Source organism: Acomys russatus, chromosome 23 (assembly GCF_903995435.1).
Source record: "Acomys russatus chromosome 23, mAcoRus1.1, whole genome shotgun sequence".
NCBI classification, from domain to species: domain Eukaryota; kingdom Metazoa; phylum Chordata; class Mammalia; order Rodentia; family Muridae; genus Acomys; species Acomys russatus.
The window spans coordinates 24,922,152-25,066,330 of record NC_067159.1 but is presented as its reverse complement, the minus strand read 5'-3'; the positions used below and the strand labels follow the sequence as shown (position 1 = coordinate 25,066,330).

Here is a 144,179-nt window from a genome sequence, read left to right as displayed (position 1 = left end):
ACCTCTTAATAAGCTTCTCACGCTATGAAAATCCTCGGCTTTCTTGTCCATCCTCATAAAAGACATACAAATTAATTCTCAGGTTCATACAGGTCAAGAAATACCCTCAATAGAGATAGTCTAAGGCAGGATGCTGGGAACTGCACCTGTCACCTCAGCACGTGAGAGCTGGGAGGAGAAGAATGACAAGGTCCAGGTCAGCTTATGCTATACAGCGTGAATTTGTCTCAGAACCAAAACACGGAAGTGCATTCTGGTATTCTGCTCATGTCGCTACGGTCTCTCCTTCTGTTCTGCATTGCAGAGGTATGCCAGCTGGTGGATATAATATTTTTTCAAACATTAATTTGTTTTAGCAATAGATACAGTTTGGGCACCCTTCACAGTTTGTTTAATCTGATGCTACCTCAAGTTGCCGATCATCTTGATGGATGATCAACTTAATACAAAGTCACAGAGCTTAATTCATTATCCTAAGATTCATGCATCAACGTGTCAGTCACTTTATTCTTCCCTACTCTTTTTCCTTCAGGCAATAAAGTGTTGCTATGGAAAAAGAGAGGTTGAGAAGGCAGAGTTGGGGAAGAATCTTATCTTGGGACCTCTTAACAAATTCAAAGCAGGGCTTAACCTGTTTTCTTTGCTTTTCCCTGCTTATTATTATGCCAAGTTGGTTTCACAGTTGGAAAGCTGACTGTTTACACGTGTTTAAACATTTGCTCACTGACCCCACAGTTGGGTGTGCTTTGGAATAACAAAAGATAAATAAGCTAAATAAATTTAATTTTATCCATCTTCTGTAGACTGTTGAAACTAAACAACTAGAAGCGGGAGTACATATACCTGCTTGGGCATTGTTTCCATGATCACAGATCATGGAAGTGCTCAGAGGACAAGGCTATTAATGATATCAAAAGATCAGCTCATGCAACCCTCGCCTGAAACTGACAAGGAACCAAATCCCGTGGCAGCCACATGACCTGTTCAACATCACACGATAGAACCATTCCTAGGAATGGACCTCCTGATTTTGGGGAAACAATTTCTTTCAACTATGTCATGCTATTGGGTAACACACAATTTCTATTTCAGTAGAAAATGGTGAATGTGTTTAACAAATGGTATTTTTGTATTGTAACTTATATAGGGTGTCTAATGGCAAATTTGTGAAAAATAAGCAGAAATAATCTATTGTACACAGAAAGAAGCTAAAGACTTTCATTATATGAAGGTAGGCTACTCTTAATGCCTGGTCTCTGAGTGTTCTTTCTGGTTTGCTAACTAGAAAATTGTATACAGCCAGGCATGATGGCACATGACTACAAGCACAGCAGGTAGGAGGCTGAGAAGGAAGGGTGATGAGTTGGAGGCCAGCTGGCTAGATACTGACTTCAGACTATCCTTAAAAGCATAATAAGACCCTGTTTTTAAAAAATAAAGAGGAAATAAAAAGGAAATTAGTATACATCCAAGTTATTTAGTGTGGGCAGGAGCCAACAATTTAGGCTTTCCATGATCATCAAAGAGAAAATCTTATTGTTTAGATATTTTACATTTGGAAATATTTCACCATTTAGACATTGGTATCTTTATCAGAGGTATCTTCTTTGCTGCCTGCTCATTGTAAGATGCAATGAGCTACCAACTATAGGGAAGAATCAATGGTAACTAGAGACTTGGTAGGAATAAACCTCCAAACTCCATGCAGTAAAGTCAGAACTAACAGCAGAGGAAACAGCCTCATGTCATCATCATTGCCATGACAAAGTTGAAGCTAATCACACTCCTTAAAGAGCCACCACAGTCTCTTTGCTGTGGTAGGCAAATCAAAGGACTGACCATGTCAGGTCATTGCTAGCAGATCAGATTTGACAATGCTTCTACTCACAAGATAAATACAAATGTCTATTCAACAAGACATATTTTGTCAGATAGTTTACAATCATTACTTTTTCTTTATAAAAACAGTAACATCCCAAACAAGATTCTTTCTTTTTGACACATTAAAGCATTGGTCTTCTATTTCAAAAGACTATTTCCAAGATTCTGGAAAGGTAATTCTAAGTCTATGCTGCCAGTACATTCCATTTAGTCTCCTAGAACTAATAATATCGAGCAGATATTTTTTGTTTATTTTCTTTTGTTTTAACTATGAAAATAAAAAGTTCACTTATTTATTATGGGTTTTGTGTTACATCTGCAAAAGATCAAAGTCGATATGGAAAGCATCTCTTCTTCAAATGTTGGTTGTGCAGTCGGAGAAGCACTGCCTGTACCAGTGAAAATTAGTTTTAGGATAAAGTTCCAGGAACTAAAGCTGAAGAGGGAGTAAACATAGTCTCTATTATTTATAAGGTGTCTAGACAAGAAAATACAATGGGAATTTTTTTTGTAAAATTTGTCCTAGTTATCCTTAGCTGTATCCTTAACGTGATACAGTCTAGTTTTATGGTCGGCAAGGAAGGCTTCAACTGAAGAATTGCCTAGCCCAGCCTGTGTGCATGTCTGTTTGGAGAGGTGTTTGTCTGGATGTGGGAGATTCCAGCCCACTGTGGTCAGCCCCATCCCTAGGTAGGTGGTCTTGGGCTGAATAAGAAAGCTAGGCAGCAAGAGAGATGGCACAATGGCCAAGAGCGCTACTGCTATTGCGGAGAACCAGTATCTGCTTCTCAGCACCCACAACAGGTGGCTTGTGAAGTCGGTAAGGGAGAGAAAATGAAGATTTCAGATTATTCGTGCAGGCTTTCTTTGTATTCCCTTCAATAAGTAGTGAGAGAGCCTCTGCTGGGCATTAGATATTCTTGTAGACACTGACTTTATGGAAGGAAGCAAAACTAAGTGCTTTCCTGTGTGTGCCTATGTTCTAGTGTAGGGACAGACTAACTTTTGCTATAAAAGTCCAGACAGTAAATAGTTTAGGCTTTGTGGTCCATACATGCTATGACACCCAGCCCTGCTGCTATAATGCAAAAGTTTTTATAGAAAGACAAACAAATGCCCATGACATCATTCTAAGCAAACTTCATGAAAACAGACGGAACAAGGCGTGAGGGAGTGGTGGCTAGTGGGGGAGGTGCATGCTTGTAATCTCCATACTTTGGAGGTTGGGAATCAAGGGTTCAAGGTCACCTTTGGCTGCGTGAGAGGTTCCATGTCAGTCTGGGCTACACAAGGCCCCGTCAGAACCCTCACTACCATGGTCACTACCAAAAATAAAATAAACATTTTACAAAGAGAGAAAACCAAAGAGTAAGGTTCCATTGTGAAAACAGGATTTTCACTGGGTGTTTCTGTATAGTATGCAAAAAGCACAAAAAAAACCCATGAGCGACAGCCAAGATTTTGAGTTAAACACCATAGTGACCATGACAAGAACCAGTTTGTGTCAGGGCAGCAGATAAATACTGAAGCAGCAATGGAATTCTATCTGTGGGACAAAGCTGGGCAATGATGACTCCAGAGGCATAATAGATCGAAGGGTATGGTTTTTTTTTTTCCTCTTTGTTTCTGTCTGTGAACATCAGTGTGTTTACATTTTGGTTTATGTCATTTCTATTTTGTATTGCTTTGCTTTGGGAGAAGGTTTTTCTTTTAAACTGTTTAATTTTTATAAAGTCCTTATTTATTTATGCATTCATTTAGTTTAATATAATAACATTGCTCACATAAGATCATTTTTATGAAAGCATATGAATGAACTTTGAATACATTCCCCAGCCCATGCCTTTAACATCCACTTGAGGCAGGGTCTTGCTATATGGTCTTTTCTAGCCTGATACTTGTGTATACCAGGCAGGCTTGAACTTTCAGCAGTTTACCTGTTTCTGCCTCCTGGGTGCTGGGATTAAAGCCATACACCATCACATCAGGCCTATAAGAAATTAAATAGCTTTTTTGGGGGGGGGGGAGTTATTGCTAAAGATTGAACCTGAGGATTGAAACAAGCTAGGCAAGCACTTACCACTGAGCTGTATCCCAGGCTTTTATGTTTGTTTTTTTAATATAAGGTATAGAACAGCATGTCTCAGTGCTGACAGAAAGCTCTAATAGAAAAAAGAAACATCAGTCATAGAGCAAAAACAAGGAGGAAGTAAAATATTAATTTTGAGTAGAGATGCACAAATGAGACCTAGTGAACAAGGGTGGGCCTGGCCTCTAAGTAAGAACATAGGCAATCATTCTGTTATAATAAACAGGAAGTTACATTAGTGAGCATTGTTGTGAATGCCGAGGAGTATGTGTCTCTTCTACAGGTCACCTGTGGAAAGTGATGACTAAGACTTTGTCCATGCTTGCCCTCTGATTTATATTCTTTATTATCTGAAGACAATAAACTCAGTAAGCCGTATGGGCACACAAGAACATCTCAGAAATAAATTCCACAGAAGTTTTACAGGAGGTAAAACATTCAGCTTAGGAGGAGGGGGAAGCACATTCCAAGAATAGTAACTAGATGGTATAACAGCTTTCAGGGACCTCATGTGACCTGGACACATGACAACCTAGTTCACAGTACTGGAATGAGCTGTACTAAGACTATGAATGAAAAGTAGATGCCATCAGAAGAACATAAAAAAGTACTAATGCCTTAAATGTTACTTAATCAGCAATACTGTCAATCCATGGGAGCTGTGGAAGGGGCTGTGGAGCAAAAGAAAAAGGTGGAACAGTCTATAATATCTGCTCTCCCAGGAAGTACTAACAAAGAGGTCTCTTGTTCCTGGAGCAATCTCTGGCTTGTCTCATAAAAGTATCAGAGCATAAGACAACAAGGCTGACTGTGTGCAAGCAACTCATACAGTCAAAAAGTGTGACAAAGACAGCTACTATCCAGGAAATAATAATATATAGACAGGAATGGGAAACAGAAAACTAAACTTGATAATGAAGGATGATAAACACATCTCAAGATGAATTTCAAATTTCCAAAACAGAGCAAAGCAACATTCATTTAGTGAGATATGAATTCTAGACATGCTCATATGCAGAACGCAATGGCACCTTTTAGGGGCAGTATCAACTGTGCATAGCCTGAAGTATTACATCATGCTAGGCCAATAACTAGTGGGTGTAAACTGTTTCAGAACAAGAGGGCAGTGGGTCACACTGTCTGTATTCTTCATGCCAGAGATGGTTGACTCAAGCCTGCCTGAAGGTCAAAGCCTTTGTTCTTCAAGAACAGTTAACTCTAAGGGCAAAGTTTGTTCAGAGAAATTTCAAACTGGCAATGAATATTTACGTTTAAACTTAACGTTTCTAAATAAATCTGTGATTTTTTTTTTTATGTCAATCACAGAAATAAACTACCAAAGCACCATGGTGGTCACATTCAAGAGTAAGACCACACTCCGTTTCATCAACACAGTTTTGATGGGGGAGCTCAGAGAGAGAGGTGGATTGAGTCCTGAGTATATATAACATTTAAAACCATGAACTTTCTTACTCCCTTTTTGGCTGGGTAAATGGTTTACTGTTGCAATCTTGAATCAGACATTCAAAGTCCAGGCACTCAACTTCCTTCCAACCATTCAATGACCTAGTAAGAAAGTCTGAAAACACAAGAGGATATTTTTTCTCTCCAATTACTAGCAGTTAATAGTAACAAATGAATATTTAAAAAGGGGGGAGAGATATTCACAAAGTAAAAGTTGTCATAGTAACTCTACTAATAAGCTATTATTTACTTTGGGAACACAAGTTTTGCATTATTTCTACATGGAGACCAAAGGAACTGATTAAAAGCATATATATATATATATAAACTAATTTCAAATTTATGGCCTTAGATCTTGCTGAGAAAGTGTCAATACCATTTAATTTTTATTCAGTCAGATGGGGGCTCACTATGTATCCCCAACTGCCCTGGAGGTCTCAGGCTGGCCTCTAAACTCATAGAGCTCCGCCTGCATTTGCCTTCCAAGTTGCTGGGCTTAAAGGTGTTCATCACTGTGGTGGTTTGAATAAGATTGGCCCCCATAGTCTCATATTTTTGAATCACCAAAGAATGGCACTATTTGAAAAGATTAGAAGAATTGGGGGAAGGGTGCTTATGGAGTTGGTGTGGCCTTGTTGGAGGAAGTATGTCATTGGCTTTGAGGTTTGGAAAACTCAATGCCAGACACCCCCCCTTCCTCCCTCCCTCCCTCCTTCCCTCCCTGTCTCTGTCTCTGTCTCTGTCTCTGTCTCTGTCTGTCTGTCTGTCTGTCTGTCTGTCTGTCTGTCTGTCTGTCTGTCTGTCTCTCTCTCTCTCTCTCTCCCTCTCCCTCTCCCTCTCCCTCTCCCTCTCCCTCTCCCTCTCCCTCTCCCTCTCCCTCTCTCTTTCCCTCTCTCTGCCTGTGGATCAGAAGTGCTTCTCCCTCATGATGTTAATAGGCTAAACCTCTGAAGCTATAAGCCAGCCATGGTTAAAAGCTCTCTTTTGTGAGAATTGCGTTAGTAATGGTGCCTCTCCACGCAATAGAACAATGACTAAGCCAGCCAGCATACCCAGCCAGTGATTTTTTTCAATGTAACTTTAAAATATATATATTTTTCTCTCATATATTATAGCTCAAGCAAAATTTCTCCTCCCTCCTCTACCCCTGGACCCTCCCTCCAAAATTCCTTTTTTCCCCATATCTACCCCTCTTTGCCTCCCCTTAAAAAAGAGCAGGCCTCCCAGAAAATCAACCTAACATGGCATAACAAGTTACAATAAGATCAGGCACATACCATCACATCAAGGCTGGACAAGTCCAGCCAGAAGAAAAGGGTCCCATAAGTAGGGAAAAGAGTAAATACCATCCCTGATCCCACTGTTAAGATTCTCACAAGAACACCAAGCTACTCAGCCATAACATATATGCAGAGGACCTGGGTCAGACCCCTACAGGCTCCCTGATCTCGACAAGTTCCAATGAGTCTCAGTTAGTTGATTCTGTGAGCCGTCTTCTCCGACTCTTCTGATTCCTCTGATTCTTCTCCTTGCTGCTCCACAGGACTTCCTGAGCTCTGCCTAATGGATGCTTGTGTTATTCTGCATCCGCCTCCATCAGCTGCCAGATGTCTCCTTGAGAATGATTCTGCCAGGCTTTGGTCCCAGCACATTCTCCAGGCAGGACAAATTGTAGGTGGAAGGTTTTGTGGCTGGGTTGATGTGCCAATCCCTCTACTTGAGGCCTTGGCCTGGTTCAGAGGATGGCCAGTTCAGGCTCCTTGTTCCCCATTACTAGAAGTCTTGGCTAGAGTTATTCTTGTAGAATCCATGGAGTTTCCATTACACAAGGTTTCTGTTTCATCCCTGAAATGCCCCACAATTTCAGTCATTTCTCCAAGTATTCCTCACCACCACCTGACCCTCTCTGTTTCCAACTCCACCTGTCCCCAGTCCACCTGTGAAATCCATTCTACTTCCTTTCACCAGAAGATCCCCCATTAATCCATCCTTGTTATTTAGATTTCCTGGCTCTGTGGATTGTATCATGATTATCTTTTGCTTTGCAGCTAGTATCCACTTATAAGTGAGTACATACCATGTTTGTCTTTCTGGGTCTGGGATATTGCAGTCAGGATATTTTTTTCTTCTAATTCCATCTATTGGCCTGCGAATTTCATGATGCTATTGTTTTTAATAGCATACTAATATTCCATTGTCTAAATGTATCACATTTTTCCATCCTTTAGTTGAAGTAGATCTAGGTTGTTTCTAATTTCTAGCTATAATGAATAAAGCTGCTATGAATATAGTTAAGCAAATGCCCTTGCAATAGGACGGAAGGTCCTTTGGGTACATGCCCAGGAGTGGTATATCTGGGTCTTGAGGTAGACTGATTTCCATTTTTCTGAGAAACCACCATATTTACCTCCAAAGTCCAGCCAGTGTTTTTTAAACATAAAATGGCATTAAACTGTATGTTCATGAACAGGTCCTCTGATAGTTTAATCTAAAAATTTTTACCGAATATTACAATCAATTGTAATATTGCTTTTCTTCAGAAAACAAGACTTAAATTGTTAAGGTTTCTATAATTTAGAAAATGAGGGCTGGTCCACCTGTCTAGCACTCTATACACTACACTGCATACAACCTTATGGAGTCCCGCCTAGAAGCACAGGAAGGTCCTTGGAGCCCATTCAATTTGTCCACCTATCAGTTGCCCTATATATCACACCATATGGCACTGGATAGTTCTCTTTCTAACCATTTGGCCACCTACTAGTTACTCTATCCACCATGCCACCCAGTACTTCTATAGTCTGACCAGGAGACTCCCAGAACCTGTCAAATGCCCACCTACCAAGACACTCAGAGACCATAGTATCCTCCAACCTACTCCACCTAAGAATGTTGTGGCGTCCTGTGGCCCACCTCCAAGGAACTTGGTCACTCCTACTGTGACACCAGTTGCTGCTACCCAAGGACCACGTGCAGAACTTGGTGATCCCCCACAAACGTCTAAAGAGTGTCAGCAAGAATTTTCTAAGCCAAAAGGAGGTTTCTTCCTAGGCTCAGAATTTACACCTACCCTGGCTAAACTGAGACCACTTCTGATCCTTTATTTGTACATCAACACAAAGTAAATCTAAGACTGAACAACAATCACCATTCAGCTGGTCCATAACCTCATAGATAGATGTAATAGAAAATAAAGATCCAAAGACCCACTCAAGAAAGACAAATATCCACACCAAACCTCACCAAATGACATAATTCCAGATGCCTTGTTCCCATTAACAAAAAAAACAAAAAACAAAAAACAAAAAAACAGAAACAAGGTTAGAAACCAAGACAACATATCTCCCCAAGAAATTAATACCAGATTCTAAATTAACAGATACTAAAGATCTCTGAGAAAATAACTTAGCTAGTGAACAAGACAATGGTTTCAAAACATCAGGTAAAAATATGTTAAAGGAACTCGAAGAGAATACGAACACAATACCTGAATGAGGACCACAGGAACACAGACCGTTGGATTAAATAAAAGTAATTTAGGATTGGAAAAATAAAATGTAATAAAGAGATAAAATCTCTTTAACAAGCAAAAACAAAATAAAACTTGATATGAGAAACACAAGAGTTCAAACATCAAGTGTAGAGGAAAGTCTCACCAATAGTTGTTTGTCAAATCTGTTAACAGAGAGGAAAGTAGGTCTCAAAGACAAGTGAGAGGAAACGGATTACTCAGTCAAAGAAAGTGTTAATTCAGGAACAAAAAAACAAAATCCTAGAAATTAAACCTCCACAAAATATGGAACAGTGTGAAAAGACCAAACCTACAAATTACAAGTATAAAAGAAGAAAAAGAAACTCAAGTCAAAGGCACAGAAAATAGTCTTAACAAAATTATATAACAAAATTTCTCAAGAGGCATCAAGAAAAGCAAATAAGCAGGCTCATAAAAGAATTCCCTGTCTAGGGTAATTTTTATGCTAACTTGATACAAGCTAGTTCCATCTGAGAGGAAAGAATATCAATTAAGAAAATGCCTACATAGCCAAGCAAGGTGGCACATGCCTGTAATCCCAGTACTCAGGGAGACAGAGGCAGGTGGATTTCTGTGAGTTCAAGGCCAGCCTGGTTACAAAGTGGGCCCAGGACAGCCAAGGCTACACAGAGAAACCCTGTCTCGGCTCGGTCTTGAAAAACAAACAAAAAAACAAAAACAAAAAACCAAAAAAAAAAAAGCTACATAATATCAGTAGGCAAATCTATAAGGCATTTTCTTAATCAGTGATTGACGGGGGAGGGTGCTGCGGACTGTCTCGGTTGGGTATAGGTCCTTGGGAATGAGAGTTCTCAAAGTGTTGGTGGGCAAAGATAGGCAAAGTGACAAACAGACTAACCCGGGGAGAGTTTAAGTCTGAGTGCATTTTGCAGTCAAGCAAGCTAGGTTTTTTATACACATTTTTTAAATGGGGGGGGGAGGGGGGTTGTAGTTACATTTTTTCTACAATTCAAAATACAGGATGCAGAGTAATAATGTTGTCTTCAATCCTGAATCATCATTTTTAAGTCATTAGATTGGTATCAGTACGCTTGTGGTTCTTTATCAGAGGTCAGTGTTCTCTCATTATGCCAAACATCTGTGTGTCAAGACGGTTTTTTCTTAGCTCTTCTCATCACTATCTGGAGCTTTCTTAAACACTTTATTTGTAAGTCATAATATAAACTATTAACTGGTGATTCATTCTTAGCCATGTTTTTATTAACAAGAGGAACGGAACTTGGTGGTAAACTAGCCTAAATGACCCTTGGCTGCAGTCCCAAGTTAGGGCGTCTCCTAGCAGCACAGTTACGTTGGATATGTTCTGATAAGAAAGTGAAAACAAAGGCAGAATGTTCCAAAACAAATGAGTAAGGGGGGAAAAAAAAAAGAGGGAGGCTACAATCAGTTACTCCTGGCAGGAACATCAGACCCATTCCAGGAGGCTCCCCCTGGGTGGGGGTCGTCACCTCAGGCTGTGCAGTATAATTTGTCACACCAACTCCACTGGAGGGGTCGTGACAGGAGGGTCCAATAATTGTGGGTAGGGCCACCTCTGGGCTGGTGGTCCTGGGTTCTATAAGAAAGTAGGGTGAATAAGCCATAGGATCAATTCAGTAAGCAACACTTCTCCATAGCTTCCGCACTCAGGTTCCTGCCTGGCTTGAGTTTCTACCCTGACTTCCTTTGATGATTAACTGTGATACATAAGCAAAACAATCTCTTTCCTCCTCATGTCTCCGTTGCTCATGGTCTTCCCTGATAGCAATAGTAACCCTGATTAAGACAGTTCCACGTCACATAAGAGTCAAAACATTAAGTGCACAAAGCAAGGACAGGCTATTGAAAGTGGCAAGAGAGATATCACAAGTGAAGGCAGGCACATCAAAGTAACATCTGACTCTTCTCTGGAGATTTTGAAAGCCAAAAGGGTCTGGACTGGTGTTCGTCAAATTCCTAAGATTATAGCCCGGACTTCTATACCCAGAAAAATTATTAGTTATAATTGAAGGAGAAAGAAAAACTTTCAGTGATAAAAAATGGACTTAAGAAATTTATGCCCAATAGGATGCCCTCCCCTCTGTCCCAGTTTCCTGGTTAGTGAAGACTTTCATGGGACATGCCCCTTGGGCTAGTATGCAGATATAAGTGAGTATATACCATTTGACTCTTTCTGCTTCTGGGTTAACTCACTCATTATGATCATTTCTAGTTCAACCCATTTGTCCACAAATTTTGGGAATTCCTTGTTTTTAATAGCTAAGTAGTATTCCATAGTGTAAATGTACCACAGTTTCTTTATCCATTCTTCTACTGAGGGACACTTAGGCTGTTTCCATGTTCTGGCTATTATGAATAAGGCTGCTATGAACATGGTTGAGCAAATTTTCTTGTTGTGTGCTGGTTGACCAAGTCCCCTGAATGGGAAGACCTGGTGGCACTCAGAGGAAAGATAGCAGGCTACCAAGAAGAGATTTGATACCCTATGAGCATATACGGGGGGTGGGGGAGGAAGTCCCCCTCAGTCACAGTCATAGGGGAGGGGAGTAAGGGGAAAATGGGAGGGAGGGAGTAATGGGAGGATACAAGGGAGGGGATAACCATTGAGATGTAATATGAATAAATTAATAAAATTTAATAAAAAGAAATTTATGCCTGCTAAGCTAGATCTATGGAGGACACTAGAAGAAAAACTTTGATGTAAGGAGAAAATTATGCCAAAAGGGTATCAGGATATATAATCCCAGAACAGTTAGCCAAAATATGTCTTAGAAAACAACTCCACCATAAGAAATGGCACTAACTGACTGTACAGTAACCATGACTCTCAACATCAATCATCTCAATTCCCCACAAACTGTATCTTTTTTTTTTTTCTGATTTCAAAAAGACCACCTCACAATCAACAATAGGCACCATATTAGTATAAAAGGATGGAAAAATGTATCCAACCAAATGGAATAAAAACAACCAAGTGTAGCTATTCTAAAGCTCTTAAATTAGATTCTGAGCCAAAATTATTCAGAAGAGATAGGAAAGGATATTTCATATTCGTTAAAGAAAAAAATGTCACCAGGAAGATATTAAAATTCTAAACGTTGGTGCATCAAATATGGGGGTACCCAGTTTCATAAAAGAAACACCATTAGATCTAAAAATCATAGATTGATTCTAACACAGTTATAGTTGGTGACTACAATACCAGCTTCTCAACAGTAAAGTCATCCAAGCAAATACCAAACAGAGAAACTCTGAAGTCGAATGATGTCCTAAATCATAAACATTCTACCTAAATACAGAAGAATATACTTTTTGCTCAGCTGCTCTTGGAACTTTCTTGAAAATTAAACACATATTAGGACACAAGGCAAGTCTAAAAAACTACAGGACAATTGCAATCACATGTTATATCATATCTGACCACATGGCAGCCTACAGACTGGGAAAAGATCTTCACAAACCCTACATCTGACAAAGGGCTAATATCCAAAATATATAAAGAACTCAAGAAATTACACACCAAAAAACAAAACAACAACAAAAAAACTAATTAATCCAATTTTAAAATAGGGTACAGAGCTAAACAGAGAATTCTCAACAGAGGAATCTCAAATGGCCGAGAAGCACTTAAATAAATGCTCAACATTATTAGTCATTAGAGAAATGCAATATCAAAATTACTCTGAGAGTCCATCTTACACCCATCAGAATGGCTAAGATCAAAAATTCAAGTGACAGCACATGCTGGCAAGGATGTGGAGAAAGGAGAACACTCCTTCACTGCTGTTGAGAGTGTAAATTTGTACAACCACTTTGGAAATCAATCTGGTGCTTTCTCAGAAAATTGGGTATAGATCTACCACAAGACCCAGCTGTACCACTCCTGGGCATATACACAAAAGATGCTCTACCGAACTACAGGGACATTTGCTCAACTATGTTCATAGCAGCTTTATTCATAATAGTCATAATCTCGAAACAACCTATATGTCCCTGAACCGAAGGATAGATAAAGAAACTGTGTCACATTTCATTTACACAATGGAATACTATTCAGCTATTAAAAACAATCATGAAATTTTCAGGCAAATGGATGGAACTAGAAAATATCATCCTGAGTGAGGTAACCCAGACCCAGAAAGACACACCTGGCATATACTCACTTCAAAGTGGATTTCAGCCATAGAGTATAGGATGAAAATACTACAATGCACAGACCCAAAGAAGATAAGGAACAGGGAGGACCCAACTGAGGATGTTTACATTTCACTGAGAAGTGGAAGTAGAATAGATAAGGAAGCGATTAAAGAGAGGGGACAAGGTAGGAGAGGGAGTGCAGAGAGAAACGAAGGTCGTGATCAGACCTGGGGAGAGTCAGGCAAGAGGACAGAGGGCCTGCAGAGAGAAGAGAAACCATGGATTGGAACATCTCTGTGACAAGCTGGAGGGTATGGGAGTGACTCTAGCTGAGTCTCCTAGCAGCAGGGGTCGTGGAGACTGACGAGGGCACCGTCTTATTAAACAGTACTCCAACCCACCCACAAAAAAAATTGATCCAAAATTTACCCTTCCTACAAGATGTGCAGGGATAAATATAGAGCAGAAATTGAGGGAATGTCCATCCAATGCCTGACCCAAGCTGGTACCCATCTCATGGAAGACAGGCAACCCCTGGCTCTATTAATGATACTCTGCTAGGCTTGCAAAGAAGAGTCTAGCATTGCTGTCCTCTGTGAGGCTCCACCTAACAGCAGATTGAAACAGAAGCTGAGACTCACAGTCAAACATTGGGCTAAGCATAGGAAGTTTTGTGGCAAAGTGGAAGAACAGAAGGACCTGGAAAATTCAAAACATGGGTATATTTCTGCTGAGTGTGTATTCCTTGTGTAGCATCCTAAAGTAAAAAAAGAAGAGGAAGAAGAAGAAGAAGAAGAAGAAGAAGAAGAAGAAGAAGAAGAAGAAGAAGAAGAAGAAGAAGAAGAAGAAGAAGAAGAAGGAGTCTAATTCAAACCTTCATTAAGCTGAGCCATCTGTATAATTCCCATTTGCTTACACTTTATATCCTGCTCATCCTGATCTTGATGAGCACCCCCTCAAAGTAACATTAGCTTTTAATCCATGATAAACTGTACCCATATATGTTTATCAAACATCACAGCCTTCCACCGTTCAAGTTGTATATTTCACCCCACCCTCAGTTAAAGAAACACTGTACTGTTTCCTCTACGTGAAGCCTTTAATACAGGAATCACTCTCTCTGTACCTCATCTGCAGAAAGGTTTAGCTTTTATTTAAGATGATATATCTTTTCATGTGTTGATGCTGGTGTTTTGTTGCTAGTACAATGGCTGAGATTCTTACACCCTCATTTTACAGCCATTCTACAGACACTCTGACACATGCCCCCTGATGGTGAGGTTACAACACTTCCTGTTTCCCTTAATGATTTATAGGGGGTGGGGTAAGTGTGCCCCCTACATGTGTAGAGGTCAGAGGTCCTTGCCTTCTGCTTTGAGGAAGGGTCCCGTTGCTGTCTCTCTGCTGTGTGTGCCAGGCTGGTCAGCCTGCAAGCTTCTGGGGATTCTTCTGTTTCTGCTGGGATTAAAGACACAAGCTACCACGGCCAATTTTATGTGGTTGTGGGGATTCAAACTTAGGCCCCACACTTTCACGGCAAGAATTATATCCTCTAGCCTGCCTCCCAAGCTTCACAGTTTAGCTTTTTTTTTTTTTTTTTTTTTTTTTTTTCTTTTTTCTTGAGACAGCCTTACTTATATAGGCCAGACTGGCCTTGAAATCACAAGCCTACAGCCCAAACCTCCTGAGTGCTAAAATTCTAGGTATGTGCTACATGGCTGATTCCTGAAATAATTTTTATTTAGGTTGGTTAAGATCTGTATGTAAGAGGAGTTATTTTTCTTGCATAGGTGATAAAACTATATTTTTTTCAGTATTTTGAATCTGTATAGAAGGTGGTCCCGCTAGAATTGTGCAAGAAAGTGTTACAGTGCTCTGTAAATGCTGGGATTAAGCAGGAAAGGAGAAGTGATTTCCAGGTTTGTTTTGGCAACTTGTTTCTTACTATTCCTGTCTACAAAACTTTATTTCCAAGTTCATAGCCCTTATTATTTGTTGAAAAACGGCCACTGGCTACTGTTTACATTTCCTTTCTCTTCCCATCTCATCTGAGGCTTAATTGGAGCATTTAAGGAAATGTCTAAGAAACAAAACAAAACAAAAACAACTCTCAAAGAAAGACAGGCGAAGTGTGTGTGTCCCCTCAGTGGGTTGTTTTGGGGGAGCGGAACTTGATGCTTACTGTCGGCAGAAGGTGGTGTGTTTGCGGCACTGTGGTACCCAGCCCAGGGGAAGAAGGAAGGGGCTGAAAGACAAAGTGCTCTTGCTTTCATTTGTTTACGTTCCGTGTTTTAATAACTTCAATATTTGCACAGCTGAAGGCAAGGAAAGCGTACCAAGGATAGACATCACAGAGATCTCCAGGAGTCAGCAAACCAGAAAAACACGAATTGGAAAAGGGTTGCATAGGATAAATAGAAAACATCTCAATCAAGACAAACCTAGTTCTGGAATTTGGGAGCTCCAGAGGGAACCTTTAAGGAACATGGTGTGATAATTATTCTGAACATTTTCAATTGTGTTTCTTTATTTACAAAGATTCTCAAAACAGTTTAGGAGAATAGCACTCTCTCCTTTGGATCGGACAAAACCAACTTGTGATCTCATCTCTGTAACTTACAAGTATGACATTGTAGCTATTTTCTCAATTCGTCCAGACCTCAGTTCTGTGTCTTTGAAACACTCCAGGTATGATAAATGCAACCTCAGTAGTGGCTGTAATTGTGCGGCATGCCACCCACCCCCACTGCTCTTAGGCCGTTTGTGTAGTGAGAGTTGTTTCAAACTCACCTGTCATCCCACACTGGTTTGTAGGATGGACAACATGGCGTGGCTTGTTAGTACTTTATGGTCAGAGAAGAGGTCAGTTGCTCTGACTTTTCCAGACTAGGAAGATGGAATAGAGCATTGTGCACAAACCAAAGTCCATGTTTCATGAGCAGCCTCTTCCCAGATGAATTGCTCACACAACGGTGAATGTCAATCCAAATTTCTAGACCATTTAACTCTGTCTTTGAAAACTGGTTATTGGATTCTTCTTATTCCCGGTTCCCCTCTCCTCACCCCACCCCCTCCAGCTGATTTTAAGGCTTGACTTGTTGTTCATCCCTTACAGGAAGCTGGACAACTTGCCGTCTGAGTCATCCCTCAGTGGGGCTGCAACCACTGACCTATTTGGATTTTTGTGTGCGTAGATCCGAACCCGAGCCTCAATAACAGGAATGTGATGTTTGTTCGTCTACCAGTGAGCTCCCACATCCTGTGCCGCTCAAATCCTGCCCGAATCTGTAATTTCCCTCAGCCACCTAATATAGACTGGAAAGAGGACAAGGAGAAACACAGGATTTCAAAACAAGCTCTCAGTTAAGGACGATCACGGCAGACCTTGTTTACCAGTTGGCTGATGGGCTCATGTTTACCCACCCCCCAACCCAGGTGAATAAGTTTGCCTTTCATGGGTCTGAAGGCATGAGGTTTTGTTGGGTAGTAATGTGGGGAGAAGAGTCTCCTTACTGACTCTTTTTTTCTCCCTCTTAACAAATGGTAACATTGAAAAGGCGCTGTGACCCGCCCAACAATGAAAACAGTTGTACTATATGGGTGCTGTAACTTTATAACACTTACAACAAAGGGGCTCCGTTCACTATCTTCCCAAGACACAGAGTCTAGCCACAAAAATAACATCATTTTGCTCATTAAGGAAAACAGTCTTCTCTTTTGCCTTTACTATCTATTGAAAAATTCTTCTTAGAGTTTAGAACCTAAGGGGAAAAGAAAACACTGCCCTGTTTGACTAGACTTTGGAAGACTCTCCAAGGAAGACAGTGCTTAGTGTTAGCATATAGGCAGCTCCTCCACTAGCTTGCCTCTAGGTTGCATAGCAACCCATGACATCGTTGCCTGCTGCTAGATGTAGTTCAGCTGTACACCAGATATAAAAAGGCCAACTTGCCACCTAGTCTCTCATTCTCTCTCTCTCTCTCTCTCTCTCTCTCTCTCTCTCTCTCTCTCTTGCACTTTGCACTTTCTCTAACTGTGTCTCTGTCTTTCCCATCCACAACAGATTTCTTTTCTTTCTACTCTATCCTCACCCCTTTGCCACTCTCTGATGATGACTCCCTCATGCCGAGCCCTACCCCTAGTGGTTGGGTGCCACCGTCCCTCTGCCGGCTGCTCATAACACATTGCTGATCGCCATGTTGATTTTAGGATGGAGTAAGAGGATCTATAGCTTTGTTGCCATCTTGACTGAGGGCAAACATGTGACTAGCCACCATCTTTGTTTTGAGGGCTGCCTGCCCCCTTCATATACTTGCTGAACTCCAAATGTAAATCTGTTTTTTAAGCTTCTGCTGTTCAGCCTGTAATGACGCTGCTCTTTACAGGATTAAGCTTTACCTAGTCTCTGGTTTTACGTTTTCAAGGTTATGCTTTAGGAAGGGTAACAAAAACACAATAAATCTCATTTAAATTGCTGTGGACTTTTATAAAAATTCAAAGTTATATTTTTATGACATGTTGTATATATGATACAACCCTGGTTCAAAAAGTTATTTTTTTTATTTCACGGTTATAAAGATCTATACATATAAACAAGCTAATTTAAAATATATGTCTAGCTACCTAACCCTTCACTAGTTCTTAGAAGCATGGATGGATGCTGTTTCTCCCACCAGCAGCTGTTCTGGGTTCCCCTACAGGCTTCCTGACCAATGGGTTGATATAATAAATTCAAATGAAATTAAAATTTTTTCTACAATATTGCCAGCCCTGGAAACTGTCATATATTAATTCTAGAGACATCCATTTGTTTACAATTTTAAAACTTGGTTATTATGCCCAACCTTCATTCTCAAAAGCTTAAAATCCCTGCATTATAAATATGCTTAGCTTTATTTTGTGAATATGATAATGTTATTCATCTATAATATAGCTTTAAACTTTCATAAGTTATGGACTTTTTATAAACTAAACCATACAGGAAAATGTTCTGCTCTCTGTTTATGGATTGTGTTTCTGATTTTTAAGGCTCCAACTTAACAGGGATGAAACCTAAAGTCTTAGTCTTTAATGATTAAGATAAGCTTTAGATCTTTTATTGATTGCAGGATTAAGCTTTATTTAATATTTAATATTTAGAGTTATTGTCTCACATTGGTGAAAAAGAGGTGAGGTCAGTCTCTCCATGTTCTTTTTCCACAGAAAGAACCTCTCGTCCTTTGTGCCTGATGACCAGACTGTCTGCCTGTGTTGCTATGGATACCTGGGACAACTGTCTAAGTAGTGGACTGACTAGTCATCTTCTCATTTTGATTGACACACAGATTCTTTTAGGTTACAACTTATACTTCTCAGGTCTCTGATCATGTTGATGGCTAAGCTAATGGTAGTTTGATAGCTAAGAGAAGAGGCAATTAGCTCCTTAGCCCAAAGTAACCTGCCATATTTGTTCATTGACCAATACATTAGTTAGTTAAAATTACTAGATACTAGATCTCTTATTTAAAAAGGCAAACAGGTTTGCCTTACTCACAGACCTCACATTAAAGATAAACAGGCTTCAGATGCTTTCTCAGTCATCTCCATATGCAAGTGACCAGGCCTTAAGCTTCACCCCTGGAGCTGCTCCTGTCAGATGTAGATACGGTCTACCTTATAACCAGACTCAAAAAGCAGGTCTCAGATACAACAGATACAACCTTTTACTATTCTTTTGGCTAAAAGACAGTGACTGCTCCCAGAAGTCTCACCTACGTCTCACAGGAAAAAAATTTAAAGGCCTGAGGATACAGAAACAACTATTTTAGGGTCCAGGAAGGTGTTTTAAGGTTAACAAATACAAATAAAAGTCTAGGTCATTATGAGAAGGTGATGCTTCAGATTTCTTCCTGTTGCTGTGCTGCTACTGTTGCATTGAGACTGTCTGGAGCTTTGACATTGATCACTGGAGCTCTGAATTATCAATCTAACTCTGGCAAAACAAACAAATAAAAAACAAACGGCAAACACATTCCACTATATGGTACTATCATGTTTCCAAGATCGATATTTCAAATTTCCTTTGGTTTGGATTTTAAGTATAGATTTAAAATATTTCTCATTGTTCTTAAATTATATGTACCCTGTCTTCTGGACAAGAGGGAAGAAGTCCCTCTTTCCTGATGTGAACTGATGCTCAAAATCAAGATCAAGTGAGCTGTTGTCCCTCTGCCCTACAGGAGGTTTCTGTCCTCCCCATGTTACTGATGCACGAGGCTTCTCCCTTTCCTAAGCCCATCTCAAAGAGTAGTCATGCTTTTAACTCAAGGGTTTCCCCCCAATCCTCTACTATGCTATAACACAAAGATGTTTGTCTTCCACCTTTTCCCACAGTGTGTGTTTCACTGAAAATTACAAACAACAGTGATGCTAAAATGTCAGAAATTTGTCTCCTTTTGTAAACTTAAAAGGATTCTTGTAAGCTAGGGAAAATTCACCTCTCTCATCAAATGGAATCCAGATCAGTACTGTCAATCAACAGCCTATGTTTCCCACCTACTGCCTGTCTCAGAGGATGGGATTCCTTCCCCTTCCCCTGATTTCCAACTCGCTGCACCCAACACTGGCTGATTGGTAGATTGCCCCCCTTCCTAGTCAGTGTAAATGCTTCCCTTTGTCCGAGAGACTACTGGAACCTCCCAGGCTCACTGGGGGCTTGGAGGTACCCCAGCCATGGTCTTCACGACTGCTACTGGACCTGCTTACTGACCTTCAGTTAGAACCTTTCCCTTTGAGGGAGATTTTTTTCCACTGTTGAAATTTCTAGTGTTAGAAAAATTGTGGCTTTCAGGCTAAGCATGTTCCTGTTGGGCTATGCTCTTGGTCTCTGACCAACGCTGACAAGTTGCTGGAACAGATTACACCAAATTTTGAGTCAAACCTCGTTCTTAGGACATCTTGACCGGTCCTGACTCCACCTCTCCATGGGAACAGTCCATTTGCTGTCCCTCCAGGCTCCCCTCTGGGGTGCCTTCTGGAGAATTTCAAATCTCTATGCCCACTTTAAGGGCTACTCAGCTCATCCACCTCTGCAACCAAACTTGGACTGATCCAAAATGAGACCTTTTTAATTACTGCCAGAAACTGGGTAAATGGAAGGAGGTTCTATATGTTAAAGCTTTTCTCTTCTTTGCTCCAAAACTCTGTCTCTTCTTCGGTCTCCCAAAAGTTTCAAATGTACACCTAAAAGGAATTTTCTCCACAGTTATGTGGAGAGCAGGGACTGACTCTGACATGAACTCTGGTGCTCCATATTTGACCACCTCCCCTTGGTGGGGAGGCCTGATGGCACTCAAAGAAAGAATAAGCAGGCTACCAAGATGAGACTTGATAGCCTATGACCATATAGTGGGGGAGGAGGTCCCCCTCGGTCTTAGAGCTAGGGGAGGGGAATAGAGTGAAAGTGGGAGGGAGGGAGGGAAGAACGGAAAGATACAAGTGATGGGATAACAATTGAGTTGTAATCTGAATAAATTAATAAAATTAAAATAAAAAAAGAAATTTTCTCCCTAACCTACTTAACTTTGTCTCATATATATATTCCATTATCCTGTCAGATTCCCTACTTTCAAGATAGCACCAAAGCAGCTACCCAGGTACTCCAGTCCTACCTCACAGATTGTGCCACCTGGGCCTGCATTGCCCCTCCCAGCCACACATGTTCTCAGATCCTAGACACTAAATACAACAGCCAGGTCTTCCCAAACTTGGCCAACATTTCAGCCTTTTGGCCCCCTATCACTACCCCAATGTCAGCAGGAAGCAGTCAAAGACAATTGATTTCTTCATCCCTTGTCAAACAGCTCCAGGTTCTCCCAGCCCTTCCTGGTCCCTATCTGCTAAAGGGCATGGCTGGCATACCCTGCCCTCTACCCTGAACTTTCCAGGGGCTCTTCCTTCCCCATCACCATACAATTTGGGCCCTTTATTGCTTCTCTCTCTCTCTCTCTCTCTCTCTCTCTCTCTCTCTCTCTCTCTCTCTCTCTCTCTCTCTCTCTCTCTCTCCCCTTTGCATGGCAGCCAGAAGCTGTTCCCAATGAACCGAATCCCAAGCTTCGTGAGAAGCAGTCCAACTCCCTCATTTCCACCTCCTCTCCCCCTCCTAGTTCCTCATTTAAAAAAAAAATTATACAAAAAGGAAGGGATGTTAGCATAGGTAGCTCCACTAGCCTGCCTCTGGGTTCCTTAGCAACCTATGCCACCACCAGGTGTGTGCCACATGCAATTCAGCTGTGCAGCAGATATAAACTGGCCAACCTGCCACCTTATCTCACTCTCTCTTACTCTCTTTCTCCCCGCCCCCATTCCCCCACATTTTCTCTGTCTGTCTGTCTTTTCCTCTGTCTCCTGAGGCACCCCTTCCCCCTTCTTTCTCTCCCCATGCTTCTACAATAAATTTCTCCATATCAGATCTGTTGTGTCTCATTCTTTTTTTTTTTTTTTTTTTACAAATTCAACTCTACTTTAATTCACAGAACGTTAACATCAGAATTATCAGGCATATCACAAATATTCACAATACAAATACATTCTGTAACCTATAGTGTGACCTTATAGGAAATATGGACACAAGCAAGTTTTACATGTAGTTTATATGGTTCTGGGAAAGACTAAAGAGGGCCTCAAAAAAAAGGGGGGCCTCACATATTACAAATACTTCTACACGGAGTAGATGAACAATTGGGGCATAACTATAGCAAAGTCTTTCAAACAGATTTTTAAAAAGCACTTGGGGGAAAAAAAAGCATCCAGGAGGTTCTAGGTTAAAAAAAACCTCCAAAGGCAGACAAGTTTATCAAACTCCATACAAATAAAAGGCCTTAATGTTACACATCAAGTTAACCTTTGGCAGGTGGCTATGACAGGTCCTCTTCTTTCCTCCACGAGCTACTTGAGGATCACTGGTGTGAACTCAACAAAGAACCACACCAGAGATGCAGAGTCTTAAGAGCACTCTATTTATTTTTAATGATAACACTCAGTGGGACAAAATGGTGTCTCGGAGGTGAAGATATCCTTTTCTAGTTTTTAGTGTGTTGGGGGCAAGGCAGGGGCAGGGCAAGTCCTGGGACATAGGCACTGATCGTGAGGGCTATGCACCAAAGTGTAATCACAATATGGCAGGTTGGGGCATGGCATAATTTGGTCTAGTACCAGATCTCTCTATAGATAAAATAGAAATATGTTGACTGTGGCTTTGTTTGAAATTAAGAGCCTTTCAGAATGGAACATCTGACAATGTTTCTTCATAGCACTAAAATGCTATGAGAAGTTCTCCCTTGTAGGCACAGATGTGTGCACAGCATATACTGCCTTAAAACTACTATGCCAGGGATTTGCTTTTTGCCGTCTTCCTGAACAAAAGTAAGTCAGAAAAAACAAAAACAAACAAACAAACAAACAAACAAAAACATCAGTGAAACTATTGCTGAGAGAACAAAATAGTTTGGAAGCTAAACAGAAACACTTAAGCTATTAATATCTTAAAATCTTAAATTTTCAAAAATATCAATTTCAACTTTAAAACTGTAACTAACATAAAACTGAAAAGATGAGTGAATAGGAAAAATGGGACTCTCCTAATCAATCTGTATTTCTACTTAATAATGCAACTCATTATCCTTTCATATTGTAGTGAACAACACTAGTGAAAGTCATTCATCAAGCTTTCACTAAGTTTAAGGAATTCCAAAAAAATTTTATACAAATTGTTCATGACTATATATAACAGATATTGTAATCCTCATTTAACAGATAGGAAAACTACACTAAAAGTTCTGACAGCTAATGCAAAGCCAGGCATAAAAGAAAATAGGAAGATTTGTTTTGGTTTTGATCCCCATTTTTTTGAAACAATGTCTACTTGGGCCCAGGCTGACACACAGCCAGCTTTGTAGCCGATGGCTTGACCTCCTCATCTCCAACTCCATGAGTGCTGGGATTGCAAGGGTGTGCCCCCCCCCCATTCACCCAGCTAATTGAAGGATCCTGAGAGAAAATGCAAATCTGTTGACTTTAGCTAAATGATCTCTTATTGCCACTGAGTTCATTGCTTCTGGGCAAATGTTTGCTTAGAAGCAACTTTGAGAAAGAAACTTCAATCTGCAGTGTTAAAATTTAATACTATGCCTAGACTACCAGTCTATTCCAGCTTCTATTGGTGTCCTATTCATCTCGGTTGGACATATGCTCTTTTAATTTAATTAATTTTATTTGTGGTGCTGGGGATCAAGCCCAGAACTTCTCATGTGCTTTGTAAGCACTCTGTCACTGAGCTAGAGCCTCTTTCCAGTGCCCAACATAACAAGAGAAATCTAAATTCATGCCAAACTGGACTGGCATGGAGCTACTGGGATGGAGCATGCTCAAACGCTGGAAATCTCAGACCTGAGGATTAAAATCTCATCCTGAGAATGGAAGATGTGGGACAAAGCTCTCTCCTGTATCTATCTATGCCTGCCCCGAGAGCAGGTGACACAATCCCCAGAACATTACAGGCGGTCCAGGAGGTCAGTCACGTGAGCTTCTAACCTAATTACCTTTCTCCATGTAAATACAATATTGCCAGCATCCTAGTCCCAGCTCTTCCCCACTACCCAAGCTTTATAAGTCCTGTTTCACACGAATAAAGCACTTGGCGCACCATCTATTTCACCAACGATCATCTGAGACTGACTGTATAGTCTGAGCTGTTACACTTGGGAAAGAATGTTCTCCCTTCTTCCCAAGAACTCATCGCCGGACCCCGGAACTTGACTGCTGGCTAGGGCTGTTGCTACAGGACCATGTGGCCACCCTTAAAGCTTGCCTGGTCACCACAGGCATCTGCTTGCTGTTCAGCTAGGATCTCTGATGCCTGTTTTTTCGTGCCACAGTAACCATCTGTGGTAGCCAGCTGTCAGCAGTCCCCAAAACAGCCATGCTGTTCACCCCCAGCGAAGTCAGGCTTCTGTTGCCGCTTGGCTTGGCCCTGGAGCCCACATTCCAGCTGTAACCTGGTCAGGCACCGGTAAACTGTGTTCGCCCACACGGTTTGCAGCTAAAGCGGCTGTTTAGCCAAAGAGCCAAAACTCTCCTATTCCTGATGCAGCCATTCTTTTCACCCGAATAAGGTCAGGCTTCCGCTGCCGTCTTCTCCGCCCCCCCCCCCCCCCCCGCCCCACATCTCCAGCTGAATTGGAAATCCTGCGGCAGGAACCTCCTTCCAATGTTCCTGAGGGAACTGGAACTCCGGGCCGGAACTTCATCCCTTTCTTCCCGGACACCAGCGATGCTTGGATCTTCCGGCAGAGAAGAGCACACTTCTGGCTTGGTGCCTGGCAGCCTCCAGGAAACACCGAACCACACCAAACCATTAATTCCACAATAAATTCCCAGATCCCTAATCATTACATTGATATCAAGTACTTATTTACCACATTATGTTTTCAATTGGCTTGTTTTAAAAAAAGACAGGGTCTAACACAGCCCAGTCTGGCCTCCAACTCTCTTATGTAGCTGACAATGAACTTGAACTCCTAGCCCCTCGTCCTTCTGCCTCCACTTCTCAAATGCTAGGATTAAAGTGTGTTCCAACGTGTGTAATTTATGTGGTGTTAGTCACCAAAGCCAGCACTTTCATGCACGCTGTGATGGCCCTCTTATGTTTGAGCTACATTTCCGGTTTCTAGGTGCAGTTCTGAGTACTAAAGATACATACAGCAAGGCCCAAATTCTTTTGGAGTTCATAGTTTAGTAATTAAAAACAGGTATAGCAGATAAATCAATGATTAGATAAGAGTGATAAGCAGGTTAAATAAAATCTTGCCATGCATATTCTTGGGGTGGATACTGAGAATTGTTACCTGGAACCCAACCTCTCTCTCTCTCTCCCTCTCTCTCTCTCTCTCTCTCTCTCTCTCTCTCATTTTTTATTTTTCTTTTTTCTTTTTTTTTTTTTTTTTTTTTTTTTTTGAGACAAGATTTCTCTGTCTCGCTCTGGCTGTCCTGGACTCCCTTTGTAGACCAGGCTGGCCTTGCACTCATAGCGATCCACCTGCCTCTGCCTCCCGAGTCTTGGGATTAAAGGAGTGCGCCACCATGCCCAGTCTCCATTACCTCCTTTTTTAAAAAAATTTTTTGTTTATTTACTTTACACCATAATCAGTTTCCCTCCCCTCCTCTCCTCCATCCCCTCCCCCGTCTTCCCCTCCCTCTGAGAAGGGAGGTTTCCCATGGATATCAACCCGCCTTGGCCTATCAAGTTGGAGTAGGACTAGGTGCATCTTCTCCTATGGAGGTTAGACAAGGCAGCCCAGGTGGGGGCAAGGGATCCAAAGGCAGGGCCACAGAGTCAGAGACAGGCCCTGCCTCTGTTGTTAGGGGTCCCAGGCGAAGACCAAGCTTCACTTCTGTTACATATGTTACCTTGTTTTTAAAACAGTAAAACAGTAAACTACACTTTTGTTTGTGTGTGGCCATATGACTAACCTTTGCCCCATGGATATAAACAGGGGATGTAAACAATATTCAGACACCTTCTGAAGGAGAGGGGATGTTCTTTTCTTTCTTTCTTTCTTTCTTTCTTTCTTTTTTTTTTTTTTTTTTTTTTTTTTCTGTTGTCTAAAATAGAAGCCGACGAGCTGGAATAGGCAGCCAGGCAGGCCTCAGAGGTCTGCATTTTAGGGGTAATGGAGCAAGATGAAGGAAGACAAGTTCAGTAGGTGTCAGAACTACTCTACATCCCTGACTCTGGATTAAGTTTTCCTGGGAGACAAAGAAAAGTCCACCTCATTGTTGGTTGGTTGCTTCAATGGGGCTTGAGTCTATCACTCACTCCCATATGATGTCACCCTTGACTAATTTCAAGACACCAAGAAAACTGAGTAAGGGATCAGAGGAGGGCAGCACAACGTAGGCAGGATGCTTGGAGCAAGGCATCATGGGGACTCAGTACTGGAGCCCTGAACATGTAAGGAAGTGAGCTGGATGAGTGAGGAAGTATGTTCCAGGAACTAGGAACTAATAAAAGGAAACCACCACACAGGATAAGGGAACATGATTGTGTGTTCCAAGTCCAGCAAGGAAACCAAGGTGGTTGACTCCGAGAACTTCCCCTGTTATAATTCCTTGAGACAGAAATTCTTCCCTCCAGGCTTTGAAGAGTCTGGACAACTTTGTAGGGATAATTTCCATGGATGTCTTCCAAAGTGTGACCCAGTGTGACCTTCAGCTCCATGGCTCAGCCCATAATGGCCACTGTTATACTCTCTTCACATTACCGTTCAAATATTACCTGTTGTTAAAAGCTACAGTTCCCACCTTTGGTTATGGGCTGGCTCTGTCGACAAACATCACAGTTCTTGTTCTTGACGAGGCTCCATAGAGAGTGACCATAATGTTCATTTTTAAAAAGGGTTTAGTTCATTCTTCTCTGTCTCCTTCTCCTCCTCCTCCCTCTCTCTTCCCTCCTTCTCTGCCCACTGTGTGTATGTGCACATGTGCATGAGTGCATATTCATGCACATGTGTGCATGTTCGTGCAGGTACCTAGAAAAGCCAGAAAACAGAGTCTGATCGTCTGAAGCTGGAGTTACAGGCAGTTGTGAGCAACCACATAGGTGATTGGGACCTGAACCCAAGTTCTCTGCAAGACAACAAGTGTTCTTAACCACTGAGCCATCTCTCCAGGGCCTCTACCATTCATTTTTATTATGAATACTCCATCATTTTCCTCTGATTAATACATGTCTCTTGTGACCTCACTTAAGGTATAGAATAAGAACTATATCTTTGAAAAGTTTCAAAGCCCACTTTGGCTATAGTATTTTCCAACAGACAGTGTTCAATAAAAACGTTCTTCATGCCCAATGAGTGAGTATTTCATTCAACTGTCTCAGAGGCCAGAAACACAATAGAGAGAATCTAATCTCTCCCTGTCCCTCCCTTTTGCCAGGAAGATATGAGTAGCTAAAGTATTTGGTGCTATATATAGTAAGTTGATGTCAGCTGGACGCCAGTGTCTTCAGAAAGGCTCAGTCCCCTGTTTGAGTCAGAGCTAGGGACCATGCCATTCCAGGTTCAAGGATAAAACCCATCAGGCCCAAGTGCCATCATATTCCACCTTCCGCGTTGCCACCACAATTGGGATTCACCCCTGCTGGAAAAAAAGTGCAGCCTAACAGCAAGGTGAGTGGATTGTTTCCTAAAAATGTTTTATTAGCCAGTTGTCCCCAGAGGGTCAGGGTTGTGTGACTCATAAATACCTGTAAAGGGTAGCTCTGGATGCAGACTTAAACTGTTACCGCCAAAGAGTCTGACCAAATCTGTTCCTCACTCTTAAGAGTTTGCTGGAAGTGATGTTCTCTGATGCTGGTGGGAGTACAGCCAGGAGAGAGGCAGGTGAAAAATAAACTGGGGAAGAGAGAGGAAGGAGGCTGGCTCTTTCATTGCTCCCCAGTGCATAGTGGTCAATGGACTGAAAGGTTGGGTCTGAGATTACACCTTCCTCTCTTCCCTGGGGCATGAGCTGCTGGTGGAAAAATGTGTTCTGTAGCCATACAAGCAGTATATGTTGGCCTTTCAGTAAAAAAAAAAAAAAAAAAAAAAAAAAAAAAAAAAAAAAAAAAAAAAATCAGTAACAAATTATTAATATTATTAATAAAGAACAAGATGCTCTCTTTCAAGAAAGATGGTCCTGATGACTTCTTCACACTACCTCAGTATTGTCCCTTTATTTTCAACAGGGAACAATAACAACAAAAAGTCATGCTATCACATAGTGCCATGGTGAAGCAAAGGAAACAGCAAGCATCAGCCATCGCAAAGGAAATCCATGGAAACGGTATCACTAAAACTCGTCATTGTCATAATGTGGCATGGCATGACTACAGGTCCCTTCTGACGTGCGTATTGTATAGTTCGCTCCCTCAGATACTTCCTGTCCACTGTAACAAACGAGAGGCTCTTGGTGGGGTACTGTAGGAAAGCTTACGGGAATGACTCCTTTTGTAGTCATCCTTACTCGCTTGAGAGCTATTTTCAGAGGAACAACTGCTGTGCACGGAATGAAGCAAGCTGACAGCTGATGTGCATTCTCTGCACTTTGCCTCCCATGATCAGTGAACGCGATGCTTCATATTTTTGTTTTCAGAGAGCTTTCATTCAGCCCTGTCGCTTTTGTTCTATCTTGATTTCTTTCGCTTTGTATCGCTTAAAGCCTTCAAAATACGTTCTATCGGTCTTTAACATTTTTCAAAACAAATGATCGATTACATAGGAATCCGTATCCTTTGTTTAACCCTGACGCCAGTATTCACACTTAATAGTTGATCTACTAACATATATTGCATACAAAATCTACTTTTACTTACACTTTCTGAAAAATAAGATTCTTTTAATGTCAAAACAACTTAATTTTTAATATGTGACAGATGAAAGATATTATTCCAATAATAAATAATAATTGTATTATTTTTAAATCCTAGTAAATAACTCTGAAAGGCTTTATGTCTTACTTGTTAAAAAGGAAATTAATTTTGTTCATAAATAAGGATTAGCATATTATTAAAATTTGAGTTTACTATCCAGATCCTTTTTACGGCTGATCTGAGCCATTCCAGACATATTTGTGGAGTTTGCAGGGTGTCCCCTCACGTTTGCTCTCCTGACAGCAAATGGAGCCTTGCGCCGTGGAAATATTCACATCTAAAGGCATGAAACCTTGTGAGGCATCTGGAAACCAGGATGAGTTTAGTATTTCATGTCATCTTTTCCATAGAGCAAGCCGAACTACCAATCAAAGTGCCTTACATACCAGCCGCATACCACAGCCATGTTGAAAGGGTACAACTCGGCTTTAATCTCTTTGCTATCAAATCATTGTGCTGCCTTCTGCTGGCTTTTCGAGCTTTACATTCATGCCAAATTTATTTAGAATAAAATGAGAATAATGCTGGCCTAGCTACCAGACTGTCTCAAGCCAAAGTTTTGAACCCCATGCTTCCGTTTTTTAAATTTTGCATGCATCCTTGTGTATTTTGGGTAAATTACTTAAAATTGCTTGTGTGGCTTTCCCCGTTGGTGTGGCAGAAAATCAGGTAGTAACTTAAATTTGAGAATAAATGATTTGCTGTAAAAAGGCTTTGGCCGAGTCACTTCCCAATTACATCACCATCATATTTGTCTTAGGCCATACCACTCAGGACACAAATGATGCCATATAATCATAACCGTAAGTAACTAAATCCATTTAATGCAGTGTCACTCTAAATTAAGGGTTAGAGTCTACTCTATATTTTCCTTGCCTATATCTATGAGAGTAGAATCACTTTACTTTTTATAAACATAACCATTGAAAGCTTTATTTTTAGAAAATATAAAGAAAATACAATGACATATCAATGGGGAACAGTACAACCTCCCCACCAGGAAGTCTTGGCCCTGTGAAGGCCTTCCCTCTAACACTGGGTAAGGCCCAGCCCAGGTAGGAGGAGCCCCAGACTGTGGCTTTGTGATGCTGGATAATCAGACTCCTCTGAGATAAAACAGCTATAGTGTGCTACGAAGCAGGACAAATGTTTTATTTCTCTCTCTTATTTCTGCTGGAGGCTTGCATGGGACTTAACTATTGTGAACTGTATGAGGACTAGAAGAAGGAATGCGGAAGTGCTTTTATTATGTCACTGTTGTAACAAAAACCTCTGTGCTTCATACAACTGCATGTCAGCCTCGGTTGCAACCATCAAAAAAAAAAAAAAAAAAAAAGGTGCTATGATGCAAGGCTGCACACATAGTTTTGCCTTGTCTATACACGCATTAGTTGTGAGGACAAGAAAAGACAGGGCAGAGCAGGCCTTTTCCCCCCCCAAACACCCTGGGCGAGGTACCTGGAATCGGTACAGGTTTCCAGGCTGAATTGTGCTCCTTGCTCACTCAGAAACTCATTTCAAATGTGAAGACTAAACAAAGATGGGTGGGAGTGGAAGACAAGGAGGGTTAAGTGACAGTGGAAGAGATCGAGCCACCAGAATGGATGAAGAAGGACAAGCACTCTAGAGTGGGCTTGGGAACGGAATTGGGAGCTAAAACAGCCACAAGGTGAACTGGGAATGATGGGCCTGACCTGTAAACACAGGTGTTCCTAAACTCAGAATAAGAGCTGCATAGTAGGAAAGGGGGCCAAGGGGCCACAGCGTCTGCCACCTGCAGCTTCTCCTCCTGCACTGCAGCAAGGGCTTCTTGCCCTAGGCTTTTTGGATTCTCACTTTTCTCTTTACAACTGGGTGAACAGCTTTCAGTGGGCACACTGAGAAGAACCAGGCAGATTGATTTTGTAATTTCAGAGAGAGAGAGAGTTTAGCTTTGTGGTCTGAAGCCAGAAGGCCTTGTTTCTGAATGGAGAATTGTAGGATTTGGCTTCGCTGGTGCATCGAATTCTGAAATTCCTGGAGTCCATCTGTTGAGCTGACTGAAGGCAGGAATGGCTGCGTCTGCTTCTCCAACGATAACATAAGAAACGATCACATTGACAGAAATCGCAAGGACCCTTTGAAGAATTATGGAGCACAGGGTTAGAATTTCAGATGAGGGGTTATGTAAATAGCAATTTCTACCTTTCCTGTCAACCACAATTTCAATATCAAAATGATAACACCAGTCTGCAGGCTGACGTTTTGTTCTATTGACAGTGTCCTTTGCCTTACAGAAGCTTTTCAGTTTCATGAGGTCCCATTTATTAACTGTTGACCTTAGGCCCTGAACTGTTGGTGTTCTGCTCAGGAAGTTGCCTCCTGTGCCAATGAGTCCAAGGCTCTTCCCCACTCTCTATTCTAATATATTTAGTGTTTCTGGGTTTATGTTAAGGTCTTTGATCCACTTGAACTTCAGTTTTGTGCAGGGTGATAAATATGGATCTATTTGCATTTTTCTACATGTAGAACTCCAAGCAGCTCCATTTGTTGAAGATGCTTTCTTTTTCCCATTGTATGGTTTTGGCTCCTTTGTCAAAAATCAAGTGTCCGTAAGTGTGTGGGTTTATTTCTGGGTCTTTGATTTGATTCTATTGATCAGCCAGCCTATTTCTATGCCAGTTTCATTCAGTTTTTATTACTATTTCTCTGTAGTACAGTTGAGGTCAGGGATGAAGAGACCTCCAGAAAAGAGGGTGTGCTCTGTCCTGATGAGAGGGTGTGCTGGGGTGGGCTGGGGGAGGGGCTCCCCCTTCCTGTGAAGTAGGGAAGGAGGAAGGGGAAGAGAGTTGGAGGGGAATGGGGGAGAGGAAGGAAGAGCTACAATTGGGATGTAAAGTGAATAAATTAATTAATTTTAAAAAAATACTGTGATAGAGGCTGGTAAGATGGTTCAGCAGGTAAAGGTGCTACCAAGCCTAACTACTTGAGAAAAAGAGAGATCATAATACCAGAAAGGCCTAATATATGTTAAAAATTGGGGTCAAGGAGAACAATTCAGTGTGTGTGTGTGTGTGTGTGTGTGTGTGTGTCTGTCTGTGTCTGTGTGTATGTGTATCTGTGTGTGTCTGTGTGTGGGTGTTTTAACTTTTTTCACATTAGCACTATCATAATCTCAATAAAAATTATAGTGTATTTTATTTTGAAAAATACTCTGAAGTCACCCACTGAGGATTCAGAGTTTCTAAGCACCTAACTTTACTAAGGTCTTTCAGAGGACTACACTGACTACTGTTTCACACCATCACCACCCTGGGTTTCTACAGTGCCTTTTCACTATAATGAGCTCTTTTGCATGCTACAAGCAGCACTGGATGCACTCACTGATAATATGATTTCCTAAATACTTACATATCTTCAAGCTAATCACACATTAACACAAAGCTTTGTAAGTAGCATTAAATTTTAAATAGAAAGCCACTTGGTAATGGTGTATACCTTTTATCCCAGCACTGGGGTGGCAGAGATAGGTGAATCTCTGTGAGTTCCAGGCCATCCTGGTCTACCTAGTAAGTTCTAGGCTAGCCAAATCAATACTGTGGGACCCTGTCTCAAAAGCAAACAAGCAGAAATCATAAACAACAACAAAATGCTCTCAAATTGATACAAGGATCTATGAAATAGGAAACCAAAGGATCTCATATAGATTTCAAACTCATCGTCATTTAGAAAATACTATCAGTAAGGTTTTATTAATTAAAGAATTTTCAAGCATTATTCAAGATCACAGGCTGGCCGCCAGCGGTTTACGTTATATGTGATATATAACTTACAGTGTAGAAAACAGATTTTATGAACTACTACTTGTAGATGGAGTCTTTTACAAGTGCAGAAAAGCATCTCTTTGTATCAGTAAGGCCACCCTAAGGAAATAAGCTTCAGCAAGCTCCCCTCCCATGGTTTAGCTATTCATCCATTAAGACTGCACTTGCCTGACAATCACGAGAAGGCAGTTTTTAAAGATCTTTGGTTGTACTACAATGGCTCGTATGTGGATTCGATTCCCAGATCGGACTGCAGTTCTCTACCACTATAAATGACAGCAGTAGGAAACTATGCCTAGCAATTTTATTTTCAATGGGTGAGCTAATGACTCAAAGACATACCTTCTAAGTCATGGGGGGGGGGGGGAGGCAGCGGTGAGAGTGTGTATCATTTATCGAGCACTGAGATTTTAAAAAATATCATTAAGACCCCATGCTGCAGTTCCACTAAAGGACAGGAGACACCTGGACTTGGAGTCTGTGTGCATAGCGGTAGACAGATTGGTGGATGTAACGCTGTGGTTGGTGATTTGCCATGTTTTGTGTTATAAATGCTCTCAACATGGCCAACTTGGAGCTTTCATCATAGTGGCTCTAAAGGAAGTGTGGGATGACACGAGCAGTAGCACCATGCCACCTATGTATGTCTATAGCAATACTATAGTATTTTCAGATTTTTCTCATGTAGCTGTAATAGATATGAATAACCTCAAGGCCATATAGATAATAGCAAAAGCACCCAACAGCTTATATCGTGATACCTTTTGAATAGTTATTGTAATTTTTACAGCGATTTGTCCAAACATTACATTTATGGAACTTTTCTGGCTTTTACCCGTGGTCTCACTGTTGTAGCTGAGGCCAGCCCTCTTCTTGTGATCCTTCTGCACCAGTCTGATGATTGCAGAACAGCAGGGATATGTCACTACACACAGCCAGGAGTTCTTTGTATTTATTGCTGGGAATGGAACAAGGTCTCACATAGGCTAGGCAAATGCTGCCACTGAGCTACATCCATAACCTTATATCTTTTGTGTGTGTGTGTGTGTGCATGTATGTGCATGTCATCTGTGTGTGTATGTGCATGTGTTCTTCATCTGTGTGTGCCTCCGTGCATATGAGCGCGTGTAAGTTTTTAGACAGTTCAAAATTAGTCTTGAACTTAAGTGGACTTTGAACCCCTGATCCTTTGCCTCTCCTCCCAAAGAGCTGGGACCACAGACATGTACTTCTGCACCTGTCTGATCATTTAATTTTAATAATGGTGTGTTCACTGTGTAACTCCTAGCTTGTAGAATTTCTGAAAATCTATTAGTTTTGTCTGCAAACCAGGATGAGTCACAGTGCATCACTTGGTTTTTGTGCAATGCTTCTGATCCGTTTAATCCAGATGAAGGCCACTGTAAAGCAGAAAGGCAAAAGCTTAACATTGGGGAGATACAGATGGGAATGTAATGAATAAGGTGAGAGTCGGTGAAGCACTTTCTTCTCTGTTTCTTCTTTCTGTGTTCCTGTGGCATAAATTCACAAGCAACACTGGACTGTATCCATTGATAATTTCTTTGTGTACCCTGCCATTGAGGGCTGGTAAATTCTGGTAGCTGTGAGTGCACATTTATTCCTTGTGACAGTTTGTGGCAAGTTGCTAAAAAGGAGTTTGTTTGTTTGCTTGCTTGTTTTTGTTTTTGTTTTTCTCAATGACTCCCCTATGCCTTATTTATCAAGGATCTCACTGTGGGTCTTCTAGGTCAGCTTCCCTCACCCTTGGTTGTGATTCCATGGTTAGCACAAATTTTGTTCTTATATTAACAAGCATGTGTGGAGAAAATAGCTATATGAGTTAGCACATGCTTGGTTGAATATAACAGAAAGTAGCTAGGTAAACAATAAAGGAAATTTGGTGGTTTATGTATCTGAAAAATTCAGAGGTGACCTGTGAGGCCTCATCTGGAGGATTCAACATAAACCCAGGACATAATCTCTGCATTGACTCCCCTGGCTCTGTCCTGTTCCACTTGTCACTCTACCAAGGCCTGTTGTGTTCCAGTGCACACTCTGCAAAGCTGAATTATTGTAGTTGATTTGTCACATTATCTATGGCTTCTTTCTGTCTCAGGCAGTAGAACCAAACATCTGTTTGCCTAACAGCCTAGTTTTTCTCTTTGTGTACTTAATAAGACCTTTCAGCAGCCAAGAGATTCTGTGCATTGTATGGAAATCTATTCCTGATTCTAAGAAGCACTCCAAGGTGATGGTACAAAACACCTACAAACTCAGAGCTGAAGAAGACTGGCACAGGAGTGTTGTGAGTTAGAGGCTAGCCTGGGCTACAAACAGGTCTGAAAGTAAAATCAAAACAGAAGGAAAAAGTAGAAGCAGTACACCTCTGTTGACTTTTAAGAAAGCAATGTACTATTAGAAATGTAAAATAGAGATCTTTTGTCTTGACTCTTTTGTTGTTTGTTTTGAAACAGATGATAGTTATATAACACAGGTTGGCATCCGACTCACTACACGACTCAAGCTGGCCTTGAACTCACAACTGTTCTGCATTCACTTCTAGCTTCCAAGATTACAAGCATGACCCACACTCTCTGCTAAAAATAACACTCGTTACATTTTTTCCTGTAATTACAATATAAGGAATATAGGAAATTAAAACCAAAAAAACTCCAAAAAAAAAAAAAAAAAAAAAAACAGACCAGGCCCAGAAAGCCGAAGGTGCTGGAGATGCCAAGTGACGTGTGTGCATTTTTGATAACTGTGTACTTCTGGTGACTGTACAGTTTGAAATACTATTTTTTATCAAGTTTTATAAAAGCAGAATTTTGTTTTACTTTTTTTTTTTAAGCTATGATGTTAGCACACAGAACACTTCATTGTTTGGGGCGGGGGGAAGGAACGTGTGTCACTAACATAATGTCTCCCAAGCTTGATTGATGATGGAAAACTTCTTCCCCTGATAATTCTCAAAGGCTCCTGTTGGCTCCCAAGAGGCATCCTGGTGTTGACATATGTGGCCACCATGGCACAAAATGCCTCGTGATGTGGGAAAACGAAATTCACTTTTGTATCCTTCTATCTCGTACCATCAACATTGACTTAACTCCCTTAAAACCAGAGACCTGTTGGAACCTGACCCCCAAAATTGTTTTTCCAGTCTATTGGGCAATCTGGACTTTGCAGTGATGTCATTGAGTGTCCTCAGAAGAGCGGTGGTTCCTTTTATAAAAGACTGTGGATCTTCAGATTGATAATTCTGCTATTTCCATTTCATTTCTTGAAAGTCAAAGTCGGCTTGTGAAAAGTCGTTAAACAACATCCTTAATGTGAAATGTCAACCGTCACTCTAAGCTACTTCCCCCTTTTCAAAGCATTGAATGGAGATTTCATTGGGTTTTATAGTGGCTTTTTGATTTTGGTAGTCTATACAAGAAGGGAGTTTGGAAGTTCTTGTATACTGTTAATGATTGTCTGCCCACGTCCTGCCTGAAATACCATGATTGTTTATGAAAAGTATCTTTAATAAAGCTGGATACAGTTAGAAAAAAACACTCAAAAAAATAAAATAACTATGATTCAATGCTTTCAGGATACAATGGAAGCATTAGTGATTACACATTGATTTTAGTTTAGGGATTCACAGACATGCCATTTGAGCTGCTTGGAAAAGATACCCACTCCTGCCCCCTTTATGCAGGTTGCTTGGTGCTAGCTACAGGAAGAATGCTGTTTATCTGAGACTAGCTAGTGGGGTTAGAGAGAACATGCGCTTCAGTAATAGGCAAAACTCAGGCTGATAAATAGAAATATGGGGAGAAAAGTGACGTGTACTGATGTAATTATGAAGCAATCCTGTTTGAAAAGTCAATAATTGGAAAGCTTAAATTATACTGAGTATGACAACTAACTTTTACTAATTATTTCTATGTGCCTGGTAGCATGCTGAATGGTTTATGTGAAATATTTCATTTAATTACACATAACTTATTTTTGTTTAGTAACAATTCTTTGATATAGTTATTATTCTCATTATTATTAGCTGAACATTAGAGACGAGGACATGTGGTTTTAGACAAAATAAGCGACATATGTGATCATGCCATGCCAAGATGGCTAGTCCAGGACGTCCCCCAGCACCAGCTGATTGAGGCATATGTTCATCACTTATTATACTGTAGGGCAGAAGACAAATGATAGAACTTAGCCAAGTGTGTTAAAATGCTTCCTTTTGGATTTTCATTAACGTAAATATTGTCTTGCAGATGTTGATGGCATAGACCTGGGCAAAAAAGTTAGCGTCCCCAGGGACATCATGATAGAAGAATTGTCCCATTTCAGTAACCGTGGTGCCCGGCTGTTTAAGATGCGTCAAAGGAGATCTGACAAATATACCTTTGAAAATTTCCAGTATGAATCTAAAGCACAGATAAATGTAAGTACAGCCGCACCGTGAGTGTATAGATGGGTTAACAGCATGCCTAAGTGGACATGTGGTACCAGGCTCCCAAACAAGTTGCTCTACATGTTTTTCTTTCAGGTTGATTCTATTTGACCCTTTTATTCAGGATGATGAACAGGTTGGGTGTCTAAATAGAGGAAGCATTACGTATGATATGAGGATGCTGTTTTTGTTCAATAGGGCATTGTGAACTGTAGATTTGGCACTTAAATGGCCTGCTTGGCTAAGAGGACGAAGCGTGACTGGAGAGAAGTGGTACCAGATGTTTCCAAGCCCTGTCACCTACAGTTACGTGTCTGTGGTCGAAACACTCCCAGAGCACACAGAGGTCCAGGAAGCAAGCATAGACGTTGTGTTTGCTGGGTACATCCTGGCCCTGCAAACGCTGAGAATGGCAAGCACCATCAGTCTTGTCTCAAAGTATTTCTCCTACATGGTAATGACAAAAACAGCACGCATCTAGCTCATTGGCCAATAAGCAACAAAAATCTTAACATATTCAATTATGTTTGACAGCTGGGTGTGGTAGTGCACACCTGTAATCCCAGCACTCTGAAGGCAGAGTTAGAAGGATCACTCACAGGTTTGAGGCCAACTGGGCAATGCAGTAAGTTTCAAGCTGCCCAAGATCACATAGTGAGATCTTGTCTCAAACTAACAAAAAATTAGATTTTACATATGTTAGCATCGTATTTGTTTAAATGGTCGTTGAGAGAAATTGTAGAGAAGGAAGTTAGTTCATTAAAGACACATAACCAGTTAAGGTACATCAGTTTATTTATTTTTATTACTTATTTCCTTATTATGCTTCCTAGCAGTTAAATAAAAGAAAAATTAAATGAGTCTTATGATGTAGCCCTGGCTGGTTTGAAACTCTCTGTGTAGACCAAGCTGATCTTGAACTCTAAGAGATCTGCTTACCTCTTCTACCCAAGGACTTGCATTAAAGGCCTGTATCACCATGTCAAGCTTAAATTAAGAGTTTGAGATGTGGGGATTTAATTCACTGGTTGAATCCTTGCCGGACATGTTCAAAGTCCTGAGTTCAATTCGGAGACTACAACCAATCAATCAATAACCATGGCTTATCCTGGTTTTAATTGGGAACTTAGTTAGGCACACTCAACTACAGTATTTTCATTTGTAAAGGATAGTTTTTTTTTTTACTTGCAAGCATGGGTAAATAGATGTTATTTTAGCCTATTATTATATATAATACCCTCTTCTCAGAAAATATCTGTGGCTAGCACAGTATGAGCTAAAACTAATGCGCACTTATCTGCTGGCCTGTTACGTAATTATACATTCATCAAGGAATAATGACAAAGAAGACCTTGTAGGAAGTAAAATGAAATAGGTGGATTAAGGAAAAGCCTTGCAAAATCCTCTGCATGTTCAGACATCTCAGGAAATGAACAATGCCTGTTTGCACGACTCCCATTCACACTACAGAAGCTAACAGTGTAACTACAGCTCTGACACACTACAGAAGCTAACAGTGTAACTACAGCTCTGAAGAAGGGCATATGGATCTCAACCTTCCTAATGCCACAACCCTTTAATATAGTTGCTCATGCTGTCATGACCCGCCCCAACCATAACATTATTTTTTGTTGTTACTTTATAACTGTAATTTTTCTACTGCTATGAATCATCATGTAAATATCTGATATACAGTATGGTCTTAGGTGACCTTGTAGAAAGGTGAATCGACCCCTAAGCGGTCACAACCCACAGATGGAGAACCGCTAGTATATGGGACTAAAACTGTCCTCCAAAACACCACATTCTCTCATAATCTTACACATCTGTTTTCAGTTATAAGTATAGGAAGATATGACTTGAGAATTTTATACTATTCCAAGAAACCTGAGCATTAAATGATTAATAGAATCCCAGACGGCCATATCAAAAGAACGTAATGATGATAAATAATTCAGAGTAGTGTATAGCAATAAAGGTTGTGAAGGCAGTAATTACTTGTCTTTTAATGTTGCGTGCTTTTATCATCTCTAGACAAAAACCAAAAAACAAAAACCAAAATGCATTTATTTGCCTCTGAATTTCCAACATAGTGTTTGAAATATAATAGGCAACCACTAAATGTTTGCCAAAGCTATAAATTAACTAACAGGAATAGGCATTCTTAAAAACAAAACAAAACAAACAAACAAACAAAAAAACCCTGTCCTATTCATAATGTTCCAAATTGCGGTTACTATGTCATCATTCCTTTACCAAAGTGAGTATGACTCTATATGCTGTCTTCTTCATATCCTTCAGGGGTATTTTTATGTCACAAACAGGTTGCACAGTCAGATGACACCTTAGAGAGGACCTGAGTCTGCATATTTTACAGATAAGAAGAAAATTAGGAAAGGAAAAGAAACTTGTAAATTAACTACTCATGTTGCTAAGAGGAAGTCAAGATCAAACCCTCAGCACCTGGTTCCTGGGTCAGAGCGTCCTTTAGCGCTCCAGGAGCCTAGCCTAATTATTGATCTGATTTTCCAGGGAAAGCTTTTCCTTTTCCACATCCATTGAGCTATAGACACTTAATCAGCTATCTGTGTAGTTCCTGTTTTTATTATCACATGCAGATGATAACAACAGTCCAATCCCCAGTAAGCAATGCCATTATCTCAACTATTAAGTATCATTATTTATTTTGCTTGGTTGGGGTCTGTTTGGTTTTGGGTGTGTGTGTATCCCACACTGTCCCTCCCCGGGCTATACAGTCAATGCTGGCTTGAACTCCTGATTCTCTTGCCTCTGTTGCTGAGTATTGAGATTACAGGCACACACCACTGGAATAAAAGAATAACTGTAGCTTTGAGGTTAATCTGCTTCTAAAGGGCACCGGCAAATTCAAGTCACATGTGCTTTGTGTGAAATAACAATAAGGACAAATGGGCGAGTTCTTCCAAAGAATGATTGCTTGTTATAGGAACCGGTTTTGAAGTCCTGGTTGATGAAATCATTTTTCTTAAGTAAAAAGCAAAACAGAAAGAAATAAAGGAAGGAAGGAAGGAAGGAAGGGAAAAAGAAGGAGTTGGTGAAGTAAACATTCATGACAAATTAAATCTATAAGTCATTGTAAGTGCATACTGAGCTGTTTGCATTTCTAAAATCTTCAGGGGAAAGTGTTCTGTTAAAGGCAGTTCTCCCAGTCAAGAGTACACCAATTGATTACCTAATACCAAATGGTCAGTCCTGAAAACATAATACAGTAACATTATACAGACTGAGAAGGTTGGGTTTATGTATTGAAGACTACATATACATATATGTGTATGTATATATGATGTATGTAACTATAATTAATGAAAACAGAAGCCATGAGTTTGAAAGAGCAAAATGGGGTACATGAGAGGCTTTGGAGGGAGGAAAGGGAAGGAGGAAATTATGCAATTATATTGTAATCTCAAAAATAAAAGAAACAATTTAAAAACTAAAAGAGAAAAAGAAAGTACATATTTGCAAATGTACCACGACTTTTTTTCCCCTCACAAAACAGTTCAGTTTGTCATGATTTTATTTTGTTTTGGGTTTTGTTGGTGGTGGTGGTGGTGGTGGTTGTGGTGGTTTTTTGTTTTGTTTTGTTTTTGTTTGTTTGTTTGTTTGTTTGGGGGTTTTGTTGTTGTTTTGAGACAGGGTTTCTCTGTGTAGCCTTAGCTGTAGGCTGGAGACCAGGCTGGCCTCGAACTCACAGTGATTTGCCTGTCTCTGCCTCCCAAGTGCAGGGATTAAAGGCGTGCGCCACTACACCTGGCTTGTCATGATTTTAGAATGCCACATTTTATTACTCTCCAAAACACATTCACTATTATATCAAAATTAAAACTCTTGATTTAAAAAAAAAAAGCAATTCTTAAGTAAGACTAAACAATCTGTATTGGGAATCTTAATACACAGTTATTATTTTTTTAAAAAAGCAATTTCTTCATATTTGTTATAACATTTACAACAAACCTTATTTTTTGTCATTTTGGTAGAAATCATGTAATGTGTATTGCATATGTGTTTTTAACTTACAAGCTTTTTTATGGATCTGTTTGCATTTATTTCTTTATTCATTTTACATTCTGGTGGTAGCCTCATCCCTCCTCACCTCCAATCCTACCCTCCCTTCCCCTCCTCCATCCCTCCTATTCCTCAGAAAAGAGGAGCACCCCTACGCACTTACCCCAGCTCATCAAGTTGCATAAAGACTGAGCACATCCTCTTGCCCTGTGGACGGCCAAGGCAGTCCCACCAGGGAGAAGTAATCGAAAAGCTAGCAAGACAGTTCATCCCAAAGACAGCCCCTGCTCCCCTTACTAGAGAACCCACACGAAGCCTGAGCTGCCCATCAGCTACATCTTTGTAGGGGGCCTATATCCAATCCATGCAAGGTCCTGGGTGGTGTCTCAGTCTCAGCAGGCACCTCTGAGCCTCAGTCAGTTGACTCTATTGGTCTTCTTGTGAAGCTCCTGTCACCTCCACGTCCTTTTCCCCTTCTCCTCACTTTTCCACTAGATTCCCCATGTTTTGCCCAGTGTTTGCCTGTGAATCTCAGCATCTGTTTCAAGGCACTGCCGGGTGGAGCCTCTAAGAGGCCAAGTCTGCTAGGTTCCTGTCTGCAAGCATAGCAGAGTTAATGTCAGGGGTTGGCTCTCTCCCATGGGGTGTGTCTTGGGTTGGGCCAGGCATTAGTTAGACATTCCCTCAGTCTCTGCTCTATCTGCTCTATCTTTATCCCCACACATCTTGAAGGCAGGGTGAATTTTGAGTCAAAGTTTTTGTGGGTCAGTTGGTATTCCCCTCCTTCTACTAGGAGACTGGTCTACTTAGAGGTGTCCTCTTCAGTCTCTATGTCCCTTGATGCTAGGAGTCTCTGCTAGAGTCCCTCTCATATCCCACCACCACCAGGATCCCTGACTTAGGTCTCTGGCTGGTCCTAGAGATGCATCCACCCACAGTTTCACTTTTCTCTACAGGCCTTTTGTCTTCCTACATGCCCCCCTCCCATGCTCTAACTAAAGGCAGAAGGAGAGAATCCAAATTATCAAATCTGAAGTGAAAGGGAGGACATAATGACAGACACTGAGGAAATACAATCATTAGGTCTTACTTCAAAAGCCTGTATTCCACAAAATTGGAAAATCTAAAAGAAATGGATGGTTTTCTTGATGGGTTTCACTTATCAAAGTTAAATCAAGATCAGGTAAACAGTTTAAAGAGTCTTATAACCCTTAATAAAATTGAAGTAGTCGTTAAAAGTCTCCCACCAGAAACAGCCCAGGGCCAGATGGTTTTAGTGAAGAATTCTAGCACACATTCAAAGAAGAGCTAATATCAATACTCCTCAAACTATTCCACAAAATAGAAACAGAAGGAAAAATGCCAAACTCATTCTATGAATCCACAGTCACCATGATACCTAAACAACACAAAGACTTAAACAAAAAAGAGAATTTCAGACCAATTTCACTCATGAACATTGATGCAAAAACACTCAATAAAATACTCACAAAATGAATCTAAGAACACATCAAATAAACCATCCACCATGATCAGATAGGCTTCATCCCAGGGATGTAGGGATGGTTCAATATATGGAAATCCATCAATGTAACCCACCATATAAACAAGCTGAAAGAAAAAAAAATGCATGATCATCTCATTAGATGCAGAAAAAGCCTTTGACAAAATAGAACATCCCTTCATGACGAACATCTTGAAAAGATGAGGGGTGCAAGGAACATACATAAACATAATAAAAGCTATATACAGCAAGCCGATACCCAACATCAAATTAAGGGAAGAGAAACTCAAAGCAATTCCACTAAAATCAGGGACAAAACAAAGGTGCCCACTCTCTCTGTACCTCTTCAACATAGTATGTGAAGTTCTAGCTAGAGCAATAAGACAACAAAAGGAGATCAAGGGGTCCGTATTGGATAGGAAGATGTCAAAGTATCGCTATTTACAGATGTATGATAATATACATAGTGACAAAAAAAAAAACCATCAGAGAACTCCTAAAGCTGTTAACTTGCATGTTTTTAGCCTACAAGATACTATTCTGATTTTATTTTCTTTATAGTTAGCCTCACTAAACCAGACACCATATTTTCACTTGTCTTTTCTGCCTGACAGGAAGTACAGAAGATGAACACTGTAATTTAAGGCTTATGCCACAATCCGTCATCACCTGCTCATCATAAGGCTTTGTGTGTACACTAAGCAATGATAATAGAAGTCTTGGGCCCTTCCTGCTAGTGACTAACCAAAAGAGTTGATGTTCCTGCTCACTGTAAGCCTCAGGAGATGCTTCCAGCAGGCTGGACTCAAGATTCCTAAAATGAATGTGGGTAGAATCCATAGGTAACATTCATTGCACAGACACCTTCCAGAAACTCAACAAAAGGTGATCCCTTATCCATTATGCTTTGGACATTCCCACATTTATCTCAACAGCCTTTCAATTTATAATTGAAGTTGAAGCTGGTAAATACTAATAGAGTAAGTTGAGTAAAAATACTTGAGGTAGATATTAAGTTCAAAATGTAAAACATTAAAACATATGTATGTAAAATGCTTTATGTTTAGTAATTATTGAAAATAGCCTTTAAGACTTTTTTGAGACAGAGTTTCACTGTGCAGTCCTGGCTGTCCTGGAACTCACTGTGTAGACAAGACTGGCTTCAAACTCACATAGATCTACCTATATCTGTTTCATGAGTGACAAGGTTAAGGATGCCACTATGCCTGGCTAAAAATAGTCTTTATGTATAACTACATAAAAAAAATTAATGTTGCCTAGCTAGATTTAACTCACAATGGCATCAATGTGGTAACAAAAATCTGTTTGACAAGAACAAATAAGAAAGGTCATAAAAGCATGGCACGGATGTTAGTTGAAGTGTTGAGATGATGTAGATGTGGCGGCATTTTGGGTACATTCTATTTGAAAGAAGAGGAAAACTGAAGGGAGACATAGAAAATCTAGGATTTGGCTTGATAATAAACAGAGGAAAGTCATTCCAAGTAGATGAAGCAACAGTAGCAAAATAATGAACAGCAAAGAACAAAGACCTTGAAGGATTAGAGCTTAGAAATGTGCTGGTACATGTAAGAGGTAAGTCCAGTATCTTAGTGGTTGAACATGAGTTCGAATGGTATTCAACATGACGTAAGGAAGAAATTCTAATGGTTGGAGTCATGTCATACATAGAAGCATCAGTGTTCCAACTGACTGAAAAAGAAGTACATGATGGGAAATGAGCAGAAGGCAGATGTCTATATGATAAAAAATGAAGACGTTTGGTGGACTGAGCAGTCAAAAGGACTTGCTGGTGCTCTTGCAGGGGACCTGAGTTTATTTGCCAGCATCTACATGGCAGCTTACAATTGCCTGTACATCCAGCTCCAGAGGATTCAACCCCCTCTTCTGGCCTCTGTACATAACTACACTCACATGCACATACCCATACACAGGTACACATGCATATAGTTGGAAATAAAATAAGTTTTGAAAGAAAAAAATAAACAGGAAAGATAGGGACATGCAGAGTAAAGTAGAGAAGAAAGAAGTTTAGGAAGGTTATGGCAGTTCAGGCTTCATGTGGGCCCACTAGTAACAGTAGCAGGGGCTGTCTCTTACGTGGACTCTTCTGCCAGAGATCTGCCTACCTCTCTTTGTTAAAAACTTAAAGTATCAACTGTTGATTAAATTCTCTCAAAGTTCTGAAATTCATCACATGACTGCAAAGGAGTCATTTGTTGTTTTTGCTTTGAGTAAATATGACAAATTATTTTTTTTTCTTGTATAATATTGTAAATGATCACTTCCCCTGGAGGGACTGCCTTGTCAGGCCACAAGGGAAGAGGAAGAACTCAATCCTGATGTGACTTGATGAGCTGAGATGGATGGGTAGGGGAGCTCCCCTTTTCTGAGGAATAGGGGAGTAAAAGAGAGGAGGGGGAAGGAAGGGTGGGACTGGGAGGAGAGGCAGATGTCTATATGATAAAAAATGAGGAAGTTTGGTGGACTGAGCAGTCAAATGATGATGATGATGATGATGATAGTTATGGCAAACAGAAAGTAGCTGGACTTGATGATTTATTCAGCAAATGCTCATCATTTATATAAAGCTTTTTAAAAAAACAAGTATTCAAATTAGACTCAGAGCAAACATGTATACATGTAAAGATGGCCATATGTGGGAGGGACAAAGAGCACATTTTCTGGTTCTAAGTGTGAGGGACATTAAATGCTTTTTCTGTTGAAGAACTCTCTGGAACTTTGAGAGCTAGTCTTCAGGGAGAATACTTTCAGGTCAATCCACCCCTAAACCTCCAAGTCTTGTGTCTGAAGTGTGTAGTGTCTTCACCCCTGCTAGTACTTTCCCTTTTATGAGAGATAACCAAGAGCAACACCAATAGCTTGTTTTGCGGTTCTTTTAGACTCTTCTGGCCTACAACACAAAATGAAATGTCACACACCTGGCCATGGAGGTTCTGTTAAATGATCCAAAACGTTTGGGAGAAGCCTTGCTACCTCAGGTGGCATAATTTCATTTAAACTATATATAATATATGTAAAATACATATTATAAGTTTAGACAAACATAAAATAATATTATTTCTTGTGGCTTTCCAAATATTCTTTATGTTATTTGCCCCTCCTCTCTCCCTCACCCTCTCCATCGTCCTCTCCCATGCCCAGCTAAAGGCCTTCCCTTGCCTTCCCTGTTTACCTGTTCATAACACCTAGGTCCTTCTATTGTCCCCTCTAGACTTTCTCCCACATCCCTCCTGGTCCCTTTTAACTGTCCTAGCATCTGAGGTTATTCCGGGTTTTATACTCACATCTAAAGATTCAGAGCTAGGATCCACCAATAAGAGACACCATGCGGTGTTGTTACCGCACTCAGTATCATGTTTTGTAATTCCATTAGCTATCTGCAAATTTCATGATTTCATTTTTCTTTACAGCCAAATATTTCATTGTGTATATGTGCATTATCAAGATCAGCTGTAAAACATTGATCAATTGATCAAGTGGGGAGGAAACCTACAAAGTGGAAATCTTTGCCAGATATCCATCTGAAGTAGGATAAAGATCCTGAATATATAAAGAATTCAAAATAGTCAAGACCCAGTTAAAAATGGGTCTGAACATAGAGTTTTCAAAAGAATAAATCAAAACATCTAAGATACATCTTTGAAAGTGTTCAACATTCTTAGAAGTCATGGAAATGCAAATTAAAAATACTTTGAAATTTCATCTTAACCGAGTCCCAATAGCTAAGATCAAGAAAACAACTGATAACACGTGATGATGAGGCTGTGGGAAGAAGGGACACTTATTCACAGTTAGTGGATTGCTGCCACTATGACCATTATTATGAAGAATCCTCAGCAAGCTAAAAATAGAACTGCCATATGACCCAGCTGTACCACTCCTTGTCCTGTGCCCAAAGGACTGACTCAACAAATACTTTCTTTCTGATCTATTCACAACAGCTAGGAAAATGGAAACAAAGTAAAATCTTTTAAATGTGTTATTTTGTTGCTATAGAGTAAATCCTAAATTATGAGACTACAACAAATCCTTTTAAAACTTAAAGGAAAAGTCTCTCTTTTTAGAATTTCATTTTCTTAAAAAATCACATTCTTTATATTAAGTCTATGTACCTAAATATGTATAGTTTTCTGTTTGTGGACATGTTATGTATGACAGCTGTTCAAATGTTATATAATTTGAATTTTCTATATTCTAATGACTCTAAAGCTTAGCTATAAAACACAACGTTAGTATAACAAATTGTCATAAAATGTGATGTTAATATAATAAACTATCAGCCAAAGAGGGCTATTGAAGTATTGTAGGCGATTAGTTGCCCTCTAAAACTTGACAGTAAGATCCTATTGCTGAAGACGCCATATGCTTGAGCCATACAGAACATGGGCAAACCTAGGTGGTACTCAACCGGAAGCTTGCTCCCTACTGGCTAGCTTTCATAATGCTGAAAGGTGCTGCACAAGCTCACTGGAGGGAGAGAAGTCAACATCAATCACAGCCAGCTGTGAACCTTGCAAATTATATTAATGACTGGCCTAGCAAGACATGTCCATTGACGCAGTGGAGGCAAAATTTTATGGGAGTAACAAACCACTTCTTCAGTTGGGTTTAAGACTTACTTCAAGGGATGGAACCTACATAAGATACTGCCAATAGAGTTATGAACTTGTGGTTACAAATGCCCTGGGGGAAAGTCTACTACTATATTCTGCTAAAAGACATAGCATTAAAATGATTCCTAATGATTTATTGCTATAGCCATAAATCAGTGCACTGCTCAACTTTCATCAAAGAAGCTTCTTCTTGCAGTAGATATCAATTAACATAGAGACTTCGACTGATCAACATGCAGAGAGTAAAAGACTTCAGAGAGCTCGGCCCTACGTGGGGCATCTATATCACATGACTCTTCTCAAGGCTCAGGAACCATTGTGGACAAGAGGGTGGAAAGAGTCTAACAGCCAGGGGTAGTAACAGTGTTTGCCAGGCACAGCAAGGCAGATGCACACATGAACTCACAGATGTTGTGACAGCTTGTACAAGACCCGAGCAAGCTCAAACAGACAAACCCCAGCATGGAAGAGGGGAGGTGGGCATGAGGTCCCCATCCTAGCTTGAGCTCTTGCTGCTAAGAGAGGGCAAGTCATTTTTCTTTTAGTAGTGTGACACCTGGTCAGCCACACTCCAGGGCAGGCCCCACACTCAGGAGTAGTTGGCCAACACATACTGGACTCAATGGGAGAAGGAGGGACATGAAGTCTAATAAAGTTGGAAAGGATCTTGGTGGAGTTTGGGAAAGGAGTTAAATACGGGCAAGACACATAGTATAAAATTTTCAAAGAATTAATAAACACATTAAAGAAATCTCTAGGTCAAATGTTTGGTCAATATGCTTTGTTTTATTATATTGGTAAATATTTTTAAAGTAAATATATTTCTCAGCGATGTTATGAATAGAAATAAAATAAATTGAGAGGAAGGTCTACAGTGCCGTGCACAAAGTAATAATTTGTTGTTGTTGTTCAGTGAATTAGAGACTGACTTACACAAAAGTCTTCATTGAACTGCTCAACTCTATTACCATGTAAATTACTGAGATCCTGAGAAACAGTATGGTGGCATGTTTACTTTCTCAACACACAAATGACAGCGTACGTTGCTATTACTGTGCCTAATAGCTTAAACTTATTTTTAAACAACTACAGCATAAAATTGCTATGCAGAATGGGAAAATTGATGGAAGCAACCTGGAAGGTGGTTCACAACAAGCCCCCTCTACTCCTCCCAACACCCCAGATCCACGAAGCCCCCCAAATCCAGAGAACATTGCACCAGGTAACTAATCACCTTCAAATGGAACAGTAGAATTCCTATGTGCTCAAAAGATGCTGCTCCTTTGAAGTTTCATTAAACAGTGTTTGAACAATACAGCTTTTCTCATTAAATATATTTTTCATAAGATGACGATAAATGTAATGTTTGAGTTTAAAATAATCATGTGAAATATTTACAAATGTTGTATGTTGTTTCAGATAATACATGGTATTCCTTTTAAACCTTTTATTTATATGAGGTGTCTGTGTGTGTGTGTGTGTGTGTGTGTGTGTCTTCTGCAGAGTGCATATGGAAGTCAGAACACAGCCTTTAATAGTCATTTTTATTGGTTTCTGATCTCTGAAAGAGCTCTATATATAGTCTGTGAAACATATATTTGGTCAGGTGTGGGTGACTCACTACTTTAATCCTAGCACTCTGAAAGCTAAGGCAGGACGTTTACGAGTCCCATGCCAACCTGTGCTACTTAGACCCTTTCTCAAAAAAAACAGACAATATCAATAACAACAAAACCCACAAGCGAAAGCACAGGGCTCTTTAGTTTATTTTAAAAGAAAATCCTATTCACTTAATATTATTTAAAAACATTATTAAATAATGAGAAATAATATCTTTATGAAATTTTACATTAATTAATTACTAATATTTCAACATTTTAAGCTAGGTAGTTAGTATATGTGTGAAGAATTCCACAGCAATAAGGCTACAGTGGGTACTCAGCTCCTTTTTTAAAAATTATTATTTTTTTAGTCTAATATAAAATAACAAAAAGACATATTTAAAAATAATAGTTTCACTTAAGTAAATGTAAATTATAGTCAAGGGAAAATAACATGATTTGGAAAAGAAAGTCATTAAAGCAGAACATCATGATGATGATGTGTCTTCTTTTCTAGTTTTCTTGATCTCAAAAAGAGTTTTTAAATGTCTCCACCATCAGTTTGTTGCTTTCTGGTGACTCATTGGAAGGGTTCTTCAAAAACTTACCCCAGCAAGAAACACTGACCGCAGGAAGGTGTTAGCTGGCATTCAGTAACTGAAGAGCACTCTGTTCATTCACTTTTGCTCTATTTCCAAAGGGTACTCTGGACCACTGAAGGAAATTCCTCCTGAAAGATTTAACACAACGGCAGTTCCGAAGTACTACCAGTCCCCCTGGGAGCAGGCCATTGGCGGCAATCCCGAGCTCCTGGAGGCTTTGTACCCAAAACTCTTCCAGCCCGAAGGAAAGACAGAACTGCCTGATTACAGGAGCTTTAACAGGTAACTCGGTTATCCAGGGTGACTCGGTGGATTTGTGAGACCAAGATGTTCTCACCACCATACAGGAAGTCAAATCGTCTGTAGAAACCATCTTTGATCCTAAGATAATAACCCAAGTAGAAACCTAATCAACTGCTGAGTCTTAGTAGACATTCAAGTTTTGCACTATTACTAATACTCTAAAAGTTTTAACTAGTTAATTCATTGGGGTCAGTATGAAGAACTTCGTAAAATGACTTTTTAAGCATTTATTTCTGTATTTGTATTTCTCCATTTTGCTTGTGTGGTGGGAGGGCAGCACACATGCTACATACAGTGCTCATGCAGAGATCAGAGGAGTCCCTGCAGGGTCTGTTCTTGCCTTCTACCATGTAAGTCCCAGGGATGAAACTTGGGTCATCACAGAACTGCAATGGCCTTTACCTGACATGCCATCTTGCTGGCACAATAGTTTTTTTTTTAAGTGGTTGAAAAGCTATAAAGATGGTCAACTATCTTGAAGAACAAAAATCTCAGTTTTTTAAAGGAAATTTTAGAACCTAAACCCAGTATTTGTTGCCACTTTTCTGGGGGCGGTGCTCACTAGGAAAATGTAAAAGGTTGCTGGGCTAAGCGAAACTGAGCAGTTTGAAGGATGGAAATAGAAGGACCAGATTAGCGTCTTCCATTGAGAAGCCATGTGTCTCCTCCAGGCTCCCAGCCAGAAACAGTAAGCACGTCTCTTTGGAGTAAAAGTAAACAGTAGACCAGCCTTCAGCACACTCTGTGTGGCTTCCACCAGCAGGTTCAACCGGAGCAAATGCTACCTGCTCTCAGCCACACAGCTGCCAGGACAGAAGTCAGCCCTTTCAGATGACACAATTTTAGACTCAAATCATGTCTATGACTGTTAAGTTTCTGCCAGCTTTTTATGATGATAAAACACACAGTATAAATTGACAACTTTAACCATTTTTTAAAAGGTGTATGTGTTTTACTTTATGTGGATGAGTGGTTTTACCCAAATGTGTGTATTGCACAGCGTGTGTACATGGTGCCCACAGAGGTCAGAAGAGGGTAAGAGGTCCCCTGGAACTAGAGTTACAGATGATTGTGTGTCACCGTGTAAATGCTGGAAACCTAGCCACCTGCAAGAGCAGGGCGTGCTCTTACCTGTTAAGCCATCTTTCCAAACCTCGCTTTTAGTCGTGTTAAGGTACTGGCCAATAGTGTTAACTACACTCACAGCACCTGTAACCATCACCACCTTCTCCAAGACCAACATTCCTGCTTCCATATTAGCCAATGATTTTTTTTTCTTTTTTTGCTCCTCTTCCCTAGTTTCTTACAACCTCCACTGCACTTTCTGTCATTACAATTTTTACTACTCTAAATATTTTTGTAAGTGAAATCATATAGTGTTTTGGCTTTTTAGACCAGCTTAATATAATGTCCTCTAGCCTAAATTTTGCTACAAAACTCAAATTATTGACTACTTCCGGGGGCAAGATGGTTTATGACTGGGCAGCAATACACATAGTGCTGTAAAGTATTCCTAATGTGCATGGCTATTCCACAGTAGTGTGTTGTATCTGTGTTATGGAAGTTTAACCTGTTTTTCTGCACATGTATCATACTGAGAAACAGAGATGTGTTTAGCTTAATAGATGAACTTAGTGACATTAGGTAGAACTGAAGAGAGCACTGTGATATGACACAGGACAATGTTCTAGCTGAGACACAGAAGACAAAGAAAAGAACCAAAGAGATAAGAAGGCAGAGGACACACATGCAGCAGCCATGCCAGTCTATGGGGATAGGGCCTGGGAGGACAGAGAGAGAATCCACATGGACAGACTAATGGGCAAGCCCTTTTCACACGTGGCAGAAGCCTCAAGAAACCCTGCACAAGCTGAGAAGGGTGAGCAACATAGGAAGGTGGTTTGGAGGCCCAGGATTAAAGATTCCTTTCAAAGAAGTAAAAGCAAGCTCATTTCTGAAGTGAAACAATAGAAATCATGAAAGATCACCTGAAATCGTGATATAACCACCAAGCTATAATTCTACATCCACTGAGAGTATTCTTTAAACGTCAAAGTTAAATAGACAATTTTCCGGACACGGATATTTGTTGACCCCTATTAGACAATGCGACAGGAAGAATAGAGTTGTTATTATTCATCAAGGGTATGATTGCACCCACAAACATTCAAAAGGACAGATCACCAGAATTAAAAAGTGAATGTGGCAGGAGTACAGACTACAAAATCAGCATAAAAGACACCAGGAACAAAACACTAAAAAATAAATAATGTTAATAATATTTATGGCCTGCAATCTATAGTTTGGATGTGCTTCTTTGTGTATGTCTATATTTTTTATTTTAGTTTTTATTTAAAATTCTCAGATGGACAAAGTAACCTCAATAATTATCTCTACCTGTATAAATTCAATAGGGCAAAAGCCCTTTATTAAATCAGTCAGAATATAGTCCAGTCATTCAAAAGAGAAGTTCAAATAATTTTCAAGTATAAAATGGGTTCTTCCACCATTGTAGGTCAACCCAATTTACTTTTTCAAACTATTAATGATCTTAAGAATATAATTTGACAAGAAATTTAGTTCCTCGACTATCATGTGCACATGTTTCAAAAGCAAAATGCAATAAGTGTTGTTTTTCTCTTATATTTACTAAATAATTCAACATGTTATTAAATTGAGATGTTATTCTGGTATAACTTTCTCATTATTGTAAAACAAATGGGAAAGGCGCATGGAGAGAGAGGGAGAGGGAGGGAGAGAGAGAGAGAGAGAGAGAGAGAGAGAGAGAGAGAGAGAGAGAGAGAGAGAGTTCTTTCCATATATCTCATGTTCTCGCAAGAAGTAAACTACTACAGTTTAGCGGCCCCATGTTCTTGAGCATAGTCATTAGATAGTAACAAGGGGAAGACGTAGGCTGATAACTCTCGGTGCTGATAATGCTTAAAGGAAAATTGACTCCCAAGGATAATTACAATCCCAAAATGACCAAGATCTGAATACAACCTTTTGTTCTTATATTCCTTTGCTATGCACTCAAACTTCTTGCTACATCCGAGGAAAACATGAGAAACAAACCGAGGGCAAGGAATTTCCTGGTTTTACTTCAAATTGCTGCATGATCTTGTGCACAACATTTAACTTAATTTTCTCATCTGTAAGATGTATTTTATGATTACAGGGCAGTTAAACATAGCACATTGATTTCTACTTCGTGGAATAATTTATTTTTAATTCCTATGCAAGGATTTTACTTTGCAGAAGAAATTAACAATTATTATGAGTATATTATACAGCCAGTGCTATTTACTTTTACAAATGTAATCCATGAGAGTAAACAAAACAAAAAAAAAGCACCAATCCATGAATCTGAAAGGTGCAGGCTTATTATGCACTACAGAGGTGACAGAATATGAAAGCCATTTTAACTCAGACGTATTTCTGCAAAGTTGGTATTGTGGACATTGTAGAGACCTAATTACATTTTAAGAGAAGACTTCAAGTCTTTCCACTGCAAATTTTTGCTCCACTAACTTGGACTAAAGCTTGAAAGTACCTCTGTGGACCCACAACACCTTACAGGAAGTCTCCCACCTTCGTTTATGCCAAGACAGTAATAGAGGCCAAGTCAACAGGATGCGGTCTCAGTGGTGCCAGAGAGAACAAAACTGTTTTCCAGGCAGCAGCCTCCCCTGGACCTGCAGTGGGAGCTAAGAGATGGACGAAGGAACAGAACGGATATTGTCCTTTACAAGGCAAGAAAACTACTCACAGTTTCATGGGAAAAAATAAAATGCAGCTGGTTAAAAGGAAAGAAAACAGCACTTTTTTTTTTTTCAGAAATAAAAAAGGCATTTTAAATTATTCCTGGAATAATTATGAGATCACTTGAACAAATTCAGCTCTCTTGTTTGTTCTCTCTCTCTCTCTCTCTCTCTCTCTCTCTCTCTCTCTCTCTCTCTCTCTCTCTCTCTCTCTCTCTCTCTCTCTCTCTCTCTGTGTGTGTGTGTGTGTGTGTGTGTGTGTGTGTGTGTGTGTGTGTGTGTCCCTAGCCCTTGTACACACAAGGCATGGGCACCACTGCTAAGCTCTGTCTCCATGCCAAGACTTCCTGATGTGTGTGTTTAAATGGTGCTCTTCTCCTGAGCTAAGTTCTACAATGCTGTAAGTATTCTGCTTTATTTTCTTCATGGCTCTTCTCGTTATGTTACGTCCAGTATGGTCAGTTCATTCTTTTCCTGTGAGTCTTCTTCTCTATAATGCAGACACCAGTGCAAAGTTGTGTGACTTTCTATTTTTCACCATGACTTCAGCATTTATAATGGTACCTGGAACCTAGTAGACATATTCACTACACATCTATCTTGAATAATGAATTGATCTGATATAATCAATTTTTGGGAAGTCTTGAATGTTAAGTAATTTATCTTGGAGAAATGAGCCTCAGTGTGTGAGTCATAACTCTTTTGGGGGGTGTCAAGCCAGGGGTCGCCAAAGAGCATCGGCAAACTCAGATATTTACATTATGACTTGTAACAGTAGCAAAATTACAGTTATGAAGCAACAGTGAAGGTAATGTTATGGTTGGAGGTCACCACAACATGAGGAACTGTATTAAAGGGTCTCAGAATTAGGAAGGTTGAGAACTACTATCTCAGGAAGATGGAGGTTTTGGCTAGCCAGTCCAACTCAAGAACTGCACCTACCCCATAGTTCTATTTTAGTTCTTGTCTGCTGCTCTATGATTTTTGTGTTTACTTTTAGTTTATATGGTGGTCTGGGAAGGAGACATACTACTTTAACTTTTTTCTTCTTTGCTTTTTGTTTTGTCACACGCGTATATTCACATTATTACTAATTATTAAGTTCCAGAACAAAACTGTAAGTTCTGACTGTCATCTATACATAGGAGGATAAAAATATGCCCTCTTTATTCCCCGCGCTTATCACTTACTCTCAGGCAATGTTGGTTAATTTAGCCTCCATATCAAATGTTTACTTCTCTGGAGTATAAGTATTTTAAAGTAGATAAGGTTGTTGTTTGTTTGTTTGTTTGTTTAAGAATAGTATCTTTTCTTGGTCATTAATCCACATGATCATATTTTAAATTGCTCTTTATCATTACAGCCTGTGCTTTTCCATGCTACTGCATAACTTGGGTTGATCATTTACCCACTAGTTTGCTGGAGTATGCTTAAGTAACTCTCTTAGAAAGGAGACACCAATCCAATCCCAAGCTGTCTATGATTGGTGTTTTAGCTTAGCTTTTCCTCTTCAATAATCATTGTTTCACTTACTATCTTGTTATCCAGTGTTTTGAAAACAAGATTAAAGCTAGAATGATTCAGCTTACTCTCCTTTCTTCTTCTCCCCTCACTCTTCTACACTGATCATTACATTTAAGGAAATTAAAATTCTAACAAGAATGTTAGAAAATCTCTCTCTCTCTCTCTCTCTCTCTCTCTCTCCCTCCCTCCCTCCCTCCCTCCCTCTCTATCTCTCTCTTTCCCCCTCTCTCCCCTCTCCTCTTCCTCCTAGGCAAGCCAACTCATCTACAGCCCTCTTCAGTGGAGTGACTCTTTTTGGCTTATAGCCTCTTCTTACGTCAGGAAGGTTACAGTCTATCAGTCATTGGCTCTGATAACGATCTCAATGCTTTTTTATTCCGCCGGAAGCTTGAATATCCTCAGTACTGACTCACATTTATTTTACCTGATGTATTGTCTACATCCTGTACATTCTGGGAGAGTCTTCTCACATAATCCAGTATAGTATGCCTTTGCTACAAGGAAAAAAAGTTAACTAACTTCTGAAGAGATTACAACTTCTTTGAGAGTAATGATCATGGCATTGGTTTCTATTTACATTCTTCTAGCACATTCTGAGATTTTTCATAATTGCCATTCGGTATTCTTATTGGTCGATTAAGATAATATGTGATAATGGAGGCACCTGGTCTTACTAGAAAAAATATAGCAGAGAACTTTAAAAGTGGAACATTGATATTATCTCTATGAATATACACATATTAAGCAGTTGGGAAATAAGAACCCAGTGATGGAACCGGGCGTGGTGGCGCACGCCTTTAATCCCAGCACTCGGGAGGCAGAGGCAGGCGGATCACTGTGAGTTCGAGGCCAGCCTGGTCTACAAAGTGAGTCCAGGATGGCCAAGGCTACACAGAGAAACCCTGTCTCAAAAAACCAAAAAAAAAAAAAAAAAAAAAAAAACAAGAACCCAGTGATGGGAATGTAGCTTGGAGGCAAGGCATTTGTCAGATGGCATAAAATCCTGAGCTTGACCCTAAACACAACAAAATTAAAAACCACAAAATCTTGAATCCACACATAAGGAAAAACCCAAGTCACATATGTGAATGAAGATAACAGATTAATAAATCGGGGCTCAACTTAATTAATACAGGCTCAGTGTTAGGAACTCACTGTTATTAGATTATTATAAAACAACAAATATTGAAGACTTACAAAACTCATGGTAAAAAACAAACTAACAAACATGGTGAACAAAGCGTCCAGTGAATGTTTTAGAGCAAGATTTTATTTCAGAAGTTTGACACAGCATTTTCAAATCAATATATAAAATTTCAAGTGTTTCTGAACTAAGAAATATTTTAAAAACATTTTATATACTCTATATAATAATTTTAAAAGACTACGATAAGTTATAGGGAAAATTAAAAGCAACAAAATATTCCTTAGTCTGGGGCTATGTTTAAGTGGCTGTGTATTTGTGAAGCATGTGTGTGACCTTGGATTAAAACCTACACCCCTCTCCAAGAAAACAAAAAAAAAAAAAAACAAAATAAAAGTTTTCTCATACCACTAAAGATATTTTAACCCAAAATGTGGCCATTAAACCCTTTCATTTCCTAACTTTGGAGGCTGCATTGGCATTGACCCAAGCGTGAAACGCTGCAGGTCGCATGCCACCTCCAGCAGGTGAGTGCTGTTTCCAGAGTGTCTCTGAGTTGAGTGTCCATCTAAATGGCCAACGTAGTAGAAGAGGAGATCCTGTGAAGTCAGACAAGTGACAAGTGGCCAATAGCCGCTCCTGACAAAACAGCTTCCTGGACACTACAGTGCATGTAGTGAGAAGACAGGAAGAACCCTGGCTGTAGCATTCCTTCTAGCAGACTGCCACAATTAGTGAAACAACTCAAAATTAGTGAGTTAAGTTTGTAATTTCCACAGGAATACTAATGCTCTGTCGTTTCACTAATAGAAGGCAAACATACTGTACTTAAAATATCCAGGGAAGAGAGCAGAGCGAGAGAGCTACAAAGAAAAACAAACCCCATTCAGGTCTTTCAGCAACGTTCCCCCATTGCACTGGAAAACATGAAAGGCTTGCTCACTCCTATTGTCCAGATGTTCGTGGGGATCTTCCGGCAGGATGAACTATGCAAGCATATTGTAATAGGTTACAACACACATCAAGAGAATTTCAAGCCTTCTGGAATTCGGTAAGGCAACATAAGATGAACAAACCAACACATAAATGTAAAGTGGAATGCACAGTCTGTGAAAACATGTTCCCAAGGCAGGGAAATCTTCAAGAAGCTATGACTTTAAACTCAAAGAGTCTTTAGAATGTACTAGTTTGAGCAAGAGAACTCCAAACAGAGAAAGACAGAAGGATCTGAGTAGAAGCAACGTGACATTGAGAATAAACAGGAAGGGCAAGCAGTGTCCTACTTGGCAAGAACAGAATGTACATGAAGGTGAACAGGACAAACACAGCGTGACTGTCTTCTCACTAGGATGTCCAGCCACGTCCTTGCACACACACTAGTCATCCATTGTTGATCATCTTTATCTGATTTGTGAGAAAACGCTAGCACTCTGCCTCCAAAACAGACCTTCAGTCCACTGGGTCTTCCACAGGCAACACCTGGAATCCAAACCATAATTTCTTGTCGATTGCCTATCTTGACCTCTTATAATCTGTTCTCATGGCAACTAGAATTCCCTTTACATAGTTTAATCAGGTCACAGCACTCCTCTCCAAATGTTTCCCTTCATACTCACAGGAAATCCACTTTTAAGAAAGATTTTCTCTCTCTCTCTCTCTCTCTTTCTCTCTCTCTCTCTCTCTCTCTCTCTGTGTGTGTGTGTGTGTGTGTGTGTGTGTGTGTGTGTGTGTGTGTGTGTGTGTGTGTATGATATGCAGAAGCCAGAAGAGCCCTTTGTATCCCCTGGACCTGATGTTACAAGTGGCTGTGTGCGACAGGATACAGGGGCTAGGAACTAAACTCTAGTCTTCTGAAGGAACAGTAAGCACTCTTAACCACTGAGGCCTCTCTTTCTCCTTAGACCAAGCCCCACACAATCTGCCTGCAGCCTCTCTTGCCTCCATCTGCTAATCTAGAGAAACAGGTCTTCTTCCTTTCCTGAACTTTCCAAAACCTTTTTTTTTTTTTTTTTGGTTTTTCGAGACAGGGTTTCTCTCTGTAGCCTTGGCTGTCTTGGACTTTCTTTGTAGACCAGGCTGGCCTTGAACTCACAGAGATCCACCTGCCTCTGCCTCCCAAATGCTGGGATTAAAGGCATGCTCCACCACGCCCAGCATAATCTTATCTGCCTTTGATTAGTCTTTTTGGTGGAGGTGCTGTTGTTTCTTAGCCAAATTCTCATGGCTACCTAACCTCTCGCCTTCAGAGGGCAGTTTAAATGGCATCTTTCCCCCAGAGAAATATTCATGATTATTCAAGCTAAAATAACTGAGTTACTCACAGTGTCATCCTATTTAAATCTGCTGCAGAGCTTCACCATTAGCTGTTTTTATTTGTTTACTACATGAGAATTGAACGTATACCACCTTCCTTTAGGACTGTGCCTGACGCTAAATGAGAAAATGGCGGCTAACATTAAACAAGCTAGAAATTCCTGTGAGATCCTGAATGCAATAGCAGGGGTTGGATTTTTATCCAGAGATAAATGGGGAAATTTTGAAAAAAAAAATTTTTTGTTTATTTGAGGATTATGTTTTGTTTACAGTTTCGTCCTTTCTTTTCCTCTCTTCAAATGCTCCCATATACCCCTTCCTACTGTCCTTCAGATGCATGGTCTTTTCTTGTTGTTGTTGTTGTTGTTGTTGTTGTTGTTGTTTTCATAAATTTTGAAGATTTTTAAGATGCAGATAGAAATACGCACAAGATACTCTTTTTTAACTTCAAAGAGTTTGGAATCCACAGATGACCTCATATAAATGATAATCTTAAAAAATAGACAAGAACAGTAAAAATTACCATACCCTATGTCCAAATGGTTAACAGAAACAACCCATACCACAGGAATTTGATGAAGGATGTGGGCGGGCATAGTTGGAGACAAGATAGAAGTGAAATCCCACAGGCATTAGACACAACAAAACAGCAACAGCACGGAGGCAAGACTTGTTTGTAACAATTCATGGATCCAATTTGTCAAAATATGATTACACGCCAAGTGGCTTTACAGCAATGCATCCTTTATCTGTGTTACTATCAACGCATGGACCTTCAATGAAAATGTTCGATTCAGAGACTCCCCAAACTGAAAACCATTAGTTGAAGACCATAACAATAGGTCCATAAAATTATGAGATTGTTTGCACTTTATGACAAATAAAACTGAAGATTAATTATTATTTTCCTCTCTTTTGAATTCCACAGAGTTGCCACTCCATTTGGAGGTTTTGAAAAAGCATCAAAAATGGTTAAATTCAAAGTTCCGGATTTTGAACTACTACTGCTAACAGATCCCAGGTTCCTGGCCTTTACCAATCCTCTCTTGGGCAGACGGTCCTTTAATAGGACTCCAAAGGGATGGATATCTGAGAATATTCCTGTAGTGATAACAACTGAACCTACAGAAGACACCACTGTACCCGAGTCAGATGACCTGTAAAAAGAAAGCTGGGCATGCCATAGAATGCTCTGCATATAAAAGCTGCTGGAATTCTACTCACTGGCAAAGCCATTTAGATTCTTCATTACTATAATCACTTAATAGCACTTAAGTAAATTGAATTTTATGGCACTTAATTTGAGTTGAACAATTAAATTCTTATTTTAAAAAACTTTTAAGGAACTTGTATTCATTCATAGCTTTATTTTCCAAATTCAATTTCCAGTTCTAAACAATCTGGCCTTTTCGTTGTGAGGTTCAGATGGAAAAGGAACTGATAAAAGTTTTCTTTGTCTCAGTGAGTTATTCCAGAATATTTGCATCAACTCTAGAATTAAAGTTTACAGGAAGATGTGTAGGGTCATTCAGAATTTTATTTGAAGGATGAGAATTACGTGAGGTGACCTAGAGATGTTATTGCTGAAGATGAGACTAGGTACTTCCTGCCTGGTATCATGGCAACATAGCACACCTGTTTATGTCTCTGCTTTAACTGTTAGTAGAATTATAAATGTCTATGTATTTTTTTATTTGTTACTTCACATATTTACAAATTCCCATGGTCAGATAGTGTAGGAATTGGCAATTGCACCCGCAGAGAAAAAGAAAAATAATCTCTGTTACCGTATAGACCGAGTTGGCCCCAAACTCAAGAGATCCAGCTGTCTCTGCCTCCCAAGTGCTGGGATTTGAGGTGTGCACCACCACAGACAGTGGAGAAAAATTTAGATGTTAATAAAAATAGACTTTCTAGAAGTAATGCCAAACTATTATGTTTATACATATAATCATTGCATAGAATATAAACAATTTAAGTCATATCTTATATTTACTCATTTTATTTATGAGTTTTGATGTTTACTCATTTGAAAATAACTACATTGGCATCTGTGATAAATTATCAGGCTTCTACCATATCATATTCTTGTTCAGCTTAGTCATAAAATTCAAGTCATGTTCTCATAAGCACTTTGTGTTTTATTACCATTATTCAGTCAGATTTTAATGGAATTGAGAATTTATCATATTACTCTAATAATGTCCCATTTTCTAATTTATATGATCATAGACATTTTTCTGTCCACCCTGAAAGTAAAGCAATTAGCTGTGTCAATTATAAAGCACTATTCCCTAATCTATAAGCATCTTTCAAATAGGAGGATCTTACGTGATTTCTTTTCTTAATATTATGTAGAAAATGAAGAAACAACCCTCTGTTCACTATTATGTCTCTTCCATTCCTGGAAATGTCTATGAGTTCATGCTCAGCTGACACCTTCAGAAATGCCAAAATTTCACTCTGGTTGCTACGCAATTTAAAACTCAAAAGGAATTTTGAATGGGTTTTTCACTGACCAGCAAAACAGCTGAATCTTTCAGAGTCTAGAGAATAATGCTCTTTAGAAGAGCAGAAAGACTGTGGTATTTTCCACAGAATTTATAAATGTGAAATATAGAGAAAAAAAACCTATCAAAATAAAAACAGAAAGATAAAAATAACATTTGTTCATGAACTATTGAATATCAGGCTATATGCATTGCTTCATAAAAACAATTGTGTGTTTTAGTCATTACCCTGTGTGACAGATATTTATAAATGATCTCAACTTTATGAAAGACACATCCTCAGATAGCTAATATGGCCTCTTAGTGAACTTTACTCATAAGAGACAGAACTGGGTGACACTAGCCTAAAAGATGTACTCTAAGAGCGTGTTTGTCATTTGTCTCAGAGAAAAGAGCAAACTACCTTATTATATTTAAATAAATAACTGTTCTGTTGGAGTAAAGCAATTACTATTTCATCTTTATCGTTTCATTACATTTAGGCAACTATGATATTGAAGTCATTTTGTATAATTCCATTTAGGTAAGACTTTTTTAACTTCCATTATTTTAATTTTGGTCAATTGTACTGATAAAATGAGTAAATTTTGTGTCCAAAGACATTTTATAAGGAGTTGAACTTTCCAAGTGTGTTAGAAGTTGGACTATTACAACAAGCAGCATGCGTATTACATTGGAATAGAAGAAACACAAAGGTTTACCAGTTTAAACCTGCTCATCTCTGGCCAGTGCACTTTACTCCCTCTGGATCTGCATGATCTCCTCTTTCATCCTACTCTATGGAAAAGAGGAATAAACGAGGAAAGGAATGTGAAACAGCCAAAAAGAAATCATCTATTGTAGCAATGCATCGGAACTATTCTTTTGAAAGGAAATGTTTATATGAAACTCTTCCAATTTTCATTACATTGTTCAATTGAATTTGGTGCTATCAAATGGTACCTGTTTTATTTAGGTCAATTTCCTTTCCTTGGTAGAGTTGATCAGCTAGTCACCTGATCTTAGATAATAACCAGAACTAATAACTCTCTAGTCAATCAAAAGATCATTCTTAGCTTTTAATTCCAAATTTTAGCTGATTATTTCTCTAAGTTAGTATTTAATTCCTTGAGAATTCCATACAATGTGCTTTGCTTATATTCATCTTCCCAGATCCTCACCCACCTTCCTATCCACACAACTTTACACACACACACACACACACACACACACACACACACACACACACGCACACGTCCAGTTTTGTGTTGGCCAACTACTCCTGGGTGTAAGGCTTGCCCTGGAGTATGGTCGACCAGATGTCACACCAGTAGAGAAAACTGACTTTTTCTTTCTCATCAGTATCCAAATGCCAAGACCTCTTTAGCTAGGAGTGGGACCTCATGCTCACCTCCCCTCTCCCATGCTGGGGTTTTGTTGAGGACAGGCTTGCTCAGGTCTTGTACAAGCTATCACAAGTGCTGTGAGTTTATATGTGCATCTGCCCTGCTGTGTGTGGAAAACACTGGTTTCTTAAAGCCATCCACTACATTTGCCTGTTACAATCTTTTACCACCTCATCCACAATGACCCCTGAGCCTTGAGAGGAGGGCAGCGATAATAGTTATCCCAGGAGGGCTCAGCAGTCTGAAGTCTTTTATCCTCTGCATGATGACCAATTGTGGCTTTCTATGCTAATTTCCATCTACTGCAAGAAGAAGCTTCTCTGATGAGGGCTGAAGAATACACTGGTCTGTGGGTATACCAAGTTTAAAAACTAACATCCACGTATGAGAGAAAACATCTGATGCTTGTCTTTCTGGCTCAAGGCAACCATACTCAGGATGATTGCTTCCACTTATACCCATTTAATCTACAAATTTCATTTTTCTTAAAAGCTGAATAATAATCTATTGTATGAAAACACTGCATCTTTGCTACCTACTCTTCAGTTGATGGACACCGAGGCTGTTTCTACTCCCTGGCTATTGTGATGAGATGGCATCTGAACATGGATGAGCAAAGTCTGTAGTAAAGTCCCTTGGGTATATACCCAGAGTGCTATAGCTTGCCTTTGCAGATCTGTTTCCCTCTCTTTGAGAAACTTTCACATTGATTTCCATAGTGGTTGCCCCAGTTTGCACTCCCTGCAGCACTCATGGAGTTAGTACTTTCTGTCTCTGACACAACACGTGAAAGGACACGGCAATTAAATATGTTGATTAAAATGACCATTTATTGGATCCAGTTAAGGTTTAATTTTTCTATGTAAATCCATTCAGATATATTTTCAGTAGCCTGGAAACAGAGGGAGCCAATTAAAAGTCTAACTCGGAGCAGAAGGTCCAGTCGTGAATATGCAAAGGACGTGGAGAGCTTTTCAGCCAGGGCACAGCTGTACAGCTGTATTAGTCTGGGATTCGCCCCCACCCCCTCCTCTGCTTATGTAAGATAGGACCTGCATGACATCATCGCAGGTCCTCATCTGTAACTCCTGTGTCTTACGCTTGGGAAAACACGGCTTTAAATAAGCCTTTTCTTATTTAAAAAAAAAAGCTTTTGTTGGTCTTTGTCCTTCTGCAGGACAAAAAGGCAGTTTGCTTTCCTTGAGAGGTGGAATGTAGGCTTCTGGCAGTAAGCAAGAAGAATCCATTCCAAACTAAGTGACCAAAACACTTGGCAAGAATTCAAAAGAACTGTTTTAGAACTATAAAGCTTCTTCAAAACCTAAGCAACAGATTTAGAAATTTAAAATTGTGTAGTGTTTTCAATCACTAAAATTTGGATTCTTACGTTAAGTGAGATATCCTGACCTCGCAATCCAATATGGTTTTAAAAGGAAAATTCAGTACATGGAGACAAAGGGTGATGAGAAAATTATGGTTAAGAGTTTATAAAGCTGGCAAGGTGCCCCACACCTGTAATCCTAGGACTGTAGAGGCTGAGGCAAGAAGATCAGAAGTTCAAGGTCATCTTTGGCGACAATGAATTTGAGGCCAGCTTAAGCTACAGGAGACCCTCGTTCAGTAAACAAAACAACAAACAAATGAGTTCACAGCTCAGACCCAAATAAGAATAGTGACCATTCTGTAGTTTGAAATTCAAGACCATTTCATTAGTAACTTGGCAGAAGTTCTAGGAAATAGCACTGGAAAAATCAGGGTGAAGAAAAGATAAATTCAATGCCATTCTATATTTCTAAGTGCGTGTATTTGTGTGTGTGTGTCTGTAAGAGAGAGAGAGAGAGAGAGAGAGAGAGAGAGAGAGAGAGAGTTTTTTCTTCCCATCATATGAGTTCTGATGAATGACTCCAGTCCCCACTGAGCCATATCGATGCCTCAGTCAATATTTTAAAACTACTGATTAAAGAATTAGCATAGGAAGTGCACCTTACTAGCAAATTGAACATGAAAGAAGTGGAAAGTTGAGCCACAATGAAGTATGATGAAAAGAAATACAATTTTATCTGTAGACAGAAATTCCTGTGATCTTATAGTATCTGGAGCTTTTCCCTCATCCTTTTTTGATATAACTGTATTCCATGGACACATTGACTTGATGTGGACTGCCACATAATTAGACACTATCATCCTATTCTCATTCTCACTCACAAATAACACATACGCAGTTGTGCCTAAAACCATCATATCTAGGGTAAGAAGTTTACATGCTGATCTATCACAATAAGACTCTATTACATAGTGCTGTAAGCACAGTGTCATAGCCTGACCTTTAAGTACTCTCAGCATAGCAAAAGGATACAAATAATTTAATGCAGGAAAAAAAAAAAAAACCTATGCTGATGGGTTAATGTCGTCATCTTGACGGGCTCTATAACTACCTAGGAGGCAAGCCCCTGGACATGTCTGAGATGAATTTTCCACACTGGGTTAGTTGAGTCGGAAGACCTACCCAGATTTCAGAAGCACCATTCTAGGGGCTGAGGAGCTAGACTTATCTAGGAAGTAAAGGGAAAGACAGCTGAGTGCCAACATTCAACTCTCTCTGCTTCCTGATTGTGGATGTCATGTGACCATCCTCTTCATGCTCCCGCCGCTATGAGGAGAAACCATGTCCCGCAGTGAGCAAAGAGAAACCCTTCCTTCCATAAATCACCTTTTGTCAGCTATTTTGTCACAGCAATGAGAAAGATAACGTACACAACTAGGCTATTATTTTGCCACGTGTAGCCATAATATTGGACCATTCCTGGTTTAATAGAATCATGGAAGTCTAGAGTAGATGCCACCTTGAAATAGCCTACAGCAATCTTACTTCTAGGATGGAAACAAGGTGAGTTAAGAATCTACTCATGAGTCTCAAACTAGGCCTGAAGCCTCTGACTTTGGAAGTAACAGCCCTTTCCATGGCCATACTCTGTTTCCTGTTTCACCAGTGAACACAATCATCACAGTTACAATCCACGTCCCCTGATGACGTGCTGCAAACGACTATGTGTGAGTATTGAACAGGTATCAGCTTATCCACAGCAAGCTTGGAAACCATAGAAAAAACAAACCGAAAGTTTAATGTTAGTAAAATATGGACCCAGAAGGTAAAGTCCGTTATTGCAATACTGGGAAGTGTCAGTTTTATTAGTAAAATCAGTAACAGGATGATATCAAACTGCTGTGGTGTGCATGTGGCTTTAGCATGTCCCACATAGGCACCATGCAGGAGTCTTGGTCCCCACTGTGTCTGTGTTAAGGTGGCAGAACCTTAAGAGATGGTGCCAAGCAAAGGGTGAATAGGACTTTAGGAGTTCCTTCCTGAAATGGGACTAATGTAGTTTTCATATGATGTCAGTTAGTTCCAGAGAAAGGAGCAAGCCTGGGGCCTGAAGCTTTATGGTCCTTGGCCATGTGATCTCCTGTAGCCTGCCCCCACAGTTATTGCCCATCAATCCAGGGCATGAATACTGGGTGCTGCCTGATGTTTACCTTTGGATTCCAAGACTATAAGATAAACAAACATTCTCCCTATAAAATACCTAACCTCAAATATTTTGTTATACAAATAAAGAAGATGGATCAATACATGAACCTCAACGAGTATTTTTCTAGCTGAATAAGAATAAATTTATATTCTATATTATTTTTTAAATGTAATATTGCTTTGGTTAATAAAAATCTGTTGATCTGTGCCTTTCAAACTATTAATGTTTTGTAAAGGAGTCTGCATCTCAATTTGGTTATAATGACATCTTTTTAAATGGAATAGAATATTAGGATAAATCTCTAATAGTCAAGATATTAATCTATAAAATTCTGGACTCATTTTTAAGCATGTTTGTGCATAATGAATGACAAATGAAGACATCTGTGTATTCTAGGTTGTAGTGTAAAGTGTCTGAAGTCTGCTAGTAAGAAGCTCTTTGAGTTTTGGATGCCAATTTTGTTTTTAGTAACTTAAATAGTGTCTAGTTCATTAACATTATACTAATTTGATAATTAATAACATAAGGGAATTTGACCCAGAAATGTCAGAATGTAATTGGAAACAAAAATCTATAGAAAGCTTTTTAATCAGAAAACATACATTTTGAAATGTACAAAATAATGCAGGGTGAACAGCCAGCTGATGCTTCTTCTCGGGCTTAGAATTCAGGTTTCCGGCTGTTTCACAGGAATACCAGAGATTCAAGAACACAAGCAATTAAGAATTACCGATAGTTGCCAGACAGTGGTGGCACAGGCCTTTGATCCTAGCACTTGGGGAGCAGAGGCAGGCAGATCTCTGAGTTCAAGGCCAGCCTGGTCTACAGAGCTAGTTCCAGAACAGTCAAGGCTGCACTGAGAAACCCTGTCTAGAAAAGCAAATAACAACAGAAAGAATTTACAGATAGCTGAGTGAGAAAGTGCATGCCTTTAATCCCAGCACAAAGAAGCAGGTCTCTGTGTTTTTGAGGCCACCGTAGTGTATATAGTGAGTTCCAGGAGATAAACCCTGTCTCAATAAATATATACACGCATACATAAGTACATACATACATATATAAAACATGATAAACTCAGCCCTCTAGTAAATTTCTGCCATTAGACATATTTATAACTCTCTGAAATACCTATTACTGAATATTTTCCAATGATTTTATTATTTCGCTAAAAACTAAGAATCTTTTTCCTCCTTGTGTCTTGAATTTCAACAAGGAAGTTCAACTTGGAAACAGCGTTGCCCTGAATATTTTTGTCATCTTTACAAAGAACTACACTCTCCAGGGCAACTTCCTTTGTAGCTGGTATTCCAGCCAGTGTACTCTGAGCAAAATACGCTGTGTTACTTTTCTATTTTATTTCTTCAGGAACTTTTAAAATAAGTCAGTTCAAGATTTGCACCATATGTGTGTATGTGTGTGTGTGTGTTTGTACACGTGTGCATACACATTCATGTAGCCATATATGTACTTCTATGTGACTTTTTATAGGTTACCAAGAGGTGAGAAAATGTTTGGCAAATCTCCAAATGTCATAGTATTTTAAATTTTAATTTTGAAGCTTATTTTTATACATTAAAAAATTTAACTAAAATATAATTATGTCATTTACCCCCTTCTCTTATCACTCTCCAACCCTACCCATATCAATGGTTTCTTTCCTTTATTATTGTTACACACACACACACACACACACACACGCACGCACGCACGCACGCACGCATGCACATGCACACACACATGCATGCACCCACAAACAAATGTAGCCTGCTAAGTCTATTTAATATTGCTTGCATGTATATGATTTTAATTATGACCTTTTTGTAAAGAATAACCAGTGATGGAGTTCTACCCTGGAAAAATTGACTGCCCCTCTCCTCTCAGCAGTCATTAGTTGCCTGTAGCTCTTTGTCTAGCAATTGGGTCCTGTGAGAGTTCCCTCTCTCATGTCAGCATGTCGATTGGTGGGATCCCTGCTCAGGTCTTCTTTAGGCAGTGATGTTGTTAAGGTGTCATGAGCCTAGATTCCCTGTCTGGGAGACACAATCTCAGCAGATGAGCTGGTCCTCCAGATCTTATGCTTTTCCTGCCCTGTCTTCCTTGATGCTCTCTGAGCCAGGTGCAGGAGCTGTGATGGAGATGTAACATGGGCTGAGCACCCCGTGATCAGCTGATGTCTATAATTTGACAAATTGTGGGCTTCTGTAGTGGTCACTATTTGCTGTAAAGGGAGGCTTCTTCTTCTTCTTCTTCTTCTTCTTCTTCTTCTTCTTCTTCTTCTTCTTCTTCTCCTTCTCCTTCTCCTTCTCCTTCTCCTTCTCCTTCTTCTTCTTCTTCTTCTTCAAGATTGATTTATTCATTATTATGTATACAGTGCTCGGCCTGCATGTATACCTGCAGGCCAGAAGGCTGTATCAGATCACATTATAGATGGTTGTGAGCCACCATGTGGTTGCTGGGAATTGAACTCAGGACCTCTGGAAGAGCAGTCAGTGCTCTTACCTGCTGGGCCATCTCTCCAGGCCAAAATTCCTGATGAGGCGTGAGAGCTACACTTATCTAAGCGTGTAAGCATAAGTACTTAGAGTGCAGTTAGGAACTATGCTGGCCTAGCAAACCGGCAGCAGCAAGTTCTCCTCCACAATTCATGGCAGCACTAGCTCCATGTTCTTGGCGAGGTTTCCAGTGACAGGCATGAGCTCCCCCTGGCCGAGCAGGCCTTACGTTCCATTAGAGCACTGCTAGTTATTGCCAAGATAAGAATGTCCCTAGTGCACTTTTCGGGATATCTCACCACCAGGGTGGCAATGTTGGGGTTCGCAGAAGTCAGTTAGGTAGGAATACTGATTGCATCCCTCCCTTGGCATTTTTGGGTGCTATGAAAGCTGGAACCCAGGAAGGAGGCCCTTCTGGTCAGATCCAGCCTGAATCTTCTGAGGTCCATGTGTATGCTGTCTTCAGCAACAGGGACTCGCCTGACAGCAATAGCCTACATTGTTTGGGAGTCTTCTGGAACTACACTGGCCAATTCTATTTGCAAATTTTGGAAAAGTGTATTTATTTTACGAGTGTTTTGCCTTTATGTGTGGATGTACACAATGTGCATTCCTGGTGTCCCCAGAGCTAAGAAGAGGGTGTCAAATCCTCTATGGATGGTTGTGAAGCAACATCTGGGTCCTGAGAAGCCAAATCCAGGTCCTCTGCAAGAACAAGTGTTCTTAACTACTGAGCCCTCTCTTCAGCCCCCCAATTTTTATTTATTCTTGTGTATCAGAATTTTGCCTACATGTACATGTACCATGTGTGTGCCTGGTGCCCACACAAGCCCAAAGAGGGCTTTGCAGTTCTGGGAACTAGAGTTACAAATGGTTGTGAGTTGCCTGGGTGTTCCTCTGCAAGGACAGCCACTTGCTTTTAACTGGTGAGCCATCTCTCTAGGCCCCATGGTAGTTTTTATAGTAGGAATACCACCTTGGGTGTCATAATGCAGAAAAAGAAGATATCAGCTTTTGAAAAATTCTTGACTTCAGCCAGGTGTGATGGTGCACACCTGTAATCCCAGCACTCAGAGATGGGTGGATCTCTGTGAGTTCAAAGCCAGGCTGGTCTATCTATAAAGTTAGCCCAGACGGACAATGCCACACAGAGAAACCTTGTCAAAAAAAATTGGCCTCGATTTCATGTTCTTTTCAAAGTGTCACCAAAGTTTCAAGTATGTTTGCCATCAGTATTTGGACACAGCAGACATTTCGCTTCACTTTAAGGAACAAAAGAGACCCAGGTCTTCTGAGACTTCAGACCATTTCAGGGAAGTGTGTCATCATGGGTACATTCCAAGGGTTTAGTCCTACCAGGATGTGATATGAGCCTGAATAACTTATTCCCTGAGCTTAAGCATCCTCATCTGAACAGTGAGGGATCTTAACAGACTGGCATCTGAGGTTCTTCCCACTGCCACTCCAGATGGTCGGAGCCATTGCTTCTAGATTGGGTTGGTTCAGCGTAAGGTGTCTTCACTCATTTCTATTTACTATGCTCTATTACCGTGACTACAAACAGACCAACACTTAACTGAAACTTTCTCTTGTTTGTATAAATTATTCAACAGGTTTACTGAGTGGTCATAAGCTAATTACTGTATGTAAGTACTACCTAAATAGTAATATTTAAGGTCATTCCACCGTTTTAATAAACTGTACAAAACAAAACACTCCAAAATCTTTTGTAAAACCACACAGATAAAACCCCACAAACTGCTGGTAATCCACTAATCCTATAAACTGCAATGCAAATTAAGGGTTACTGGTAGACTGCTACACAGAGGAGGGGAACTGAGACTCAGAGAAGTTCAAAAAAAGGTCAGTATTAGACAAATAAAAGTAAAAATTAGGATTTAAAATTAAGTCTACTTCTGAACAGGGCCACTCTTTCTAACTCTCTTTAAATTGCCATGGGGAGTGCCAGAATCCCGCCCTTTTCAGCATCTTCCTCCTGGACACTGTTTAAGATAAAGAAAAGACTACTAATTTAGGCAATACAAAAACCTAGGAAGAAGCTGGCCGTAGGGATGCTCACCCAAAGCCCCAGCATTTGTAGGTGGAGGCAGGAGGATCAAGGTTCAGGCCCATTCTTAGTTCTATAGCTTAGGGGACAGTAGCTACATAACACAGTGTCTCAAAACAAACAAACACACAAATAAACAAAACAAAAACAAACAAACAAACAAAAAAACACCCTAAAACTAATCTAGACAAAATAGTGAATCCTTTTTATCGGCATGGGGACAAAACTTAAAAACCTAATAAGACACTGTGCTCTGGAGCCTCATAAACACACATGCTCTATGAAGAACCTGAGGGTATAATGATCTGAGAAACTTAGATTCATATGGATTCATTTAAAAATGCAATAAAAAGTATTTTCAATAGAAACTTCCATTAGCTAGCAAAGCTTAGGTACAAAATATTTTTTAAACAACCCTGGTTGAGCTTTTCTGATTAAAAATCGGTTGTGTGAAACAATGAAAGTAATGCCTGTCCCAAACTGCAATCAGAACTTGCTGCAAAATCTAGTTCTATTTTTTTGGGTGGCACTTTTTTCTTTTCAGAAGTTGACAACAAAAGTACATCATGAATTCAGTCCCATGGGGGCGGACATTTGCCAGGAACACGTTGATAAGGCGACTATCAGTAAATACAGATAAGAGCCTCATAATGCACCAGTCTCCTTAGATGAAGACCCACTTGTGGGCAGCACAGTTCAGATAAAGACAGAAAAATGTTTTCCAGTGCTGATCATTTAACTATCTTATTCGCTTTTGGTTATCAAAGCCCAAACTGGTTTAAGGTCCCAGCTAACGCGCTGCCATTGCGTCATTGTTTTCTTTGTTCTCATGCTTTACATTCTTAGTATTTCTTTTTATCCTTTGCTTATATCTAGCCACTATTTTATATGCTATGCTAGAATTCACTTCATGGACTTTGTAAAATAAGGTAAAATATAACAGATTAAAAAATGAATTAGTTTAATCCTTACTTGGCCTTCAAAAACTGAGAAGAGGTTATTTTTAGCTTGAGAACACAAGAGGTATTTTCAACATTAAGTGGTGTCTTAAGAGAAACTGAAGATAAACTTCCAGTGCTGTAAAAGACGAAAATAGGGGCAGTAGGTACAAATTACTGGGAAGTGGATTTCAATTCATTGTGATAGACACATCGTAACAGTTAGAAAGTGATAAAAAGGAAATAATGGGTTCCCTTCCCTCAGGCAGAGGGGAAGATCCCTACGTGAATGAGAGTCTGGACCAAGGGCTTACTCCAGGAAAACAGCACGTCGCTTCTTGTAGCGTCACACTATCAGGTGACACAGTGTTGGTAATCAGAGCAGCTGCACCGGCGGCCATAATCACACGGTGTAGGGCTGAGGAGTTGCTTTTATCTGGAGCATTATCAAATGACATCATATATTATTTCCCACCCCAGGTTTTACAGATAAGAAAATCAGAATGTGTCAAAGTAAAATAACATGAAAGTATGAAACAGGCTAACTAGTCAGCAAAACTTAAGGAGGCCCCAGTTCAGATCACCCGGGATCTCACCCGCAGGTGTTCTTGCAGTAGCAGATTCTTAGGAGGAGTACGGTACAGAGCCAATAATGCTTTGACCAAAGAAGACGGAAAAGGCCTTTCCCTATATCAAGTTCTATAAAAACTGTTGGAAAGGAGGAAGAACCACACACACACTAATTGCCTAACAGAAAGGGGTAAACATATCCCACCTAGGAGTATGTCTATCCTGCGACTGAGTGGGAAGGATCTGTGACAAAAGGCAAGGGGACTTTATTTGGCGTTGCATGGTGCTTTGCCGCGAGAACCTGTCTGGTCTGTGTAGTTTAGTAGCATTCTTGTCTCCAAACATCACAAGCAACCCTGCTCCAGCCATCTCCGAGTGTCCCACGGGAGAGAAGTACTTAGGAAGTAAAGCCAAATACCCTAGTTGAGATGAACATAGGAAGTGAAGACCAGAACGTATTGTCGAGGAGAAGATACCGAGACACTGTTAGGGTAGGAAAGAGATCATCCAGGGGTTTGTAGGCACTGGAAAAATGTCAAATTTTATGTTATATAAATGGTAAGCCGTTTAGCAGTTTTAAGTTGGGGACTGACATGAATAAACCCTAACTAGGCGACTTCAATGGCTTATTGAGAAATGAATTTAAAACCGTGAGAATGAGACCTTGTGGTCATGCACTAAGGCACATCATCATGTCAAGTAGATTGAGAAGGTGCCGCTCAGTAGGTTAAGACACTTGCTGCCAAGCCTGGTAACCCAAGTCCCATCCCTAGGATCCACACGGTAGCAGGGGAAAAGGCAACTTGGACAAGCTGTCCTCTGACATCCACACACATGATATAGCATGTGCACACACACACACACACACACACACACACACACAAGTAAATGGCAGTAACTGCTCTAAAGCCCGCTGAAGTGAGAAGGAAAGCCATGGAAGGCTTATGCCACAGAAACTAAGATGGAGGAAAAATAATCGCCGTGTGGAAGAAATGGTTTTGACTAGACATTCCTAGGAATTTCATCCCTGAGTCATGGTCTGAAAAGTTCTTCTTACTTAGCTTCAGTTTCCCCCTATAATTCTTGGTCACACTCCCAACTAATCATACCACTCAAGAGCTTACAAGGACTTCCCAGTACATAACCCCACACTAGCCTGGTTTTGTTTCTAAACCTTGGCTTTCTGAACAGACACATCTCTTCCTTCTCACATCCCAGTAGTTCTCATTTTCACCCGGACAGCTGTCTCTACTCTGAGAAACAAAATAATTGACTAAAACTTTCTTTCCATTCACTAAATATGTATTTGTTAGACCCTGGTGCCAGGTTCTTAGTTATTCCCTAAAGCTACAATAAAAATATATAGTTCATCGTCTCTAGGGTTTAGTTAATATGCAATTATTTGTCAGACCTCCTTGTGAATGTATTTACAGAAAAGAAAAAAAAAAGATTGTGTCTAGTCTAATTTTGAGTCATTCCGCTGTTATTTCCCCATGCCGCATTTCACTCTACTCCACCCAGTTGAGACATGACTTACCACACCAGTAGATATTAATTACTTCCAGGAACTCCTGATCCCCGCTCCTCAGGACAGAATGTTGCTACTCCTGTGAGCCAACAGTGGCAGGAATCTAGCCACAGGGCAGTACATTCCTCAGAGTTATAATCAACCCATCCTAACAGAAAGAGGTATGCAAGTGCTGGGAAGCTCACCAGAACTTCACCTGAATGATCTAGTGTATTCTCTGACACCCCAAAGCTACTCCCTACTATGAACCTTTAACAAAATGAGGAGAAGATGGTCCTTCTTCATTTAGGGCTGCTCACACAGGGGCTATTTGAATCTAATCCCCACCACACACACCTCCTAACTTGGAACAGCGATTCTGAGGGCCAGTACACCTGTCCCCCACACTGTGACATTCGTAACGACAGACTTTCCTGGGAGCAAGTAGTCGTGATCTTGTTGTTATATCAACGTCCCGTTCTTTCTTTTTGCCTCAGACTCTTTTCTCTGGATGCTTAAATGGTGCACTGCTGCAATACTGTGATTTAAAGGTCAGCACCTGAGTATACTAAAACCTTTTCTAAAGTTTAAGCAGAGCAAACTGAAGGGCATTCTGTGTAAGCTAAATTAGAAGCAGGAACAGACTGCTTGTTTTCCACAACTCATATTCCGTTTCCCACGAGCAAATGTCACAATTGTTTTGCCAGTTAATACTTAAGAGAATTAAAAAAAAAAAAAAAAAGGCAAACGAGGGAACTATTTTGTCTCAGGAAGGTATGAAAATATCTGTTTTTGCTTTTTGTTTGTTTTTCGTTTTGTTTTATTTTTTTGAGACAGGGTCTCTCTGTGTACCCTTGGCTGTCCTGGACTCGCTTTGTAGACCAGGCTGGCTTCGAACTCACAGTGATCCCCCTGCCTCTGCCTCCGGAGTGCTGGGATTAAAGGCATGTGCCACCATGCTGGGCTTATTGTCTGTGGTTTTGTTTTGTTTTGTTATTATTATGTATACATTACTCTGTCTGCATGTACACCTGCCGGCCAGAAGAGGGCATCAGATCACATTTTAGATGGTTGTGAGCCACCATGTGATTGCTGGGAACTGAACTCAGGACCTCTGGAAGAGCAGTCAGTGCTCTTAACTGCTTAGCCTTTGAAAAAATTAATAATAATAATAATGATGATGATGATGATAATAATAATAATAGATAGCTGGGCGTGGTGGCCCACCCCTTTAATTCCTGTGAGTTCGAGGCCAGCCTGTTCTACAAAGCGAATGCAGGACTGCAAGGCTACACAGAGAAACCCTGTCTCGGGAAAAAAAAAGAAAAAATTTAAAGGTCTAAGGAAGTTGACACTGGGGTGATTATGGAAGCCTAGCAGAATGACAGAACAGTGAGGATTAGAATAGCTAGCACGGAGACAATGAGGAAATGTCGGGCAAGGTTAGCAGTGTGGAGTAAGATATGAAGGGCGATGCAGGTGGTATCGGAAGAAAGGTTCTGGAAAAGTTCTTAACGGGGTTATCCTCGTCATTTTTATGTTAGGAAAGCTGTTAGTACGATGGAGGTTGGAATCAAAAGATGAAACAGCCACTTGAAGGCTGAATGGAGAATTGTAACAGATGGTTCTGAGAGATACGTAGGGAGGTAAGAGTCCATATGACTTGGTATAGTATAGATGGTAATGGCATATAGTATATACTATAGTAATATATAGAATAATGAAGAATGGAAATAGAGGACAGATGAATGGGGAGAAACAGGGAGTGAGGATAAGATAAAGACATCTATTTTAGGACATATTTAAGGCACTCATGAGAAATCCAAATAGACACCATCAGAAGGCTCCACCCGGAAGATACACACCTGAGAGCTTTGTTATCTAGTCTAGCTGACAGGTTAAGTCCGAGATGGGGAAGAGGTGACGTATGTTGTAGTATTAAACACCACCACAAAAGTGCTGTGAATAAAGGGTCGGCAAAGGAAGAAAAATGTTTAAACTACATTAGAGAGATAGTTGCAGAACCAGGAGGAAATGGCATGGTGCCAATTAAGTGCCTAAAAGCCGGTTTCTCTTCCTCCCTCCACTCGAAATGTTAATGTTTGGGACAACGTCTATGGCTTCATTTTACTCTTATGGTGTAAATGCTAATAAATTATCAGTGATCCGGTCTCAAGAATAAATAAATCGTCACATGTCACCAATGAACTTAAAAGGTTTCCTCATCTTATTTAAGATAAACCTACGAGTCACCTTTGAGGGTTGTTTTGTTTGTTTTTAAATCTATTTTTATCATTCCTACCAGCTTTGGAAAGATCTTTCAAACCTACATCTACTTCTGAGAGATCTTCATGGCCAGACAGGCTTTTTGTTTTTTCCTTTTAACTATTATCCTCAAGAAAAGTCTTTTCAAACAAAGGCTAGCCTGGTTCTCAGGAGCAGCTTCCAACTTAAAACCTGTTCCAAAACACGGAACCGAAACTGCCAAATTTTCTGCCAAATATTAACTGGGTCAGCACGCTTATTAAGGCTTTCATTTTATTAATGGTCACGAAACCACCGGTTAGGGAAAACATATTCACGCCAATGGAAAACGTTCAATCGCAAACAAACCCAGCAAGCCATGAAAGGCGCTAGGGTGCGGACCCAGCAAAGGCGGGACCCACAGAACCTCGGCTCAGACTGCCAAACCGCAAATCCAGGCGTGGAACAGCAGAAGGGCCGCGCGTCTGCGGAAGAAACAGTCCCAAGTCCGGAGCCCACAGCATGGCTCCACGAACGAACCGCCACGTCCTTCCTCATAGCCAGCCACCCCCGCGTCTGGAAATGCCCAAGTCCTGCTCTCGCGGGATCTCGCGCCTCACAGAAACCCCGCGGAAACGGGAGCATCACCCGCAGGAAAGCTGGGAATTCACGTGCGGGGGCGGGGCCTGCGCGAACGGGGGCGTGGCTGCGCGAAGGAGGGGCGGAGCACCATGACGCGAGGGAGGGCGGGGTCCAGAGACCTGTTGCTCGCAGGTGTCACAGCCCAGACGGGTCTCCAGGTCTCGGGCGTGCGCGCATGCTCTGCTCGGGTCTGGCGGCTGAAAGCGGCGGTGTGTGTCGGTTCGGCTGTCACGACACGTCGTGGGTGTCGGCGCGAGGCGGAGCCGGGTCAGCGGGACTGGAAGGCTGCGGCGTCGGGAGGTAGAGCTTTGAGGTGAGTCTCGGGAGCCCCCGCTGGGCGGGGGACGGAGGACTCGCGCTCCCTCGGCCTGGCCCTGCTCGGGCGCGCTGAGCCTGGTGGCCCCGGGCTGAGGGCGGGATCCGGTCGGGTCCGGGATGTGCTGGCCAGGGCTCCCGAGGCTCACGATCCAGCCCCGCCGCCGCCGGAGCACTCAGCCTTCTCCAGCATGATGGGCGTCCCTCCTCCGGGGAGCCGACTGGATGGGATGTGATAGAATCTTGGGGTTGGTAGTTTCTCAGGAGCCGTGTAGATGTCCAAAGTTAATGTTTAGCTTCTAAACGGCGGTTTACGGTACAATTACCAAACTACTCGCCGGCGGCGCGGGAGAACAGGAAGTGCCTGCACAGGTGGATCTGAAAACCAGGAGGATCAGAAACCCTGCAATCTGAGCCTGTTTTCAGGTTTTGGTATTCTCTGGAGGTTTGTTTTACCCATGGAGAGCCTGATAAATGCTTGCAAAACGTACTGCACGTCCTTATCTGTTTTCAGTCTTCCATATCTGGAAATACATTCTTTCCCCCCAAGATATTTTGAAGGCTACTCTTGAGGTACGTTTGACCGTAGTAAATTTAAGTTCTTTGAGATTAGCACTGAAGCCTTTAAGAAAAGACGTACTGGTTTTCACATTTAAGAGGTGTAGCAAATGTTGACATAAAGTCATCATAGAAAGGATTGGTTAAATTGATAACTTGCCAGTTTTATTTTCTGTTGTTTTCAATTCTGTCATGTCGATTACGGCCGAGGCAAAGATCTTTCATCCTGTTGAAGAGAAATTAAAAGGAAAAAATAATGAAGAAAAAGTTTCTCAGAAGTAAACGTGTGATTTATCTGCTATTGTCAGAATTCCATACAGACAGACTGTGGGTGGGGAAGCTGTAGTATTAAAAATAAGATTTTTGCCTTATCTTTTAGAGGCCTTTAAAATGAGCTCCTTTGGACAGCTAGTCTGGGTTCATCATTGCCGGCTATAAACTTACAAAAGTGATTTATTCAGTTTGCAAATCAAGCCAATGGTATAGTTATATATTTTTCCCAAAGGGTAAATACAACAGATCCTTCCGCTTTTTCCTTAAGAACTCTTTTTCAATTCATAGAGTTGTAAGTTCTATCCAACTCAGGGTACTTAACACTAACGATTCATTACTATTTCCTCTAAAAGGTGCAGGCATTGCTTTTTTTTTTTTTTTTAATAAAAAGATTGCAATTTTAGTGGTAGGACACACATTCTACTTATTCTTGCCCTTTTATCAAAAGTCCACAGTGCCCTTACAGTTTCCGTATGTGCTCTGATTCAAGATACTGTTTATATTGTTTACTTTCAAAAGTTCGTTTTCACTGTGTAGCGTCAAGAAATGCAGTTTGGCTGTGCAATGGCTTGGAAGTTGTGTTTAATAGGACAGAGTTGAAAATGAAAAGAAATTGCATCTAATTTAAGGGGTGATATGCACTTGGAGAAGCTCAGTTCAGTTTCTTCCATTATTAGACTTGTCAGAACTCTAGTTGTAGAAGGAACGAATGTTTGTCTCTACAACTTTCTGAATATACATTACACAGTAGTCGCTTAACTTAACCTGCAAAGGTGTTGAGTTACCAACTTAGCAGACTTGTTATTTCACATCTTTAACTATAAGGTATGGCCTAATTATAGACCCTAATGACAATCTACAGAAAGCTTGGTAGCTTATATATTTCATATGCAAACATTTGAACACGGTGTGCCGAGTGTATGAAGCTATTCAGGAGATCTTGCGTTAAGGAAGGACATGTGCTGATTCATGTCATCTTGGAAAAGCAGGGTAGAAATGGGTGATAATACAAATGTAGTTTTGGCATGGTAGATTATTAACTTGGTATTGAAATTATTTCCAAAGTGCTGTTTACAATGTATGTAGATAGTAGAAACAAGAAGTAGATGTAACTTGCTCTACCATACATAAAAAAATCCTTACAAGCTTTTGGAATTTTAAATAACTTTATATGACACCCTAACCTTGGCAAGTTACTGCATTCTTTTTTTTTTTTTTTTTTTTAATAATAGGAATACTATAGGCAAACCCATTTGTACTATTCTTTTCCAAGTTAATTTTGGAAGTCAGTTCCGGTTTGACAGATAATGGTAGGCTAGTTCATCCTTGACTTACATCTGGAAAGCAGCACTGGGTTGCTATAAAACACAGACAGAATAATTAAGGGAATATGGAGATAGGTATACCATCATTTTAAGATTAAGATGACTGAGCAGGCAAGGTGCTAATGCAAACTGGGGAGCACTTTGGGAACAGAGGCATGAGCAGCAGCGAGGTTCTCCTTCTGTTACTGTCTCCGGCTGGATGCAGCCTCATGTTATGTCTGAGACGTAAGTATCAGACCACAGATCCCATCTTTGTCAAGAGTCAGTCTAGGCTTTCTTTGCCCATCAGCACTCCATGCCTGTGCTTTTTCTAAATTCCCTACTCTGCATATTGAAGCTCTTCTCTTCTCTTAATAGCTTCCCCAAATTTAGATAATTGCTTGAGGTCTACAAGATTCCCCCCCCCCCCCATATAGTGCTGCCATATCCGAGTGGTGTAACAGTACTACTTCCTTTCTGGTGTAGTACTGACACTGACCTAGCGGCCAGAGGGTAGACATCTGCAGTGTCTGTACCAGACTTGTCTATCCTGCAGCCCACGGATGGCCTGGTCCCAGGCTGGCTATGAGCACAACTGGATATGGTTGTAGATGAGTACACTTAGGTGATTTTTTTTCCATGAAGTGTCAAATAAGTAACCATACATAAGCAAGAAAAATGGGGGGAGGGGAGAGAAGGGGAAGAGACTACAGAAAGTCTTGTACTTTTTGTGCTTATTTACAATAACAATCCAAAATTTTGGAAACAATCCAAAAATAATAATTTTGTTGTATTAATTCACAACAACACTACTTACTCTGAAAAGGAATGAATAGACAGTTGCTGAATTGTGCAGTAAATTGATGAAACTCAAAAGCATTCTTCCAAGAGAAATAAACATTATATGATTTCATTTGTGTAAAATTCTAGAAAAATTGAAATTGTGGGAATAAAGAGCAGGTTTGCATATTTGATTTAGTTGGGTGTCATAGTTCTCTGTTATGGTGTAACATTACCACAAATTTAGCAACGTAAAATGATTGCTACTAATTCTTTTACAGTTTTAGTGAGCCAGTCCAGATGGGTTCAGCAAGGTCTCTGTCCTTGGGAAACCAAAGCTGAGTGAGGTCAGGGTGTCAAATGGGTGGGTTTCTGGCTGGCAGTCCTCGGAAAGAATCTGCTAACGGGCAAATTCTTTTCCTTGTAGCACTGAAATCACGGTTCTTCAGTCCTAAAGGCTCTCCAGACTCCTCACATCCTTGTAACCCTGCAGGAGTGAAATCTGCCCACCTCCCCACCCCCTACCAGCTAAAGAAAGCTCGCTTTGCTTTTAAAGGCTCCTATATTAGATTGGCCCAACGCCCCCCCCCCCCCAAAGTGCCATTGTCTGAGTCATAAAACATGGCTACCATCAGTGGATTGTGTCTTGCCTGTCTTCAGCTTTTGGACAGTAAGGTATAAAGTGTGTGAGTGTGTGAACGTGTGTATGTGTGCAAATTATTTTACTTCTGTCCTCCACACTGGGAAAGATTAACGACTATGAAGAGGCTTGAGAGAGCGAGCTTTCAGGGAATTGGAAACAGTTGGCTGTGGTGGTGATTACATGTCGAAACTCACTCAGCTGTACATTAGAGGATTGAATTTTATTGAATAACCATGATTGAGAAAAACAGGCTAGTTTTTAAATCCTGGATGTAAAAGATACAGGTAGTGAAATCAATTCATACTAGTATGTTTAAACTCTTTAGTTTTTAACTGAGTGAATACTAAGACTGACCACTGTATAAGGAGAAGAGAAAAATAAAAGACTTAAAAAAAACTATTGTTGTGTAAGGAGGTTGAGATTAATATGAGGCACAAGGTAATGGCCAGCCCAGCCTAAGACCTTCTCTTGGGGTTGGAGTCCCTGTAGTTTGCTTGGGTTTTGCTGCTTAGCTGTTGGATGTGGAGATGATAAAAAATGTGCAGCGTGAGCATCTTCACCCTTCAGACTCCCAAGCGTTCCTGATTTTACTTTTGAAGGGTCCCTATTCTTTCCCTTACCAGTTTGTCATCTGCTGCCCTTACCAGGACCGCGGTATTTCTCACACATTCCTGGACCGCCTCACTTACTTACCTGTCTTCAGTCTATCACAAAATATCCACCCATTATCTTTAAGTGACCATTTCCCTCAGGTAGCAGTGCCGTCAGGGGTGAACTTCGCCAGTTTGATGGATGGGTAGTAGTGTGTTTTAGTTGGTGCTATTCCCAGGTTGGAATCTTTGCTAGCCATTTAGTCTTCTCCATTTGTTGATTGGTAGTCTTAGCCTACTTTCTACTTCTATAACTTGTTTTTGTTTTTTCAGCCTTCAGCCATTCTTTCTATATTTTGTTGGTTGTCTCATTTCTTTTTGAAGAAAAGGATTATTTTCTTAACTTCCTTTAGTTCTTTGAATTGTAGTGATTTGTATTCAGTCTTTTGTGTTCTCTTGCATCCAGAACTTTACATTTTAGTAGCTTCTTAAGCTCGGTGTATATTGCTTTGTCATTGAGTTCTATGAATTAATCTCACATTTTTTATTTAAAGTGTTGGATTGCTGTTTACTTCCAACTCCTACATGACAATTTGATACTGAATTTCTTGAGATTCCCTTTAGTCAAGTATGATCTCAACATTGCTGATTTAAATTTCTTTAGATTTAGTTTTTATGCTTATCTTTGCATTTGTGAACATATACATAGATAACTGTGAGTTATATAAATGTGACTAGTCTACAGTTCACAGTTATTTTTGGCACAGATTTTCCCCTCCTTTTCCTCAGGTTGGTTAAGCAGCCCCATTTCAAATACAAATGAATTGCTTGGATGGTCATAAAAAACATACACGTTCCCACACTTGATTGTTTTACCAAATGAGATCATTATTACATAAAAACATTGTTGCTTTTTCTTTCTTTCTTTCTTCTTTCACTTGGTTCCAAGGTCTCTCTGGAGAGTGGCTGTAAACAAGCGCTTTAGGCAGTATGGGTCATGAGTTCTTATACATTTTTCATGATTTTTTATTCTGGCACTCAACCTAGTACCTAAGCAGCCAGAACCTGTGCTGGACCAGGTGTCCTCTCATGTGGAAGTTCCTTATGGCTTTTGCTCAGGCTGTGTTCAGTTTGGGATAGCCATTCTCTCCTGTGGCTCTAATGGGGAAGGAAGTCAGATTTGAGTGTGTTTGGCTGGTGAGGCAGAGGTGGCATCTCACCATGAAATTCATGGAATAAAAGAAGCAGTTTATCATTTTCAGACTCAGAAAGGAGAGGGCAGGGCCCGCAGGAAGGAGAGGTTCCAGAAGGGAGGGCCTGTGGATTCAAGCCTTGAGTAGAGTCCAGAATGCTACCTAGTTGTGTATACCACAGAGTTTGGCCAGTGTCTTGGAAGCAGCCTGCCACAAGCTCCATAGAGGCACACAACTGAGAAGCTGGAATGCCACCTAGATCTAGCTCAGTCCTTTCCAAGTGTGAGACTTGAGCAAGTCAAGTACATTGGATCTAGCCACACCATGTGAAAGTGCTCAGCAGGAGGCACGTGTATAGCACAGATCAGGACCTGTATCTACCGTACTGAGGTTAAAGAATTGGAACTGTGCAGGGTAAACAAGCCCCACCTCTCATAGAAGAAAGGCCCCTCATGTTAAGAATAGATGCCGTGCCTTAGCACACTTTGATAGGCTAGTGAGTCTCTGCTGATGGCGCATGCTCTGATTCCTTCATGATTTACTGCAGTGATGCTTTATTCTGCAGTGTTCTACTCTCAATGTTGGATTTGAAGGTTTGGTTTTTGGTGGTGTGGTGGTGTGTGTGTTTGTGTATTTGTGTGTATGTGTGTCACCTGTGTACTGGTGACTCTGGAGACCAGAAGAGGGAGTTGGGTTATAGCAGGAGCTGATGTTATAGACAGTTGTAAACTGCTGGGTTCTGGGAACAGAACGCAGGTCCTCTGGAAAAGCAGCTAATGTTGCTAAGCCATCTCTCTGCCCTGAAATATATTTTGTATTTTAAATTTTAATGCTTGTTAGCAGGTGTATTACCAGAGGGCATGGTAGTAGATAAGAGATTTCAGGGACAATACAGGCAGTAAACTTCAAACCCTTACCCAGATCTAGCCAATGGACAGGACATTCTCCCCAGGTGAGTGGAGAGTGGGGTCTGGCTTTCACACGTACTCTGGTGCCTCATATTTGACCACGTCCCCTGAATGGGGAGGCCTGGTGACACTCAGAGGAAGGATAGCAGGCTACCAAGAAAAGACTTGATACCCTAAGAGCATATACAGGGGGAGGAAGTCCCCCTCAGTCACAGTCATAGGGGAGGGGAGAAAGGGGAAAATGGGAGGGAGGGAGGAATGGGAAGATACAAGGGAGGGGATAACCATTGAGATGTAACATGAATAAATTAATAAAAAAAAATAAAGTACATGCCAGTAGTTCTTAGTTATACATACAAGCAAACATCTATCACTGATTTTAGAACATTTTATCACCTCCAAGAAAAAAAGAAAAACAACCTTGTACCCCCTAGCTGCAGCACCCTGACGAAACCCAACAGCCTTCTCTTACTTCTCCAGGCCTAAGCAACCCTGTTGTTCTGCCTGCTGCGAATCACAGTATGTGGTCTTTGTGTTTGGCTTCTTTCACTCAGTTTGTGCTTAACTTTCCCCCTCTAGCTCTTAGTTGCCATTAGCTCCTGAGCTAGGCCTGGGCTAACATCAACTCCTCTGCATTGTGGATTTGGTGTGGCTTGAGCTTGCAGAGGTCTTGTGTGGGCTGTGAGTTCATATGTGCACTGTCTAGAAGATAATTTTCTTTAAGTCACAAATTGCCCCTGGTTCTTACATTTCCACCTCCTCCACAGTGATCCCTAAGTCTCTGGGGGGATTGGGGTGCAGTGCATCTATTCCAGTTAGAAGGGAGCATTCTGGTCTCTTACTCTCTGTACCTCAGCGAGCTGTGGCCTCGTGTTGGTCCTATCTCCTGCAAATAGAAGCTTCTCTGATAGGCAGTGAGAGATGAATCAGTCTATGGGTATAACCGGAACTTACTGTCACAAATATTTTCTTTTCCACTTAATTTTATGGTAGCCCATCCTTTCAACTTTTAATTTTAGCAAGTTATTTTTGTTTTTGTTTTACACATTATTGTCAACTAGCTAGTAGTGTGTTGTCTGTCTTTCCTGTTTTTTTATTCCCTGTGTTATGGAAGGTTCAGTTCATTACCTCTTTTTTGGTTTTTGCTTTTTTAAAACTTACTTACTTGTTTGATTGTTTTTTATTGCTTGTATGTGGACATGTTAGCACACATGTGGCAGTCAGTGGACAACTTAGAGGAATTGGTTTGTTCTTTGCACCATATGTATTCCAGGGATCAAACTTGGATTGTCAGGCTTTTTGGCAAGAACCTTTAACCACTCAGCCACCTCACTGGCCTGCATTCTCTCTTTGTTCACATTTTCTAAGGCTCTAGTAATAGTTACCTGAGGTGTCATATGCTAGTCCTATTTGTCTGTGGTGAAGGGAAGCGAGGTGACAAAACTCTAATACATGTGTATGCTGATTTCAGGGAGTAGAGAGGAGGTGGGGGGGCGGGGCCTTTCCTTTTTAATAATTCTTTTTAATGATTTTATTTATTTTTATTTTATGTGCACTGGTATTTTGCCTGCATGTATATCTGGAACTATAGTTAGAGACAGTTGTGAGCTCTATGTAGGTGCTAGGAATTGAACCCTGGCCCTCTGGCAGAGTAACTAGTACTCTTAGCGTCTGTGTCATTTTTCCCCTAAAAGGAACTTCTTATTTGCCTGCTTGCAGGAATGGTACTCTATGCCGTAGGGGTGACTGTAGAGCACAAAGCGGGCATGCCTGGTCTTGCTTCCACTTCCCAGACTGGTTTTGCTATAGTAGGGTCTTGATGTAAACTCTCCCCTCCCACCCAGATGGCACTGGGCAGCTGTACTTTCCTGTCTTTGTATTGTGTGGGTTCCGAGTTCCTTGGAATGGGAAGGTTACAGCTAGAAGTGTCTTTCTTGGTCTGTATTACTTGGCTCTCTTCATCGCTTAGCTGCTATCTCCTTCCTCCTGTAAGAGCCAGTCACTTTGGTACCCCCAGGCTTTCTCCCCACCTTTCATTAGACTGACTAACTTTTGTCTTAATCTCTAGAGACAGGTTAAAGAGCTGGTTCTCAACCTTCATAATGTTGTGACCCTTTAGTTCTTCATGCTGTGGTGACCCCCAACCAGAAAGTTATTTTTGATGCTACTTCATAACTGTAATTTTGCTTCTGTTTATGAATCACAATGTAAATATCTGTGTTTTTTCATGGTCATAGGCAACTCCTGTGAAAGGCCAGTTGACCCTCCCCCCAAAGGGGTCATGGCCCACGGGTTCAGAAACACTGGGTTAGAGGAAAGGCAGCAAGAACACATACTTGTTTGACATCTTAGGTAGGAATGGAAGGCACAGTTTTATTAAAGTATCTGTGTCACTGCCCCTCACTGATGAGTTCTTAAGAGAGAATAATTGTTTCACATATCTTACTTCCTGGTATGGAATTGGTGACAATTAAGTTTTGTTGAAAGAATATAATTTTAAAAGGACATTCTACTAAAAGTAGGGATTTCTGGGCTGGGGAGATGGCTTAAAGATGAAAGTGCTTTCTGTGCAGGTGTGAGGACCTAAGTTTGAATCTCCAGAGCCCATGTAAAAGTTGACCATAGAGCTCCAGTGTCTAATCCTAGCCCTCCTATGGTGAGCTGAGAGGCAGAGACAGGAAATCCAAGAAACTCAACAGGCCAGCTAGTTTGGCCTACATAGCAGAAAAACAATGAAGAGACTTTTTTCTTGGGTAAGGTAGAAAGCAAAGACCAAGACCAGAGGTTGCCTGTCCTCTGCCGTCTGTGCCTGTATCATGGTATATGAATGCCCATATTCACACGCAAATAAAATTTTAAAATAAAAGTAGAAATTTGCTCCTGTACTAGTTATTTTCCTGTTGCTGTGAAAAAACAACATGACCCATGCCCGTTATAGAAGGAAGGGCTTATTGGGCTTACAGTTGTAGCCAGATAGGAGTTCATCACATTCCAGTGGGGAGCATGGCAGCGAACAGGCAGGCATGGAGCAGCAGCTGAGGCAGGAGCAGAGAGAGCTAACTGGGCGTGGTACTGCCTTTTGGAACCTCAAATCCTACCCCTAGTTACACATCTCCCTCAACAAGTCTACACTTCCTACTCTTCCCTAACAGTTGTACCAACTGGGGAACCAAGTATTGAAACCTGGGAGTCTATGGGGGCATGCCCATTCAGTCACCACAGCTGCCAATAAAGAGTCCCTAATGGTCCACAAACGTGGCTGAGTTTACTAAGCACTTAGTGTAAATGATTCATTTCAGGATTATTTATATATCTTTAAAGAGGAGGTTGCAAACTATAGAGTTAAAAAGAGGAAACAGCTAACATCTTTAAAACAATTGAACTTCATCAAGCAGGTCAGTTACCTCATCAGTGAGGTGAGCAAGCCTTGGCCCTGGATGGGAGGAATGGACCTGAGACCAGGCAGCTGCCTGGAAACAAGGTCTGCTGACTGATTCTCTAGAGACTGGTGGCTTTCTTCTTTTTTATTTAGTGCTTTGTTAGCGGTGGGTATTTGATCAGTGATACTAGAACTGACCTAATCTCTCATCTTTTATGTGCTGTGAAGATAGAATTCAATGACTTTCACCTAGAGTTTAACAAGGCATGTATTAAGACCCCATGCGATCTCTTTCTTTAGCATTCCTCCTGTCACACTGGGCCTGTGTTCCTTCATCATACCTGTTGTGATCAGGCTCAACACCTGAAGTTGCTATCCATGCTAACTGGGGTTCTCCCCATCAGGTGGCTTTCCCTCCTTCAAACCTTGATGTACGTATAAGCTTCTTAGTGAGTCCTCTCTTGGCTTTCTTGCTTAAAATGTAAGGCACACGTCCATCCTGCTTCCTTACTCTCTCCCCCATTAACCTGTAACACACACCTTCTCTAGTTGCTTATTATATTGTCATGGTATGAAGCATGGTCTGAATGGTCCTCGCTGTGTTAGGTCAGTGCTCGATACAGTGCGTGGCTCAGTAAGCATCTGTTAAGCTAGGGTGTGCAAGAAGGACATTCAGGTGATTAAACAATTGATAGTGAGTACTTGTTTGTTGGGGTTTTTTTTTTTTTTTTTTTTTTTTTTTTGGTTTTTCTGCTTTGTTTTGTTTTTTGGGTTTTTTTTGGTTTTTTGTTTGTTTTGTTTTGTTCAAGAGAGGGTTTCCTTAAGACAATATTTTTTATGATATCTTTCAACATTACAGTTGGGATAGGTAGTGATTAATGTTCTACCAACTTTTAAAAAATCTAAATGAAATATTTTTCATTTTATATTTTGGAATGCAGGCTAGCATAACCCTTCTGATAATGAATTGCAATTATTTATTCAGTGACTTATGAAATAATAAGTGAATTTTGATCAGCTTTTATTTAAGCATTTTTTCTCTTTTTTTGTAGATTTGCTTTGAGGGCATGCTGATGAATAGGGAGTCACCTTTGATTACGTCACCCGGATCAGAGAAAAGCTACTTCACTAAAGAAACATAAAGAAAACAGCTGAGCAGAGGAACCTGCAGATGCCTGCTCTGCACCTTGTATCTCCTCTACTTTTAACCCATCAGAACTAATGACTTACACATTAAAGAAAATGGCCAATTCCTCATATTTTTAGCAGCTAAAATTATTTTTGATTAATGTTGTACAACTTATAAAATTTAAGAGTTATTAAATCTGTAAGGCCTTATTTAAAATAGCTTGCTTTTTAGCATTCACAACTTCAGCGTTTACTTTGTTTTTACTTATGAAAGTCCTCAGAAATGTAGCACACCAGGAACAAGATGGACTTGGAGGCATACAGTGCCATCGTGGATTGCAGTGGAATTCAGTGGACAGCTCGGGACATCACCCACTTTCTTCTCCAAAATACCACATAAGCATATTACTTAACTCCCATGCAAAACAAGTTGCTTGAAAATGGCCTGGGTAAAATTCTTACGGAAACCCAGTGGTAATCTTGGGAAAGCCTATCAAGCAGGAAGTTTGCTGTCCCTGGCACCTACTGTAGGCCTGCTGAATGAGCCAGGACAGAACAGCTGCTTTCTTAATAGTGCTGTACAGGTGAGACCACCAATCACTTGTTTCAGCCTTTCTCTCAGTGCTTTTAAGGGCCTCTTATTTAAGCGTTCTATTAACTCCTCATCGACTGGAGTGACCCCCGTGGGTAGGGCTGGATGTACCTCTGTATATGCACGAACATATAGGTTTACCTTGTGTGCAGTGCGTGGAAGTCAGAAGTTAGCATCAGATGTCAGGCCCAAGCTGCTTTCTACCTCATTTTTTGAGGCATGGTCTCACTGAACCTGCAGCTCGTCCGTCCATTCAGCTAGGCTGACTTGATTGAGCTTCAGGGAATTACCTGTCTTTCCTCCTTTCCCAGCCCTGGGGTTACACACACTTCACCAAAGCTTGTTTCTACATGGGTCCAGGGATCTGAACTCAAGTCCTCAGGCATGCGTGACCAGAACTTACTCAACTGAGTCCGCTTCCCAGCCCTGGAATACCTTAATGTTATTTTTAGTGGTGCAGAAGATTCTCTCATTGAACATTTTAGCTTTTATAATAATTGGAAATGATATTCCTCCACAGAGTGATGCATTGCTCTGATATAAGAACATTTTTATTCATAATGCTTAAAAAGTTAAGAATATTTTAAAGTAAACATTTTTTGTTTTAATTAGCTAACACTCTCTTGCATACTTTTTAAAATATAAGTCTAGTGTATATCCTAGTAGATAGTATAAAAACAGATGAGCTGCTTAGGTTGAAATAAGATTGCAACTTTATTTTACTTCAGTAATTCAGCTCTCTTCACCTCACAGTGACCCTTAAATTGCTCTGGAATTATAATTTGAGTAACATTGTTTTAGATTAACCAAAGTTTATTTCACCTGTTTAACACTTTTTTGAAATAATTTTGATAAATGTATATAAACATACTTTTCTATTTTAAATAATCTTTTCTCTGTGTAATATGCTTTGCTCTTTTATCAATTCCAGATGCTTTCTTCTGAACACTAATGGTAGATAGAGCTATACCATTTTTTAATGAGTGTACACATCTGTGATATGCCACATGCTCCAGCATCTCAGTCGCCTTCTCAGTTCCTCTCCACCTGGGACAGATGTCCCCGCTGAGAGTTCTGTAACTCACCCAGGAAAGGGAGCCAAAGGGGTTAGGAAAACACTCTAGTTCACTTTGGACCTTCAACAGCAGTGTTCAGCCTAGCTCAGAGACTCTACTGTGTTGTTAAGAGAAAAGAAAGTACTTACTAGATGGCAGTAGAGAGAAGGAAATCCAAGCACCACATATTTAAAATTAAGATCTTACTATCAATTCCGGTCTCTTCCTGTTTTCTACTTTTACATTTTCCTTTTCTTTCATTCCCACAGTTTGGGGGGGGGGGCGGTGCATATGCACGCTTTAGGGAAGCAAAATCTTGTTATAGCAAGTTCCAAGTATGGAAATGTTCATAGTCAAGAAAGTAGAAATACTCTCTTGCTAACATTTTTTTTTTTTAATGAACATTGCACGAAGCTTTGCCATAAAGACTATTTTTCTATCTAATGTTTGTTTATGTACTTCCTGTTGTAATGTACTTCCTGATCCATCAAATAGAACCACCTTTCAATGTAGCATCTTTTCCTTCTGCCTGAATGACCTTTACTAATATTTTTTATAGTCCTGGCCTATTAGGAATGTATTATTTTAGCTTTTGTATGATTGAAAGAAATCCATTTCACTCCTGTGTTTGGAAGATTAGCACATTAAAGCTAGGTGTGGGGCATGCCTTTAGTCTCAGTTCTTGGGAGGTAGAGGCAGGAGGTTTTTCCTTATCCCTAGCTTACAGTGCTGTGTCTCAGCAGTTTTCTTAGTGTCATTTGTGGTTGAGTTTGTTGAATGTCTTGAATCTATGAATTTGATATTTCAATCAAATTTGGAACTTGTTTACTATTATTGGTTCAGGCAGTTGTCTTGTCTTTCCCTCCTGTGGAGGACTCTAGTTAACATACTGTTGGTTTCGAGTGGCATGGACTCTGTCATTCCCATGGTTTCTGTATCTGCGTCTTGAAGTTCTTTATCTTTTCAATGTCTAATCTGCTATTTGTCATATTTTATTTTTTTATCTTAGACATTGTGATTTTCATTAGTAAATATTTGATACATGTCTTCATGTCTGAGCATCATTGCTCAGTCTTAACCTCTAGCCTATGAATTGTTTTCCTGTGCTTACCTACTAATTTCGCCCTTTATATAAAATTTTGGAGTTCTGTTTTGCGTGAGATTTTTGTTGTTTTTGTTGTTGTTGGTTGGTTGGTTGGTTGGTTGATTTTTGTGATTCCTTCTTGGTTTTTGTTTGTTTTGTTTTTGTTTGTTTGTTTTGTTTTTTCTTGTCTTTGCTTTAATGCCTGTTAGTTTTTATTGGATGTCACAGAAGTTTCACCTTGTAAGGTTACAGATATTTCAGGATTCCTAAAGAGAACCTTGAACTTCATTCTAGGGCAAGATTAACTTAGTTGGAAGCAGACTGATCATCTTGGTGGTCTAGTTTCTTGGTCAGGGACAGTTTTATTTACTCGTAAGGTTAATTTCTTTTCAGATGCTTCTTTTCTTCAGCCAGTGCTCTGTGAACTTAAGTTTTCCACCTTGACTGTTGAACTCTGAGCATGATTTCTAGTTCATGCGAGTGGGTTATTCCCTGGCCCAAGATGACGTCCTCCTTGCACTTACTGGAGTACTTGGGGGAGCCTGTGTGATCCCTGGTGAGGACTCTGCAGCGCTCTGTCCCACCTACTCCAGCAGCCTCCACGGTGACACGTTGCTACAGGCTGATTGCAAAGCCAGTTCTCATCGACAGAACTACTATTCAAATAGACGCTCTGTCAGAATACGTTCTGTCTTCTTAATAGTCAGTTTTATGATTATTTTTAAAGCTTGCTCAGAAATAAATTGAGGAATACATCTTGTAAGGCCATACCAACTTCAAATGCAGCTGTGAAAAGGTACGGATCCACTGAAAGGCAGAGAGTGAATTATACTGTTTCTCCTAGCTCTCATCATTTCAGTATATTTTTATAGAGGTTCAAAGTAAGGAATATGATCAAATTTATATTCCTTTGTTAAATTTATACAATTATATGCACTGATTTGGCTGGGGGTACTTAAACTACATGTATATATGTAAAAACTGCATAATTTCTTTCAGGATTCATGTTAAATAACTACATGAAAGAAACTTAAAAAGGAGAACATATCACTAAAAAACAAATTAGTTCAACATTAGCTGAGACTTATAATAGGCGATAGAATATAATTTTATATACTAGGATAAGGGTGGATTATAATTAGAATAGTTTTGTGATAAAGATTTGTTTTAAGGCTTTATACTACTATATTGAGAAGTTAGAGAAAAATTAATATTTTTGAAATTTTCATATATGTTACAACATTTTTATCATACCTATCCCCCACTACCTCCCTCCAGTTTCTCTTGGACTCCTCAGTTTGTCTCCATTCCTGTTTCATGTCACGGCACTGGTGGTCCTACTCATCATCTTCTTCCTCTCCTCCTTAGTCCAAACAGTACTGACATATGCACATGGATCAGGGCCCTTGCCACAGTAGAGGCCACACCCCTCCTCCCCATAGTGACTCTTCCTCCGCAGCCATCAGTCCTCAGTAGCTTCTTTGCTGGGGATCAGGGCTCCAATAGCTCCTTCCCATTCATGCTAGAATTTTTTCTGGCTTGATCTTGTACAGGTTTTTTGCAGATAACCACAGGGACTGTGAAAAGACGTTTGCAAAACCCAAGTCACATCCAGGAGTCTGCATTTCAGAGCTGTCCTCTTTATCTGGCAGCTTAGTTCTGCCTGTTGTTTATACCTGGTACATTGACCAGATAATTAGTCTCTGCCTTGACTACAGAAAGAAACTTCTCTGGCCAGAGTTGAAAGCAACACAAATCTGTGGATATAAACTTAGGTATTAGAAATTACTTTGACAACATGACTGCTTACTACCTACCCCCAGGGCTTATATTTCTCTAGTATGGCCTTTGACGAGTTTACAGAACTAGACATGAAATGGAGCTGACCTTGTGTCCAGTCAGAAAGCAGATGGTTACTCCCATAGCTCATGTCACAGCTGCATGAGTGCGTGCACTCAGTGCGGCAGGCAGGTCAATATTGTACTCTTAGGGTCCAGTAAGACCACTGATGATGTCTTTTCTCCCTCCGTCAGCTTGCACAGCACCTTTCCAACACTGTGAATGCTGGCCAGCAAGTACAGGGTTTCCTAGTCTGTCAGGTTGATTTCTCTGTATCCTGCAGTGGAAGTGAGTGGTTTTCTCAGCAGTAGTGTCTTATCATGTAGTTATAGTGGGCAACCAATAGCAATGGTAGTAGCCCATGTGTTTGGGGTACCTCTAGAGGCTCCCTGACCAATAGGTGGTAGGGAAATATCCATCCGTGCCTCGCACTGAGGTTACCATTGAGTAAATTTTGGAAACAGCAATGGAGGCCCACCCATAGAGGGTACTTCTGTTCAAACTCCTTTTTAAGGATAGACAGATGATAGATAGATAGATAGATAGATAGATAGATAAAGTTGAAAAGCATCATTGACTTTATTGAAAGAATCTAGAGGTTTCCTATTAACTGAATAATATAAATTTTCAGGTAACAAGAATACAGTTAAAACATGTTTGGCATGTTACTGTGTTGGTAAATTTTTTGAGTTAGAAGCAAAGTTATATTTAATAGCTAACATTTGCCAAATACTTACTATATATTAGATCCTTGCTGATTATTACGTATATCAGTTCATTTAATCTTTACAACTCCTGGAGTTAGATGCTACAGTAAGCATTTGTCTGTCAGTTCAGGAGCTGCTCAGCTGAAGAACTGCAGCTGGAACCCAGGCCATCTGCCTTCAGAGCTTGTGTTGTTAAACATGTTGCTGTCGTTAATCTTCCTCATCTTTGCTGAGTCTCTTGAAAATGGATTTAAATCTTGTGTTTTTATGATATGCTAAGAGATAATATATAAGAAAATTATTAAGTACTAGCAAGTACTTTGCAAAATACTCATTTTGTTTTTATTAACATACTGTTTTTAATTGAGAGAATTTAGATGTTTTAAGTTGGTTCTTTACATTATTTGGAGAAATTACTGAAAGGTACAAGGAATCTTGATAAACTTGCTTGCTGTAATTGCGTGTGTATGGACTCTGTGTCAGGTCCTGCTATGCACCATTACACTTTGTGTACTGTCTGCTCTTCACAAAAGTGGTGTGAGATGCATAATACTGTTAGTCCACTGTAGAGTGCAGGTTTTACAAAGTGGGATTTAGATGCTGGATGGATTTATTTCAACTGTTACAGGATTTTTGTTGTTTGTTTCTTGCTAGCAAGTGTCCAAAGAGCAATTGCTGTGAATATATTCGATTCATTGCTTGACTTCCACTGACCATCTTGTCCCCTATCACCCAGGAGTCTTTCACCTGGTATGACTGAATACACACATACTGGTCACCCACACTGACCACTATTTAGTACATCCCAGCTTTAAAGTCTAATTGTGTTTCCTTCCTAGATTTCGGTGGTTCCAAGTTCCTCTTTCATGTCTCTGCCAAGGTCTTTACATAGTATCCCATATTTCCTGTCTGTGTCCAGATACTTAACTGAAAACTTTAGGGTTTTTTGGGGAGAAGGTGCTCTGTGCCTGTCAGACTTTCATGTGAATCAATAGGGATTTCTTCTAGGAATTGTTGTGTTTTCCATTGTTTCAAGTGATTACACAAGTCCAGCTATACAGGAGATCAAAGAAGTTACTATTTTACTGCTTTTAAAATGTCAAAATATGCTTTTTTTTTTTTCATAGCAAAAACAATGTCATTCTATTTCTCATTCAAATGTCTTCTAGGTTTTATGGCAATTAGATATATTCCGAAGAAGCCTGAGAGTTCTGACTGGGCATGTTTGTCAGGGAGATGCCTGCATATTTTGTGCATTAAAGGTAACTACTAGTAGCTACTATTGTTTCTCCAAGTTTTTAATTTGGATGGTTATTTTAAGTGAATGCTTAAAATATGACAAGTTCTTTCTTCTACTTTTATAATTGATATTTTAATAATTTTAATAATTAATATTTTAAATAATATGAAACTTGAGACTATTGATTGTTTTGTAATTATTTTAATGACTGTGTTCTCAGCTATTACTGAGTTCTAGATGCTGCTCCCATTACTGAGTTAGTGCAGTGAGCATAATTTGTAACGATCTAGATTCTTCCCACCCTTGGAATGTGGAAGCAGGTAAATCTCCAGTTCAAGGCTGCCCTGAGCTACATAATGAGATCCTCATAACCTAAACAACAACACCAAAACTCCATTCTCATGGAGCGTACTCCTTTTGTAGAGTAGGAGACAGTGTGTAAGCCCCGACTCCCTGCCTCTGCCTTCTGCATAGCAGGATTGCAGGCAGGCTCTTTATGCCTACCTGGCTTTTTCTGGGAGTTCAGCCTTCAGTCCTTAAGCCAGTGTTTGTTTTGCCTTCTGAGCCATCTCCTCCGTTCTTGTATTCATTTCTTGGTATGGGTATGCTATTTATGTTGCAGTGAAATCATTAAAGTGTTTATAAAGTTGTTGGCATTCAACCTGCTGATGTACTTTTGATTTCTAGACAATATTTGCACAATTTCAACACAGTCGAGAAAAAGCACTTCCCTCAGATAACATAAGGCATGCTCTTGCAGAAAGCTTCAAAGATGAGCAGAGATTTCAGCTTGGCCTCATGGATGATGCTGCCGAGTGCTTTGTAAGTATCTCTGACAAACCTTAAGAGGTTAGACAAATAGCTTTAATTCTTCGTGTGATGCAAGTTTAAAGACAGAGAACTTATAAAGACGAAGAATGTCAGAACTGGTCAGTGCCTCTGTGCCTCTTGTTCATCTTTCAAGATTGCATTTAAATCACGCTGGTCTATGCTGTATATTGAGTTTTGATTATTTATGCTCTAATTTTTACTACATGTTTACAAAAATATACATGTAATTCTTTTTATATTTATATAATATATATACACACCAAGCACCCAACTTGGTGTACTATTTTGTTTTTAGTATTTTAAGACCACTTTGTGCTGCCCAGGTCCTTTGAGTGTGTAGTTCCGCTGGAGAGTGACTGACTTAACAGCAGCTACGCTTGGGAAACTGTCTCTTCCTCTCCCTGCACTACAGCTGACAGTTGCCAAAGGCTACATGGCTAAGCGGGGAATTGTATGCACATCTCCCCTCTCAGTGCTGAGATTCAGTCTAGTTTCTTCGCACAGGTTTTGTGTGTGCTATCCAAACATACCTGAATGTGTAACTGCTCTGCTTTATCCAAAAGACAATGTTTCCTTATAGTTGTCCCCAGCTTGTAGTCTTACAATCTTGATACACTCTCAATGATATTGAGCCTTAGGAGTGGGTATTGCGGGATTGTGTGTGTGTTTACATATAAACATACATATAAATATGTGTGTGTGTATATATATATTTTTCATCATATTCATTCTCTTAGGACCGACCTTTCTGCAGTCTCATTCTCTAAACTTTGGCCAGTTTGCATTTCTACACTAATCACTGTTAGTGCAAATAGGACCTTTGTTACTGTTATTTTAAGATAATGGCCTAAAAGTGTTTATTATTAGGCTTATAATTATTACAGTGATATTACTTAACCCCCTTTCATAATTAATAAAGACACAGACACCTGATGGATTTTAGAATAGCCTTACTTCACCTGGGGCATGGCAGATACTATCTCCTGAGCTACCTTCCATTAGCTCCCAGCCTCTATCCCATGCCATCTGGCTGAATCATTTCTATCTGGGCTACCTCCCATCCATAATTCCATAAATACTTGCTTATTTTTGGCCGCTTACCTCCATCCTCGACAATCTGGCCATGTCTCTTCTGCGCTATCCCATCTCGGCTCTCTGCCCTCCTCCTTCGGTGCCTGTCTGCTTCCTGCGCCAGTACCCGTGTGCTCCTCCTTCCCAAGAGCCTTCCCTCCTAACACCCTCGACTTTGACACACCTACCCCGTTATGCTCTGCCATGTTTAGGCCTTTTAATCAGGAATAATTAGGCCAATCAGGAATAATTTCTTAGGCAAAGTTACATTTTGAGATACGGGAGTGTCTGCTTATAAAAGACAGCAAGCAGACCTTGAGGGGAGCAGGGAAGATAATTAGCAATCAGATACAAAGCACCAGCCCATGCCTCAACAGGCCCTTCTCAAATGATAGTTGAGAAACACTGAGTGTGGGCAGAGTGATACGTTACTAGGGGTCTGTCTTGGTTAGTTACTTTTCTATTGCTTTGAAGAGACACCAAGACCAAGGCAACTCATAAAAGAACATGTTTATTGCGACTTAGAGTTCAGAAGGAGAGTGCGTGACTTTTGGTGGCGGGAGCATGGCAGGATGCAGGCAGGCACTGGAGCAGTAGCCAAGAGCTTACTTACATCTTAGTCCACAAATAGGAAGCAGAGAGAGCTAACTCAGAAAGGCATGGACTTTTGAAACCCACTCAGTGCCCACTCCCAGTGACACACCTCCTCCAACAAGGTCGCACTTCCTAATTTTTCCCAAACAGTGCCACCATAGGGTACCAAGTATTGAAATGATAGCCTATGGGAGCCATTGTCATTCAAACCACAGGGTCATTAGTCTGGCTGCCTATGCATAGGTAGGAATAATGCCAGCAGGGGCTCCCTGCCTTAAGGAGGTGTGTGGCAAGGGGTGCAGCAAGTACAATGATTTACTCTTTAAAAGAATAAAATGAAAGGGTTGCCACTTACTGATCTATGGTATAAATCTGAAAATTCATAGAAGGACATTGCTTGAATTATTCTAAAGTGAAGCCATTGAGTCACTGAAGTTCTATAGACCAGCTGGTCCAAGTAGGAATATAAAATGGTAATCTGGGGCAGAAAAGAGCTGAGTTGGTTTGCCTAACCAGCATGATGACCTGATTTGATTCTCAAAACCCTGTAAAATTACCCAGTACACACACACACACACACACACGAGAATTCCTGGGGCTCACTGGCAGCACCTTAGCTTAGTTGGTAAGCTCCCAGCCAATGAGAGACATTGTCTCAAAGGATGGTGTGGGTGTTCCTGAGGATGACACTTGAAATTGTCTTCTGGCCTCTATAGGCACCTGTGCCTGCACCTGCAGATAAAAGTGCACACGCATAGAACACACACACTTTTTTAAAAGTTAACCTGGTTTTACTTAATAAGAGAACACTGGGAATGTAGAAAAATGCTTCTGAAACTGAATTCTATATATTAACCACTATGATTGGTATTTAAAATAAGGCTTTACATTTTTTCGTTTTGAAGCTAGCATTGCAGAAGCTTGACTTTTGCAGTGATTAGCGAGGGAAATCGGGAAGCTAGCATTTATGACAACCTGCGTTTACACTTCAGAAACTGCTCAATTAAAAGTAGTTATGTTCTAAGGTGTTCTCTGCAAGATCAGCAACTTCTTTCTTTGTGTTTTTTAATTTTTTAATTAGGAAAACATATTGGCAAGGATTCATTTTCACCTGGTGCCAAGCAGGGATGCCGACATGTGCACCTCCAAATCTTGTGTCACTCATCAGAAGTTTGCCATGACTCTGTATGAACAGGTGAAATGTCTCAGTTATTTGATTGGACACTAGACGTCTGTCTCATGATTGGTAGATTAAGCATATGTGTTTGCCTGTAGTGTGTGTGCCGCAGCTGTGGAGCATCTTCAGACCCTCTACCCTTCACCGAATTCGTGCGCTACGTTTCTACAACAGCCCTTTGGTAAGCCCTCCCAGAGCACACTCAACAAACAGGCTAGGCACACTTTGAAGCGCAGTGAGCGTTTATTCTGTAAAATTATGCACTAGTGTGCATTTTCCCTTCTGACACTATCAAATATGCTTTTACAAGAGAGCCCAGCTAGCTTTCTCAGCTAAAGACTTAGAATTTAGCTCAATATCAGTTACCTGAAGTGCTTGCCTAAATTTCGGTTTGAAATATTTGTATATATCTAGAGGTGGAACCTAAGGCTAAATATGGAATTCATTTGATGAATACGTACCTTATACACATAATCTGAGAGTGATTTTATGTGGTATCTGTAGAGAGCCTACATCTTAAGCATGACCCATCACATAAGCTTGGGTTTACAGTTTACCATTCATAACATGATTTTAGCACTCAAATTTCAGATTTTGGAGTAATTCAGACTAAATGCATCATTTAATAAAATGTACAGAATGTATATCTTTTATATTTATAGCAGATCTTTGGAACTGCAAAAATGAACTTGAAATGAGACACATTGGTAAATGAACTGCACATGATAACTTCATCTTTACCAAGATGTTCTCTTTTGTCCTGGCCATATTTCCCACCACTTATATTGTCTCCTTTATGGTGATGAAAGCTAGGATGAGGTGAAAAGAAAAAAAAAAACAAAACACAAATACAGTGTTTACATAGGTTATTGTATTTGAGATCTCAACAGTCACCTTAAAATTCTGCCATGTTTACTGCCTGCCTGTCTGCCAGCTCCTTCCTTCTTCCTCCCTATGAAACAGCTAGATAAGATACAAAGTCTATCCTAGGCCTTATGTAACATCGGTCAATCAAAATTACTTAAGTCCTTTGTCAATTTAATGAGCTTAATTGGATAAATCTACCATAGGTGGATGGATTAAGATTGAAACCCAGGTCTGTCTGATTGCAAAATTAACCGTTAACTCTGATACTGTGAGGTTTGTTAACCATCACGTGCAGTTTGAATGTTTGTCAGGCTGCTTTCTAGTGTACTTGTATAGTGTGTTGCAGGAATGCTTTTGGTTACTGAGTATTTGTGGATTATTTAAACCATGCAACTATGAAGCATAGTTATAGTACCATCAAGTGTGTCTAGAACACAGAGCTAGGATAGAGAGCAGTGATGGATGGTATGTGACCCTTAACAGTTTCTTTTGGAAATGCTTAAATAGTTGTTTTAAGGTATCACATACCTTGATATTTTAAGATGTGAGGGACAGTTTCTAGTAATGCAGGTAACTGTCTGGCCCAGCTCTAACAAAGTGTTCACAGGAGAAGCGGAAGACATGAGTCTAGCACTAGCACTTGGGTACCTTTGTTGGTGGAGTCAGCCATCTCCTGGCTCAAATGCCTAACTTTGCCTCTGGGAACTTTAGGCCAAAGAAAGAAACTTTTCTACAATGTGTGTTTGTTAGAGTGCGATTTAAATTCAAACTCCTACTTATTAATTAGTAGAATAAATAAAATTTTATGTTAGAACTACTTCCACATAGAACCTTTACCCTCATCCAGGAGTCCTAAACAAAAGTATAGCAGGACAGGGTGACACTTAGCTCTAATCAGAGTGTTTGGGAGGCTTAGGTAGGAGAATTTCAATAACTTTAGGCCAGCCTAGGCCTAAATGTAAAAGCATGATGACATCTGAAAAGTAAGTAAGTTATTAAAAATTTAAAAAGTTGCACTCACAGGATTCTATAGTAGTCTTAATTTTTCATTTACTTTCCAAAGTTAGTTATTTTTCACTGTATGGTTAAGTTTTCAGGAAAAAAGTACTGCATGCCTATCGGTATACATTAATACTCAAAATTTCAAGAGTAATTTATAGACCTGTTATAAGTTCATTGGCTTGGCTTGATTAAGACTTCTAATTTTTTTCCTTTTTTTCTTTTTTGTAGCAATGAAGTTGAAAGAATGATGGAAAGGCATGAACGATTTAAACCAGAGATGTTTGCGGAATTGCTACAAGCCGCAAACACAGCAGACGACTATCGCAAGTGTCCTGTAAGTATAGTTAGAGAACCTCAGTGTACTTTATAAGCTGGAAAATAGGCACGCAGAAGTTATCATGTAAATACTAATTGTTCAGCATAAATTTGTCTTTATTTACTAATATTGGAGATTACTTTACACCACATAAGCTATTTATCTTAGTGTTATTGTTGTAAAAATGTTTTACTTTATGTTCACATCTGTAGTACCAGCTAATTGGGAGGTTGAGGAGAGATTATCTGAGCCACAAGTCTGTGACAGCCCTGGGCAACATTAAAGAACCACCGTAAAGACAAAACAAAAACTTCTTTTAAAAAGGATGTAGATAGATAGATAGATATACAGATATACATACAGATACATCGATATACAGATATAGAGCCCCGTCCCCTTTTTTCTGAGACAGTCTTATTCCTGGTTGGCCTGGAACTCACTAAGTAGACTAGGCTGGCTCAGTCTCACAGACATCTGCTACCTCTCTTTGTTAAAAATGTAAAGTATCAAGTGTTGATTGAAATCTCTCAAAGTCATGAAATTTATCACATGATGGCAGAGGAGTCATTTTGTTTGTTTGTTGTTGTTGCTGTTGTTTGCTTTGAGTAAATGTGACAATGATTCTTTTCTTGCATAATACTGTGAATGACTTCAGTAGTTTTGGACAGAGTCTAATACCATTGGCCCGGCTGGCGCAGCCTACCAGACACCCACTTCTAACTGCTAACAATCTTAAGGGTTTAGTTTTTGGTTTTTCTCTTCCTTGCTTTTTGTTATTGTTTTCAGGATGAATACTTGTTTTAACACATCTAAAAAGCCAGCGAGTTACCATTAAGTTCTTGCTTAACCAGTAAAGACAAGCAGCTAATTAGAACTCAGTTTCTAATACACTGAAAAACAAATTTCAGATGCACTTTAATTTTCATTGTATAATATAAGCTATATATATTATCTGGTAATTTAAAAACTTGCCCTTTGTGTTTGTTCTTCTGTAGAGCAACTGTGGCCAAAAAATAAAAATCCGCCGTGTTTTGATGAATTGCCCAGAGATCGTCACCATTGGATTAGTCTGGGATTCTGAGCACTCGGACTTGACTGAGGATGTTGTTCGGAGTCTAGCCACCCAGCTCCACCTTCCTGGGGTATCACGGCTATTTTCCTTCTTTCCTCCATGGCTTGTAAATTGCTTTCAAGTGTTTCTTTTATATATTATGATCTGTTTAGTTTTGTTCATCAGAACATAAATCTTTTAAAGTAAATATTGATATCAGATGTGTCCTGATAAGGATAAGTTTGCTTAAGTCAGACCAAGTGGAAGACTTTTTCCATAGGCTAGAAGTGACTTTCAATTACAAACTAACCCATCTCATGCCCTTTCACCCTGGATTGCCACTTGACATGAATGTGACAAGTCTAATCTAGAAAGGCTTTAATTTAAAATCAATCTACATATTGATCTCCCTGATGCATACTTGCCTTTTAAAATTGGTTGTTACTTTCTTATTTACTCTGGGTTTGTTATTGTAACAGTTACATTTTTAAATAATTATACTTCAGGTGATATTTTAATATTTCTTCAAATGTATTATCTAATCAAGAATATATCATTTATTTCACATTTGGGGGATAAGTAAAGTCAATTGTGTGCTGCTAGAGAAACTATCACTGCACTAAGGCATGGTGGATTCAGTTTATGGGACTGATTAAAAGTGCCATGTTCACAGTTCAGTATCAGTGATGCCTTCAGTGATAATGTTGGATTAAGGGCAGTATGTAGGCAAAATACTTTCATAGTAATTCAGACACATGATTCATATTTCTCCTTTTAAAGAGACAATAGTAAATATACATTAATATTTTTAAATAGCTTTTTTATAGGGTTACTGATGAAAATGCCACAGACAGTGAACTTCACCTTGTTGGTATGATCTGTTACACCAACCGACACTATTGTGCCTTTGCTTTTCATACCAAGAGCTCCAAGTGGGTGTTTTTTGACGATGCACACGTGAAGGAGGTGAGACCCTCACTAACTGCAATAGCCACTGTGACTTTTTACACTATAGAAATACATAATAACAATATGTATGATAGTGCTATAATTATTAGAGTAATGAATATGAAGATAAGCTATCTGCTACAGTTTTTCTTTTAATTTAGTTTATTTTGAAACTTAGTTTTATTCTAGTCCATTTCTAGAATAATGAGTTTTGAGGTAGGGACAGAGTGAAGACCTATATTTCAAATTTTGTATATATGATAAGGAATTGCATATATGTCATTTCTTTTGATAAATTATTTGTTTGCTTTTTTGAGACAGTGTCTCACACAATAGCCCAATCGAATGCAGAATTAATATGTAGCCCAAACTAGCCTTAAACTCACAGCAATCCACCTGTCTCAGCTTCCTAAGTGTTAGAATTATAGCTATAACACATCATACCTGGCTTTTTAAAAATTATGTTTTGTTTGTTCTATGTGTTTTAATGCACATGCATGTGTATGTTGTGCAATATGCATATGTGTGTGTTGCACTATGTATGTGCAATTGTTTGTGTCCATATGTGTGATTGTATGTACTTGTGTATGTGCTGCAGCACACATATTTGCTTGTGTGTGTGCTGTAGTGTGCATATGTGCTTACGTGTATGCTGCAGTGTGCCTGTGTGCTTATGTGTATACTGCAGTGTACATGTGTGCTGTGTGTGCTGCCATGTGCATGTGTACTTATGTGTGTATGCTACAGTGTGTATGTGTGCTGAAGTGTGTGTGTGCGCGCGCTTGTATGTGTGCTGCCATGTGCTTGTTTACTGCAGTGTGCATGTGTGTGTTATGTGTGCTGCCATGTGCTTGCATGCTGTATGTGTGCTGCAGTGTATGTGTGTGCTGAGTGTGCATGTGTGTTGTGTCTGTGTGCTGTTGTCTGCATATGTGCTGCAGTGTGCTGCAGTGTACGTGTATGTCTGTGTGTGCGTGCTGCAGTATTCGAGTGTGCTATGTTTGTGCATTGCAGTGTGCATGTGTGTGCTGCAGTATGCATGTGTGCTGTGTGTGTATGAGTGCTACAGTGTGCAGTGTGCTTGTGTGTTGTGTGTATGCTGCAGGGTGCATTGTGCTGCAGTGTGCTTGTATCTGTGCTACAGTGTCTTTGTGCATTGCAGTGTGCTTGTGTGTGTGTGTGTGTGCTATAGTGTTTATCATTTGTGTGTGTTTGTGCTTGTGCGCCATTAAAAAAAACTAACTGATAAATTAGACTTCAAAGCTTATTAAAGCTTTTGCCCTTTAGTAAGACAAGACATTCTTGAAATAAAATGATAAAGTAGGTAGAGGAAGATATAACTGATAGTAGGAGAAAATATTTATCTAACATATGTAATATAATGTGTATCCAGAGTGTATTTTAGTGGTATGATTTGTCTCTAGGATAGGGATTGACTCTCACAAGGCTTATGCGTCCTAGGGAAGTGGTTTGCCGTTGAACTTCAGCCCTAGCCCTGGATTCAAAATATTAAAAAATGAAATCTTATAATTCAACAGTAATGGGATATCCAATTTTCTTTTTAAAATGAGCAAAATACTTTACCCCAAAAAGGTGTATAAATCTTCCCTGTTATATTTTTTACATCATCAGCTATGGGGAAATACAAATATAATTCATGGTAGGATCCCAGTATTTACCCATTATATGGACTAAACTCAACAAGAATTACTAAGACCACACCATGAATTAGCAAGGATTTAGAACAAATAGATCTCTCGTTTAAGGGTAATGAAACTGAAGAACTGTCACCTGAGAACACAGGCTGCCACTGTAGTTTTTTAATTTGAGCGTGTGTGTGTGTGTGTGTGTGTGTGTGTGTGTGTGTGATGTAACCCAGCACTTCTGCTCTAGTGAAAACACGTCCATGACAGCCTTTTTCCTAGTAAACAAAACTAAATGTAAAATAAAATATTCAGTAAGAAGTGAATGGCTAAGCACATATATTAAAGCCACACAGGGTAGTATTTAATGTTTATTAATAAAAGGAGCAAGCTTTTAGTTAATGTAATAAATCAGATGAATCTCAAAGTGACCATGTACTATAACTGTTTATGTGAAATTGGAAAAAAAAAAAAACTAAAAAACAACCTTGTAGAAGTAAACACATGGTTTTCAGATACAAGGAGGGAAGGTTTTAGAGCAGGGATTACATGGTGCTGTACACAACAAACACACTGACTCATGAGACCAGGTAAGTGGTTTGTATGTTAATCTACTTCAGTAAAATTGGTGGAAAATATTTGGTATTTATATAAATCACTTTGTTTGGATACATAGCGCTTTGCTTTAGAAAATTGTGAAGAAATTCCACCTTGACATTTGGAGTTCATACTGGCCACCTATATAACTCAGATTGTAAAAATTTGGAGGAACATCAGGAATTAATCATCTGAGGTTTTCCTTTCAGATTTGTTCATGCTTATGAGATTGCCAAGAATCCCTCCCTCTTCCACACCCTCCCCAGCATCCTCAGCTAGGCAGTGTTAACAAGTCTAGTTCTCATGATTCTGTGTGATATGAAGTATCTCACTGTGAGGGTTCCCTGTGTTCCCTGTGTGTGTGTGTGTGTGATGTCTCTTCAAAGGTGGGTATGTGTGCACGCACGCGTGTGTGCTGTGTGTGTGTGTGTGTGTGTGTGATGTCTGTTCAAGTGTGTTCGTGTGTGTGTGATGTCTATTCAAGTGTGTTCATGTGTGTGTGTGTGATGTCTATTTAAATGCCCTACCAGTTTTTCAAATTGAAATATCTTCTTATTGAATTCTAGTAATTTTTTTATTCTATACACAAGTCCTTTATTATTTATATGTTGTTTACTTTCAATTTCTTCTTCAGACAATCTCATTGCGCACCATTGACTGGCCTGGAACTTACAATGTAGACCATGCTGGCTTTAAGCTCTGGAATTCCTCTGCCTTGGCCTCCAGAGTGCTGGGAGTAACAGTGTGTGCCACCACACCTGGCCACTTTGAATTTCTTAATGGCATAGTTTCCTGAAAGCAGATGTTATTATTTAATTTGATGAAATCTGTTTCACAGTTTGTTTTCTTCTTTGAGCTTGTTGGGTGAAAATATCCTCCTTGTTTTCCCGAGTTGGTGTTTGTTTTTATGGGCGCCATGGGCAGGAATTGTCTTCTCTTTGGGCTGTCCCACTTTCCAGCTCTATTTGTTGACCAAACTCTTTCATATTTCTCTATTGAATTGCCTTGGACAATTTGTCTAAAATCAGTCAGCCTTGTACAAGAAACGCTGCTAAAAACGTAGTGATTATTCCAGGCATCATGGCTCCCACCTGCAATTCCAGCACTTGACAAGCTCAAACAGGGGGTTGCCATGAGTTCAAGCAGTGCAGGTTCAGATGTGTATACAAATAAAATTTATTGATTAAGTCTTAATACAAAAAAAATATCATTTTGCCTGTTGATTTTTTTCCCTTTACATTTGTCTCTGGTGTGTATGTGGAGAGAGGTGACGGGTGTGCTACAGCTTATGTGTGAGGTCAGAGATAGTCAGTGGGAGTCAGTTCTCACCTCCCACCATGTGGGACATGGGGACCAAACCCAGGCCATCAGGTTTGACAGCAAGAGTCTTCAACCACCGAGCTGTCTCACTGCCCCAGCCTATCAATATTTTTAAGAATAATAATCTCTAAAATTTCTAATGGGCTAGTTATTAAAATTGTTGGTAATTGGACTTTGAGCCCCCAGTTCAAGTACTTTGAAATGTGAAATACTCAGTTTCTGCCCACTTATGTTACACACTTCAGGAATCGCTTTGTGTTTATTTATTGTGATTTTTTTTTTCTTTTAAAGGTCGGAACCAGATGGAAAGATGTGGTGTCCAAGTGCATTCGATGCCACTTACAGCCACTTTTGCTGTTTTACGCAAACCCAGATGGCACAGCAGTTTCTACTGAGGACGCACTCAGGCAGGTTGTCCACTGGTCACATTACAAATCGGTTGCAGAAAATATGGGTAATTTCTTTTAAAAATATTTTTGGGGTATTTTTCTGAATGTTGAGAATATTTTAAAATTAAGTTTCAGTCAAGTGAAAGTCAGGATAATTTTACTATATTTTGTTGCTCTTTTCAAAGAAACCTTTCCCTGCCAGTAGTTTCAGAAGCTCTTCTAGGAATCATCCAGAATGAGGCACCCAGGACACAGAAGAGGCTAGTTGGTGGGGAGCTCTTTCGATCAGTGAATTCTGAGATTGTAAATGTTAATAATCAAAAAAGTCAAAGCAGTTTTAGCAAAGCTATTTCAGATGCATTAAAAGCATGTAAAGCCCTGCGTGGTGTCAGCCCCTTAAGTGTTAAGTTATTTTTCTAGGATATTAAAAATGTCTGAAAAGATAACTTAAACATCATTTTCATCTAACAGGAAGGAAAGGAATGATGTGTTTTTAACTGTCTTTTTAAGGATGTGGAAAGCCTATCATTTACAAACCTGAGAATTCAAAGGAAAATGGGCTTAGTGGTCAAGCAAAACAGAGAGAAAATCACAAATTTCAAGCTGATAATATTTCATCATTTAATAAGAGCCAAATGCAGACAAGTGGAAGGAGAGGACCAGGTATGTGCTCACATTGTCCAGCGCACATTGTTGGTAAGCAGTTGAGCATTCTTTCTTTTCGCAGTTACGAAATCTGTAATTCCTAGTGAGAACTGGACAGAAAGACTGAACTGCCTAGTCTTGCCCATGAAGAGAAAGTGGGAGATTTGTGTCTTTTTGTGAATGCATTTCTCTGAGACTTATAATCCTACTGACCAACTCAAGATAATCTGTGCAGTAGAACAAGACAGCATGAATTGATACAAGTTTTGTAACCTGTGGCTAGCTTCTAATTATTCTAGGCTTTGTATCTATTACATGAACTGGAGATAGTTATGGTACCTGCCTCACAGATTTAAATAAATAAGAACATTTAGAACATAGAAAATACTTTTTGCCTCTTAATTTAATAGCAGTTTTCATCTTTTTTTTCTTTGCATATGCTTTAGGGGCTATTATAAAATGTATTTAGAGAAAATGTGGGTCTCCGTGTAAAAAATTATGTGAGTAATTAAGTATAAAATGAGTTCATTATATTCTTTGATTTTTTTAAGTTGTGTGTGTGTGTGTGTGTGTGTGTGTGTGTGTCAGAAAGAGAGAGAGAGAGAGAGAGAGAGAGAGATAAGGTCAGAGGATAACCTTGGGGAATAGGTTCTCTCTATCCTGTGAGTCCCAGTGATTAAATTGAGGTTGGCAGACTGGAGTGCCCCTCCCCTCCTGAGCCATCTCACTGCTCCATGACTTTTTTAAGTATTACTTTTTCTTTTTTTAGTTCAAAGTTTACTTTTGTTGAACAACTTGAAAAATAATGCATATTATCATAAGAATTCTTGTTTTCTTTTACAGTTAAGTTAAGCCATGATCAAAGAGAAAAGATAAAAGATATCTCCAGAGAATGTGCTCTGAAAGCCATTGAACAGAAAAATGCGCTGTCTTCTCAACGGAGAGATTTGGAAAAGGGACAAAGGAAAGACCCAGGTCGACACAGGGGTAAGTTAAGTGCTTAGAGCATTCACTTTAAAAAGAACTGACAGAAATCTTAATTTAAAATGGAGTTTTATAGTAGACTATGTTTGCACTAGTTTTTAATGCTATTTTATTTGGGGTATTTACTGCCTCTACCTCCCTTCTCCACCCCAATTCCTTCCAACACCCCAGCATTAGATATGAGAGAAAGATTAGTGAGGAGAGGGGCACAGTGTTTAGGATCTACTGAAGCGTGTGTGTGTGTGTGTGTGTGTGTGTGTGTGTGTGTCTGTCTGTCTGTCTGTCTATCTGTCTGTCTGTGACTGCAGTCCTCTAAGTGTTCCTCCCAAGCCTTCTCTCAGTCTGTCTCCTCCAAGTTGCCCCTTAAAACCTTTCCCTCTCCCTCTCCCTCTCCTCTCCCCGTGGGACCCCCAACCCCCACCCCCCAACCCCGTATTTATACCCCTCAGAGTCCTCAGAATTAAACTAACTGCAGCTGGTAAAGACCACGCCCTGCAGGAGGCAGTTATCAGCTGTGAGCAAACTAAAGCCCAGAATAAAATCCCACACTTGGGATTAAAACAAAACATGTTTACATAACGTAACTGAGTTTCTAAAGAAACCAAAACTTCCATTACAATACTATGTATATTTACATACTAAATTTTAGATATTTAAATGTTTCTCAGTATGATTTCTTGAATGCCTCTATACAAAATGTAAAAATGAAAATTTTTTTCTGTTCTTATTTGATTGGAATTTTGAGATATGTCTTAGTTACTGTTCTATTGCTGTGAAGAGACAACCATTACCAGGGCAACTGTTGTCAAATAAAGCATTTAGTTGGGGGTTGCTTGTAGTTTTAGAGGGTGAGTCCATGGTTATCGTGGCAGGAAGCAGACAGGCACGGTGCTGGAGCAGAATCTGAGACCTCTAGGTCCTGACCCATAGGCAGTGGAGAGAGAGAGACTGGGCCTGGCCTGGGCTTTTGAAACCTCAAAGCCCATGTGCAGTGACAAGCCTCCCTCAAGACCACCACGCCTATTCCAACAAGGACACACCTCCTCATTCTTCTCAGACTGTTCAACTCACGGCATTCAAACGGATGAGCCAATGAAGGCTGTTCTCTCTAAAAGCACTGCAAGATACTAGTGTTTATATTTTGATATTTTTACTTCTATTTAACTTTATTTACAAATGCAATTCACTCATACAAAACAATAAACTAGGAAGGAAGATCATGGGAAGTAGCTCATTGGTCGGATACCTGCCTTCTGGCACGGTCCAGGCTTTATAGTTGACCCTCAGCACTGAAACCAAAAAGGGAAGTTAGAAAGGGCTTCTCATTGCCCATACTTCTGTTTTTTAGTACAGTAGCTTTCAAGGCATTATAAACTGAACCTGTTTTGATTTTATGGTGTTTTCATACACTTTGTATGTCTTTTGGTGTGTAGGTGTGGCGTGACATGCATGCTGCTTCAGACTGTATTTGTTTCTAGTTGTGACAGATGCCTCTGTTACCCTTTTGGAGGACTAAGACGGCAGCTCACAAGTCAAGCAACAGTGTGTCTTCTGCTTGAACTCACTTTAAAAATTTTTACCAACATCAGACATGAGAAATATATTTGTGATTTTCTTAACTATAAGTGAGCCAAAATGCTTAATTATTTTACCAAAAAAGCAGATTTTATAATCTACTTTATAGGTCTTTTTAAAGTCCAGTTAATTTTATAAATATCTCTCAATTGTAAATAAACGGTAAAGTGTTGTATTTTGTTTAGTCAGTTGGGTTTTGATTCAAGATCTCACTGTGTAGCCCCGGCAGGCTCCACACTCTTGCTCTTCCTGCTTCGCTGTGTGAACCTCCCAAGTGCTAAGGCTCACACCTGACTTCAGGTGATGCGCTTCTTAATTCTAAGTCAGTATGTGACATATTTTAATTTTTACTATTTTCATGTGTGCTTTATGTACTGTGTGTGATGGTATGCAAATTTTCAGAAAATAATCACCATCAGTAAGATGATACTTGCAGGAAAATGATGATCAGCTCAGTTAATGTCAGCGTGCCACATTATGCCACTTCCTATGCGCTGTAATGCCATTTCTACACCCCAGAACTTAGAACTGGGGAGACAAACGGCAGAGGCAATGGGAATCAGGTGTATTTGTCATGCTTATTGACTGCAAATTTTTGAATCAACAGAAGCTATTTGAAAATGGCTAAGGTTGCACATGCTGTTGAACAAGGGCGCAACGGAAACATCTTTCTAGGAAAATAAAGGAGTTTGTATCTCTATGATGTTAATCTTAATTATCAACTTGATTGAATGCAGAAGGAACAAAGGGACAAGCCTCTGGGTGTTGCTGTCAGGGTGTTACCTGAATGCTTAACCAAGGGCAGTGGATGAGAGCTTTCCAGTGGTGGTCCAGATAGGGAAAAAACAGTGATTCTCCCTGGCTATTATGGTTGATCCTGGTTGTCAACTTGACATGCCTGAGAGTAGGGAGCCTCAACTAAAGACTTGTACTGTTATTATTTTTAAGATTTGGTTGATGAAGATTCTTCACCTTTCAAGTCTGGATCGCCTCCTGTCCCAGATGGCTTTAGACAACAAGGGAACCCTCATCTCTACCACAGTCAAGGCAAAGGACCCTGTAAACTCGACCGAGCTGCCCATGAGAGCCACACTTCAGGAAAAATGATGAGTTCAGGAAAATCCCAGAATCTTACTGTTTCTGCAGAGAAAACAGCAGGCAAAGCCAAAAGTGACAGTGGCACTGGATATGACACAGACAGCAGCCACGATTCCAGGGACAAAGGAGGCAGCTGCAGTAGGACTAAAAGTCGTCAGCGTGGTTGGAAACCCATGAGAGAAACATTAAACGTTGACAGTGTTTTTAGTGACAGTGAGAAAAGGCAACATAGTCCAAGGCGTAAGTCAGATGTCGGTAACAGACCTAAATGTAGCAAGAGTCAGAGTTCTAATAATTGGCCAAAAGCAAACCCAAAGCAAAAAGGGTTAATGACCATCTATGAAGATGAAATGAAGCAGGAGGCAGGAAGCAGAAGTTCCCTCGAAACTAATGGGAAATTAGCAGAGAAAAGTACGGGAGCCACAGAGAGCAGAGGTCCTGGGAACAGCTGGCAGATGCAAAGGACAGAGTCTGGGTATGAAAGCAGTGATCATGTCAGCAACGGATCTGCTAACTTAGACTCACCTATTGTTGATGGAAGTGGGGCACTAATGGATATCAGTGGTGGTAAAGCCTTCAGGTAATGTACAGACCAACAGTTTCTCCCTCACTATTCTTTGCGGATCTTTTCTTTTTTAAGATTCTTTTCTATTTCTGTGTGTACATGTGAGTTTATGGGAGTGTGTACCGTGTGTGGGGGTGCCTGTGGGGACCAGAAGAGGTCAGTGGGTCCCCTGAGCTGCAGTAAGAGACTGTTTGTGAGCCTCGCGTGGGCACTGAGAACCCAACTCCATTCCTCTGGAAGAGCAAGAAGTGCTTTTAATTGCTGAGCCATCTCTCCAGACCCTTCTTTTTCTTTTTTAAAGCTGTTTTCCTGCTTTGAGACTGTTATGTAAAGTTTGGACTGAACTCAGGCAAGTGAGAGCTTTGCTCTTTTATGCATTCCTTTGCTCGTGCTAGGTAAGCAGTTTACCTCCAAGCTGCATCCTTCGCAGTCACCGTACTTTTTCGGTTATTATTTGAAGTAATTTTACAGATTTGGGTTCAGTGAATTGTTAGGTAAATGCCATGAACCTGAGTGAGGAGACAGACCTAGTATATTAAAACTTATTTGATATTTCATACTTTCAACCTTAATAGTTATTTCCTAACTTCAAAATTATGACTATCTGTTCTTATGAAACTTGAAAAGCACAGAATTACTGGATTAATTTTCATTATTATCAACTTGATTTTTAAAAATAAATTTATTTGGTTTTGGTGTGGGTGTTTGGTTTGTATCTCTGGCACCATATCTATGCCTGGTGCTTACTGGGGCCACAAGAGGGTGTCTGGTCCCTGGGAGCGACTGACAGTTGTGAGCTGCCATGTGGTTGTTTGAACTCGGGTCCTCTGAAAGAACAACCAGTGCTCTTCACTACTGAGCCAGCTCTCCAGTCCTCAACTACTTTTTGTTACCAGTTGTTTTGGGTTTTTTGGTTTGGTTTGGTTTGGTTTGGTTTTTCGAGACAGGGTTTCTCTTTGTGACCTTGGCTGTCCTGGACTCACTTTGTGGACCAGGTTGTCCTTGAACTCACAGTGATCCGCCTGCCTCTGCCTCCCGAGTGCTGGGATTAAAGGCGTGCGCCACCACACCTGGCCCTTGTTACAGGTTTTAAAGTGTTGACTTAAATTGGTATCTTAGTTGAGCTTACTGACTTTTGTGTCTCAGAACTGGAGTGTCTATTACTACAGCCCAGTTCCGTACAAGCAAATGCAAAATAATTCAAATAAGTTTGTGATCAGTTGATTAATTCTAAATCTACATTTTTATTATTGTTGTTAGCAGCAATGCATTTGGACCTTTCTCCAATCTTTCAAACGTGCTTGCTCTCAGCCTAGTGGCTAATTTCTTAATATCACTCTTACTACCTTTTTCAGTTTTTAATTTTTCAAAAACATACTTAATTTTACCTCATTCCTGACCACATTGATTCATTTAAAAAATCAGATTTTACAAGAATCAGCTGCTTATGTTCTATTAAAATAATTGTTTCCATAAAGAATTAAAGGAGCTTTTTTCTCTCAGCGTTATAAAGTTCATGATGCTCTCGACATGCAGTAGCACATAATAGGCCAGCCTCATGAAGACGTGAATGTGCATTCTGACTACTGGGCAAGGTAATCTGACTTACAAAGCAATTTCCGATCGTAAGAAGAGGAGTGTACGTGTTGTAAGCTATCAATTAAATCGTATACTTTAAACCATGTGTGCTTTGGAGGCAAAGGCAGTGTTGTGGATTCTAGGTCATCTTGAACTATAAAACAAAGCAGAACAACAAAAATGTGCATTCAGTTCTTAGAAGGCACATACTAATGTCTTAACAAGTGTCATTTCTTTTCTTACACTAAACTAAGATAATCCACGGTAACCGATGTGCTTGGTATGTGTGTTTTATTTTCCAGTGAGCAGATTAAGATGAGCAATCGAAACACAGACAGTATGGAGTGTATATCTCATCAGAGCAAAGACCACCGAGAAGGTAAAACTTGCACTTAAGTATGTTTTGATGGTTGCTGTGGTGAGTGAGCTACAGTAACTTATTGATTGCTGCCATGATCTACCATATATCTTGGTCGGTGCTTCTGTCACCGTGATGGAATACTCCGACCACAGTAACTTGGGAGGAGAGGACTCATTCAGCCGACACTTCCACATCACTGTTCCTCATCAAAAGAAGTCAGGACAGGAACGCAGACACGGCAGGAACCTGGAGGCAGGAGCTGATGCAGAGGGCAGGGCAGGGTTCTGCTTACTTACTGGCTTGCTCCCAGTGGTTTGTTCAGCCTGCTGTCTTCCAGAATCCAGGACCACCAGCCCAGGAATGGTACACCCCCTTCCCACATCAATCTGTGCACACTGTCTACAACCTGATCTTATGGAGGTATTTTCTTAAGTGAGGCTTCCTCTTCTCAGACGACTTCAGCTTGTATCAATTTGGCATAAGACTATCCAGAACACTGTAAAAACCCTATATGGCAAAAATAATCATTTTGACTTAAGCGGGGTTCTGCCTACAATGCCAGCACTGAGTAACTTAAGTAAAGCACAAGGATTATAAATTGAGGCCATCCTGATAGAGTGAGACAAAACTAATAGATAAGTACAAATAACATTTAAAATAACTTTATGCCAATAATTGTGTTTTTATTTCATGCATCTATCATAACAACATAGGATAAAGACATCCAACCTTTATGTATACTGTCTAGTCATGCTGTGTTTTCCACATTTGCTTCACAACACTGATTTTAGGTTTTTATCACTTTGATTAGCTGAATATGCTTTTGAAAGGCTGAATAGCCTTTTAAAATACACTTTAGTTTTTTTAAATATTTATTGACTGTGTACATGTGTGTGCACATGCACACATGCTATCATGCATGTGCAGTTAGAAAACAACCTCAGAGTCAGCTCTCAACTTCTACCATGTGAGTTCTAGGGGTCAAAACTCAGATCTTAAACATTTTGTGGTAAGAACCTCTGCCCACTGAGCATGCCCCCCACTATCCCTGAGTATACCATATATGCCTTCAACTTTGCAGCATTTGAGTGATTACTTGTTCAGTTGACATGATGAAATCTTTGAGTCCTAGCCCTCCATCCCCCAGTAGCACCTTGAATTTGGGGTTTTGACTTGATAGACTTTTGGACACATTGGTTTTCGGAAGTTTGGTTTGATGTTTCTTTAGATTTATTTTATTTTAAATTAATTATGTATAGGCCTTTATATATAAATGAATGCTAGTGCCCAAGGTGACCAGAAGTTGGAGTTGCAGGCAGTTGTAAGCTGCCTGACATGGGTGCTGGAAACCAAGCTAAGGTCCACTGCAAAAGTAGTGTGTGCCCTCAACCACTGAGCTATCAGAATGTGTGTGATTTTACTCCCTGCTCCCCTCTTTCTTTCCCTCTCTTCCACTGGAGCCTTCCTTCCAATAGGTACCCCTCCTGCTTTGCTTTCTCTTTGTGTGTGACCCATGAGTTTCCATAGCTTCTATCCTGACTGTTGGTTGGAGGTCATTTGGTGGAAATCCTGTGGGAGGGATGGGGCAACAATGAAATGTTGATGGACCCAAATTTGTGCAGGTCTTGTACAGATACCACAGCAGCCATATGTGCTTGTCACAAGTTTATACCTTATTCATACCTGTGTTCTGAGGGTCAACGTGTGATGCTTTCCAAGGTGCCAGTCAGTGCCTCACACGAGCACTGTAGAGGTAGCAGTGCAATAGTAGAAATGAAAGGCGCGTACAATGTGGAGAACATCTCTGGGCTTTTCTCATCCATTGTCCACCTCAACACTTACAAGCGGGCCTAATTTAAGAATGACGACATGAGTCTAGAGAGACGGCTCAGAGGTTAAGAGCTCTGACTGTTCTTCCAAAGGTCCTGAGTTCAATTCCCAGCAACCACATGGTGGCTCACAACCATCTGTAATGAGATCTGGTGCCCTCTTCTTGGCATACAGGCAGAATCCTGCATAATAAATTTTTTTAAAAATGGGAATGTGAGTTTTACAAATGCCTGGGACTGAATTAAGGGTATGTGATAGCCACGATACCAGGGAGAACGGGAGAGTGCAGTCTTACAAATGCCTGGGACTGACTTGAGTTTATGTAATAGCTATGATGACACCATAAACCTTAAGAACGATTAATAAGCAGTCATCAGAAAAGGTTCAGTTTGGAAGTAATATGTAATGGCATGGCATTATTACATGTGATATCCTAAAAATATGTAGCAGCTTATAAGCCAAACAAACAGAAGTTTGTGGTGGTTGAAAATGGATTGTGCTGTTGAAATAAAGGAAAATGTTTTCAAGTTTTAAAATTTAGAGAAGAGGGGTGTAACTTTTTATAGTCAACAGCCATCATAACCAATCATAAAATATTTTAGTCTACGCCAGGCATGGTGGCACACACCTTTAAACTCCACACTCAGGAGGCAGAGGAAGGTGGATCACTGTGAGTTCAAGGCCAGCCTGGTCTATAAAGCAAGTCCAGGACAGCCAAGGCCACACAGAGAAACCCTGTCTCGAAAAACAAAAACAAACAAAATTATTTTAGTCCAATGCCTCCTTACAGTGCTTGTAGAGATTATTTTTCATGTTATAGACCTTTAAGATGATTATTTGTTAATTTATTTTGTTTTCATCGCATGTATGATATCAGGAGGAAACACTTTCTATTAAGGAAATAACTTTCCCTTCCTGTATTAAAATGCCTGGCTTGTTTTAAAAGTTCGATAAAAGTCTAAGTAACCAAGTTATTACAGGAAACAGTAAAAGGTTGGCCAGAAATCGCAGCAGGAGTCAGATAATGAACAATAAGTGCAAATTCAGTAAATGCTTCTTGCTTCCTGATGGCTATAATAAACACAAGATCATAGAGATTTTGATAATGAAGACTTCATTGTTTTACAGTGAGTTTACACATTTAATGTGAGTGTGTGTTACATTTTCACTTTTATTTCAGTAAAGAATTCTTAACAAAATTTACAATTCTAATTATTTTATGTGTATTTAAGCACTTTTACATTATTGTACAACTATCTATGTCCCAGACATGGATATCAAAACCAAGACTCTGCACCCACTACACAGCTCTTCTCCCCTCAGGAAACTGGCAGTGATCAGACTGGCTTGGTTGGTTGGTTTTGTCACCAAGTTAAGCTGTTTTTGGTGCCTCCTATAGGTAGGCTTGTATTTATCCTTTTGTATCTGGGTTATTTTATCCATCATGACCCAAGGCTTATCCACGTTATAACACACAAACACTTCATTTTCTTTCATTTGCTGAGATTACATCATTTCCCACTTCCCTCTCCTCTAAGCCTTTTCTTGTGCCCCTCCTTGCTCTCACTCACATTCATGAACTTTGTTTCATTAACTGTTGTTACAAACATGTATACACATATACATAAATGTGTGTGTGTGTGTGTTCCTAAATACTTTCATACAATCTGGTGAGTCTAGAACGTTATGTGTAGCTTTTCAGAGCCCTGCCATTTTAGTTTATAACATCATAAAATTTAGGTAGCATAGCACAGATTACTATATACTAAATTATCTTTTTATTTGTAAATTAAATCAGTGACTAATTCCTTTTCTTGAATGCTTAACATCTGCAATTATAAGTTGAAATAAGAATGTAAGTTGAAAACTGTAATAATTACCATTGTATATTTAAATCTCACAGAATAATGAGTGAAGCTTGCACTATTGAGGCTAATTTTAGTTGTATTTCTCGATGAATCTGTTCTCAGTATGAGCCATCTTTTCAGATAAGACATACATTTCAACTTCTTGAATATTGCATTAGGGAGCTTTACAGAATCAGAACTAACATTAATGTAAGCTGCTTGTCTTAGTATTGTGGTTTCTTCTGTGCCAAGTGTTATCAGATTTACAAAGAACGTAGAGCCAAAATTCCCTGTAAGACATGTGGATGTCTATGTCAGCAGCAGAGAAAAATAACACATCTATTTTTAAATTAGTTGGAATTCTGAAGTCACACCACTGGGTTGAATGCCTGCCATGGTGATATTAAATTTTCACACATGTTTATAAGCCCTCTGCTGCCTCCTGCTGCTTAGTGTGTGAATAATTAGTACAAGGAAAGAATTGGGATTTTTTTCTTTTGATAAGTTAAAATACTTTTTAAAATTGGTTTAGTCAGATTACATCTCAGTTGTTATCCACCCCACCCCACCACTTGTATCCTCCTGTTCCTCCCTCCCTCCTTCTTTCACCCTATTCCCCTCCCCTAGGTCTGTGACAGAAGGGGACCCCCACCATATGGTCACAGCCTATCAAGTCTCATCCTGGTAGCCTGCTAATCCTTTCTCTGAATGCCACCAGGCCTCCCCACCAAGGGGAAGTGGTCAAATATGGATATTTTTGGTAATTAATTTTTGTGTTTAAAAATGTTTGTTAAATATTTAAAATTATATTTGTACTTAATAAGTACAAAGTAGAATGAATTTTTAATCAATGTGAAATGATTAAATCATGCTACGTTATCTCCAGAATTTAACTTTCTGATCATAAATATTGATTTTTTTTTTAGAGTGACATTTACCTTAATTAATTAATTTCTGGTTGAATTTTTGAACCATCAGGTTTGTTTTTAATATACTAAAAATATTTATTTAGGGATTAAAATGGCATCTGAGTTAAAGTAACTCAATGATTTATAAACTTTAGTTTCAGTTTTCTTTTGCTTTCTTTGTAGCCTTCAATTCATAGATCAGATGTTCAGATAAATTAGAACCAGGAGAATGAAGGGAAACAGGTAAATAGGTGATGAACTAAAGTATAAAAGAAAACAAATTTTAAACTGTACGTTCAATTGGTAACTCAAGGTATGTGGGTATTTTCTGTGTCATTACCTTGTTAAAGAATATTGTTGTGTGGCATATACTGGTGGGATATGTCAGAGAGCCAGAGGAGGAAGATCATGAGTTCTAGGCCTGTCTGAGCTTTACCTTTAACCATATAAATAAAAGATGGATTAATGGATGGATGGATGGATGGATGGAGTTTAAATTGATGGCTTTGTCTCATCAGCATGGGAGGTGATTAGATGCTTGCATACTAATGGCATATGCAAATGCAAGCAGTAGCTTTCAGCTCACCCGGGCACACTTGAGTGATCTCATGCCAGGGCACAGCATTGGTTAAGTTTCCTGACTTCCACATCTTCTTTCCTCACGTGCAAAAGGGAATTGTTTTTGTAGAATAGTTATGGCTGATGTTTTTAAAAGAGAACACTGTTAATCAACTAGGACAGGAAATGAAGGAAATCTTGTGTTTTGGAACATTTTTATGCCCTTAAAAGAGGATTGCTCTGCAACAGGATTTGGTTTCTGAGGATTATATCATTATTTCCTATGCTGATGGTGTAGAAAGAAAATGTTAAAATATGTGTTCACTTAGAGAAAAATCTAATGCATGCCAGCATAAACAAGACTTATTTGGGGCAGAAGACCAAGCCCCAGAAAGATGAAAAAATAGAAACATAGATAATGGGAGGGGGGATATTTGATTTTTTTTTTTTTTAAGTGCTTCGAGAACAAAATAGTGAAAGGGATGAGTGGTTGTAATGCCTGGCTGCATTCTTTAAGTGTTTTGCACTCAGACTGTTGTATTAATGGTCTCTTCATGTACAAAGAAAATCCAGCATCCCACAGGTAGCAGCAGTTGGGAACTGTCAGACTCTGTTTTGTTCTAGAATGACCAGCACTGTGTTGACTCTACAGAATAGGTTTCATACATCACTCATTAAAATCATTGATACTTAAATTTTACAGGGCTATTTTATCTGATCATGAGTCTGTGACATCTACATAGTAATTCTTAAAAAGTTGCTTTGCTAAATTACTCAAATCTTTAAGATGCTGATAAATTTTATTTTATTATAATTTGTTAATATTACCACAAATATGAGTGTAAGTTGCAAAACTGATATGATAGGTACACATTTTCTAAAATTTTACTAAAAGCTTAATCTTACAAATGACAGTATCACCAACAATTGTGCATGTGTGTGTGTGTGTTCACTTGTACATGTGCACACTTGTTTGTGGAGGTCAGAGGTATTGTTCTTCATGCACTGCCAACCTTTTTTTTTTTTTTTTTTTTTTTAGTTAAAAATAATTTTTTAGGGTTTCTTACTGACCTGGAGTTGTCACCAGGTAGGCTGGGCAGCTGGCTAGTAAGCTCCAGAAAGCACCTCTGACTGCCTCTGCAGCTGTAATTACACATGTGTCACAAGGCCTGGCAAACTGAGGTCCTTATGCTTGCAAAGCCAGCTCTTCACTAATTGGGGTATCTCAGCCTAGCAGTTATTTTTCTTAAAGTGACAGGCTCACTCTTCACTCTTTCATTTTCAAGACTATTTCTGGTAAAACTCAAGTCTCAGTTTCATAGTTTACCATCAGGTAAAAATGATTCTATGATAAGATGGTGGATAATTCAACCCAAAACTCAGTCCTAAAAACGCTTTTTCTTAAAAACAACTATCATACTTGCATATGCTGCAATTATACATCCAGTTTCTTTACTTAAACTATATACAATAAAAATATGTAAATTAAATCTGTACAATAAGCTTTATTATTGCATTGAAATTTTATTTTTTACAGTGTGTGTGTGTGTGTGTGTGTGTTTTCCCGTGTGTCCCCATTTGTCCCTCTGCACAGACAGATATACTTGCACATGCATGCGCACATATTAGCCACAGTCCATATATGTGTGAATCACAGAACAACTTGCAAGAGGGAGGTTGTTCTCTCCTTCTAGCAAATGGGTCCAGGGATCAAACTCCTGACCACAGGCTTGGAGGCTGAGCCAGCTTGCCGGTGCTTCGTTGAATTTTTGTTTTCTAAAACCATAAGTGTATGGCAGTGAATAACAGTTAGTGTAAGCACAGTTCCACTTCTTGATGCTTTGTGTTCACAAAACAGGTCACTAAGTTCCAAAGTTCTGTGTTTTGGTTATAATTTTGTATTAGTGGTTTTACTGATGTTTTCCTATCTGCCTCAAATCCCCTGTGCAGTCTCCTGACATTCTGACTCTTAGGTTTAGCTAATGTCAGAAACTGGGTGCTCTCAGGTAAACGGCTATAAACATGCGTGTGTCTGAGTCCATGTGCATCCTCGACCTTGTAACTTTTACCTCTCAGTCTTAGAGAGTGATAATTATTTTTATTTGAGCTATTTAAAGTAATACTGATTCACAGATACTTTACTCTGAGCATTAATGTTGTTAGGCCTGTTTAGTGGGTAATCTTCCAAGAACCAGGGTTGAGAAGGAAATAAAGGTAGAACTGCTACCTTTTACTTGACACAATATTGGGTGCTGCGTACTAAATATTTTTTAAACAGGAAAATGTGATTTTGGATTTTAAATTTACAATATTATTTAGAAATAAGTCAGATTGTCAAAAGTTATTTTTCATAAGCCTTAATGTTCAAAAGCCTTGTATCTATTATTGTTAGACTTGAGAGTAAGTTAACTCATACAGGACACAGTATGAATCATGGTTAAAAGTGTGGACATACAGCCAGGCATAGTTGTACTTGCCTGGAATCCCAGCACACGAGGCAGGCGGATCGCTGTGAGTTTGAAGCCAGCCTGGTCTACAAAGTGAGTCCAAGACAGCCAAAGATGCACAGAGAAAACCCTGTCACAAACAAATGAAAAAAAGATTGAAGATTACATTTTAAAAAAAAAAGGTGCAGACCTGAGCTTGGGTGCGGCTCAGTGGTAGAGCATGTGCCCATACCCAGCTATGAAGGGAGGAGCACAGGCTTGAATTACACAGAGCATTTGCTACCTAATTAGTCTTGGTCTGTTTCTACATGAAGATGATGATTTAATAAGATTTACATGAATAAAAGTTTGCCTTCTATGCTATTTTAATATCATGCCATTATTTTAACTCAATTGATTCCCCTAAACATCCCTGGGAGGAAGCTAAGATGGATTCCTACTTCATCATGTAAAGGAGGCAGTGTAAACAGCTAAGAGGCCTGCTTTAAGTTACCATGTCTTCAGATGCAGGATTTTTCCACTGATTCATTCTATCCAGTAACGATCATGCAGTGGGGAAGTACACATGACCAGGAACAACACTGTCCTGGGATTGCTGACACCCTAAGAACAAGTAGTCTTACCTAAAAGGATTCATTAACCAAAGGAAAAGGGCAGGGGGGGGTGCTCTTATTTTCAGTTGTGTTGACAAATGCACTTTTTGGTCTTTACTTGCAAAAACTACATATTTGTAGATAGCCTACTTATATGCAAGCATGATGGGATAGAGTCTATAAGATCATTTAAATAATTATATATGCCTTCTCTGTTCCACCCCCCCCCAGGCTTTCGGAAAGAACTCCAGGACTTGGAAGCAGGTGATAAGCTCCACCTAGAATCACATGTGCAAATAAAAAGTCATTTGATAAAAAGGTAATCATAGATATTTAGAAATAGGAAAATTTTAGTTCCTAAATTCACGTATAATGGGAACTCTGACCGAAGGGCATACTTGTTAATTTCTAATCTGAAAACATTACAATGCTTATTTTAGTGGGATTATTTAATAGCATGTAGACCTTAGGGCATTATGTCTGCAAACTGCTGTGTATTACTAGTTTATTGTTATTTTAATACACTTCATGGGTGTACAGTAGTGCCGATGTCCTTAGCTTTTCCTTATACCTGCAGATGCCTAATGCCTTTTCCATCTTAACTAAGCAGCTGTTTGCCCTGCAACACTTAACTTTTGCAGTTTGAAATATAAACAAAACCAGTGTGACTTTAATTTTCCTTCTTCATGGTCTTGGTTCTTACCGTAGATATTAGAACATCAGCCTAGTCTCCAACTCCCTACGTCTAGAGCTTTAAGAGATTTACAGAAAGCACTTCCTTCTTGGCATGACACAGTTGACATTGTCAGTCACTATGCTTGCACTTTGAAGCCAGGACTAGGTGAACGCAAACATGGATAGATACAACAGCAGTCCATGTAACAGCGTATCGCTGAGTGGGTAGGTCTCAGAAACAGCATGGATAGACTGCACAAAGGATGATGGTTCACCGGGCGTGGTGGCGCACGCCTTTAATCCCAGCACTTGGGAGGCAGAGGCAGGTGGATTGCTGTGAGTTCAAGGCCAGCCAGGTCTACAAAGCAAGTCTAGGACAGCCAAGGCTACACAGAGAAACCCTGTCTCGAAAAACCAAAAAAAAAAAAAAAAAAAAAAAAAAAAAAAAGGATGTGTTCATATCTTAAAGGGAATGCTACAAAATAAGAATTTTGTACAATTTAAAACTGAATTAATGATTTCAGGGAGTTTTTATTTAACAATTCGCAATGCAGTTGACCATAGGCAACTAAAATCATGAATAAGGAGGGTCTACTGTATGTACAAAAATCAAACTTTGCAATTAGGAAAAAGTGACATGCAAAGCAAAGGAGTGGAGACTTCACCATAGTTGTATCTACCTAGCCACACCATTCTGTTGTTTCAATTCCAGATAACTCGTAGATGAAAAATAGCTTTACCATAGGAGAAAAATAATTTTATTTTTCTTTACCCTAAAATTACTACCTCAAGTCAGTCTTGATTAAGATTAGTACACTGTCTCACATTGTATCTCAGAACTTAAGTCTCTGCCTCTGCTGCCTGTAAACATTATAATCTTGGTAGGAAATGAGGTACTGAATTATTTGCTTGTAACATGTCTCTTAACTTGTATATTTTATCATAAATAGATGTAATTTCACTGTTTTTAACTTGAAATGAGTTTTTAAGATCACATTTGTAATTATTAGGAATGTGACTTGGACTCTGACTATATAGTGACATGGTTGCGTACCTGATTATCATGCACAGGCCCTGGGTTCAGTCTCTTGTCACCACCTCTACCTATCATACATACAAAGAAGAAAACAATGATTTTTTAAAGTGATAGATGTCTCTGGTAGGCATATATGTAATATAGATTCACGATCAGAGAGAACTGAAAATATTAATGGCTACACAGTAGTCTCCTTTCTACTGCTGTGTTGTAAAAATAAAATCCGTAAGTTGGGAAAATCTAACTACAAGGCAAATGTTTAGTTTCCCTATTTGGTTAATTGGTTTTATTTTTATTCTCAAACTTCAGGTCACATATCAGTGAAATCAGTGACAAGTTGTTTCCTTCATGCGGCCCACAAACACTTAAGGACCAGATTGCAAGAGAACATATCTACCAGACAAATGAACAAAAAGTAGAAAAACCAGATGGGACCAAGTTTTCTGAGTGGCGTAACATAGAAAATTCTGAAGGAACAGGCTTGCTGTTTCACATTGATGATAGTTCTGTGGCTGGGAAGAGAGTCAACAGTAATGAAACAGTCTCACCATCTTCAATGTCTTCACATGGGAGAACTTCTGGGCTAAAGCCTGAAACCGGACCCCTCATATTTTGGCCACAGCAAAACATCACAGAACAGTGTTATGCTGAGAACTCTCCATGCAGAGAGCATACACTCCAGTCAACCTGCAATGCTGACAGCTGTCAGATGCCAAAACTTCATTGCCACCGTTCACCACCCCCTTTGCCACCAAAGAAATACTCTACGACCAGTGCAGCACAGTTAGAGAGAGCTGGATCTATACCTGGTGTGACACTTACAGAGGCATGTAGTGCTAATTCCTCCAGTCTTCCAAAACACAGCTGGCATATAGCCCCAGGAACAAGGCTAGAAGGGAGTGCGTACGTGATCCAGGAAAGAGATAAAGAAACTGTTCAAGTCAAGCAGCGTGCTGCCAACAGCCACCCACCCAGCAGTTCAACTGATTGCCAGGCAAATGCAAAAGTAGTAGTCAGTGCGTTTTGCCAACCAGATCTAGACTCCAGTTCTGTGTGCCCAAATGAAACAATTTCATTAACTACCTATTTCTCAGTTGATAGTTGCATGACTGACACGTACAGATTGAAATATCACCAAAGACCCAAGCTCTGTTTTCCAGAGAGCAGTGGCCATTGTAACAATAATTCACTACCGCAGCCTGAGCAAGTAGAGGGCTCCATTACATAACGGTCATCCTTGGTTTACCTTGCCCTTCCAAACAAAGAGACAAGCGCTGGAGGACACTGTAAGATAAATGAGCCAGCCGTTAAAACAGACTGACCAAATCTAGTGATACATAAAACAAAAACTGATATTGTGAGATTACTAATCAGGTTAACTTTATATATTTTATGATGATCAATTTACTGAATATTTTAGAAATTTCCTTTGAGTGCTCTTGGCATACCTTGCAAAGTAAGAGGCTATATAACTCATTTGCTGTATGTAACAGTTGAGCAAACACCATATCTCCTGTTATTTGGCTACTGGATGTGTAAATATCATACTAACTAGTATATAGATTGGTTGGTGCATCTGCTAATTAAGAAATGCAATATGGCCAGCCATGGTGGTGCACACCTGTAATCCCAGCACTGGGGGAGGCAGAGACCAGTGGATCTCTGTGAGTTCAAGGCCAGTCTGATCTACAAAGTGAGTCCAGGACAGCCAAGGCTACAAAGAGAAACCCTGTCTCAAAAAAAGAAAAGAAAGAAAAGAAAACAAAGAGAAATGCAATGTGTCTAGGGAAAGCAGTATTTGCTTTTTGCAGAGCACTTTATAGTGGGTAGCCAAAGATAGCTATATCCACAGGATTTTGACTTCTGTGACAGTCTATTACATATGATCATTCAAGTGTCTTAAAAAATACCCATGGATTTGTTATGTCATCATCTGGAAAGCATTTGCCTTAATGATCAAAATTTCTTAATATCTCAAAGTCATATAAAACTTACCTTGTTCCTAGAACTTTTCAGAATATGTACCTAACATAAATCAACCTTTATAATTTATACTCAAAAATATTTCAATCATGTAAGTTGAAAGTAAAATATGATAGTACATTATTTATCTTATTGGTTTCTAGCTTTATATGAAATGTGAAAGGTCTTATATTTAGTTTGATTTACTTGGGCTGCTAATAACCAGTGTTACAAATTAACATTGGGCTTTCTTATTGGGACTGTCACTGCTGCTTTGATCACTTAAAAATTGCTAAAGATTGTCAGTGCTTTACTATTGAGGCTTCTAGGTTAAATGTCTGCCTTTATTTAAAGAGTTAATTTAGTCATTCTTTTCTTTTAAACAAATAATGTTATCTCCACTTCATAGAGTGGAGTTTATACTAAAAGGAATTTTCATTATTATGTTGGAAGTAAGCTGGCTGAATTGCCTTAACAGTTAGGACTTTATTTTGCAGCACCTGATGAAAAATCAGGCTTTAGAATAGTTTCATAATTCCTACTCCAGAGAATTGAGAATTTCAGAATTAGTTGTCTTGGGCCGGGCGGGGTGGTGCACACCTTTAATCCCAGCACTCAGGAGGCAATGGCAGATGGATATCTTGAGTTTGATGCCAGCCTGGTCTACAAAGCAAGTCCAGGACAGCCAAGTCTACATAGAGAAAAACCCTGTCTTGAAAAAAACAAAACAAAACAAAAAAGTTAATTATCTTTTTATCTCTAAATGGGTAAGGTTCATAATCATTACTTTAAAACTCAGTAGCTTGGTGAGTCCTGCAAATTGTTAAAACCCAAAGTGTGTTTAAGTAAAGTACTTCTAGATAAGCTGAAAATTGCTTATAAAACTCTAAATTAATAGTTAATCAATTCTTGGCCAAATCTTGTTTTTGTTGTTCTTTTCTAGCATAGTAGTCAGTGATCATTACTTTATATTCTCTTTAAAAACACTTGAATATCAAATTAAGTTTTATCCTTAAAACTTATTTTTTAACAGCTTTTAGTATGGAGTCTGTAAATAATGTAAAGTTTGTAAAATTGTATGAAATGTCAGTTTATAATTCTTGCTTTTATAACATTGTAAAATACTAGAAAAGAGCTTGTTATTTTTAATAGCTTTTAAAATATTTTTAAGTTTTAAAAAGTTTTCTATTTGGTCCATATTCCCTGTTGGGAATGTGTTATATGAAACATTAAACTAATTTCTGTATTTTACAGCAGTTTCATAGATGTACCTTTTCAACTCAGTTGAGTTTGCAAACAGAAATGTCATTCCTCATTTTAATTACTGCACCACTCAGTTAGGACTCTGCATTATATTATACTGACTGAAGCCAAAACTGATCATTTGTTGACTCAACACAGAATAGATTCAGTCCTTATTGGCTAATTGTGTAAATTTCTTCTTCTCTGGTGCCTATTTTTAACAAATATTTCCTTGTTATAAGCTTATAACTTCTTAAACAGTGCAATCATGTTTCAAATAGTTCTACCCAGAATATTATATTTTCATGTGAAATCAATTTCTTCTGAATCAAAAGTTAAGAGAAACTCAATTTTAAGCTAATATAGCTAGTCTTTTCTTTGCATTCATGAACTGTGGTCACCTTCCCCACATCACACAATTTATGGGAAACTTTTTTTTAATTAACGATAACATAATGTTAGCCCAGGATGTTCCTGAGATTTAAATCTCAAAGTCAGAACCGCAGCTCCTACAGAAACTGACAGCTGTTCTACAGAGGACAAGTCAATGATTTAGACTATGAACAGTAAATCTCTGGAACACCTACACAGCTTTTTGGGTTGAAAACAGCCATAAACAATATGTAATGGATGCACAGGGCTGTTTTTCAATAAAACTTTTATCAACATCAAATCTAGATTACATGTAATTTTCATGTGTCATGGAATTATTTTGTTTTCTAATCACTTTAAATTATTCTTTTAAAAAGAAAACCAGCTGGGCATAGTGGCCCACACTTTTAATCCTAGCACTTAAAAGGCAGACGGATCTGAGTTCAAGGCCAGCCTGGTCTGCAAAGCTCTGTACAGGGCCAGTGAGACCCTGTTTCAAAAACAAAAAGCAAAAGCAAAATCCATTCTTGATTAAGAAGCCTTATAAACAATATTTGGCCCAATGCCCAGGCTCTACATTGTCACAGGACAGGTCACCCTTGTCAACACTGACCTCCAAATATAGCTTGTGTTTATGGCCTGGTATTTGGAGCTCTTTACATCCTGTACCTTGAGGTTAATGTCTCCCTAAAAACTTAAGTCCTAAGCCAATTCAAGTGCAACTATCTGATACCACTTCACATTTAGGAACCAAGTGAGAATCTGCAAAGGAACTTACCAGATTACTCTTTTGCTGTCTTTGATGGGAACAAATTTGCGTCTTCCTTGACATCCCATTTAGATATTTCTAGTAACTTCCAAAGTGTAAGCATCATAGTTTACTAAAAATATTTTCTCAATTATCTATAGGAGATGCAACCTTCATGTTGTTCTTATGTGCCAATTACAGCTATCTTATAACTGTGGTAGAGCTCTTGAAAGAGCATATATACATACAGATATACAGAAATTATTTAGTGTGAGGGATTGCATTACATAATTGGGGCTCAGAAATATCATTATCTATCCACTGTAGGCTTGAAGCCTAAGAAAATTTGAGTTCTATCTAGTCCCAACTTGAGGGACAGAGAAGCAGGGAGGCTGGTCAGAGTCTGAGAACTCCGAGAACTGTAAGCGCTGATGTCCAGACAGATGCTCTGCCTGGAAACAACTGAAGGGCTGGAAACGTGGGCAACAAGCAACGGGAAAGTCACAAAAAAAAGCAGGAATAGAGACTAAGCATTTATTAGAGAAAATCAGTAAGTACACATCAGATCCCAGAGTGTGGTGACCTCAGTGTCACCCCAGGCCTGTGCTGTGATACGCCTGCTTCGGTTACATTTCACATAAAAATTATCTAGGAAAATGCAACAATATCCTGAGGACATATCCGTTAACAGTTTACCAAATACTGTGGCTTTACCCCACGCCTTAATATTGTAGGCAGTTCTCATAATGCTGAATAGCACAAAAAACAACAGTAACCAATTTCTAATTAGCAAAGTCTTAGGATGAAAAGGAACGGCTTCCAAAGAGCCTATAGCGGCTGCTTCGAGACTGTGACCTTTCTGAATAAATGCTACTTTGAACAACCCTAAACGATAAATATTTTTAAAACAACAATATTTAACAAAGTAAGCTTCACAAAGGTTTTTGTTTGTTTTGGTTTGGTTTGCTGATGTTCACTTCTGCATCCAAAATGATGCCTGGCTACTACCTCTTGGATGAGTAAAGTCCACATAAATTTACGTAAGTATTTAAGTTACAAGTTTTAATATTAAAATATATATTACATATATTGTATAACAACAATCATGTTAATTCAACCATTAAAAACAGGTTTGAAACACGGTACTACTTTAGGGAGGTCAGGGGCATAAGGAAAGGTTAGAGGTCTGGAACTCAGCTCCTGGAAGTCCTCTTTATTCAAGAAGTCTGGAGAGTCGTTTTCAGGAATCATTGCAGACGCCACATTCTTGACTCTCAGCAAACCAGTCGTCTGTAAAAACCAAACACTTGTTTTCCTTTCTGCTTATTTTGACATTTAATGAGAAACTGACTATCTACATTGCTGGTTGTTAGCCTATCCTCACATAATTTACACTGATAAGGAAAAAATGAAAAGGCCTAGATTAAGTCGTGAATTTTTCAGAGGTGAAAATAAGAACATTAAAAGTAAAGAAATAATAAATCGCGGTTCTTGGAATGTCTACCTCTACCAAATGGCTTAATAAAAGTTTTTATTAAAAAATTCTTATTTTCTCATTCTCCCCATTCAAGCCTTCCTTTGCCTTCTGATCTGCCACAATATCGAAAACACGCGAGCCCATGAGCCCAAGATACTCCATTCTTTGACAGATGTGGGGATAAGGACGTTTTAGAAGATAATTTAAGACTTATGACAAAGTTTGAACATACTAAATTCACACGGCCTACTTTTGGATAAACATTTTAAACACGTGCACAATACCAAAATCACTTTTAGACATAGTCACATTTAATCTGCCACGCCCTGCTATTTATTTATTATGGGTTCTAATTATTGATAAAAAGTTTCTAAAAGCTAACTTTAGTTCCATCGTGGTGGTACAGGAAAATGAGGGAAGCCAAGTTTCTTGACACCGGAGTGACAAGGGAGTCCATTTTCACTTCCTCCCAACTCTGTCATCTCGAGCTGTGCCCCCTCCCCGAGAAAACTAGAGCCGTCGCCAACCTTCTGAGGACCTCAACTCTGCGCACGAGATACTCACCAGGGCAAGAGGTACACGAAGACAAACAACACCAGGTCAAAAAGGAGGAAAAGCCAGACATCTAGCCAGTACGAGTGTTTAGGAAGCCCGTTAGTCCCGGGTTGAGCTAGCACATCTTGGTTCGGCTTACTCTCAGCTCTCCACGAGCCCCTCCGCTCCCGAGCACCGTCCGTAACAGACGCCTCCTGGTTCCCCACCATCTCCTCTCCTTTACTGCAATTCCGCGCACCTGAGAGCCACACTTCTGCTTCGGCGGAACTAGAAGCCTACTAAAGCTGACCGCTGCGGCGAACCATAGCCCCGCAACCAATTCCGGTAAGCCCCGCCTACCACCCACAGGCTCCGCCCTGCCTCCCCGGCAGTGCGCAGGCGCTCTGCCCCGCCTCGCCGGCCATGCGCAGGCGCCTTGCCCTTTCAGGAACTCGCGCGGGCCTTGTTTCGCTTCCCGCGGGAACGCGCAGACTCCCCAGGCGGGTGTGTCCTGCTCCCGCCTCCTGGACGTTCGCTGCCGCACGTAGCTTACCGTACCACACACCTTGCGTAAAGGGTTTTCCTGGTTTCTAGAAAGGAAATTGTCACGACGCGGGTAGGATCATCTCTCCGATACCTGTAGGACTTTTGACGTCTTCCTGTCCTTGTATTAGAAAGGCTTGCGTGGATGATTTTTTACACACGGGCTCCTGATCCTTCAAACCATTCCGATAAAGGTGGGCGTCATAATTACATCCATGAATTTTCAAAAGTACCAGAGAGGGGCAAGTGTGAGAATTACACAGGTATTTATTATGTATACAGTGCATCCTGCAGGCCAGAAGAGAGCACCAGATCTCATTATAAGATGGTTATGAGCCACCCTGTAGTTGTTGGGAATTGAATTCCGGGTCTTTGGAAGAGCAGCCAGTGCGCTTAACCTCTGAGCCATCTCTCCAGACAATGGGAGTATTTTTAATAAACCACTCAACTCTGTCAAAACATTATGTGGCTAATAGATAAAAGCCCGTTGAGGTCTATTAACTTAGCAGCCCACTAGCATCTACCAACCCAAAAGCTCAGATAGCATTTTGGACTTATTGAAAAGCTTCCTCCCCTTCATGGACCCTGTCTCTCCAACGTACCCACCAATGTATTTTGAACTTGCCTTGATTTATGACTTTCTTTGTTCTATGATTTAAAAAACAAACAAAAAAACCTTCATGAAACTGCTTCCACATTGGAGGGTAAGCTGAATCTGTTCCCAGGACACAGCCATTCCAAGTGACTCCAGAATCAGCTATCTCTTTTTTCTTTTAAGATGAAACCTGAAGAGAAAAAAAAAAAAAAGATGAAACCTGTAGTTTTTGCATAGACAATACAAAGTTTGGCTATTGCCCCATCAGGAATACTAATGGAAAATGACTGACTCCTACCACGACGTCTTTACATTTCAAGCATTCTTATCTATTGCTCTGCTATACTTAATTTTTAAAAACAAATCTAGACATATAAGTTGGTTCTGTTACTGAAGATGTAGTTGTGTAGTGTCCTCACATGCACTACCGTTAAATCTTTCTAAAGTCTAATGCCGGTATCATTTTACATATTTAGGAAATTGGACTAAAAGAATAAATTATCTAAGGTTACTAAAATAACCCTAAAGTGAAGTTCAGGTTCAATGTCTTAATGCTATTATTTGTACAACTGGCTAACTGGGCTTTAGTTCATGACTAAGTCATACAGACAAAAACAGCACACAGCTGCAAAGAAAAATACTATTATCTTTTGCCTTGTAGATTGTGAGGATGAGAGCCATTACCTGGGGATGAGTCAGATTGTGCTGTAGACAAGACTGTCAACTGTTAGTGAGTTAGAAGTTCCTTGAATTTAATTGATACTGGGTGTTTACAAAAGTTGAGAAAAATGAGTAAACTGCTGATTCTTCCAGAGGTAGACCATGCATCCACTGGCAAGGTAAGACCAGTTGTTTCTCATTATTGACATAGGCCTCAGAAACTTGAATTTATTAAAGTAGCCTGACATAAGGTGAAAAAAAATAAAAAAACTTGAAATCTTTCCAAGCATCCCAGGCGCTAAGTTGATTCCATGCCTATGGAGGTGTTGGTCTTCTTGGTCTGTGCAGGCAGGAAGGATATTCTTGTCACGCACCCCGGGTGCTGACTGAGCAACATCCATATGGAAGTATTGCTTCTCTCGGGATGGCGATTAATGCTGATAGAGAGAGCTGTTTATAGTAAACTCAGTTGAAAGATCCTGCACTTTCTTCAGACTTAGCTGTGCTTTTCTTGGTTACTCTTCATAATAGAAATGAAGCCAGAGTGCACTGAGGCAGGATTGTGCTATGCCTTTTGGTTAGACGCTTAATTTGAAAAGCAAAAAGTTAGGAATGGCAACATGGCTTAGCTATAAGGCGTTTGCTGCCAAGGTTGATGATCTGTATTCAATCGCCATGAATCTCATGGTGGAAGGAAAGAGCTGACTTCCACGTGTCCCCCATTGCATGGGAGTGGACGTGCTTGCACACATACATCGCCGTCGTCATCATAACGTGAAAACAGCACTGCACTGAAATCAAAGTATGTTGTCATAAATGAGTTCTGCATTTCCCAAGCCCCGTTGAACTTTAAGACCTGTAAATTCAAGGGAGAAATGTAGACCATATGTTAAATTGTTTCACTGCTGCTACCATCCAACACAGCTGTCTTCCTGATACAGCGTTATTAATCACCTCTCATCTTTATTTCATCTTTTCCTCCTTTTCAGATTTGGTACCTTTCTTAGTCACTTAGTCACTTAGACACCATGATCACAGCAACTCTTATAAAAGAAAGCATTTTTAGTTGGGGACTTGCTTACCATTTCAGAGGCTGATAGCCCTTTGTCATTATGGTGGGGAGCGTGGTCACATGCATAGCACCGGAACAGTAGCTGAGAGCAACTTCCTGTTGTGGGGCCAGGAAGGAGATCGTGCATATTCTGTTGCCAGCAGGGAAACAAAGCGCATGAGGGAAGAAGAAAATTCAGTTCAGCACAACTTGGTTAGCCCAGCTGTCGCAAACTTCTAGAGTCAGACACCAGGTAGTTTATTTTAGACATATTTAAGTACAGTACAATTTTGGAAGGAAAAGTTTTCTGGTAACAATTATCTTAATCACATGTGCATTAAGACATGATTACATGGAAACTCTTTTGCAAAGTACTGTTGAGGCCTGCTCTTTGAACCACAGCTTAAGCCATTTTGTATCCATCTTTGTTCCTAAGGTAAACTAAGTTCAAAGATTTTTAACTCTGCTTACTAGTATTTATTCATAGCTGACACTAACAAACCCTGCCAGAGGGTCAAGTTCACCTTATACTTTACTACAGTTCAGTATTGTCATAATTCATGCCCAGCTATCTCCACACTTGGCTACACTCTGGTTGCACTCTATGTTGTCTCTTCCCTTGGCTGTACTTGGGTGTACTCTGGAAGATGCTAACCACCACCTCCCTTACCTCACTTGGGACTAATCAGCTTAAAGGTTAGCTGATAATACTTTGTTCTATTAGCCAAAATGAACGTAAAATGTATTACTGACTCCCTTGTCTTCTACACTTTGTTTTCCTATAAAACGGGTCTATGCGAGCCAGACGTGGTGGTGCACACCTTTAATCCCAGCACTCGGGAGGCAAAGGCAGGCGGATCTCTGTGAGTTCGAGGCCAGCCTGGTCTACAGAGTGAGTCCAGGACAGCCAAGGCTACACAGAGAAACCCTGTCTCCAAAACAAACAAACAAAAAAAAACCAAACAAACCAAAAGAACAGCTCTATGCCACACTTCGGCTTATGAGTACACTGTGTCTCTGACCAGGGTCAATCTTGAGGTCAGCAGGCTATAAAGTACATGTGACATTTCCCTACAGGTGGCTCCTGATGACCCAGAAACAAAGCTATAGTCCTTAGGGAAAAAAAACAGGTTCAACTGGATTTCTCCCAGTAGAACCTGCTCAGCAAGCACCTGGAGAAGCGTTTCTGACTGATTCTGTCAAACAGTTGCTAACGAAGCTGGATAATACAAGGAAAGCATAGATACGTGTACATGCATGTTTAATAGCAGCTTTCTTCACAGCCATCCAGTGTCTAGCAATAGATGAATGGATAAACAAAATGTGTAACAATATTAATATACAGTGGAAATAATTAAGGCAACTTGATTACTTAAAAAGAGAAATACTTCATAATCTCACTTATGTAAAGTATCTAAATGAGGCACTTCACAGAAGGAGTAAGGATATTGATGAGGAATCCTGACAATGAGTATAGAATCACAGTTCTACAATCTGAAAATAGACTGAAGATTTGTTTCCTCATAGTGCAAGTATATTTAGGTACAACTGAAGTGTACACTTGAAAACAATATTTAAGCTGTGTATTGTGTACTTCTACCACACTAAAATAGGCATTATCCAGTCTCAGGTATAACTTATTTGTTTGTTTGTTTAATTTTATTAGGTATGTGTGCACATGTGTATGCGTACCATATGCTGATATGCCAAGGCACACACGTGGAGATCATTGGACAACTTCTATCAGGTGGTTCTCTCCTCCCTCCATGGGTTCCAGAACTTGAGCTCAGCCTGTGAGACTTGCATAGCTTTCAGCGCCCTTCCCTGTTGTTTTTGGCTTTACTAGCCAAGACTCTAAGGAGCCCCTGCACTCTCATCTTTATGTCTTAGTGGGATCCTTTAACATGTTAAAAAGTGAACTTTGGGGGTGCTGAAACAATTAGCGAGCGTGGAAAAGCTTGGGGTCTTGTGAGGTCAAGGACTGCAAGCCCTTCTAGTCCCATGCTCCAGCTTAGCACTCTAGACATGGTTATACACGTGAGAGCAGGAGGCTGAGGACACATGGCTGGGCCTCGGGGAGGTCATCTACATGTTTTAGGGGCCATCTGAAGAGGCTCAGATGTGGCTGCAAGGAACATCTGTGGCTGTTTCAGGAACTGCCTCTCTTTTACTATCTGAAAGAGCCAGCAGGCCCGAAGAGTTTAAATACTGTTGGGCTGGATTAATAAGGAGCTTGTAAACCTAGACCTAAGTACATAGAATGGAGTTGTGAGCATATAGAACACTGGGTTTCTGGGGAAATTTCATGTGAAAAAAAGAACAAAACATTATTTTATTTTATATTAGAAATAAACTGAGTTTGATGACTCATGCCCATAATACAAACAACTGCGGGGCTAAAGCAGGGGGATTGCTGTGGGCTTGAGGCAAACCTGGCTAGTGAATTCTAGGCCAGTGCAAGTCACAAAGTGAGATCTTGTCCTCACTGCCTTTAACAGCCCACAGATATAGAGTAGCCTTAGAATTCAAAAAAAAACAAAAAAACAAAAAACAAAAAACAAAAAAACAACCAGCACACGTACTCTGTCTTACACCCAGTGTGGATGAGCAGTCAGAGACGAGGGTGGCCTCACTTAAGTTGCAGCCCTACATCTCTGTTTTGAAGGTTGGAAAGATGTTTCTCAGTTTTGAAAGAAAAATAAGAGACAGACAATGACACTAACGATGGTCTCTAAATGAATTTACAGACAAGAGAGTAGGTTCCTGGCTTAACCATGAGCAGAGCTGTGAAATTGCTCCACTTTTTCTATGTGGTTTCCTAGGGAGTTGTCCTACAGTTTCCTTGTCATACAGTGACTCTTACTTGGGAACGAATGAAGGGTCCTCCCTAGAAGACTGAGATTCCTAGTTAGGTTTCTGTGGCTGTGATAAAGACCATCACCAAAAGCAGCTTGGGCAGGGAAGAGTTTATTTGGCTTACATATCCTGAGTCATGTAGTCCATTCAGGGAAACCCAGACAGGAACCTACAGGCAAGAACTGAAGGGGAAGCTGCCTAATGGCTTGGTTTCTTCACATTGCTTTCTTGTCATACCGAGAATCCCTGCCCAGGGTGGAGTTGCCTTCAGTGTGCTGGGCCTCCCCATAAAGCCATCTGTCAAGAAACTGCTTCCATAGACATGCACGGGGCTTGTGCATATTGTCACAACCGTGATATCATAATGCAGCTGCACAGTTGTGTCTGGAGAGCACTGTTCCCTTGTAGCCCTTCACTTACCCCCTCTTCGGCACTAATCCATGCGTGTTGGAAAGAGTGGATGCAGCATAGATGTTTCCCTTGGGGCTGAGCAGTCAGCAGGCCCTTATTAGCTCGACCTTGGCCAGTTTGTTAATCACTATCGACTGCAAACTTTTCCAATGAGGGTTGAGAGATGTATTTATCTGTGACTCCATGCCATGTGGGCAGTAGAGCTGTTTGTTTTGAGACAAGGGTAGAGAGGTGAAATGCTACCAAGTAGATGACATTGGAAAAAGAATCTAAAAGTAAGGAAGTGAGTTCTCTGGCTGCTCTGTCTAACATCGCTTAGAGGGTTATGGTACTAGGAGCTCAGGGTTTCGAGTCATGGCCTCCTGCCATTTTGAAATTATCCTAAAGCCACACTGCATGAGGTTCTCAGCTCTATAAAATATGGATAGTTCAACTGATACTGTCTATGCAGGGTGCGAGTTGTAGAGGTATGCAATAGAGCAAGTTCTATGAAGCAAACAAGTCTCTGCAGTTTTCTTTTGTAAAAATGTATTTTGTCTTATGGGAAAGCTCAGAAGAATTCCCAGCATGAAGAGGGAGGTGGACAAGATGTCTCCTCTCTAGGTGAGGAGCTATTTGGTAACTGATAGCTGGTGAAGGGGCTGAGTCAGTTTTCTTCAAGAACATTAGCACTGCTTGTCAGTCAAGCACACTCTAGTAGAAGGCCTCACATCCAAGAATATATGGATAGCACCAATTGGATTCTGTGTGTTCTTTTTTGATACTGTTTTTGGTTTTTTCAGATGAGGTTTCTCTGTGTAGCACGGGCCGTCCTGAAACTCACTCTGTAAACCAGGCTGGCCTTGAACTCAGAGATACACCTGCCTCTATTTCCCTGGGGTTAAAGGTGTGCACCACTACTACTCAGCTTGTTTTCACTTGGAAGAGAACACAAAGTTGGGTAGGTAGGGAAGAAAGGTTGGCTCTGGGTCTGTGTTGAATGTGGCCAAAAGTAATTGTGCAAAAATTTCAAAGAACTAATAAAAGAAAAAAAGAATTTTCAGGTCACACTTGGGAGAAAATAAAAAATCAGAGAAGTAAAAGCAATTTAGACACAATAGGACAAATGCATATATGGACTTACAGATTATGGCAGCATGTAGAAGACTTCCATAAGTTTAAGAGGGGCACCTGCCCTGAGAGGAAGAATAGACATGGGTCCCACCCATAACCAAAAGGACAATTTATACTCACTGGCAAAGGGAAAATCACTGAGTATATCAACCACACTCCAAGGCAGGCCTTATGCCTAGGAGTATTAGGCCAACATAAAATAAACTCTGTGTGTGTGTGTGTGTGTGTGTGTGTGTGTTTATTTTTGGTTTTGTTTTCACATCAAAAATATTTGTATTGATCTTTTGCTTGTTTTGATTTTGTGGTTTTGTAGTTTTGAGGGGACGAGAGGGTTTTTTGTTGTTGTTGTTGTTGTTTTGGGCTTTTTCATTTGGGTTGGAAAGTGAAGAGGATCTGGAGGAATTGGGAGAGGACAAAAACATAAAAATATATTGATTTTAAAAATTAAAACAATAAACAGGAAAAAATAAAAAAGAAGGGAAAGGCTATGCTTCAGAACACAAAGGACAGACACCTAACCTGGACTGGAGTGTGGAACTGTGCTCACTCTTTCTTTCCGCTGAAATAATTTGTTCAAGAGATGTGTCGTGTTTATGCAGAAAGGGAAGTTAGCCTTTGTTTTGAGTGTTGCTTGTATAGAATTTGGAGCCACATAAACATCCAGTGCCATTTTAAGCTTTAGAACATGGTATAAAAGATGCCTTTGCAGCAGACACAGAAACAGCAACGGAAAGAGTCCATGTCCTTGCCCAGTAGATGGCACTCCTACACTGTAACCAGGAAGTACCAACTAATGTAAAGACCATTGTCACAATGGAAGCACCCATCCTGTCTCCCTGTCCTCACAGAGCATCCTCCAGCTTCCATTCTGCACCATGCAACGACCTCACCTACACGTTGAGGTCTTCAGGTGCCCACGGATGTCCTGTTGGCCTTGTCTAGTTATTCTTTTGAAAATACGTGTTGTGCTCGTGAGCAGTCAGCTGGTAGGGATGGGACTGGTGCAGCATCCTCCAGGGAGCAGAGGAGATGACTCAGTGAGTAGAGTGCTTGCTGAAAATCATGGGGACCTCAGTTGTGGTTCCAAGCACCCACATAAAACTTGGACATGTAACTGTAACTCTAAAGCTGAGAGGGCAGTAAGTACAGGAAGATCCCCAGTGTTTTCTGACTCACCAGTCACTGACTGGTGAGCTTCAGGTTAGTTAGAGAACCTGTCCCTCAAAATATGATGAAGAACAATAGAGAAAGATTTAGCTTCTGTCCTCCATACATACGCAGTTCCGCGTATGCACAAATACTCTTATACAGTACATACATAAACATGTACACACTCACACATTACACACATAAACATGTACACACACTAAATAAAGGAAGAAAAGGAAAATACAAAGGTTCTTCATTATTGAGAATCTTAAAAAGTAACAACAAGGCATTGAAACAAATATAGTGCCTTCTGGCCAAAACAGGTTGAGAGGCCATGAAATCAGCCATATTTAACAACGTAAGTGATGTTTCTCTCTCCCCACTTCCTGCTCTCTATCATCCCAACACTCTTTTCCCCATGGCTCAGTCCCAAATGACTGCCTAAGAAAGGGAGAGTTGCTGGGCATGGTGGCACACTCCTTTAATCCCAGCACTGGGGAGGCAGAAAAAAGAAAGGGAGAGTTACTGTTACTCAGACACCATAACATATACTATATGGCATGATATAATATGTACTATTTTATGAAAGGAGTTTAGATTTCCAGTCTAAGTACCTCATTTTAAAGATGCGTGAACTGCATTCCAAAGAGACGAAGTGGCTTTCTCAAGTTCATACTAGTTTTGCCTAAGGCTGGACCAGAACAGAGAGTTTGTGTCTTCCATGTTGAGGCTCACTCACACATAGGCCCACAGAGAGACAATTTTAATATTTTCCATCTACTCAAAGGAAATTTTCAATCTACATTTTGGTTCATTTTCTTTACAAGAGAAGGAGACATGATTCTATAATTCTATAATATACATGGAAGACCATCTATATATGATGCTTTATGTGGATGCATCTATTCAGAAATATTCATAAAAATCACAGCTCACTGCACACACACAGAGACATGCATGCATGCACTTAAAAAAAGCCACCAATGTATATGCCACATAGCTTTTTTTTTTTTTTTTTAAGGAAATAATCTGGAAGGTGGTGGCTCATGCCTTTACTCCTTGTACACAGGAGACACTGACCGGCAGATCTCTGTGAGTTTGAGGCCAGCCTGGTCTACAGAAGTTCCAGGACAGTCAGGACTACACAGAGAATCTCTCTTTCTCTCTCTCTCTTTCTCTCTCTCTCTCTCTCTCTCTCTCTCTCTCTCTCTCTCTCACACACACACACACACACACACACACACACAAACCAACAACAACTACAATCTGAGAAGAATATTATTTATTTTCTTTTAAAATACCAGTTAAGAAGTATAAAACAAATGAAGTCCTAATTAGCTTTTACTTTTTTCACTTTGACAAGATTGGAACTAAACCAGTTCTCATAAAATGATGAATGAGTCTGGCACTAGCACGACAGAGAAAGAAACCTGACATTAGTTTAGCTCTTCAGTGTTGCTCTGGGCTCCAAGAAGTTTGCTTATTCCTTCTTAAAGAACCGCTTTGCTTCAACTCCTTCATATGTGTAGGTCTGAAAGATGTTAACAAATACAAAAAAGTGTCAGTAAGATGAAATTGCATAAGATAAAAAATGCTAGGGCATTTTCTTATACCTGATAGCAGTATTTTATGAAGATATAGGATAGAACTGGAAAATTACATTTGGAGTTGTAGGCATGTATGGGTTTTGTTAAAATCAGAATTGAAAAATAAATAAATGGGAATTGATGTAGGTATATTTGTAAATTGTCATATATATGTACAAATATGTATATCAAGAACAAAATTCTTGTTCATAATCATATTTAATCTCTGGAATGCAGTTATTAATCATTCTTACAACTTACTTGAATTAGTTCACTCCCAGAAACCTCTCGGACAGCAAGCAGCTCCTTTCCGTTGTCTACACGTGTAAATTTTCCAACAAGTTTATTTCCCTCCATGCTCCAGGTGCCCTGCGTCACAATAATAAGTCAGCATTTGTTACAGTCTTACATGTATCTCACATGATTTCAAGATTTACCGCCCTACAGATCACTCACAGTGACCCTACCAACAGTATGAAGCAATCTGTTACCTCCATTTACATCTGTGGAACTGAACTGACAGAGCAATTCCTCAAAAGTCAGAGAGAGCTGGGCTTGAACTATGGGACTCAGTGCTGTGCTGGCCACTGTTAGCACCACTCCACGGATAACTGCTATGTGCTGAATTGTAATGCAGATGAGTAGTGGTTATCATTAGGGGTAAAATACTCAACAGGTATGCTGTCATTGCAGGGCTGAAGAGATGGCTCATCTGGTGACAGAGCTTGCTACACTAGCATGAGGACCTGAAGGCAAGCTGCTAGAAGCCTCATAAAAGGCCAGATGTGGTCACATGTGCCTGACACCAATGCAGCAGGGAACAGAGAGAGGAGGAGCAGTGCGGCTTTATGGCCGCCAGCCTACTGCAGGTTCAGTGATATGCACTGTCTCAAGGGAATAAGATATGGAGCAGGGCACCTGGTGACCTCTTCTGGCTTCTCCCTGTGCAGGTGGCCATGTGCACACAAGCACATGCACACGCACATATCACTACAAATATATGTGACTAGAAAAACTCAAAGGCTAAAAAGCTTTTTTAAACAATTAGTTTAAAAAGAATTCTCAATTTAAAAAAACAAACAAACCTTATACATTGAAAGAGACACTCTTAACACCCTAAGATGCATTAGACTTTCACTTTTATCTACTCGCCCAATCATTAATGTTTTTATTCAGCGTTTTTTTTTTTGAGATGAGATCTCATGTTTCCCAAGCTGGCCTCAAAATTAGTCTGTATCTGAAGATAAGCTTGACTTTATGATCCTCCTACTCCAGGTCCCTAGTCCTGGGACTACAGGCCTGTGTGACCATGACCCAGTTTTCATACAGTGCTAGAAACGCAACCCAGGGTTTTGTGCTTGCTGCGATCTCCTTATTCAGTTACATTTCCCAACTTTATTCTTTGTATTAGCTTCTTTTTTTGTTTGTTTTTGTTTTTGGAGACAGGGTTTCTCTGTGTAGTCTTGGCTGTCCTGGAATCGCTTTGTAGACTAGACTGGCCTTGAACTCACAGCGATCCGCCTGCCTCTACCTCCCGAGTGCTGGGGTTAAAGGCGTGCGCCACCACACCCAGCCCCAACTTTATTCTTCAAGTAAACTTATAAAGCAGTTATTACGTTTGACTGTCATAAACTCTAAAAGCTTGTGGTCTCTCAGCATGTAGAGCTGAAGATACAGAACTTTACATTTCCTTGTGGTCATCCCTACACCCAGTCAATCTAAGAGGATTATTCTAAGTCTTACTGTTCAGTATAGCTCATTTACAGATGCATTTCATAATAAAATATTATATGAAAACATTTTGCCAATGTGTGTAATATAAGATATGAACAGACTTTGTTGGCCTCTTCAATAAGTGAAGAAGGTTTGCGCTAGTTGCACCACTCCATGAGATAAACCACTTTGTATTGCTTTTTTTAAAAACTCAAGAATGCATTGCTTATTTTAAAAAAATGTCTTACACTGAGTTCGGTTCCATCTGCTAGACTATAGGAAAAGTTGACATCTAGTTCAAACACAATGTCAATCTTTCGAAAGTTGCTTGATTCATGGACTGTGAATTTATTTCCATCCTGCGTAATGGTCAGTTTCAAACCGTCATGCGCTGCAAGCTTCCTCTTCATCACATTGATGCCTGCAAAGGGAGAGAGATTGGAGGGAACATCACAATGACACAGAAAGGCTTCTCCTTCCAAGCTCTGCTTTGGTTGGCTCATCTTAGTTTGTTTGTATGCGCAACAACCCTGAGATGCGTCTAGAGAAAAAGGGAGCTGCTCTGGAATATTCAGAAAACTGGTTCAAACTGCTTTTCCAAAATTAAGAAAATGTAAATGAAGCCACAAAGTATAGCCCCAGAGGCCTGGGTAATTTTAACAAGATTAACAAATGTTTTTACCTCAATATTCAGTCAAATTTCAGCAATGTCAAAAGAACTATTAAAAGGCATAGTCATGTAGTAAAGAAACACCAGCTCAGTTCTAGATATTTATTCATTTCTCACACTACTTGGCTTTCAAATTTGCATTTATTCATTTTGTCTTCGTACATAGCACAGGCAGGTCCAAACTCGTTGCATAGCCCAGGCTAGTCTGTACCTCACAACCCTAGCATTTCACTTATCACCCTGTGTTAAGATCATAGGCATATACCACCATGGTTTGCTTTCTTCATAATTACATTTACTTTTTCTGGCATTTCTGATTGGCTTAAGCCAGAAAAAAAAATCAAAATGTTATGATTAAATGCATTATAATATGAGTGTACAAATTTCATAAACTCAGATTTGGGATCACTAAAGTATATAGGAATTCATAAACTATAAAGTATAATTTATGTAGGCATTATTTTTGAGAAATGACATATTTTTGCCCAGTAGGCTTCCGGAATACTAGTAGACATTGATAATAAAGTTAAATGACACCTCCACAAAGAGCACACAGTGTTTATGGTTATTCCTAAAGTTAGATAAATCAGAGAGAAAATTACGTATAATCTGTTCAAACTGAGTTGTTTTTTTTTTTTTTTTTGCTTTTTTAAAAAATATATTTTATTAATTTATCCATATTACATCTCAATTGTTATCCCATCCCTTGTATCCTCCCATTCCTCCCTCCCTCCCATTTTCCCCTTACTCCCATCCCCTATGACTGTGACTGAGGGGGACCTCCTCCCCCTGTCTATGTCAAGCTGAGTTTTGATAAAATTCTTTTCATGCTTTTTTATCCCCTATAGGCCAGTTTTGTTGTTTTGTTTTGTTTTAACCTCTGGAAATATCATAACTTACTACAATTTTCTCTCTTTACATGAACACAAACATGTCAGTTTTCAATCACTCAGGTGCAGTTACCAGGCAAGGGAGGAAAGCACAGGTCACTTGCTCTTTGGCATGTTTCAGAGAACAGCGCTTGCCCCAGGAAGACTAGGTATCTTCCTAAAGCAGGAAGTGCAAATATGGGTTTCCTGGCTCTGAGCAACTTCACCTGGAGCCTTAGCACACCAGGAGGAAACAAAAGCGAAGGGAGACGGGCCTTACCCATTTTCTCCATGAACTTGTCATAGTTTTCACTCCGGTCTACTTTCCAAGTGCCGTCAAATGCCATGTTCTCAGCTGTGTATGCCTCTAGGAAAGCAGAGATTCAGTCCTGTCTGTGAGAGAGGATTTATTCTATTTCTTATCTTCAGACCAATTCATACTGTGATGTGGAAGTTCAAAGTTCAAGAGATAACGTAACTGCTTCACATGCCAGGACCCTTTAGTTTCTTTTTCCATGCTTCTTTGAATCTACATCTGAGATTCAGACCTACCCTGTCTTCCACTACAACAGGTGGACATGTTTACTTCAAGAACTAGGGCCTGGAGTGATGGCTCCAACCTTTAATCCCAGCACTTGGGAGGCAGAGACAGGAAGATGTGTTTGAATTCTAGCCTGGTCTATATTGGGACTTCCACTCCAGTCAAAAAAACAAACAACGAGCCGGGCGTGGTGGCGCACGCCTTTAATCCCAGCACTCGGGAGGCAGAGGCAGGCGGATCGCTGTGAGTTCAAGGCCAGCCTGGTCTACAAGTGATTCCAGGATGGCCAAGGCTACACAGAGAAACCCTGTCTCGAAAAACCAAAACCAAAACAAAACAAAACAAAACAAAAAAACAACGAAAATGAGTTAGGCAAAAGAACAAAAACAAAACAAACAAAAAACCTAAACAAACAAACTACTAACTAAAAAAACAAAAACAAAACCCCTCAAGATAGTTTTCTATTTACAAATTCAAAGTGCACACTATGTTGCAGCTAATATAATTTGTAACACAAAAATCAAATAACTGGGACATGAGACTTAATACCACAAGCCTGTCACAGTAGCAGTTGCCTTACAAAACTATGCAAAAATGCCCTCACAGAAAAGTTAACGTTTGAGTGATTATTGGAACTGAAAATTTATTTTTCTCTGTTCCTGAGATTATTTTATTGAGATGAAATTAACCTAAAATTCAATATATTAACTGTTAGCCCAAACATCACTGTTACCTATTCTGGAACAGAATCATTATCCTTAAAAGAAACTGCACACAAGTTGAGCAGTGAGTTTTTATTGCCCCCTGTTTAGACCATTAAGTTCTCAGTCACTTTCTACCTCTGTAGACATTTCATACAAGTAGGATTACATAATAGGCACTCGTTATGTTTGAATCCTTTCAGTTTCAATGTGTTTTCAGTGTTTGTATATTGGCTTATTATTCTTAAATATTTTATTTTGCTCTAAGGTAAGTTATGCAGCTTAAGGAATTCAGGGTGACATTTCAATCCAGTTTCCTTTCCTCCCTCCTCCTATGCCAACCGCCAATAACACACGCAGGTTTGTGTTTGCTGAAATTGTTTTCTAATGTGTACTTTTGCAATGTATTTAGGGTGAGCACATGCCTGGGTAAATATCCCTGGTCCCTGACACACTGTCTGACATCCTGAAAATCATAGCTTTTTTTTAATGAAGAGGGATATGACACTAAGCAAGGTCTCAAGAGGTAGAAATGTGGCTGTGTCACACAAAACTTTCAGGGCCAGTGTTTAACTTCTGCCATGTGAAGAGAGAACAAAGGTCAAATGTTATGTATGCTATTACATATTTTCCCACTTTCTGTTATTAGTCAGAAACTATAGCCTAGAGGGGCAGGAGGAGGCAAGAGAGAACAGCCAGGATCCACATCTGTTCTCAGGGGTGGACAAAATAGAACAGCTAGGATTCACACCTGTCGGAGGCGGGGTAGAGACAAGAGAGAACAGCCAGGATCCACATCTGTTCTCGGGGGTGGACAAAATAGAACAGCTAGGATCCACACCTGTCGGAGGCAGGGTAGACGAGAGAACAGCCAGGATCTACATCTGTGGGTGGAGGCGACAAGAGAGAAGAGCCAGGATCCATATCTGTGGGGAAGGGGCACAAGAGAGAATAGCGAGGGTGCACATCTCTCTGTGTCCTGCTTATGGAGGCCTGTACTCAAAGAGGGAAAAACTTGTGGGAAAGAATAAGCCTTGTCACAGGTGGGAGCAGTCTTGGCGGGCTTTACCCTTGGGGCACCCCATGAATACCTTGTGACAGACTGAGTGGAGCCATCCTGGGTCTGGAATTCAGGAAGCAGACCTGGGAACCCCACCTGG

General features: G+C 40.0%; 4 protein-coding genes across 6 annotated transcripts in view; 2 read left to right on the top strand and 2 right to left on the bottom strand.

Annotated features, from left to right (window-relative positions):
- Myoz2 (myozenin 2) overlaps positions 1 to 59,576 on the top strand; it is a 1,071,004-nt gene extending 1,011,428 nt beyond the window's left edge. For 2 of the 3 annotated variants that reach the window (XM_051165558.1, XM_051165560.1), the window contains exons 2-6: positions 27,879 to 27,962; positions 36,617 to 36,786; positions 48,091 to 48,220; positions 49,300 to 49,483; positions 59,175 to 59,576. In XM_051165558.1, the coding sequence (XP_051021515.1) occupies positions 27,887 to 27,962; positions 36,617 to 36,786; positions 48,091 to 48,220; positions 49,300 to 49,483; positions 59,175 to 59,409 (795 nt within the window). In that variant the 5' untranslated portion in view covers positions 27,879 to 27,886 and the 3' untranslated portion in view covers positions 59,410 to 59,576. Of the gene's footprint in view, positions 1 to 27,853; positions 27,963 to 36,616; positions 36,787 to 48,090; positions 48,221 to 49,299; positions 49,484 to 59,174 lie in introns of those variants that run through there. The other variant, XM_051165557.1, reaches the window with a different exon arrangement.
- A 16,720-nt stretch (positions 59,577 to 76,296) lies between these two features.
- Usp53 (ubiquitin specific peptidase 53) lies at positions 76,297 to 123,822 on the top strand. The gene is made up of 16 exons (XM_051165989.1): positions 76,297 to 76,445; positions 87,128 to 87,787; positions 93,650 to 93,742; positions 94,408 to 94,542; positions 97,298 to 97,411; positions 97,492 to 97,574; positions 99,491 to 99,596; positions 100,574 to 100,720; positions 101,446 to 101,595; positions 105,429 to 105,591; positions 106,037 to 106,189; positions 107,015 to 107,158; positions 109,679 to 110,408; positions 112,274 to 112,350; positions 120,747 to 120,834; positions 122,536 to 123,822. The coding sequence occupies exons 2-16, from the start codon at positions 87,644 to 87,646 to the stop codon at positions 123,452 to 123,454; spliced, it is 3,246 nt and encodes a 1,081-aa protein (XP_051021946.1). The 5' UTR covers positions 76,297 to 76,445; positions 87,128 to 87,643; the 3' UTR covers positions 123,455 to 123,822.
- A 3,781-nt stretch (positions 123,823 to 127,603) lies between these two features.
- On the bottom strand, positions 127,604 to 128,835 carry C23H4orf3 (chromosome 23 C4orf3 homolog). Its single transcript, XM_051165549.1, has 2 exons — positions 128,592 to 128,835; positions 127,604 to 127,840 (listed from the first exon to the last, which is right to left on the bottom strand). Coding segments are annotated over exons 1-2 (201 nt in total). The 5' UTR covers positions 128,792 to 128,835; the 3' UTR covers positions 127,604 to 127,839.
- Positions 128,836 to 138,317: 9,482 nt separating this feature from the next.
- Positions 138,318 to 142,224, bottom strand: Fabp2 (fatty acid binding protein 2). Its single transcript, XM_051165709.1, has 4 exons — positions 142,058 to 142,224; positions 140,487 to 140,659; positions 138,787 to 138,894; positions 138,318 to 138,470 (listed from the first exon to the last, which is right to left on the bottom strand). Exons 1-4 carry the CDS (start codon positions 142,122 to 142,124, stop codon positions 138,420 to 138,422), a joined length of 399 nt encoding a protein of 132 aa, XP_051021666.1. The 5' UTR covers positions 142,125 to 142,224; the 3' UTR covers positions 138,318 to 138,419.
- Between the last annotated feature and the right edge of the window lie 1,955 nt (positions 142,225 to 144,179).

What these genes read in the sequence shown, in the direction of transcription:
- Usp53 (XM_051165989.1), top strand. Translation starts at nt 87,644, where the DNA reads ATGGCCTGGGTAAAATTCTTACGGAAACCCAGTGGTAATCTTGGGAAA. An exon ending in ATGATGCTGCCGAGTGCTTT is followed by an intron (nt 94,543 to 97,297) that starts GTAAGTATCTCT and finishes TTTTTTAATTAG; the next exon opens with GAAAACATATTGGCAAGGAT. An exon ending in AGACCCAGGTCGACACAGGG is followed by an intron (nt 107,159 to 109,678) that starts GTAAGTTAAGTG and finishes ATTATTTTTAAG; the next exon opens with ATTTGGTTGATGAAGATTCT.
- C23H4orf3 (XM_051165549.1), bottom strand. Translation starts at nt 128,791, where the DNA reads ATGGTGGGGAACCAGGAGGCGTCTGTTACGGACGGTGCTCGGGAGCGG.
- Fabp2 (XM_051165709.1), bottom strand. Translation starts at nt 142,124, where the DNA reads ATGGCATTTGACGGCACTTGGAAAGTAGACCGGAGTGAAAACTATGAC. An exon ending in CAGATGGAACCGAACTCAGT is followed by an intron (nt 138,895 to 140,486) that starts GTAAGACATTTT and finishes ATTGTGACGCAG; the next exon opens with GGCACCTGGAGCATGGAGGG. An exon ending in CTGGGAGTGAACTAATTCAA is followed by an intron (nt 138,471 to 138,786) that starts GTAAGTTGTAAG and finishes AACATCTTTCAG; the next exon opens with ACCTACACATATGAAGGAGT.